We start from the raw sequence: 144,179 nt of genomic DNA, 5'->3' as shown, positions 1-144,179 counted from the left end.
TCATAAAAGTGCAGGAAGCAGAGTGTTCAATAGTGTGCAGTTTTTGCAATGATGCATACATACAATCAGGAGGCCTTTTCAAAATTGTAAATTTACCAACAGTCTGTTATCTGGTTACAGTTTCTTGTCTACAATTTAAAAGTGTAGTAGGCAATTCCATCTAAAATTGTTGATATTTTGACCCTGTAACCAATATGAAAGGGTCTCTTCAGGATAAGAAATGTTGTCTGGCACTTCACCTATCAGGGCATTTATACAAAGAGAGGCCCATTTACTGTAAACAGCAGACTTAACTGTTCCAGTGAAGGAATAATAAATAAACCAGAATTCTACCTCCAAGCAGTAAACATTGTTCACATGCTAGGGTATCTAGCTCCACACTAGAATAAATCAATGAAACAATTTCAGAAAGTATGTTTACGTAAGTTCCAGGTACTATAGTTTACAATTAGCCATGAATTGTCCATGACCTACCTATTAAGTCACCATACTGAAGGTGGATATAATGTTGTGGTACAGGCTAATATGTAGTGACGGTGATCACCAATCTAAAGTGGCCCATAACTGACATTGTGAAGCCCATATGTCTACAAAAATCATGTATGGTGTGTTTCCAGAGATCCACCCCTTTATTGGAGTATTGCATAATTTGTGAATCTACCATATTGCCTGTATCATACTGTTCATGCTGTGCATGTTGAAAAAATAGCTCAAATAAAGAGCCCCCCCCCCTGAGGTGGGTTGGGTACTGACAAATTATTAAGTTAACTCATTTTCGTGACACATACCACTCGCATGCATCTAATTAATGGCGTGACTTAGTGGGCTTAGTAAGAATATTCAAACATAACAAGCCCACGCAAGGGTCATTCACTCTTTCACCTATATATTTCCTCTGGAGAGTACTCTGTGTCTCTCCCCAAACGTGTGCCAGAATAAATCAGGATACCCTAACCTGCGGTGCTCTGCCTTTACTTTACACCACGTTTTCTGATAAAAAAATGCTGTTCGACAGTAATGCTGCTGCAGCGCGTGGGAGTTAGTGTGTCAGCCTACGCTCCTCTAAAGAGATGAACCCGACATATTGGGAGAGATATACTTTTATCTCCATGGGCCATCTCTGCGTGCTAGACCGCTAACCTAGATGGCCGTCTGAAATGCGTTTCAACCAGTCCGAAGTCCTGGTTCTGTGGTAAAGTGCTAAAAATACCAGGTGTAGATATATTTATAAATCCCAATGCCTCTACATAGGGGAATTATGGTGATCAACAAAATCCGAAGCATACTCCTCATGTGTATTTGTGTATAAATCCCATTAGTTCTATAGAGAAGAAGATTGTTGACAAGCAATCTATCTAAGTGCATGTTTGCAAGAGAAATGTGAGTGTTCTTATCTCCCATCCTGTCTCTAAAGACACTCGTGTGGCGCTCATAAAGGAAGTGTTAGATCATAATCTCAGTGTCTAGTACCAGTGTGTTCACTGACAGGAAAGGCGGATTCACATGGTTTATTATGATGCAATACAAATCTGTACATAGAAATGTAAAGGCCTCCCCATCCAACCAATTGTTCTTCAAGGTCGCTGTCATACCCCTTAGTTTGTCATTCCGTCATATAAATGAGAATGTTGTTCATAATCTTGTTGTATAATACCAGTGTATTTACTGGTCAGGCTGGCAGATTCCCATGGTTTCATGAAATGCAATATCAGTCTATTTATATAAAATTAAAGATGTCCACATTCTAGCAATTACTGTGGCAAGGTTGCTGCCATTCTCCATAATACACATATGTCATTTAGTCCTTTTTCAGCACTTTTCAAAAGTTCCATCCCCCTGCATTCACAGGTCAAAGAAAGCTTTTATAGGTTTCCACCTCTCCTATCCAGTCTTAGGGGGTCATTACGATGGCGGGCGGACTTTGTCTGCCCGCCATCCTTTCGTAATTTGGGACCGCGTGCCATAAGGGCGGGGGTCCCGTGGGGGGTATTAGAATGTGGCCACCACAGTGGCGGGCACATCCTGCATTTTTAGCATTGTGGCAGGCGGTGCTCTCTGCACCACCCGCCACAATGCTAAAAATGCATTTCAGCATTTGCATTAACAAAGTGGCAGGCACCGCGCGGTGCCTGCCTCTTTGTTAATGCAAATGAAGGGGGTACCACTGGTACCCCCCGTGTGCACCCCCCTCCTATACTTCACTCTGGGGCCTAGAGTGAAGACCGCATGCCTTTCTGTGGCGGAATCGCCGCCGCAGAAAGGCACCTAAAGACAACCATCATAATATGGCTGGCAGTGTCTGATAGACACCGCCACCATATTATTCCTTTTCCGCCCCGGCCGCAAGGCGACCGGGCGGAAAAGCGGCGGGCGGTCTTTCCGTCCGCCGAGGTCCCCCCCGCCATACTAATATGGCGGGGGGAAAACGAGCGTGGATTTTGGGCGGATTGCCCCCGCCAGGCTGGCGGTGGCTACCGCCAGCCTGCGTGGGCAATCACCCAACATCATAATGGGCCCCTTAGTGTCTTCAGTACATACCACTGCATCATACCCTCTAGGTTTTGTGCATCGCTGTAGTGTTTCACCAAAGGTAGTCCTTCCATTTGCTCCTAATGCGGTTTCGATACTGACAAATTATTTGCTTGACCATGTGCATTGTTTGTCATGCCTACATCAAATTTGCATGGGCACACAATCAAGTATATCACATTTTTACTGTTACAGTTCGAGTGACCCCTCAACTGTACTCTTGATCCTACTACTTCTATCACAGGCTGTTATTGAATTTAAAAACCGAAAAAAAAATCCCGCTTGTATATATGCTCCTTGCACTCTATCACACTTTTGAGCATTGTGCCATCTGCACTTTTTGGATCTAGTGTATATGTCAAACTATACCTATTATGGGAGAATGAGGGCCTAATTTAAATCTTGGTGAACAAGTTACTCCGTCATATCGGTGACGGATATCTTGTCCACCTAAATATAAATCCCATAGGATATAATGGATTTATATTAGGGCGGAAGGGATATTTGTCACCGTTGTGACAGAATAACCGGACCGCCGCGATTTAAATCAGGCCCTAAATGTTGATCAATGAGAAAGAGTTAGAGCCCTATTAACCACAATAACAAAAAAGTCCCTTGGAGCTATTGTGTTTCTGCTCCCTACTATTTAAAGCACCACTGACATGTCAGTCATCCACACCCTGCAGTGGATGCATGCGTACTGTATTGGCTTGCACAGCATCTCACTGATCAGTAAGCACTTTACCATATTTATAACAGAAACTAAATTGGCACAATTAATAATTTAAAAAACAATACCACCATGCTATCAATTGCAACTTTGCTTCCTCTCTTTCCACTCCAGTCTTCAGCCCCTTGTTTATGGTAAACTGTGTTTTCAGGCATGCTATAGAATTTGCAAGGCCAAATCTAACTTTATGTGTCTTTTATACCTGGTTCAAATCTTAACTAATTATAAAAAAAAAAAATATTTCCAATCTTTCAAACGGGCGAGATTTGAGCTTGTGCACAAAGTTTTGCTCTGAATTACGAGAAAGAGCATAAATAAAATGCTGCTTGGAATGCTTGAAAAAAATCTACAACGGGCTATATCTAGTAGGTAGCCTCTGTCACAGGGAGCGCTGGGACTTTGGGAAATTGCCCCTCTTCCACAACCCGATGCAGTTCTAATAAGATCCGCCATGCCAAGCCACACAGGCTCCCTTAAAAGACAACAAAAACAGAACTCTCAAAAGGCACAATTATTGAGGCCTACTAAGGCTAAAGATGAATAGGATCACAAATTACAAAAGGGAATAGAACAGAATATAAAATGATCTAGGCCTGAAAGAAGTGGATGAATCGAAATAAAATGTCTTATACCACTTACAGTGGTGAAATGGAATCAAATACAAATATTTCAGTGCCTGTAGCTGCATTGTTGTTGTTCCTTAGCAATGCAGTCAATAGAGTACGCCTACTAGACTCAAAACAAATAAATGACGATGGGCTATTATTATTACTATTTATTAATATTTAGATTACTGGATGCATGTTTTGAAAAAGAAAACCAACAGGTGTACTTGTTATCTTTTCTTCAAGACTAGCAGCTCCATGCATACCCAATCATTCATGGGACCATAGAGTCATCTCACTGTGCTCAAGCAATAGGCCTGCATGCTGTTTAAAATGGCTTCATTGACTCTCATTGACTCTCAAGCCTGAACATGCAGCTGTGGTCTTGTACAGAAATTGATCAGAGCTTTAACAAGTGGACTAGTAATGTACCTGGGCCTACCAATCAGTGTTTAAGTGTATAATCGTGGAACTAACTGATCGAATGTACTGGGCCGATTTTGGCATGAGGCTAAGACGTGCATCCAAAACAACATAAGTGCAATACCTCACAATTCATGCAAAACAACGCATCCATTACCATGGAACAGATTTAGCTTCTTGTTGCTGTGGCTATAGGCCTTTGTAGAGCACAGACACCAGAATGTGTTCATCTCTTCAAGTATGTCACTGGCCATGTCATGATTTGAGACCTTTAGATGGGACTTAGAGAAGAACTGAGTAGACTCTATCTGCAGGCCTGTCTGTGAAGCAAATCAAAGCACAGTCACATAACACACAAATACAGATCCATGGTGCTGATGACCATTGTCTTACCTCAGGGTATACAAAATAAAGAAACAGCCACCGCCACTGTGATTCTACAGAGATGTGCAGGGAGCTTCACCAGCTGTTACAGAAAGCAGTGACACTGTGAGCTCCTGGTGGTGAGCTTCATATGAAAAGGAAGAATAGGAGGTTTCAGGACAAACCCATCAAAATTCAGAGCTAATCGAGATAGCTGAATGACCTCTTACAAATCATGCGGATCCCCGTGAGATTTCACTGTCTCAGTCAAGTGCTGGTTTAAGCTCCTCAAGTGGCACCTCAGTATGCAACCTATCCTTGGAAATGTATCACTAATAACAATGTTAGCTAGGACATGGTTCAGGGGTGAACTGTATGCCAGAGCCAGCTGTCTGAGGAGGAGCAGACCCATCCTATCAGGACCTAAGCTTAGAAGCAAGGGAGAACATTATGTTGCCTAGAACCCACCTTGTACTGGCTGAAGCATGGCCCCCTGGTCTGTGATCTACTTCTACCCATGGCCCAGCTTTTGCATTCAAGTCCAGGATCCATTGGAACACAAAAGACAGATTAGCATACCATCTACTACCTGACCCTCATATTTAGTGGCTGAGTGCACACATATTGTGAAGGGAAGAGAAAAATTGATTTAGAGCTAGAGACGGGCTCGTTGGCTGGAGGAGTGTAAACATTTCTTTGGTGTAAGGATCTATTCACAGAACGTTTTTTTCAAGGCAATATGACTCGTAGAGGTTTGGACTGGCATATGTCTGCAAGTTCAGTTCTCACTCCATTTAGCATGGACTTTGATGAAGAAGAGACTCCAGTTATAGGTTAGTGTTAACCTCATAAGTGCTGCGCACGACCAACGGCCGACGGCACCACTACCTCCGTAGTGCTGCCGTCGGCCGTTGAACGTTCCAACTGCACCTGCGCAATGGAACGTCCAGCACTGGAGCTGGACGTTCCATCGCAGCTAAGGTGTTAATGAGCCTCACTAAAAATGCTCCATAAATACCAGTGGGGCAGGTATCAGGAGATATGAACACAATGGAACATTTTTAAATCAGTGGGATCACTGTGGGTCCAGTGTAGGCCTGGCAAAATTGAAACTACACAGGCGTAATTTGCGTAATTCTGTAAATTTCGCATTATGCTTGTTACATGACTTTACGTCAATACTCCACTGTGTGTAACTCTGAGCAATTCGTGATAAAAATGTACTGCAAATGGCACAATTCAGGGTAATGCACTACCACAGTTTACCCACCTGGGGTCCAAATTGGTGATATCCAAACTTTATATGGCTGTGCAAGCCTATTGAAAACGAATATTATTTCTTTTTTTTAAATATCCCTTGTTGTGCTTCAGCACCTCAGAAAATATTAAAATGAATAAAAATACTACAACAGGGCAACAGACTCAGTTTTTTATGGCACGAAACGGCTCTGTGATTGCTTCGAATGCTACTTTGGGTTTGACATAGTTATTGCAGAACATCAATCTTATATGTTTAATTCAATTTGGAGCTAGAACTTTAATTCTCCTAATACGCTACAGTACATTGGGCTTTTTACAGATTTTTTTTCCTATCAAATTGCAGTCCACTTTCTACACAGAATACTGATGCCTTAAAGTAATTGTTTTATATCTCTGTGTGGCACATACAAATCTGAACATGAATCAATGTGTGTGTGTTTGGTATGTCTTGTTATAGTAGCGGTAATATCGTTTTACCTTTGTGTAACAAACTTATAACCTAGGCATTTTTTTATTCCCAAGAAAGTAGTACAATTTTTAGAGTAACTGAATGACTCACTCACTTACTCAATTATTACTTTTTTAGATTTTGATCCATAATTGCAAACGCAGCAAAACTCACATATTGGAACCCTTTGATTGAGTGGAAAGTATATGGATACTTTACTGCGACAGAACATGATGAATGTTTGTAGCATTTATAAAAAAAAATGACCTTTAACAAATAACTCGGTGTGATTAATGCTGCAGAACCACAACAGTGAGCAAGATCACCCTTAATAAAGATCAATGCAATGCAATCATTATTCATTACATCCTAAAGGGCGTGTCCAGTGCACACCCAGCTGCAACACAATGCTTAGTATTTCCTTTATAGATATTTAAGTGTTTCACATTTGCATACACTGTAAGAATGTAATGTCTCCAAAACGCTACAGAATGTCATCATCAAACTATAAATATGTGCCAGGTAGTGGTTATGAACTCACGGTGGACTCATGGAATTGATAGGTAACCGTTTTGCCAATTTGTGCTGCAGACTATACCTAAGTAAAGCACTACTTTGAGTCAAAAGAGCATCTCTTGGTTGTTCCCAAGAAACCAATCAAGGATTTTGACACAAAGCCCTAGCTAATGGAAAAGTTAGACAGGGCTTTATGCCAAAACTGTATGCCTTCTCCATTCAGGAGTAACGTTTGATAAAGTGTTGTTCCTAAAACATTTGAAACTTTGCATGTGTGTTGTAATGTTGTGCACACATACAACTTAGAGAAGTGTGAAACTACGTTCATAGTTCAGATTTATTGTGTGATTACTTAAAATCATTATAAATTACAAAAACAGATGACATGAAGAAAAGGCAAGTACACAACAATAAAAGATAAAAGTGAACCTCAAGAAAGGTATTTCCTGTCTGGAGGCGTGTATTACAAACGCAGTATGATGTAATCTTAAAAGACTCAAGATATCTTAATATAAAATATGATTGATTTTTTAAATTTTTTTAAAAGCCATAAAACAGTAAAGTATGTATCAATGTATATAAGTGTTATGCTCATATGATACTAAGTAGTTTCTAAAATGCCACTACTACTTGGCAATAAAAATGTAAGACCTGGCCAGAACTGTGCAATTTCTATAATAAAAAAATGAAGTGTTAAAAAAGTAGGCACAGACAGTGCCGGGGCAGCAAAGGGTCATGTTAAGTTAGGCACTGTCTATAGGTCAAGATGCAGAATGCAGTGCCCTCAGAGATTGTACTAGTAAAATTGCTGGGAGCATGATGTCAAATTTGTGGACGCAGAGGACTTGAAAACGAAGAGGGCTGTCAGGGTAGCAGAATTAGGTCTCAGGCAATATGTAGGTCTTAAAGTGCGAATAAAGCAGGCCATGATTTAAAGCGAGTAGTTGAGCCACAGACGTTGTGTACGTTTTGCAGTGCAGCAACACAAGCCAGGGATTTAAAGTGCGAGTGGAGCAGACCACAATTTTAAAGTGCATAATTGGGTTGCAGACTTTATTTACATTTTACAGTGCAGCAGAGCAAGCCAGGATGTAAAGTGCGTTATTGAATCTCAGACCGTGTTTTGTTGTAAAGTGCAGACAGGTTCACAAACAAGTTAGAATGCAGGCCGTGGTTAGGAGTTCTGTAAAAAACAGTATGTTACATTAAAAAGGTGAAAGCTTGCGTTATGAATTTCCCAGTCTTTGCTATTTCAGATACTATTTTCCATACAATATAGAAGGGGAATGGCTTCTTAAGCCATACGAGTCCAATGACGCAAAATTTGGGCATCGCCAGGCATGTAATAATGCCAGGCAACAGAGTGATATGTGTGCTAAGGATTCCTTTCTATAATTACAAAGTCTGCGAGCAATGATCTTTTAGGGATTTCCACCATGGTGCTGTAGCGTTTAATGGGTCCTTTCTTACTTTCCAAACATGTGGTCCTGCGATGGACCTTGCTCTGTGCTGGAAGGGGTTGGATATAGGGGGAATTGCCACTTGCCCAATGAGGCCCAGGGGAAACTCGAAATTAAACTTGTATAGCTAAATCTCAGGAAAATACTGTAGATAGAATATATGAACCAAGAGTTCCTTTATTGCAATAAAGAATAATAGCATGAGGATTTGATGATCAGAAACTTCATTCTTGTATTTCTGTTTAGTTATTGGGCAACCCTGTATAAATGCACATTCACAAAGGACAATGGGTCAGAATAGCAGAGTCAGAGCCAGGTAGTTAATTTGGTCTGTCAGTTTAAAATGGAAATGATTTACATTTAATACATTTAGCATTCAGATTAGAACTCAAATTAAATTGATTTCATGAAATACCAAATTTCAGGATTCAGGAAAGGTAAAGAGATCAGATAGGGGCAGTCTCTTTCAGCCGAGGTACACCCCCAGGCAGGTACGTCGGTATAGATGGTTAGCCATGTAAGCCTTTCACAAAGGCTTGTTCAGGAAAGGGCTGAAAAGTTCCAAGTCGCCAATCCAGTCCGATTAAACAGAGATCTGTCTATTGTCTGCCTCTATAACAGCAAGGGTCACAGCAGCAGGAATGGAATGCTCTGCTCTTGACAAAGACGTGGATGACGAAAGAAAGAGAGAGACCCCCGGCATTCCCTTGGGATAGGCATTTATACTCAGTCTGTTCCGGGGTGACACCTCCTTGCATCACTTCAATTTGTCAGACCACTAAGTCAATTGGTTAGTTCGCATAGGGTGAGTGTGATGCGACAGTAAAAGAGGAAACAAAATCTGAAAAAATACGTGAATCGATTACGCTGTTCCTTAACTTATTTAATCATGCAACACATTGAACAATGGCACGTTGAGGAAAAACATGGCAACTTCAAAAGGGCACTTTACCAAGAGCTGTTCTAAATTGTAGCATTGATTGTAAAAAGTGCTCCGCACAGTACAGGAGAAGTCAAAGGAAATAATTATTAATTCAGTACTGCCGGCAATAATGTGGAATGTTCCCACACGCTTTGATTATACCTGTCCAGTGAAAGAAAGATACCTACATGAATTTAAGCTAATATACAGCACATTTATATTAATTGTGAATCACACATTAAAAGAAAACGAAAGCATAAAAGTTCAAATATCATTGATGCATTAATAATCATTTCAACATGGTTGAAATAAATACATGTAAGTATAGGGTACTCTTAAATTTTTGAAAACACCAATATGTACATATAACTGATATTTTATCTAAGAAATGTCTTTTATAATCTAAATCATTAATATATATGTGAAATACAATTCAGAGATGTTTCATGAAATGCACGGTTAATTATGATTTTGCAACACCTACATTTTTCATAATTTACGGTGTAGACATTATTACATGAAATGTCAATCTCGTTAATTTTTTACGTAAAAAACAAGTTAATTCATATTGTTGCAATTTAATCTTATTAATGGTCCCACTCATATATGAATATCAAGATGATTAGCGATAACTCCCATTAACATGAGCATCTACCATTCTACATATTTCCAGCACATGTTCTTACAATGATATTTTTTTATTCATAGAATCACAACTATGGGCCTGATTACGATGGTGGACGAACTTCAGTCCGTCCGCCATCGTTTCCTATTTGGGACCGCCCGCCTACAAGGTGACAGTCCCACAGTAGGAATTACAATGCGACCGCCACCGAGACAGTCGTATTGCCTATTTTTGTATTGCAGTGTGTGCTGCTGCAAGACAAAAAGGGATCACCACATGTATGCCTGCACTACGTTGCAGGCACCATGCAGTTGAACAAGTGTGGAAGGTGCACTCCTTTAAATTAACTGAATCTCCGCCTATTTAGAAACTTTTTTTAGCTATATTGCGTGCCCTGTGTGACTCATGTTAGCCTAACATGTAACATCAAATGAAAGTGGCCAAACCCCGTAAGGCGGTTTGAACTCACACAGGCACTGCTTTAGTGGTTAATACTAACAGTATTACAAAGTTCCCTGTTTAAATGTGACCTGAAACCAATTTGTTTTATTCATTGAATTTTTTATTTTTTTATTTTTTCACCCAAATTTCAATGCAATATATGCAATTGTTTCAAAGTGTTGCTTATATAACACAAAGATTAATTGTACAAACAATATGATAAGCAGTCGTAATAATCATAGTATTTGACTTAAAACATCAAACAAGAATTGAAAACAAAATACAAGAAACCAAAATCATAATACAGCCCGCCCAATGCATTTCGGGACTCCCGTCCCTTCGTCAGGGGCCACAATCTGAAAGAAATCATTCAATAAAGTTTTGATCAGTCTCTCTTATTAAATTAGTGATTTTTTTGTGACTATTGCTGCTCGGCTGAGCTACACAATAGTTCATGATTTTAATTGTATGTTTTTATATGTTTTTTCTATGCAAATACAGCCCTGAAGAAGTCCCATCCAGGACGAAACGCGTCGGCTGTTCGTTTCTTTCTATTGAAAAATAAAGGAATTAATCAAACAAGACTTCTGGACATCACTATTTATGCCTGTGCAATAAGTTTGTGATCTTTCTACATTTGTGATATATGGTGCACCTGTGCTTATTACAATATATGTCATGCTCTGCTTAGGGCTAACACTGTGATGGTGGGTGTTTTTTCAGTGTGCACATAATCCCCAGTGAACCATTTATAAAGGGGAAAATACGATTGAGGTTACTTTGGATCAGGTGCATTTCTATGAAGGTTCCGCCATCCGCCATGTTTCAGTATTGTTTTTATTAGGGCCTTCATGGAATCAGGGGGAGTGGCTATTGCCTGAGAGTAGTATTTGGCAAGAACTGACAGATTTTCCTGATTCTAATCTGATCTAAGTTTTCCTTGTATGAGAGGGAGATAAAATTGCTTCTTGTAAGTTGTACACTGAAGCTTTTCTAGAGCTATTCTCAACAATCCTGGGAATGCCTGCAGAGTGTACTTAAGCACAGGGAGATGTTTAGCATGAACCAACCTTCAAATGACAGTGGACATTGGACTGTAGTGTGAGGTATTTAACTTATATGAGGCATATGTGACCATATTTGCTTTGCTTTTCATTGTATGTAGTTGCAGAGTTGGTCTTCGAGCATCAAATATCCATACGTCCAGATACTTGTAATCTTGTACGCAGTCCAACTTCTGTGAGCCCAGTCTCCATCTGGTCGACCTTTTCTTTGGGTGACTCCCAAAGATCACAACTTTTGTTTTATTTGTGTTGGCCAAGAGTTCATTCCTGAGGTTATATGTGTTTAGAGCTTTTTGCAGACCAATTTGTGTGTAATCTACTAACACTAAGGCATCTGTTTACGTGAGTTTGATTCTCTTGTTGCCAATTCTTGTAGTGACTAGGGCTGCACCAGTTAATGTCGAACCCAAATCCACAGTGTAGACATTGAAGAGCATGGAGGCCAGCACACATCCTGTTTTAGTCCTCGGCCCGTGTTGATACTTGCAGTTGCTGTTTCCCCTGTGAGTTTTACAGGTATCCAAGTATTGGTGTATAAGGACATTCCTCATAGAAATTTGGGGCAGATGTCCCACCGCTCAGGCTTCTGGCATAAGATGTTTCAGGTAACCCCATCAAAGGCATCTAAGTAGGAATGAAAAATGAGAACAACAGGGGTGAGCGATTATTTACTGCTTGCTGGGCAAGATATGAGAGCACAACGATGTTGACCACTGTTGATGCTCTTACGTGGAACCCTGTTTCATAGAAAGGTAAGAGGCCTTCCTCACAAACCCATTGTGCTAGCTCCTGTAGTAGTATCCTGGCATATGCTTTGCGCTCGATGTCCAGTACTGGTATTAGCTGACATTTATTTGTGTCTGTGGTGGATCCCTTCTTGAAGATAGATTGAAGGATAGATCCTCTCCATGACTCCGGAACCACTTTATGAATCCATCATTCGGCAAACAGTGGTGCAAGTGCCGAGGCCCAAAAGTTTTGGGTCTTCCCTGAATAATAATCCTGGAAGCCTGTTGGGTCTGGGGGTACCGTCTTTTCTGGTCTGCTTTAGGGCTTTACAGATGGCTAGCTCTCGTGGGTGAGATGAAGGTTTCGTCATTATGACTCTTGCATCTGCTGCCTTTTTATCAGTTACATTGATCACAGAGAGGTTGCCATGAGGTTCTCAGTAAAGCATTGTAATGTGAGTGATCCAATCCCCTGCTTGTATGGAATTCTCCCTGATCTTGTCCCCATGGCATATTGCAGTAAAGTACTGCCAAAATTGTGGATGTTTGTTAGCAGCTATCAGGTCAAAAATTCTGATCAATTTTGCCTTCTGCACCTTCCTCCAATGTTCCCTCTATGTGTTTGTGTTCCCGGGAGGCAAAATGTAACTGCTCCTTTGAGCAGATAGTATTCAGTGTCTTGTTTGTCCTTTCTATGGCCTTTAAATGCTGCACACTTTTCTAAATTTCCATTGCTGGGCCTAATGTGTAAAGTTGTGGCATTTCGTGGCGGGCGAAGGTTTCCTTTGTACATACTCTCTGTTCACTTGTACTATCTATGCAAAGTACTGTTCGTCCCCTCCTCCAACTCACCAAAGTCTCACAGCCAGCTGCAATAATTAGTATTCTGTAATTAATTTCTAATCAAGAGATCAGAGATAGCTTCTGCCCAATTTCCGAGGGTTAATGTCAGCAAACAATACTTCCCCAAAAGGTGCACAGCCTTAGAATGCTGCCCAACACCTAAACAAAAAAGTCACTAGAAAAAGGGTTTTCGTCTTCCCTTTCAACAAGGCGTTGTTGCAGTCACAACACTGGTTCCATGGATCATTTAAAGTGGTACTACTGTGACCAAAAAACACGAAGGAATTCCTCAGCAATAATCCCTCCACTAATACTGAAAGCAAATACACCGGACGCGTCTTGCTCTCAGACGCTGTACTCAGTAAAATGCTTTCTTTTACTCACGTGCCATTGAAACGCATCTCCGCACGTTTAAATGCATCGCGGCTTCTCTTTCCGCAGGAATTTACAAATCTCCAGGAAAAGGATTGATGTGAAGGAGGCGAGCCCGCTCTCCTCCCACAGTAATACGTGACGATTGTCGTGAACACACTCCGATTTACCGGAGGTCAGGGTTTCACCAGGTCTAGAACAAGAAAGCTGGAATTCTTTAACGACGCTTGAATCTTCACGCTGGAATCCGGCGGGGATGCCCATCCGCCATTCCTCTCTGGAAGCAGGTTAATTGACAAGCACCTGCCATTGAAACGCGTCTCCGCACGTTTAAATGCATCGCGGCTTCTCTTTCCGCAGGAATTTACAAATCTGCAGGAAAAGGATTGATGTGAAGGAGGCGAGCCCGCTCTCCTCCCACAGTAATAAGTGACGATTGTCGTGAACACACTCCGATTTACCGGAGGTCAGGGTTTCACCAGGTCCAGAACAAGAAAGCTGGAATTCTTTAACGAGGCTTGAATCTTCACGCTGGAATCCGGCGGGGATGCCCATCCGCCATTCCTCTCTGGAAGCAGGTTAATTGACAAGCACCTTTCCCCTGTAAAGGAGGGGCTTATGTCTGTTGAAAAGGCCCCAAGGCATTCTGGTAGCTGTAGTCTTAGGGACGCTTCCCATTTTTCCAGGCTGAAATGTCTTACAGCGCATTTTTCGTGCATGATAGGGCATCAGCCCCATTGACCACGTAATCGCTACAGAAAGGAAGAGAAGAGTCATGTAAACACAGTGCTCAAGAACTGGGTTAAAGTAGGCAGGGGCATCTCTGCCTTCAGAGAACAAAGGATTTTTTGGTATAAATATTGGGACCCAGTCCCACAGACTTTAGATCACTTCTGGAACAAGAAACCTTTCTGCCAAGCTGGAGTTTGTACTGCCCCTCTGCCAGTGTGCTGTTTGCTGAGTTGGCCTGCAGTGGTTGCTTCATTGCCAAGGGAAAGGAGAAGGAACTTTGTAAGGACTTTCATCTACAGAATATTCTCCAAGGGCTTGAACTGTGCTTGCCTCCTGCTGAAGTCTCAGGGCCAAAAGACTTCATCTTCAGCTCCCTCCTGAATTTCCTTGCTGGGAATTCTGACTCCAGTCACTTGCGTGCCGCTGGGAGCTGGAAGTGCAACGCATCGAAAAGAAGCGTGTCGCCGCCGCAGCTGAAATCATCGCAACGCCGGAGAAGCGAGAGTTTGTCGCATCTCCCTGGAAGCGTGTGTTCATCGAAGCTGTCTGCTTTCGCATCGTCGAAGCGTGACGCATTGAGAGATCTGTCATCGCATCGCCGGAGAAGCGCATCGCAGGGCCTGTCGTGGCTCCAAAGTACAGAGTCGCCGCAAGGCTGCCAGGGCGTCATCGCATCGTCATCGCATCGCCGCATCAAGGGCGCCATCTTCTCGCATCGCAACTGGATCATCGCATCGGCATCTCATCGCATCAAGGCGCCATCTTGCACACCGCAACAGGTCGAGAATCTACGCATCACCTCCGCACCGTTAAGGCTCACGACGAGTCCCCTACTCTGCGCAAGCATTGAGGAAAGACGCAACCATTCCCACGGGTCACGGAACCGACGCATCTCCCCTTTTGCGAGCCTTTTGTTCACTTTGCGTGCCGCATCCAAGAACTTTGTTGAGAACTTTGTTGCATTTACCATCAACTTGAATTAAGAGACTTTTATCATCTTTTAAGTAACCTTTAGTATAGTATTGTGGATTTTTGTCGTTTGTGGTCTTATGTTTAAGTCTATTTAAAAAATACTTATTTTTATAAAACCTGTGTTGTGTCCATCTGTAGTGTTATCACTGTATTACTGTGTATATTCACAAATGCTTAACACACTGCCTCTGAGATAAGCCTGTCTGCTCGTGCCAAGCTACCAAGGGGGTGAGCAGGGGTTATGAAAGAGAGTAATCCCCTTATCCTGACTTAGAAGTAAGGGTCCCTATTTGGACAAAGGTGATAACCATTGTCAACTAGAGACGCCCAGACCTAACAAGATGTATTTTGTATTCTCCAGAAAATGCGTAATTGAGCACTTTCTCCTGGGAGATTGGACCTACTTCAAAAACTATCCTTCCGCATCTGAACCACTTTTCAAGTTGAGTCGGATGACCGTTATGTATGCCTACCCTTCAGTTGTATTTATCTAAGTTTCCCGTTAAGCCCAATCTCATTGTATTTGATTTTGGGATTGGTCTATCTATCTGTTGGACTTGGCCCTTTTTGCAGGGTCATCCCTGAACTTGTTTTGCCTTCCTCCTGTATTTTTGTTGACCTGTTGTTGGCTGTTTTATGTCTCCGGGCACTTTACCACTGCTGATCTGTGCTAAAGTGTCTATGCTCTCCCTGTTGGAAAGTATTGTATTGGATTAGTAATTCCATGATTTGTTGGTTTGGTTTACTTGTCAGACCCTAGTACAGTCCACTGAGTCTGCCTAGGGCTTGTAAATTCAATGTTCTTGGTGGGCTTGCAGCACTGGTTGTGTCACTCACAGAAGCAGCCTGTAAAAGTGTGTCTCAGGTCTGCCATTGCAGAACCTGTGTGCAGTCTGGTACTTCCATGCTGACTGGGCAAGTGTACCTACTTGCCAGTCCCTGAACCTTCCCTTTTTTGCATATTAGTCACCCCTATGGTAGGCCCAAGGATAGGGTGAATTGTAGGTAAAAGGAAGGGCATGCCCTGGTGTGTGGCATGTCCTAATAGTGAATTACAGCCATTTTCGTTTTTCACTATTGCAAGGCTATCTGTTCCCCATAGGCCAGAATGGGCAGTTTGACTATTACATCATATAATCCTTACTGACTCAGGGAACTAGGTAGAAATTTAAGTTTAGTATGCCTAAACTCAGAATGATAAAATGCATCTTTTAGTGAAGTTGGTTTTAACATTCTGTGTTTGAAAATACCACTTTTAGAAAGTAGGTATTTTCTTGCCTAACTATCCAAGCCTTCCTCTGCTAGGTTGTGTATTCCTTGTCTGGAGTTTGAGTGACAGGGGCTGGGTGATTCAAGGAGCACAGGGCTGAATAGAGAGATCTGCATGTAGATGAGTGGGAGGAGTTGCACCTGGGACCTGAATAGGGCTGTGCCTTCCCTCCACAATGCTGGCTCTACCTCCTGTGGTGCATCTGATGTCCCTGGCCTAAACTGTGAAAGGAAAGAAGGAGTCTTGTCAACAACGTGCTCCAGGACTGACCAGAACTAGTTTGGACTAGGCAAAGGTCTCTCTGCCTTCAGAGAACAAAGAGAACATTAGTATAACAGAGGAGACCCAAACCCCAGAAGTTTAGATCACTTTTCGGAAACAAGAAGAAACCTTTGCTGAGGAGAGAAACCAGAGAGACTGAGGAGAGACTATACCTAAGCGTGAGGGATTGGCCTGCTGTGGTTGCCTGACTGCCAAAGAGAGGAGAAAGGACGTTGTGCTACTTTCATTCAACTTGTGAAGTATCTACAAGGGCTTGAGATAGAGCTTGCCTCCTGCTGAAGTCTAAGGGACAACAGACTTCACCCACCAGCTCCCCATGAGTTCTTTGGAAGTGCCTGCAGTTGTGTTGGAATTTCAGAGGGACTGTGTGTCGCAAAGAGCTGGAAGCGCGACTCACGGAGAAGAAGCGTGTCATCGCCGCTGTCGCTTCACAACGCGAATGCGCCTTGCATCCCCTACGCATCAGTAGGGACCCGACGCATCACCTTTCCTGCAACACTTTTGTTGTATACCGTTACGCATCTAAAGGTACATTGAACTTAAAGTGTCGTATTTTACTTCTAAAGAGAACTAAGCTATTTCTTAAAGTATAGTATTGTGGATTTTTGTCGTTTGTGGTCTTGTGTTAAGCCTATATAAAAATACTTATTTTTATACTACAACTTGTGTGGTGTCCATCTATAGTGTTGTCACTGGGTTACTGTATGTTTTAACAAATGCTTCACACACTGCCTCTGAGATAAGCATGTCTGCTTGTGCCAAGCTACCAAGGGGCTGAGCAGGGGTTATTTTAGAAGTGTACCCCCTTACCCTGACTAGACGCAAGGGTCCCTATTTGGTCAAAGGTACCTACCTCTGCCTACCGGAGACCCCCAAATCTAACACTATCCCTGAGACTTCTGTCTTTGTACATTCTCATTGCATATCCCTTATTCCTTTAGATCTTGTATGTTGAGCCTTTTGTCAACCTACCCTTTTACGGCTACTGATCTACTTAGATGCCCCTAATTTAGGTATATCATGTATTTGTATTATGTAATTCTCTTACTCTACTATCATCACCATACTCAGTTCTTTTTCGCACTATGGGAATACTTGGTTAATTCTTATCAACCTTGAAGTCCTTCATCTGTGGGATCTTCCCTGCATGCTTTGCTTACCTTGCTTATGTTTCCCGTGCACACTCCTCCCTTCGACTTTAACGGGTCTATTCTATGTTAATGATCTTTATCATCACGCTACAAACGTCTTATTCCCCCTCTCACATGAATTATGTCCTCTAAGTTATGTTGATACTATTTTGGCTATATAATATGTATTGATTATTTCATTACATTATCCTTCCAGACACATCTATTTTTGGGTCCCACATTTGATTTGACCGCCCTTATGAAGGTGGGACCCATATTGGGTTAGACACTGAAACGATAGTTGGCGCCAGAGAACCTTGTGCCTCTGTTTGTTTCCACCTTATATAACAAAAAAGACACATTAATGACTACTGACTATTTGATGCCTGTTCTTTATTTTGTATCAGGAATGTGAAAAAACTTGAATTTTTATTATATCACAAATTGTGAATCTTCCTTGAGTGTGGAGAGTGTATGAGTGTGTATGAGTATGTATGTATTTGTGGTGCTAGTTTATATTTAGTGTGTATTTGTGGGACCTCATATATATCTATGTATGCTGATATGATATCACGTCATATGTCTCTTTCATGAATTTTGATCAAACACTATAAATAATAAAGAAATATATATTTTCTTTATCCTTTTTGCTTATTCGTTTGGAGTAATTTGTCTGTTTGTATAGTGATGTTTTATCAGTGACTTTGTTAGCACTTCTGTATTAGTTTTGAGGCAGATCGGGTCTTTCTAGACTGTTGTTTTGGCTCACTCCCCTGTGCGACCTGCCTGCCATCCGCCTTTAGGGCCCCCCTTGTGTTGTAGCGGTTAATCGCCCACTGTTTGCCAGCCTTATCACCAGCAATACTGAAGACCAAGACACATTATCACTCGATCTGGTAAAGTGAAACATTTATCACATGTGAAATAATACCTTCCTCCTTAACATATGAGATCCATGGCATGCAAACAGAAAGTTACACTATCTTGTTTGTCTTAATAAGGATTGGGCTAGAGTTGCCATACTCACATCGCAGGAGGCTATTTGTCATTTCTATCCTGGGACATTCATCTCTGGTCCATCAACACCTTCTTCACAAAAGCCAGCTTTAGCAGTGGTGCAAAGCTGACCATAATGTAACTGGGTGTCAATGCAGAGGGATAGTATGAGTCAACAAGATGAGAAAATACGAACTCTGACAATTTTAAGTTCCCTGCCCTGAATGGTAAGGGTGAACATCCTTTAACCCACAGTTTCAACAACTACCAGCCTTTTACAATGCAGTCACATCCCCGACTGCAACATTACCATGTGTAACTTTAACTCGCAAGCTGATACAACGACTTACTGTAGGTGCGTGTTGTTGGACTGGTGTTGGATTTTTAAGTCCAACATCTTGCCTACTGTTGCATAGACTGGAGCAATAGTAATTTATACTATTTCAAAGCCCAGTGCCCCTTAAAGCAAGTCAGACTAGTGATTGCAATGTAAAGTCATGCAGGGTAAATGCATGTGGGGTTCCATCATACAACCAAATAAACTGCACTTGAATGTCTAATATTCCTGCATCCTCTATAAAAGTGTGATCACTGAATGTAGGGTGTCACTGCACTCCCTGTGACCTTTGGTAATTAAATATATGATGCACCAGCTTCCTCTTTAAATTGTTACCGTTGATTATCATCGGCATCCCCTGTTAATTGCATCCATTGAATGTCTGTGTCCATGACACTCCTGAAAACCCCATGCATTGCTTAGTAGCCATGTACCATAAAAGTAGGTATCAATGGAGTTTATGGGTGATGATCCTTAATGTCTACACAAGAATATTGTTGAACTATATAATATCAAGTTTAAAGTATGGTGAATACTAAAATACAAAGGATGGAATATCGAAAGTAAATCAATTGTTTTTTATCAACAATATTTGAAGTTTAAAATGGCAAGTAATATGTTTGTATTTAACATTGTTTTTGTATCTTATTTGGTTAATGCTTTAATAAGTTAATTTGTGAGTAGTAATAGTTTTTTTCAAACATGTCTTTATTGAGATTGTGTACAGTATAATAGACAGCAGTATGGCTCTACCAAATTGTACACACAATGTTACCAGACAAGGACACCCCTTACAGGAGAGTGTACTGCACCTCAGCACCCCAGGGGGGCAGACATCTTCTCTTCTCCTGTTGCTGCTGTCATGGGTCAAATTACCGGCCACTTCGCATTCAGCTCAGAATTGACCAAGCCATCACTACCATCTCCTTGACACAAAAGTTTGTAGAATGTCTCCCAAAACTAACCATATAAATTCTATAAATCTAAGCAGAAATAGTGGACAATCTGCAGTAGCACTTTATCCTTAGGCTTGCGGGCAGTGCTGGGGGGAAAGGTGGGAAATGGGAAGAAAGGCAGGCGGTCCGTCCACAACATCAAACACATTCACCTACACACACACACACACACCTTGCGGTCATCCTCCATGCCTGGAGCAGGGGCAGCCATGCACCGGCACCACCACACCTGCATGTCCATGTCCCCCTGTAGGCCCTTCAACTACAGTACCATCCCATCCTTGGCTAGGAGCCCTGACAACTATGTCACCATATTGGGGACCCCCTGCTCCAGATCTGGGGTGACAATGGACGGGTCATCCCTTAACATCTCTACAGCTGCTAGACTTCACTGCATTGCTCCCCATAGCTCTAGGTTTTTGTGTGAGCTCATCAGTGTGCATTAACCACAACTGTCACTCCTCTGCCACCCCCCATTTACGTGTATCATTAGGCCATTTTTGTATGCTTGGCCTGCGTTGCATCAACTGCAAGGTCAAACTTTGCTTAGCCAATGCAAATCCAAGAAGGCAAACCTATGTTAGCCCCTCTTTTAGGGGTTGTGAGGACTCCCAGCAGGCTATGCTTGACCAAGAGTTCTACTGTATGTGTGCAACCCCACAGACCATCCACAGCACCTACCAGAACCTCCGCAGCCTATTGCACTCCTGCGTCATGTATAAATGACAAGGGATCTGACCCCAATCTGGGACGTGCATTAAACTGCGATGCCCTAATTCTGTGCAGCTCCTACAGTGTCAAGTTGGCTCGAAGTAAGTAATAAAACTGAGTATGTTTGAACTGTGCATTACTATCTACTTCCCTGACCTGGGCAAAGCCCAAGTCCATTCAGCCTCCATAAGCAGTGCCGGTAAGTCACCTGTCCACCTGTTCCGGCCACCACCATGTCCATTTTTTGGTCCCCCTTCAGGTATTTACAGATGCCAGGATATCAGGCCTCTGCTGGGTACAGGATCCAGCACCAGCATCAGTGTCTGTAATTCCACCAGCTCTCCAGGAAATTCCTTCCAGATCGACTGAGCTATACGGGACAGGTTAGTATATTGCAGAAACTGACCTGGCTGTAGCTGAAACAAAGCCAACCCTTCCCCTATCAGGAGAAAAGTGACATTCAGGTACAGGTCTCCAGCCATGGTGCAGCCCCCTCAGTCCACTGTGACATATCCATCACAGTTTGTATACATCACTGTAGCCACCACAGTGGGAGTGAAATAGCATAAGGCACCCTACGTAATACACAGGCTGCTCCCACACCTCTGCCACCTGCCGGACAATAAATGGACAGTACGTCTGGGCTCTCACACTCTTCATTAGATACTTGGGAGGTCCACACTGTCCACCTTGCCAGCAAGTTCTTCTCCCGATCCAGGCCGATCATGCACCACTGTGCCGTGTATTGAAGCAATCCCACTAGATAATACATTGCAGGTTTGGTAGTCCCAGTCCCCTGAGCTCTGCCTTCAACTTCAGTATCTCTAATTTCACCCTACTCCTCTTGTCAGCCCACACGTGTGATACTATGAAACTATTCAATTTGGCAAACATGGATCTCAGAATGCTAAAAAGGGAGTTCTGCAGGAGGAGGTGGCATCGAGGATGCAACACCATTTTGCTTAAGGCTACCCTGCCCATCACAGTCAGTGGCAATCGATTTCAGTAGCAGATAGATACCTCCAGGCTTTTAAGCACCCTACCCATATTAAGACGATCACAGGTCTCCCAGGAATGTGCCACCTGCATCCCCAGATATTTGAAATGATCCTGCTCCAACTTGAGCTCTGTCACAGGGAGATCAACAGGGCCCTACTCATCACCCCGCAAACGGAAAAATCACTGTTTTCTGCTTGTTGACATTTAGGCCCGACACCCCATCAAATTCAGACAACACTCTCACCTACCTCTCCAGGTGAGTGACATAGACCAGTGCATCATCTGCATACAACGATCAATATGTGTGCTCCCACCCATGCCGAAACTTCACTCCGCCATATCCTGGGGCAACCTTATCGATAAGGGCTCCATTGCCATGGCAAAGAGGAGTGCCAACAGAGGTTATCCCTGTCTCATACCTCTCTCTATGGGCAGGAAATTAGAGGAAATTAGAGACCACATGCCACCAGATTTGGTAAAGAGTAGCTGCACCCAGGACAGAAATGCTGGCCCCAGTCCCATCCTTTTCAGCATCTCCCAGAGATATTCCCAGTTGAGCATTTCGAAAGCTTTTTCAATATCCAGTGCTGGCAGTGCAGCCTCCACTTCCATATCTGTCATAGAATGTAGTACGTGGGACAGTCTCCTCAAGTTAATCTGCATCCTCCTGCCAGACCTTAAACCACACTGATTCGCATGGACCAGGACCACTTCCTGTTATATAGTCAGAAGAACTTTCGCCAGTACCTTCGTGTCAGCCCGTAACATAGGCAGAGGCCTGTAGAAACCAGGGACTGTTGGTTTCCTAACTGGCTTAGGGGGCATGACAATATGGGATTCCCTCATGGACTGTGATAGCACCCCTCGCCATCTCCACTCCAGGAGAGTCTTAAAAAGGTGGGGAACCAATAGTTCAGAAAATGCTTGGCAATATTCCACCGGGAACCAGTTGTTCCAAATCCCAAACTGCCACCTCCTGTTTCTTCACCCAGAGCTCGTCCTCCAGCTCCTTCCTCTGCACCGCTATAAGACAGAAAAGCACCAGACCATCCTTGAAACCTCCGAAATCCGCCAGCCGCTAATGCGCCCCCTCACTGTACACAGCCACCAGATGTTACCACAAGAGAGAGTTAGATCATGTCTATGCCCTGGCTATGATTCTGTCCCTGCCTCTCATTGATAGAATTTATTGGTGTGGCCTTCCTTCTTAAGCAGCCATGTAAGTAGTCTCCCTGACGTATCCCCCTTCCTGTGCAGCCATTGGCAAAATTCACACTGGACCAAGCAATCCACCCTGTCCCATGTCTCCCCACCTACCTTTGGGCCATTAACATCTCTGGCTCCCCCTCAAACAGAACATGTGTCTCTCACTGAAGGTCAGCTAACAACTGCTCCTCCCTAGCCAATTCCGTCTTCTTGATGTGATGCTGCATACTGCTGATCCTAGAAATGCACCCATCACTTTCAGGGCATCCCATTCTACACTTGTCTGTGCCGTCAAGAACCGATTAGTCTCAAAGGAACTAACTAACAATTCCAAGAGCTCCTCAAGAAAACCGAACATCTCCCAGCATTCCGGGCACAGGTGGCGAATGGGGACCCTCGAGCTACCTCCACCCACTCCCCATTCCAGAAGCAGCAGTGCATGATCTGAGAGGAATATACTGGAAAAATGCAAATCTGACACGTTGGTAGCCAACTCCCCCAACACCAGAAACCTATCAAGGTGTCTATACAGTTCATGTGTCAATGCACAACAGGTGAACTCCCTAACCCCTGAATGCGTCTTGCGCCAGATATCTGTACATTGCACTGGCTCCATTTTGGCCCTCAGTGGGCTCGACATATTTGGCTTCATGTGGGGCCTAGTAAGGTGTCTATCCAGTTGCCCATCTAGGACACAATTAAAGTCACCAGCCCTTAGGGTGGAGATCCCAACCTAGGGGAAATCTCTCTAGCTTGAAATAGTACCCCCCATGTAACAGACCATACAGTAAGAGGTACCTCCCCTTGATGTCTGCCTGAAAGCTATGGACCTGGAAGGGGACCTATGGGGCAAACCAGATCAGAATTCCCTGGGCATAATTAGAATATGGGGCAGAGTACAGCTGCCCTCTCCACTTCCTTTGCACTTTCTGTAACCCACCTCCACCAAATGAGTGTCTTGCAATATAGTGATATATATGCCCTGCCTATGAAGATATGTCTGCATTCTGTATCATTTAACATATGAGTAGAACCCATGGACGTTCCACATCACCAGTCAAATATGTGCAACCAGTGCCTCAGTCCACCCACAACCATCCCCTCACCCACCCACACCCTCCCACCCCAGCCAACAACTGCCACCCCTGACCACCACATTAACAACAACCACATTGCTGCTGCTGTATACCAAATGTTAACATTACAACCCACTTCTCCCTCTGGGTATATTCACCAAGAAACAAATGTTGCCTCCCCAAACATCTCAGCCCTACTATCCCCACCCCTTTAACAAATCCTCACTCTGTGCCTTAAATGAGGCCTGGCAGGGTTCTAAGCTTGCTACCAGCTCACAATCTTGGCACTTATCTGGTGGAGCTTTGCCAAATTCAAGGCACAGAAGAAGCCATCTCAGGGCACCCCAAGACTATGCCTGCCAGCACACTCAACACACACCTGCAGGACCCAAACACTAACCCATGCACACACAGTGCCAAAATGAGCATCCATCCCACAGCACACACCCAACACCAGTCACTCAAGATTACGGAGGGAAGGCCCCCTCCTGTCTACTCAGTGCATGCTGCTTAGCCCCAGATCAACTGTCGTACTTTTTGCATAACACACTAGCCCATCCACCAACCCATGCAAAAGGACACCCAGAGGACCTCCAGGCTCTACATCCCACAGGGACAGTTCAGGAGACCGATCACTCAGGAAATGTCAACACAGTGTTCAGCATGTGCAGCAGGAAACCATTGTCACCACGAGTTATCTCTACGTTTGGACTCCTCCAGTACCGTGGTCTCCTCTGCCACATCAGCTCAACTCTCAGCAGAGTTGGTGGCGGTCACTGCTCCCACCAGCACCCTCACCTCCTTCCTCTCCCGCATGTGTCGCTCCATATCCAACATGCCATACTGATGGACCACCACCCAGATGGAGGACGGAAAAGCCCCCCACCCACTGCCTGCATTTCCCTGCCAGTCCTGAGTGGTGTGCGCTCTGTGTCCAGTCTCTTGAGCCATGGGGGACCGATGCTGGGATACAGCCATCACTTTCTATCTCCAGCCAATCCCATACTGCCTCTGTGTAGTGGAGAAATGAGTGCAGTCATCATGGATTACTTTCAATTTCACCGGGTAGAATAGCATGTAACACAGTGTCATTGCTTTCAGCTTTTGATTCACCCCATCAAATGTCACAGTTGCTGCACCTGTTGTGTGTAATTTGGGAATATGAAATTCACATGATTCTCGAGGCAGGATCCCCAGTCTGTCAGTCTGTAGGCTGGCATCTCTGTCCTGTGGTTGAGGATATTTGCAATAATTGTGCATGGAGGTGCCCCCTCAGGTATCCCCGGTGCCAGGATGCAATGTGCCCTCTCTTTCACAAAAAGGGATGGCAGCTTAGCAAACCACCGTTGTAACCCAGTGCTCAAGGAAAGGTTCCGGAGTCTGTCCCTCTGCATGCTCCAGAAAGCCAAATACCCCGTCATTACAGAACCTTGATCATGCCTCTGCTTCCTCAGCCCTGTTATGCAGTGTGGCTTTCCTGTCCAAAAGATAAGCCATTTAGCCTGCAAGGCAGCAACTTCCTCCTGAAGTGTAGTCACATCTTGCTTAGTAGGTAGCAACTTATCCGCAACTTTATGGAGGTTCACCTGTAGCAAGTTGACATCCTATGATACAGCCTCAATCTTGGCTTGAACAGTCATTCAATGCCTCAGTAGCAGCCAATATATGAGCACCAGTGTGGCCTTTTGGCTCATGCAAGCCCTCCAATCCTTTGGGAGTCTCCAATGCGCCCGTCTCTGGGGCCATGAACTGATCCATCTTGGTTTGCTGGGCATGGCACTGGAGTCTATCTTTTCCCATCATCTCCTCTTCACCCAGGGGGATAGCCAGGACCCAACAATGAGATCCCCAATTGGCCAGTCTAAAATCTGCCCGCTAGCCTCTAAAGGATGCCCCCAAGGCTTCACAGCATGGCCCCACCTGTCAGTATTCTCTTACTGGTCTCTTTCCACATGCAAGGTGCAGGCAGGTCACACCCTCAACCAAACTACTGGCTTCCAGCAAGGGGGGAAACTTGGCCAACTCACATCATCCACCGGACAGCACCAGGGCAAAAAGCACCATGGACCACCAGTCTCCGGGCAAACTCTTGCCATTGCCAGGTCACCACTGCATAGGGGCCCCTATAGGCAGGATTTCAGAATGTCTTGTCACCCAGCAGGACTCATCAGTGTCCACCATAGCCAATGTCCGGGAGTGGAGGGAGGGGCAGCCCTCCTGGCCGTACAACCACTGCCAAGTCGCTTCAAGGCGCTACATCTCATAGTATGCACCCAGTGAATTACTTGCAGGGTAGGAGACACAGGACACTCGTCCTGCCCATCGTCAGCAGACTGCTGCCAGAGCTCGACAGGTCAAGGGATGCAGATTTCAGACCACCCCACCTCACAGCAGGACAGTCGTTAGGGCCCACATCAGCACCGACTGCACCCTTAAGGCCCTGCAGTCTCTGTCGCTGGAACCAACAAACTGTAGCTCTCAGCTCACTGAGGTCTCCCACCTCCCCCAGGGCTTAGGCCACACCCACAACTCTGACTCCGGTTCCGAACAGCGCCTGGCATCACCGCCATGCCACAGCTTCTCCTCACCTCCAGGAGCATCTGCCTTTCCTCTACGCAGTACTCCAGGTAGCTAGCATTGCCTTCACTGTGAGGAGCCACGTCCCCAGAGCACTCTGGCACATCTCGGGTGGATCAGGCGAAGTCTCCTCGCCAGGCCCACATTGGCCCAATGTGAGGCTGCTGATGTCCATCATAGGCAAGGGGAAATCATGCCTCCCCACCCCCAGGTAGGTCATCTGCCAGTGGCCCCAGCATTAGCATTGACCAATTTTGCAGCCCCAGGATCTGCTGAATCGAAGGATGCTACTGGATTTAGACTCACAGGAATGTCAACACTGAAAACTGATGGCCATCTTGCCAGGCCACACCTATGTGATTAGTAATAGTTACGTTTTCTAATAAAAATTATTTTTGAGGGTTCTAAGGCTGGGTACTTTATCCTGCTCAAATATAATAGGGGTCTCAGCTGGACCTTGTGGGTCATTGGCATGATGCCTATATCCCAGCTTAGTGGAAGTAAAGGCACACTTTTGTAGAGGCTAACCAAAGCTCTTAGAAAGTTATTTCCAGCTACAGCCAACTGGGACTTGTGAAGCCACACAATTCCGCCCCATACGGCACAGTACCCTCTGCCTTCACCCGGTATACTTTGAGGGCTAGGGAAATACACCTAAATTTTGAGGTCTTAAAAATTCTTAGGAATGCCGAGGCTTGATGGGTTAGATTCAGGCTACTTTTTTTTGTCTTGGGTAGACCATGCAATGTTCCTAGTTAATTTGATTTTCAGGTAGTCAGACTCAGTTACCTTACCTATAGGCTTTCCTTTGAACATAATCATACCTTTATATTATATTTGGGAGCTAATGGACATAAATGTTGTTTTAGGATGGTTTATCACCAACCCTTAGTCTACACAGAATGCCACAAATCTATCTGCCAGATTTGTGTAATCCAACCTGGGTTTTGGATACCAAAAGGGTGTCATCTGCAAAAAGTAGCAGGAGGATCTCTGTCCCGCTACAATTTGGACATCACACTTGCAGTCCTCCAAATAGGCAATCACGCGATTGAGGTACAAAGAAAATAGTGTGGGGGCAGGTATGCACCTCTGAGGTACACCTTTGTGTATTCCTATCATTCTGTTATTTTGACTTGTTACCCCGTCATCTGGTCAGGGGATGTCATTTTCCTTCAGATCCCTCCATAATTTACAGTTTGGGACCAGGTCAAAAGCAGACTTGATGTCCACAACCATTACGTATAGATGTACTTTCTGGAGAACAGCTGTCTCATGATAGATGGTCGGAAACCTTAAGACCTTGTCAATTGTGCTTATCTGCCTCCTGAACCCCAATTGCAAATATGACAAGGAGTGATGTTCTTCTATACAAATGCCCAGTTTTTTCAAAATCCTTCTGCTGAAGACCTTTTGAACTACATCAATAAGACGTATTTGTCTGTAACTCAGAGGGGGATACCTTGGGCCCTTTTTGTAAGCTGGAACAATTTTAGCTGTTTTCCAACTACAAGGAATATCAGCACCCCCAATATAGTATGAGATAACGTCTTTATGTATAGCGCCCAATTCTTAATATCCGAGAGTGTATTTTGTCAAAATATCAAACAATAAATATCCACCTGCACAAATATCATTTTTTTAATATTGTGACACATATATATCGTGATTCAGAAATATTGTTGACAAGAATATTGATTTTTTTTAGGTAAGTGACATTGTTTTCAAGAATATCTGTGTTTTTAATATTGTTTTGAATAATAGTTGTTAGAAATGTAGTGTTTATTATCTCTATGTGTTTAGTTCATATATTAATTGTATATGTTAAATATTGTTTGTATAGTTGTTACCAATAATTTTAAATATAGTTTGTAATTTTCAGTTATTTATAATTTTTAATTAATTGTTAATGGTAATTTATTGTGTTGTAGCAGGTTGTGAGGTTTGTAGAGGTAAAGGGAGGGAAGTTAATTACTTTTAAATAATTATTAATATATTTTTGAATGTAGTGTTACTTATTTAATTGATAATTAATTATGCAAATTGTGCAATTATCATATTTTGCAAACCATATTTTAGGTGTGGGGTGTTGGGGTTTTAGGGGTATAGGGTGGAAAGTCAATTAACTAGTAATTGATTATTAAATAATTATTATTTATTATTAATTAATTGATTGTTAATTATTTAAAATGTGTAATTATTATGCTTTTAAAGTTATATTTTAGGTGCTGGTGATTGGGTTTGTGTAGATATAGGGTGGGAAGTATATTAAGTAATTAATCATTAACAATTAAGTTATTATGAATTCTTCAATGTATTATTAATTAAGTAAATTGTTTAATAATTATATATTTCGTACGTTATATATTAGGTGTAGGCTGTTGTGTTTGTAGGCACATAGCTTGGAAAGGTATTTAGGCTATAATGAATTAATAATTCATTATTCATTGATTAATAAATATTTAATTGATAATTAAATATGTTGTGTTATATGTCTATTATTTCGTTATATTTTAAGTGTGGGCTGCTAGATTAATGGGAGTATAGTCTAGGAACTTAATTGAATAATAAATAATAGCATTTTTTATCATTCAAAAAATTATTGTTAACATGTTTAATAATCATGTATATTATTTCTGTTTTTAATTATATATAAATATAAATATATATATATATATACATATATATGTATATATATTTCTTTATATTAAGAGTTGTATATTTCTGTTCTGTATTTCTAGTCACCTAATAGGGTTGTTAAAATATGTTATGAGTTTGTAGTGAAGTACTTTCCTGACTGTTGCAGAGACTAGAGTGGGAATAGTAAATTTAACTCTACTGATGTCCAACTCTTTCCCTACTGATGCACAGACTGGAGTTGGAATAGCAAATGTTAACCCTCCAAAGTCCAACACTTTCCCTACTGTTGCACAGACTTGAAAGGGAATAGTAAATATCCTTGAAGCACTTTTTAGCACCTCACTGGCTCGGGCCCTGCCTTTCCCTGAAAATGGCTGGAGAGGTAGAGCCCCCCTCCGACCACCCGCGTCAGCGGAGCAAAGGAAAGTTCACTGAAGGACAATTGCGGGCCAGGAAATCTCCAGTAACACACCTGTGCAGCAGGATCCTTGAAGCGCTTTTGAGCGTGTCGCTGCTTCAGGCCCGAATTGCCTCAAAGATGGCTGGGGAACTTGCTCCCACCTCAACCATATCGGTGCAAAGGAAAGTTCACCAAAGGGCAATTACGGACTGGGAAACCATTGGTAACAAACCCCTTACCTTATATCTTGTCTGTTCTTTTAAGCCTGTAATCCTGTTAAGACTACAAAGGCGCGGAGGGGGGATACCACCTCAGGGCAGTAAAGTCTAAGAGGTTTTCTCCTCAGCTGCTGCACTAGTGTCCCCCCCTTCACTTTAACTGTGGCAGACTTGGTATGGCTCACTCAAGCTGTTTTTCTCAGCCGGTATGGAATGGACCATGCACAGCATGGTATGTATGGCATTGGAGATCTTTGTAGAGCCCAGCCTCTGCCCGTGTAGTGATGTCCCACCTCCACCCTCGATTCTCCTTTTCTCTGCCGACCCGTGCTCTGGTCTTTTTTTGGAAGCATCTGTCTGGGCCACCTCAGGCACTCTGGATGGTGGTACACGTGGGTTTTGTGGGAATCTGATGATCCGATCCGATGCAGTACTGTGGCAATGGCTGTAACCAGGGCTTTAAGTGGGCCGGGTCTCCAGGGGTCTGAGCACCGGCAGTTTTTTAAAAGGGGCCTCGAAACGGGTCTCTATCGGGCTCTGTTTTGTGCGCTGGCACAGACGGTCCTTTTTTTCCAGACTGCAGTGACAGCAGTTTGCTGTCACTCCAGTCCGGAAAAAAGAGCCAGGGCGCAAAACTGCCCGATAGAGACCCGTTAGGAGAGAGCAAGCACATCGATGTGCATGTGCTCACACTGCTCACTTCTCACTAGCAGAGAAGTTACGGCATGACGTCATGCCAGGTGAGGGTTGTGGAGGAAGGGAAATCCTTTTAAAGAGTCATTTTGTGTCTGGATTTTCCTTCTCTTTCTGAAACGCAAGAGCAGCAAAATTGTGGTAGGTTCACCAGGGCTTTAATTGGAAGCGTTTTCAATAATATATGTAACAAGCCATAGTCGCAGCTTATTTATCTTATGCAACTAATAACAATTGACAAAGCCAATAGTCCTTACTTGTTGTAGGTACGATGTTACTTGTTGTATCACATACCTGGATGCAATGGCAGAAACAGCAAAATACAAGTCGGGCGGCACACTATGCTAAACACAGATTTTTAGCATAAGTGTTTTAAAGCCAAGCCCTAATTACACTGCCACGCCCTTTTGAGAGACCCCCGCAGTTTTTTAATCCCACTTAAAGCCCTGGCTGTAACCCCCCCCCCCATACACTGGTCCTTAATCGTGTACTGAACGTATGCAATAGCTATGGGTCTGTGTTTCTATTATGTCACTGAAGCATTTCTCTTATCTGCACCCTTCATGCCATGCTCCTGCCTCCAAGTTCAGACCTTTGACACTTCCAAGGTGCGCCCCACAGGCATTGCCTATGCAGTCTTAACCGAGCTGCCGTTAAGGTTGCAGAGACTTTTTTCGGTGTGCATTTGCAGCACAGGACCATGCATCGTTCAACTGTGGCACTGTAATGAAGAAGGAAACACAACTCACTGCCAAACAAACAAGACATTCATGTATTTATTCAGACTTGATAATGGATTGATTTTCAGGTATGTCGATATTTTTTAGGGAATTTGGTTCAGGAACGCTAATGCATGAGCTAGAATGTTGATTGTGAGTAAGTCATGGTCCTGTAATCATAGATTTCCCGGTGCGTAGGGCTGAACATGCCTTGGGGTACCTGCCCCCTTCTCTATTTACCCTGCTACACACTAAAAACCGTTGAATAAATACATGAATTATTTTTTTCATAAACCCTAATATTATACAAACCAGCAACCTATTTGTTTATTTGTTTATTTGTGCTTGAAGGCTTGGTCAAAATGACCATTAGCACTTTTCATTACTCAGGTGTTCTATGCATTCCCTAATTATCCGCATTTGAATGTCATGGGGAATCATTGGGCATGTGGGATCCAATTTTTGTGCAAGTAAAAAAAAAAGGCCCGGCCAAGCCTTTTATTCTTCCGGGCATTTCCCTGGAGGGCAGGGGCCCTTGGAGGCCGGTTTTAGTGCCAGGAACGCCCTTGGTGTTTGTCACTCCCTCAGCTCCCCGATTTTACTTACAGATGTCACGGGGAGGCTTTAAGAGAAAGAGAAGGGGGCGGATAAGATACAGGAAGCCATCAGAGAGTAGAGGACATTTTGTATGGAGAGAACGGAAGATGGGCGTGTTTGAGCATTTTTCCCAGGCTGCATTTGGTTATTTGCATATTAAATGTGTGTGTCCCCTACATACTGCTCTGCAATTTGCTTCGAATGGAAGAGTTTATAACCCCAAGCCCTGCTTGAAAATCAGTTGGTGTTCTGTCTCCGTTGATCTTGTCCTAAACAGTCCATTTCGCTAACTATGATTTAAACTCTGCATTGCTGATGACACGAGGTTCTGTTAACTCGGGATGTATTATGTATTCCTACTGTCAGCTTTTATTGGAGAATGTTTTCAGATGCTTCACCATCCAAAAGCACACCAGGGACTCATTAAGCCTATGCAGCTCTATGTTAATGCAATCATTTTACACAATGCGTTCATGAATGTAATGTGCAGTATTATGCGAGCCTGATAACACACCTGGTGCCTGCGGGTCTCTCCTCGTGCCACCAGTATTTAAGGGTGTCCGTTTATATACTGACATGCACTCAAAGAGGCAGATTTACGTTGCCTGACGCATCTCTGCAAATCGGCAGAGATGCGCCAGGAAAGATACGGCACGCAAGTTCATCCTTGCGCCACCCATGATGCGCCGCATTTACAATGCGGCGCACCATGGCGCAGGAATGAACAGATGCGTGTCGCATCTTGTGCGTAAAGTTGGCGCAGTGCTGAAGTTGTGTTGCGTGTGGCACGCAACTCCAGCACTTTTCCAACTTGCCCTATCTTTAACGTGGTGCTTCAAGCAGGCGCAGGATTTTGACGCATCAGCGTTGGGAAAGCGACTCAGTGAAATCTTGTACATTTCACTGAGTCACTTTTCAGGGGAGTTCCTGCAACGGAACGCCCCCCCCTGCACCGGAACGCCTGCATGAAACCTGACGCAGGTTTCATGTGGCGCAGGGACTTACACCGTGACCATCTCTATAGATGCGTCACATTGTAAATGCCTCGTAAGGGATGCGCCACGTTTACGCCGCCTTGCGTGACGCAACAGCGGCGTAAACGTGGCGCGAGGGGCCTGTAAATCTGCCTCTTCGAGTAAAGCGTCACACCAATGCCCACACAGTGGTAAAGAATAAGGGGCAGATTTATGATGACTGGCGCATCCCCAGGGATGCGCCAGTTATATTATGCCGCTGCTCCCCCACCCATGGTGCGCCGCATTTACAATGCGGCGCACCATGGGGCAAAAACGGCACAGATGCGTGACGCATCTGTGCCGTAAAGGTGACGCATTGCTGGAGTTGCGTCGCAAGCGCGACGCAGCTCCAGCAAGGCTCGGGGGTGCCCTATCAGACCAATGCTGCGTCAAGACCTACGCCTGCTTCAAGCAGGTGCAGGGTTTTGATGCAGCATTGGCCTGAAAGTGACTTATAGATTTCACTCAGCCACTTTTGCGAGGCGCACATGCCCCGGAACGCCCACCCTGCGCCGGAACGCCCACAAGTGGCGCAGGGCTTTACAACGTGACGCATCTGCCTAGATGCGTCACGTTGTAAATGGGTCGTAGGGATGCGCCACGTTTACGCTGCAGTTGCGTGACGCAAACGTGGCGCATTACCAGCATAAATCTGCCCCTAAGGTCCTTCTACATGATGTATATTATTGAGCTCAGAGGCTGGGCATGCGAATATCACTGCATTCATTTACGTATTCTAAACAAACGTGTAATGGCAATTGTAATGAATATGGAATGTCACAGTGACGTAATAGAGAGTCTGACCAGGTTTTTTTGAGCTCTGTACTTTATGCATAAGAAGGAGCTGTGGTCAACGTCTAAATTATTCTTGAAACATAGACAGATGAGTTGTAAAACTGGATTTAGCACTTCACCAAAAGATCATATGATACTCGGCAAAGGGTTCATCTACATGTGCCTGAAATTAGGGATAAGTCTGATTGAGAGATGAAATACTAACACACCTGTTCTCACTTCAATCCGCATCACAGTGTTTGCTGTCGGGCCTTGACCCGACAGCAAAAATCGTATGGTTGTAGGTTCAGGAAAGTTAGGTAATCTTGAAAAAGTGGTCACTAGACTCTCTGATGCTTCCTACTTTTGGGTATTAAAAGGCTATTTGCAGGCATATGATCTTATGTTTGAAATGTGGATGGTGAGTGCTAACTTAGGCTGTGTGTCCTCATATGTGCAGATGAATGCACGTATGTTCTTCCTCTCTAAAAGAGTTTGAGGGTGTGATGGTAAAGGCCTGGGGAAATGGGGACAACAGACATAGGCCCAGATGTAGGTCGCCCAATACCGGTCGGTAACGGCCAAAATTACCGAATTTCGGCCGTTACCGACCGGTATTAGGCTACTGAGATGTAGGTGGCCTAAATTGCAAATTCGGTAATTTACCGATTTGGTTTTTTAAGGAATCGGTATTTTACCGATTCCTTAAAATACAGAATCGGTAAATTACCGAATTTGCAATGTAGGGAACACTCAAATGAGTGCTTTTCCCATTTTAGGATTTGTTATTTACCAGTAAATAATGAATACCTTTGAAAATGCAAATCTGTGCATTTTCAACTGTGCCAATGTGGCAGACATACATGCCCTTAGGGCATGTATGTGTGCCACATCTGCACACAAGCACGATTCAGGGGTGCAACAGGGCACCCTTGAATGTGTCCCCCATTTTACCGAATCGGTATTTACCGATTCCGTAATTGCAGGCCCATAGGAATGAATGGCAATTACCGAATCGGTAAATACCGATTCGGTAAATACCGAATCCTACCGATTCAGTAATGTTTACCGATTTTTTTGCTACATAGCATTTACCGATTCTAAAATACAGAATCGGTAAAGTTCGGTATTTTAGAATCAGTAAATGTACTTTACCTACATCTGGCCCATTGTGTTTCTAGATCCTGAAATCCAAACGACCTGCGTGGGCAGCAATGGGTGATGCGAAAGGCATAAACCTTGATTGAGCCCATTGGACCAAAGGTTTCTTTAAAGTCTTTTTTCCAATTCAGCACAATTTAATTATTCAAAATGTATTTTTACCCCGAAGTTGACTTATTCTGATAGATAACATCCATATAAGTTTAATTTTTCAGTGCAATTAGCAGAACAAAGGACAAATCATAACTTTACATGTCATGGCCCTCTAATCAAACCCCATCATGAAAGTACTAGAATATTTCATGAATGCTCTTTTAGAGTGCCATTGCTTTTTGGCAAATTTAAATGAAAAGTAGGCTTTAAAATTCACTATTTGACCACATTTGTTTTTGTATTTTTTTTTCTCAGGGAAGAATACCCCGAATCTCTCTTGAGGAAAGCAGGCTCGCTGGATTAGCCCACTTGCTGATATCCAGCTTAGGGTCCACAATGGGAAGAGCATGGCGTCAGCGGAAGGAGCAGGCTGAAATTTCCTAAGAAAAATGTTGGCACCCTGCAGTTATATTTTGTATTTGCAACGTAAGCACTGGTTTTCATAAGTAAATAAACGATAATGCAACATTGGCATGGACCGTAAATCAGTCCAGATTTTGCTAAAAAGCCAAGTCCGATCAAAATTTTAGAATTAAACTAAATTCTCCGAGGGAGAATGTTGCATGAAATAAAAAGCGAAAAGCTGCAAAGCATTCATCAGCCTGGCACTGACGTCGAAAATGAAGTCATTATTGTCCATATTTGGTGCAGTTTTATAGCACGTGCTCAGCTACAAAGGCAAAGCGTTTATGGTAAACAGTGTTCCAGAAACAGACGGTCGCGGCAAGGGGCATGAGTCAGCAGGGAATTGTGGGTGATACACACCGGCTATGAATTGTGACACATTGCACGCGCTGAAGTCTAGTAGAATGCAGCATGTATGATTAAGTTTCTATATTTGCAGATGGAAATTGTGCAGTCGGGGAGCAATAGAGATGCTGCCAGATGGAAGGAAAGCCGAAGAAACGTCCTCTGAGTGTTGTGCTGGCCTCCAGCCATGCCATGAACGATACTGGACAATAACATTACTGGGTTTATTACTGTCGCAGTTTGGAAATAAAAAATACTTTTCATCGTTCAATACATATTTTCATATTTTTCATTATAACAGGTTCTTTCTGAAAAAAGACAATTATTGCCTACTAAGGGGTAGAAAAAAAAATATATATATATAGTGACGCATAAATTATGCAAAAAAGAAGAAGAGAACTCTGGTTAGTTCTCAGTTTAGGTGGAAAGCAGCTCCTGTTAGAGCACTCTCAACACCAGCGACACTCTAGATCTGCTCACCTCAAATGTCTGTTTTTCTATCAAAGTCTTTAAGCATAGGATTAGCACAGTGCCATCCAAGCCGAGATAGAAAAGGACAAACAGCCTGATTCATCAAAGACCCGTTTTGCGAGTCTATAATAGCGATTCATAAGGAATCGCTATTACAGACTCGCAAAATGGGATTCATGTAGGAATCGCAAAAAGAATTGCGATTCCTACACACTCCTTATTTGCGATTAGCAAATTGCTAATCGCAAATAAGGAATAACTCCCCATACATTCCTATGGGCCGGCCCATTGGAATGAATGGGGAGTATTCCTTATTTGCGATTAGCAATTAGCTAATCGCAAATAAGATAGCGATTTAAAGGGTGCCAGGGGTGTCCAAAGGACACCCTGTAGCACCCCTTAAATGCAAATTGAAACAGGTATTGCGCACACACGTCCAAAGGACATGTGTGTGTGCAACATGCAACTTAGAAAAATGCTTTTAAAAGCATTTTTCTAAGTTTTCGCTATTTACCACGAGGTTTGACCTCGCGGTAAATAGTGGGCCGAAATTGCGAATTCGCAATTTTTAAATGGATGATGAATTGCATTTAAGGAATCTCAAATAGAGATTCCTTAAATGTGAATCCTCGCAAAATAGCGAAATCGCTATTACCGATTTTTGCATTTGGGATGATGAATCCCAAATGCAAAAATAGCGCTCGGAAAGGGCCAGATTCTCAGAATCTGGCCCTTTGCGAGCCGATTTCGGCTTGATGAATGAGGCTGTAAGTCTTTTGCCATTTCTACAGCAAAGTCTTTAAGCATAGGACTAACACAGTTATAGTTAGGAATTAGCATTTAAAAAACCTTAGAAATTCACTGAAAAAAACCATAGGTTTCACACATGTTATAGTTAGCTGGATATTTCACTCATACAAAACCATTGAAATTCCCCTGTTATAGTTAGTTCAGCTAACTATAACTTGGGCGCCCGCAATGCACTGCTGATGACGTCACATATTACATCACTCATGACATGGTCAGTGACATCACTCGTGACATCACTGATGACATCTCAAATGACATCACTGATGACATCACTGATGGCACAATGAATAAATAAAACCTGCTGAAATGATTCTCTGGAGGAGTGCTAGTATAATTTGTTGGTGGTGAATATATATATATATATATATATATATATATATATATATATATATATATATATATATATATATATTACCTACTGGCGGTCGCCAGTAGGTAGTTATAGTTAGGACCTAGTTTCCATAGGAAATCCGCAACATTCTATTGAGAATAACTCTGGCGCCGGTGGACGAATTTGCGTGTAATTTTCAAAAATGTTGGCCAGCTCTGCTCCGCTCCTTCCCTGAAAGTTTCTGGGGGATTCGTGAAGCGGGGGCCGAGAAAAAAGGGGGGTCCCAAAACGTGTTTTCCCCATGTTATTTTCCATAGGACCTTTAGACACGGCTACAGCCCGAACGGTTGAACGGAATTACACCAAACTTGGCAAAATGGTTGAGTCTGGTACGCAGATCACGCTTTTGGTTAAATAGTGTAAATCCCTCCAGTAGTGCTTGAGAAAATTTAAGTTGAAATCAATTATATATCTATAAGCGCGCACGGGTGCGCACACCCGTGCGCGCACCTGCCCGTGCGCGAGCGGAATTCTGATTTGTTGTTTGACGTTTGTCAACATTAGTTTTGGAGGACATCAGGAAGTATTGACCGCCATTTTGTCAGTGCGAGTCCACATATTGTAGATTACAAAGGGGCACAACATGGAAAAGGGGCAGGGTGGAGACTCCCTGACCCCCTAGGTATTTTCAGGGGGTCCATTAAGGACTCCCAAGACCCCAAAAAATCTTTTTTTTTTTTAAAGTTTCAAAACGTGAGAAGGAGGCTTGGTAGACAGTCCCTGACCCCCTAGGTATTCTCAGGGGGTCCATTAAGGACCCCCAAGGCCCCAAAAAACCTTTTTTTCCCCAAAAAGTTACGAGGTGCGCGCCCCGGTCGCGCACCTTGATTTACAAGACTGTTAAAAACTATAGTGGAGACCGTGGAAAGGGGGCAGGGTGGAGACTCCCTGACCCCCTAGGTTTTCTCAGGGGGTCCATTAAGGACCCCCAAGACACAAAAAAATCTTTTTTTTCCCCAAAAAGTTACGAGGTGCGCGCACCCGGTCGCGCACCTCGATTTACAAGACTGTTAAAAACTATAGCGGATATCGTGGAAAGGGGGCAGGGTGGAGACTCCCTGACCCCCTAGGTTTTCTCTGGGGGTCCATTAAGGACCCCCAAAGCCAAAAAGAAACATTTTTTTTGTTTTCTTGTCGCCAAAAAGTTACGGTTGCGTGCACGGTGCGCGCACCGCGACAAAAAAAATTAAAAAAATTGAGTTAAATTACAAGTTTGAGTGTTTAGATGTTAGATGGCTCTATAAAGAGCTGTTGTGTTTATTGGGTGTTTTTGGTTCTTACAAGTAAGTACCGATGCAGAGTCTTATGTTACAGAGGAAGACTCTATTCCCCTGATCGGTGAAATGTACACCATCTCTCCTAGAGATGCCTTGCATGTTGTAACGCAAGTTATTGTGGTTTATACTACCCATTTCATAGTCTCTCATGTACGCAGAAACAGATTTATTTACATGTTTCCTTGCTTTCTCAATCTGTGGACAAAATTGGTTGGACCAGTTCCATTTTTGCCTTTGGCATATATTAGAAAATACCAAGGCAGTTTTTAGAAAAAGTGTCATCAATTGCCCAAAGATGTCCTTTAAAAGCATTTCCAGACCTACCCCAGTCAAAGTGCCCAATCCTTGCCACCACAGTGCAGAATTATAAGGTCAGGGTGTGGAAGATGCATAAAGGATTTTACCAATGGTATCAATTGGTGACAACTCAATCCTCTCTGTCCAATCCATACAATATTCACATTTGGTAAATCAAGGTTGTAATTACCTCTGTTAGCTGTGTATTTTTGAGCCCAGTGGACATAGCTATGACTCACAAACCAGACTTTTTGCATCTTCAAGGTAGATGTGCTTGTATTCAGATGAGTTGTGGAAATGAAATGCCAGTTTGAAAGTGGGAGTTATTAAAAAAATGGTTAACATTCAGTGCACTTGAAAAACAAGAAATGATTGGTGCTTTCTTAAAATTCAGCACTGAAAATTAGAGTGCATGCTTTTTTTGTTGTCGAAAGAAGTCATTTCAATGGTTGAGAAAAAGTCATTTAAATAAACATGGCACATGATTAGGTAGTACAGTGAGAGGTCAAATACCCTTGATGGAATATTTTGCAACATTGTATGATGAACTTCTGCACTGTGAGCTGGGTTAGGAGGGAGTTACCATGGTTACAGGCGAATGAGCACTGGGGGGATGGGTGAATGTTATGTGACTTTCAAAGTGTTCAAATGTACAACCATTTAAAATGTGCAGTTTGGTTTTGAATTTGTGTGGGAAGAATTTTTATTGGCTATGTACACGAATATGGGTCTGAAATGAAAAAGAATCTGTGCCATTATTATCAGGCTCTAGTGTCAGAAGCATAATTCAGAGATTCTGCTGCAGAACATCTGTTGACTGTGATTGACACTGTCTACATCTTCCAAAGCATTTTTAAAGGTGAGTAATTATTATTTTAATGAAGATAGAGTGCTGTATGCACTATGGGGAAGATTAGAAGCTTATTGTGCTTCTTTATTCTTGTATTTTGTGTCATATTATTTTGTAATGCTGTTTAAAAATAGAATGGTGCATATTGGAAATGTATTTTCAAAATGAGTTAGGTTTCTGTTTTGTTTCTGTAGTGGTAATTTAAATGAGCTGTGCTCTGTGTCAAAAACGATTTACTGTGGAAAAAGTTTTCTGGTAAAAAGTGTGATGTTTAAATGTTTGTCAAGGATTACTCTGAGTGTCTGTTTAAAGTCAGAAATTATATTTATATAATTTTCAATAATGTCACATTTGCTTTGTAACAATTTGCCTCTTTTAGCTTAAAGGGTTTTCTATGCCTGTGTCTCATCTTACTCTGTGCCTGTGTGGTATCTGAAATATGATTTATTTAATGAAGATACACTGCTGTATGTAGTATGGGGAAGATTAAGAAGCATATTGTGTTTTTGTATGGTGTATATTGGAAAAGAATTTTTGAAATGAGTTAGGTTTCTGCTTTAGTTTGTAGTGGTCATTTAAATGGATTGTGCTCTATGTTTTCTGGTAAAAAGTCTGTTATACAGAGATGGTAAATTACACTCAGTGCTTGCAGACACAGAGATGGTAAATTACATGCAACACGCTGCTCATGTGTTTAGATGACTTAAAAAGGATTTATGAGCAGAGACACACATACTGCTTGCAGAGACAGAGATGGTAAATTACACATACTGCTTGCAGAGACAGAGATAGTAAATTACATGCAACATGTTGTTTATGTGTTTAAGATGAATTAAAAACGATTTAGTATAGAAAATGTTTTCTGCTAAAAAGTCTGGTATATATATATGCTTATATATAGGTGGCCTGTTTTTGGCCAGTAGAGATTGTTAAATATTAGGAGCAGACACACATACTGCTTGCAGATACAGAGATGGTAAATTACACACACTGCTTGCAGAGACAAAGATGGTAAATTACATGCAACATGGTGCTTATGTGTTTAGATGACTTAAAAAGGATTTATGAGCAGAGACACACATACTGCTTGCAGAGACAGAGATGGTAAATTACATGCAACATGGTGCTTATGTGTTTAAGATGACTTAAAAACGATTTAGTATAGAAAATGTTTTCTGCTAAAAAGTCTGGTATTTATATATGCTTATATATAGGTGGTCTGTTTTTGGCCAGTAGAGACGGTTAAATATTAGGAGCTGACACACATACTGCTTGCAGATACAGAGATGGTAAATTACATACACTGCTTGCAGAGACAGAGATGGTAAATTACATGCAACATGCTGCTCATGTGTTTAGAAGACTTAAAAAGGATTTATGAGCTGAGACACACATACTGCTTGCAGAGACAGAGATGGTAAATTACACACACTGCTTGCAGAGACAGAGATAGTAAATTACATGCAAATGCTGCTCCTGTGTTTAGATGACTTAAAAAGGATTTCTGAGCAGAGCCACACATACTGCTTGCAGAGACAGAGATGGCAAATTACACATACTGCTTGCAGAGACAGAGATAGTAAATTACATGCAACATGGTGCTTATGTGTTTAAGATGACTTAAAAACGATTTAGTATAGAAAAAGTTTTCTGCTAAAAAGTCGTGTATATATATATCCTTATATATAAGTGGCCTGTTTTTGGCCAGTAGAGACCGTTGAATATTAGGAGCAGACACACATACTGCTTGCAGAGACAGAGATGGTAAATTACACATACTGCTTGCAGAGACAGAGATAGTAAATTACATGCAACATGGTGCTTATGTGTTTAGATGACTTAAAAAGGATTTATGAGCAGAGACACACATACTGCTTGCAGAGACAGAGATAGTAAATTACATGCAACATAGTGCTTATGTGTTTAAGATGACTTAAAAACGATTTAGTATAGAAAATGTTTTCTGTTAAAAAGTCTGGTATATATATATGCTTATATAAAGGTGGCCTGTTTTTGGCCTGTAGAGACGGTTAAATATTATGAGCAGACACACATACTACTTGCAGAGACAGAGATGGTAAATTACACACACTGCTTGCCGAGACAGAGATGGTAAATTACATGCAACATGCTGCTCATGTGTTTAGATGACGTAAAAAGGATTTATGAGCAGAGACACACATACTGCTTGCAGAGACAGAGATGGTAAATTACACATACTGCTTGCAGAGACAGAGATAGTAAATTACATGCAACATGGTGCTTATGTATTTAAGATGACTTAAAAACGATTTAGTATAGAAAATGTTTTCTGTTAAAAAGTCTGCTATATATATATGCTTATATATTGGTGTCCTATTTTTGGCCAGTAGAGACGGTTAAATATTAGGAGCAGACACACATACTGCTTGCAGAGACAGAGATGGTAAATTACACACACTGCTTGCCGAGACAGAGATGGTAAATTACATGCAACATGCTGCTCATGTGTTTAGATGACTTAAAAAGGATTTCTGAGCAGAGACACACATACTGCTTGCAGAGACAGAGATGGTAAATTACACATACTGCTTGCAGAGACAGAGATAGTAAATTACATGCAACATGCTGCTCATGTGTTTAGATGACTTAAAAAGGATTTATGAGCAGAGACACACATACTGCTTGCAGAGACAGAGATGGTAAATTACACATACTGCTTGCAGAGGCAGAGATAGTAAATTACATTCAACATGGTGCTTATATGTTAAAGATGACTTAAAAATGATTTAGTATAGAAAATGTTTTCTGCTAAAAAGTCTGGTATATATATATGCTTATATATAGGTGGCCTGTTTTTGGCCAGTAGAGACCGTTAAATATTAGGAGCAGACACACATACTGCTTGCAGATACAGAGATGGTAAATTACACACACTGCTTGCAGAGACAGAGATGGTAAATTACATGCAACATGCTGCTCATGTGTTTAGATGACTTAAAAAGGGTTTATGAGCAGAGACACACATACTGCTTGCAGAGACAGAGATGGTAAATTACACACACTGCTTGCAGAGACAGATATGGTAAATTACATGCAACATGCTGCTCATGTGCTTAGATGACTTAAAAAAGGATTTCTGAGCAGAGACACACATACTGCTTGCAGAGACAGAGATGGTAAATTACACATACTGCTTGCAGAGACAGAGATAGTAAATTACATGTAACATGGTGCTTATGTGTTTAAGATGACTTAAAAACGATTTTGTATAGAAAATGTTTTCTGTTAAAAAGTCTGGTATATATATATGCTTATATAAAGGTGGCCTGTTTTTGGCCAGTAGAGACGGTTAAATATTAGGAGCAGACACACATACTACTTGCAGAGACAGAGATGGTAAATTACACACACTGCTTGCCGAGACAGAGATGGTAAATTACACGCAACATGCTGCTCATGTGTTTAGATGACGTAAAAAGGATTTATGAGCAGCGACACACATACTGCTTGCAGAGACAGAGATGGTAAATTACACACACTGCTTGCAGAGACAGAGATAGTAAATTACATGCAACATGCTGCTCATGTGTTTAGATGACTTAAAAAGGATTTATGAGCACCGACACACATACTGCTTGCAGAGACAGAGATGGTAAATTACACATACTGCTTGCAGAGACAGAGATAGTAAATTACATGTAACATGCTGCTCATGTGTTTAAATGACTTAAAAAGGATTTATGAGCAGAGACACACATACTGCTTGCAGAGACAGAGATGGTAAATTACACATACTGCTTGCAGAGGCAGAGATAGTAAATTACATGCAACATGGTGCTCATATGTTAAAGATGACTTAAAAATGATTTAGTATAGAAAATGTTTTCTGCTAAAAAGTCTGGTATATATATATGCTTAGGTGGCCTGTTTTTGGCCAGTAGAGACGGTTAAATATTAGGAGCAGACACACATACTGCTTGCAGATACAGAGATGGTAAATTACACACACTGCTTGCAGAGACAGAGATGGTAAATTACATGCAACATGCTGCTCATGTGTTTAGATGACTTAAAATGGATTTATGAGCAGAGACACACATACTGCTTGCAGAGACAGAGATGGTAAATTACACACAAATCCTTGCAGAGACAGATATGGTAAATTACATGCAACATGCTGCTCATGTGTTTAGATGACTTAAAAAGGATTTTGAGCAGAGACACACATACTGCTTGCAGAGACAGAGATGGTAAATTACACATACTGCTTGCAGAGACAGAGATAGTAAATTACATGCAACATGGTGCTTATGTGTTTAAGATGACAAAAACGATTTAGTATAGAAAATGTTTTCTGCTAAAAAGTCTGGTATATATATATATGCTTATATATAGGTGGCCTGTTTTTGGCCAGTAGAGACCGTTAAATATTAGGAGCAGACACACATACTGCTTGCAGATACAGAGATGGTAAATTACACACACTGCTTGCAGAGACAGAGATGGTAAATTACATGCAACATGCTGCTCATGTGTTTAGATGACTTAAAAAGGATTTATGAGCAGAGACACACATACTGCTTGCAGAGACAGAGATGGTAAATTACACATACTGCTTGCAGAGACAGAGATGGTAAATTACATGCAACATGCTGCTCATGTGTTTAAGATGACTTAAAAACAATTTAGTATGGAAAATGCTTTCTGCTAAAAAGTTTGGTATGCACTGCTGGAGAATCTTAGGTAGCATGTCTGTTAGGCCTCTGACTTACCAAAAAGGGACTATGCTGTGTAACAAAGATGTGTGTAACATGGTAATAAAATGTGTGTTTTTTTTTTAGTGTTTGCTGCTCAAATCCAAGAATCTATGGTGTAATTGAGAGTGTTCTGAATCTTTAAAACCATTTTTAAAGGTGATTTTCTAATTTGTAAAGGGGATCTATTTTTCTGTAGTTTGAAATAATAAGAACAAATTCTCTCAATGTTTCCACCATTTGTTTTGTGTTGTATCATTTTATCTTTTATGTGTACGTTGTCTGTATCTGCTTGCATTATTTATGTATGTTCTCATACTATTTTACTGTCTCTCGGCACTATCTTTTTATGGCAGTGCTCCATGTGTTGTTTTGTTTGCAGTACTACTTTATCTATCCTCTGCTTGTGACAGTTTACTATCTGCATGCATTATTTCTTCTAAATTTGCATTATCTCTAACTCTGGCTGTACTATCTCTCTGCATCCGTTCTTGTGTAATTTCAGAGGCCTATTATGATTTGGCTGTTGGTGTGTGTTATGCAGTCCTACCATGATAAATATTTTCCCTCTCTAACTGTAGTTTCGCACTCTCTGATTGTACTGTTTTCTGTCTGTGTTCTCTATCTGCGCCTCTGTGTGCTTCTTGTAGCCTCTGGATGTAACATTTCAGTGTCTGTTTCAAGTAATCTTTCTGTATTATACTATTTTATTATCTGTATCTGTTTTCATACCATTTCACCGTCTCTACTGGCAAAAAACAGACCATATACATGCACAACATAGAGCCTTTTTAACAAATAAGAGGCCTAACAGATGTGTTGCTTAAGATTCTCTAATAGTACATATCCTGAAGCATAATTGTCAAATAAACATGATTTTAAAACACATCAACTAAGCAAATTATTCACCCAGATTAATTTAAAATCAAATTTGACTCACAGTGTGATTTTAGACACATGGCCAGCATGTTACATGCAATCTATTATGTCTGTCTCTGCCTGTACTATGTATCTCTCTGCTCATACCATCTCACTGTGTCTCTACACCTTCTTTTTTGTAACTGCTGCATCTGTTCTTTTACTTAGAGCACTGTACCATCTATTCTCTGACTGTAACAGTTTACTGTCTGCCTGCGTTATTTTATTTTTTGGCAGCACCATCTCTCTATATGTGTGCCTATACCATCTCTCTAGACCCTTTTATATGCATTTGTAGAGGTCTATTATGATATGATTGCTCATGTTTAGCATGACATTTTGTACATGCTGTGCAATTTAGATTCTGAGTGTGCTGTTCAAAGGCAAAAGCAACTGTCTCTGTGGCAAATAGTAATCTTTTTAGTGAATTTACATTTCTGCACTGTGAGTTCCACCTTCAGTCTGTACACAGTTTAAACACCAGTTTATTGTGCTAAACTTAGAAAATCCATTCCTAGAAATAAATTATAAAGTCTTTCATCAGTTCTATAGTCCAGAAAAACCTTAAACAAAACTCACAGTAAGACCTCATTTGACTGCAGTAATTGCAAAGGATAGTGGGCCAGATGTAGGTAATTCCTATTTACCGATTCATAAATACCGAATTTTACCGAATCGGTATTTATGAATCAGTAAATAGGAAGGTAGGAGATGTAGGTAATTCTTACATTTGAATTACCGAATCAGTAACATTCGGTATTTACCGATTTGGTAAATACCGAATCGGTATTGCCCATTGATTCCTATAGGCCTTGAAGCCCATAGGAATCAATGGGCAATACCGATTCGGTATTTACCGAATCGGTAAATACCGAATCCTGCAAGGGTGCAGGGTGTGTCACTTTGACAGCCTCTAGCATCCCAAATACAGGTATGTGTGCCATGTGGCACACATACATGCCCTAAGGGCATGTCTGTGTGTCACATGGCAGAGGTGTGCATGCACAGATGTGCATGCACAATTGAATTCGGTATTTTACCACGCAATAGGATTGGGTGGTAAAATACCGACTTTTAAGGGCCTGTGGCACTCTCAGGAGTGTCACTTACATGTGGAATTACCGAATCGGTAAAATTATCGATTCAGTATTTTACAGAATCGGAAAATTTACCGAATCAGTAAATTTACCGATTCTGTAAAATGCTGGTCCCTACATGCCGAATCCTAAATACCAGTCGGTAACGGTTGAAATCAACCGTTACCGACCGGTATTTCCTTTCCTACATCTGGCCCAGTGTTATGTGACTAGGATCACAGTGTCAGTCTGTTTTCAAAAAAGAGGAAGGTGGCAGATTAATTTGTGTAGTTAATGTATTTAAAAGTATGGTAATATATGTACTTATAAAATTGGTTAAGGTAGTTTTTAATTATCTATTTGTGAAAAAGATATAATTAAGTCTTTATATTGTTTTGGAAGGACCAGCAACATAATATTGCAATATACAATGGAAGAGAATCAAGAAAATGTTTCTTTGAATTTTGAAATCTCAACTGATGTATTAGAGGACCTGAAAGATGAAATTTTTCCGGAGGAAAATGAGACTGTAAATGAATATTTTATGGATGAGAGTTTGAACAGTTCCTTTGTTGAAGTGCTAGAAGCATTTGAATTGGAAAATCAACATTTTTTTATGATCAAAATGAAGTTCCAGATGATGTCATGTTGCAAGTTTTATTGGACTATGACATGTTTGACGAATACATTTTTAATTTATAATAAAACATTTTTTGAGTCAGTCTTCTTGTAGTATTGATCATTCATGTTTTTAATTAATATGAAAATAAATGTTGTAATGAAGTGTGTAAGAGATTAGGGTCACAAACATTAATTCCACTATGACCCCCTACACCGCCTGAAAACTACTGTACTATTTTTAACCCTGAAATATTATTCTCAGCAAATACGTCTATAATTTTGACATATCTATGCTCTGCTATCAAGTCAGAAACAGCACTCACTACATGATTTCCCACTTTGTTCAGAAACTGTTACTATGCCTTATTTTTACTTATAAACTGAACCAGTGTTTACATTATTTAGTGGTTATAATTTCTATGTTATATGTTAGTAGAGGTCTATATTATTTTTTTTCTTTATTCATAACAGATTCTAATTTTGAACAGAAAGAAAAATCAACATGCCGAACAAAAAGGAAAAAAGGAAAAAACCAAAACAAACATACTATTCTAAGAGAAAACAATTAGAAGAATTGCGTAATCAACAAAAGACGGACAAAAAGAAGAGTGCTCCCAAGGATTTTCTACAACCAAGGATTTTCTAAAAAATGTATGTCAAAGTAGAAAAAAAAGATAATGTGGGAAAGGAAAAACATTTAGCAGTATCTACAAGGACAAATCAGAGAAAAAAGAAAAATGTTTCCCAACTCAGCGGTGAACAAATTAATAGACGTACTAATCAGTTTGCAGAAATCAGGAAACGTATATTTTATAATAGAGTAGTTTCGAATTTGTTAAAAAATGAAAAAATTCCTAAAAGGAAATCTACTTTTTATAACAAAAAAAAGTATATGGAGAATGTTGTTGAATGCGCATTTCAGACAAAAAAAGTTATTTGTTTTTAGTAATTAATAGAATAAATACACTGAATAAGGGAATCAAAGTTTTAAAAGGTAAGTGTAAATGGAAAAGAGTAATTAATCGGACTAATTTCTGTGATGTTTTTTCTGGAAAATGGATGCATAGTTCAAGTTGTGAGCCATTTTTTAATGAAGAGAGTTACTTTCAAACTAATGATTTGTTGCATGCAGTTGACACTAGTGGTCGAGCATATGAGATAAAGGACGGTTGTCCTATTGAAAAAGAGAAAATTGTGCCTAGAAATACAGAAGAGGTGATAGCTGATGAAGTTTTAGGGAGACATCCTAAGGCTCCTGTGTACAGTTGGAATTGTAGTAGTATTTGCAGTGTACGACAGGATTCAATTGATTTATTTCGCAATTTCTTATGTAAGTATGTTAAGAAAAGTCTTAAACAAAAATTTAAAATGTTGCAAGAATTAGACCCTTGCAGAGTGAGAGAAAAAACAGGTCTGCAAGGGCATTCTCTGGCTTGTCTTTCTAAAAAAGTATGCCAGAGTGTTTTTCACCATTTCAGGATGTTAGCAGTGCATCATACCGAAGTAAGGAAATTAGTGAGAAGGTTGTATTATGCAAAAAGTCCAGCACTTAAGCTCAAACAGTTAAATAGTGCTCTTTTGCATGGATCTGAATTAGATGTAAAGAAGATATGTGAAGAAATTGAGGTTAGTTACTTTGGTCCAGAAGAAGACAGTGCAGAAACTGATACAGTAATAAATGGAAATGTGGTAGAAAATGTCCGGAATTTTAATACTGAAAATTTTGAACAGGAAGTAACAAAATTTAAGGTTATTGCAGGTGAAAAACCAAATTTTCCTTGTGTGTGTTGTCGACGCACTCATTACAAAAATCAAACCAGGTTAGTTGATTTATATTTAAAAAGTGAAGAGGAAAATAATACTGAGTGGAAACATTTTGCAACCTATTTGTTGGTAGAAAATTGTTTTGATTTGGGTTCTGATCAACGTATTTGTAAATATTGTTATAATAAATTAAGTGATAATAGAATGCCTGCTAGAGCTGTACATAATAATCTTGAGTTGGTGAGTATTCCATCTGAACTGAAGGATTTAAATACCTATGAGACTTTTCTGATTCAGTGTGTGCATCCATTTCAGTCTATTGTTCGTATGGAGCCTAAGACAGGGAAATTGCCTCCTTCAGATTTACAGAGAGGATTAAAGGGAAGAGTTGTATATTTGCCTCTTGATTTAAAGAAAAACATTGAGACAATTGGTGTTGAAAATGTTCAAGAGGAACCTTTAGTTATTCTAGTTAATGGTGTGCCTACAAAGAGTAAGAAAATCTGGCAAGATTTAGTGGATGTTAGAAAAGTCAAAAAGGCAACGTTGTATTTGGTCAAAAACAATAAATACTATAAAAATGTATACGTAGGAGAAGAAGAAATAAATGAAGAAGAGGAAAATGATTTGGCTGCTGGACAAATTGAAAAAGTAGATGTGTCCAGAAGTGAAGAAATTTATGAACATTACAGTGTTCATCCACTGCATTCCAAAGAAGCAATGGGGAATGCTATTGAATTATTTCAGATGAAAAAAGCAGAAGGAACTCCCATTAGTGTATGGGAAGAGAGCTTGGAAGCTCGTTGTTTTCCTCAGTTATTTCCAACAGGTCAAGGTGCATGATATGATGACCGACCTATGCAAATTCCTGCATCTGAATACCGGACAACAAGATTATATGCAGAAGATGCGAGATTTCGTCAATGTATTCCATATTTGTTTCATCTTCTGTTTGAAAGTGACTTATCTGGACTTTCTTATGCAGTAAACCATATACTTAAAAGTGGAGTACATCTGCAAAATGTTTCAGCAAGGGAGTTTATGGATAAAGTCCATCAGAAAGACACTGTTTTGGATTCTCACCTAATTAATCTAATGGCATGTCAACGTGATACTAATGAGTATTGGTACCGTTGTCATGGAGATTTGAAATGTATGCTAAGAAACTTAGGAGCACCTACATGGTTTCTAACTCTAAGCTGTGCTGAGTATGTTTGGGAAGATTTACTTGAATGTCTTCGAGAGGCAAATGGAAACATCGAAAATATAGAGTACAAGACACCTGGAGAACTGTGCTCTTTGGATCCAGTTAATGTTTGCAGATATTTTAATCATAGATTTGAAGCTATGATGTCTTTTATTACAAATAAAAAAAATCCTCCTCTTGGCGAAGTTCTGGATTTCTTTTGGAGAAAAGAGTATCAAGCGAGAGGTGCTCCTCATATTCATATGCTATTGTGGATCAAAGATGCTCCCAAATTTGGAAAAGACTCAGATGACACTGTACTGTCTTTCATTGAAGAATATGCAACATGTGATATACCCAAAAGTACAATTGATAAGGACTTAGGAGGGAAAGTGTTACGATTTCAAAGCCATCGTTGTGGCAAATATTGTCGACGAAAATTCAAATCAAAGGATAAATTCTATACCAAATGTCCTTTTGGATTTCCACGACCAGTAATAACAAAAGGAAGAGTGAACAATTTTATGTCGTCTTTGCGACATACTGTTACAAGAAAATCACCAAAAAATACGTACAATTTAAGAAGAAACGAAGAGTCAAAATACATAAATGACTATAACCCAGTCATTTTGTCCATGTGGAATGCTAACATGGATATTCAATATGTTTCAGACAACTCTATTGCTGTGGCTCGATATGTAACGTCTTACATCACCAAATCTGAAAAGACGGAACTAAAGCATATGTGGGAAGACATTTCTCATGAAAAAGAGCCTAAGTAAGAAATTGTATACCTACAGTTTGAAGATGTTATCTCATCGAGAAATTGGAGCATATGAATGTTGTGATCGATTATCATCAGCAAGTCTTTACGCAAAATCTCGAACAATCATTTGGTTGAGTTTAGGACTGGCAAGATCACGAAATCGAGTTTTGAAAACTGTTCAAGAAATTGAATATTTAGCAGAGAAAGAACCAAACAGTACAGACATTCTGAAGACAAACATGTTGGATACATACTATCCAAATAGAAGTAATCTGCTTGAAAAAGAAATCTGTATGAAATACTACAAAACTACACTTTTAAAAGGAATATTACAGAGGATATTGATAAAGGTGTATATGCTGTGATTGGATGTGAAGGATGTCTGGTGAAACAAAGAAAAGGATATCTGATTAATCACCGAAAGCTGAGTGCTGAAACTCCTGACAAAAGAGAATTTTACTATTTAGCTCTTTTGCAACTCTTTAAACCATGGCGTAAAGAAGAGGAACTACTTGGTGACTTTGACAGTTATGAAGATTCATTCAACGCATCTCAAAATAGTATAGAATGTCCTGTTATTAGTAATTATCTGCAAATGTTGAAGGAAGAAATAGAACAAGAAGCAACAATAGCAGCAGAGATTGCTAGAGACAGTTCTCAAGATAGTCAAAGTTCAGCATCGTTGAGTCAAGATCCCCTTGGACAACCAATTATCCAAAATGAAGCAGCCACTGCCATGAATGAGGTGGAAAGAGCAATGGAACAAGTTCAAGAGGATGTAATAAACTTGGAAGATTTGGAAAAGCAACTTAATCTTGAGCAAAAACAGATATATGATGAAGTGACAGAGCAGATTGAGCATGGTTTTCTTCATGAGAAAAAAGAATGCTCATGTATGTCATTTCAACCTGTCCGACTATATGTGAGTGGAGAAGCTGGAACTGGAAAAAGTTTTCTAATTAAAGGATTTGCTACATATCTACAGCAAAGAAAGGACTCATCTCTCTCTTGTGTTGTTACTGCTCCTACTGGGTTGGCAGCACACAATATTAAAGGGATTACTTTACATCGTTTATTGATGCTGCCAGTTGAACATGAAAATAAATTACAATACCACAAGCTATCTGGAGAAGCTTGTTGTGAAGTTTCTAGAGTCCTTAAAAAAATGAAACTTCTCATTATTGATGAGGTAAGCATGGTATCAAATCTAATGCTTGCCTTTGTGCATTTAAGAATGCAACAGATTCTTAAAAAAAAGAGTATGATGTGTTATTTGGAGGCAAACAATTCATAGTTTTTGGAGATCTACTGCAGCTAACTCCTGTAAAAGGACAACCTGTATTTAAAACTGTGACACATGAAGACACCAGAAAGTGCCTGGGAAGTATTGGAAATGTTAATATATGGTCACATTTCTAATATACTGAACTTATTCAAAATATGCGACAGGCAAAGGATGCTAAATATGGAAATATTATCCAAGATATAAGAATTGGAAAACTAAGTGAACATGCCAAAGAAACTTTACAAACATGATTACTTTCCAATTTGTTTCCAAATGAAAATAATGTGGCAGAGAAAATATATAGTAAAGAGGCAGAAGATAAATCAGTTATAGGCCTGATGCCAACTCTACACGAATGTTCTATGTTCAATGAAAAAATGTTGAAGTTAGAAAATGAAGAAATTAAGAAACTGGAAGCTAAAGATAGAATAGAGCATGAAGGAAGTACTATTATTTTGTCAGAAAGGTTGAAGTTAAAATTGGATTCTTTAGAGAAATTAATATCTAAAACTGCTGGTTTAGAAAAGAATCTGTATGTATGTTTAAAATGTCGTATTATTTTACGAAGAAATTTACATGTGGAAAGAGGTTTGGTGAATGGAGCAATGGGTAATGTTGTTGGTTTTGTAAATTACCCAAATAGAGATGAGATTGAATTTTTAAAAATCAAATTTGATGGAATTGAAGAGGTACAACAAGTCAGTCATTGTTCAAATCGATTTTTGCTTGTAAAAGATTTATATGTCCGACGAAAACAGTTTCCTGTTTGTTTGGCATATGCGGTGACTATTCATAAATCTCAAGGTTTAAGTGTAGATAGTGCTTTGATAAATATTGGAAGTACTGTGTTCAAAGAGGGTATGGCCTATGTTGCTTTATTTCATGTTCGAACTTTATGTGGATTGTATCTGATTGATTTTGATGAGACAAAGATTAGTGCAGATCTACATTGTGTGAAAGAGTATAACAGGTTAAGAAGAGAATATGCTCCTAGTTTACCTCAATATCCTTTAATTGAAAAGTGTGTGGTAGGTCGAAAAAGGAGATATGAGGAAAAATGTACTGAAGTAGTTGAGAAACGAAGAAAAATAAATTTATTTATTTATTTTTGAAGCTTATAAAGCGCACGGCTACCTCCGGCGGAGGTGTCCCGGCGCTAAGATTACCTGAATGTCCCCCAAGGAAGGTACCAGGAGTAAATCCCACAGAGAATGCAATGAGAGGTGCAGACACTACTATGACCGATTAGTAAACAACCAGGTTTTGAGTTTACGTCGAAAGGCCACCTCGGATTCAATGAACCTAAGATCCAAAGGAAGGCTATTCCAAAGTTTGGCAGCAATGACGGTGAAAGTTCTGCCGCCGCACCGGGAAAGCCTGAATCTTGGGACGATCAGTAGACGAAGGCTGTTAGATCTAAGGTGTCTAACTGAGGATGAAATTTTAAGGCGTTTACTCAGGTAAGACGGGCCTGTTCCATGAATTGCACGAAATGCCAAGGTCAGGATCTTAAAATCGATACGCCGAGCTATGGGGAGCCAATGAAGCTCGTCTCTGTACGCTCTAACTGAGGTGCGAGCAGGGATATTGCCAATAAGCCGAGCCGCGGCTTTTTGGACAATTTGCAGGCGGTCAATCAAATACTGAGGGGCACCCGCATACAGACTGTTGGCATAGTCCAAATGTGTAGTAATAAGTGCCTGGACCACCGTTTTACGGGAAGATTGAGGAAGATAAGGGAATATCTTCCTGATCATGCGCAGTTTCGCAAAACAAGCCCCCGCAACCTTGTTGACTTGGGACTTACCAGACAAGGTGTTATCAAATGTAAAGCCTAGGTTGCGGGCAGCCTGAACTGGCTTAGGGAGGGGGATCCAGAACTGTGGGCCACCAAAGGTTGGCAAGGGGAGGAGATTTCTGACCGAAAAAAAGAACCTCAGTTTTTTCGGTATTGAGCGCCAGGTGATTAGCAGACATCCACGTGCAAATATTAGCCAGGCAGTTTCTAAAGTTGGAAAAATGGGAGTCAGAGTGGTCTCTGAATGAAAAAATAAGCTGAGTATCATCAGCATAGGAGACCACCCTGACACCCCAAGATTCTACTACCCTGGCAAGAGGAGCCACGAATGAACCTGTGATTGGTAGCAAAAGCAAAAAGTTACTACTGAAGAGATTGTTGGATTTAAATTTGAAAACAGTTCTGGTGTCAACTGCTATGCAAATGTAGTGGTTAATGTTGTTTTTTTTCTTAAAAGTTTACAGCAACAGATTGTTGAAAATCGGGACCAAACATTTTGTTGTTCACTAAATTCTGTGTTTCAGAAATGTAACAGTGATAATAGTCAAATAGGAAATATTTCTGAACTTCGAAATGTTTTAGACAAATGTACTGGACTAAATCAATTTTCTCAGAATATTCAGCAAGAATGTCAAGAATTTATTATGTATATGCTTACAGTTTTACAAGATGAAGGTGTAGATATTGATAGTCTTTTTGGCCTCTCTTATAAATGGCAACATAATTGCGACAATTGTTCATTTTCAAGTTTTACTGATATAGACACTGAAAGATTTATATATTTAACATTACCAGACTGTAAAGCAGTGTCTTTCAATAATCTAGTTAGAGATGTGCATCAAAACATGGTCTGTTCTCAATGTAACTCAGAAATGTTATCAACATTATTTATCAGAAGATATGGACAGTATGTCATTTTAATGTTCCAACGGTGCAGACCTGATGGAACAAAATTGACAACTTCAATTAAAAAGGTTGTGGCTTCTCAACTATCAATTTCTGGAAGAACTTTTGTAACTGTAGCAATTATCTTCCATGATGCTTCTTCAACAACATCAGGACATTACACAGCTTATTTGAAATCTCCAACAGGCTGGACTCACTGTAATGATAGTCAATTGACTTTTAAAAAACGTTTGCCTTTTGACTTACCTAATTCTTATCTGGTGTTTTTGCAACCCAAATTTCAGTAAAATTACTTGGCATAGGAAGATTACTACTGTTAAGAAAAGATACACTGTTGGTCAGAAATATCATGCGAGCGAGGGTGATGGAATTTAAAAACTGAAACTTGTATTTGGCATAGTGAGAGTATCAGGTACAGGTTTAAGTAATGTTTAATGGAACAGAACACGTTGGAACGTTTTATTCTAAAGGTCGGGAAAAGAATGGTTAAGAGTACAATTAAGTAATTTGCAAAATAAGGACTTTACTCATACTATTTGGCCGTGAGGAATAGTATCTGAGAACAAAATGACTACTTCAGATAAATGTTGGTAAAACATGCTTATACGGAAGTTTATTGAGAGGTATTTAAAAATAAGTCATATTATTTTATTACTTTGTGATTGTTGAAGATGTAGCAAACTTCCACAAGAAATTGCGATTTAGAGAAAAACATTTAAGACATGTTTTTTTCTCATATTTACACTATGTAATCAAATGTTGTCTGGGTTTTTTAAACACAATCATTTTGATTGTGGTTTTTTTCCCCGCTGTTATATGATGAGTAGTATTGAGCTCACTGTTTATAGTGAAAATCAATATATTCTGAGAACAGCAAAAATAAATCATATAACATATTGTACAAGTTATTTTGTATTTTGTATTCACAAATATTTATTATAACTGTTTTGTTTATTCTCTCCCACAGATATTACATTTATAAGGCAAGTACGACTAATAAAAAATACTTTTTCATTAGTTTTTTATTTCTGTTTCTTCCTATACTTCCCTCACTCCCTCTCTGTTACCCTAACTCCCTTCATCTCCTCACTTTGTCAGTTCCCTTCTCTCACGGTCACTCCCTTTAACTCATCTACATTTCGTCATTTATCTTTCTTTGCTCCTTCCCTGATTCCCCTTCTGTCACTGTTTCATTCACTCCCTCTGTCTCTTTCCTTTCTCACTCCCCTTGTCTCATGCTCACTCGCCTTTATCCACCCTCTATCACCCCTGTTTCCTCAATCTGAATCCCCTTCTCTTATCCAACCTCACCCCTGTTCCCTTACTTTGCTTCCTTCACTTCTCCTCATTCTCTATACTTCAATCCATACTTCAGTTCCCTTAGGCTACTCTATTTCCGTTTGTCCATCCCTTACATCCCTTCCCTATCTGTACCCCATTCACCTTCTCTTACTCACTTTTCTTAACTCTATTTCTCTTAGTGCCTTAACACTCTTCTTAACTCATTCCTCTACCCTTAGTCTTTTGTTTTACACATTGTTTCTCTCATCTTCCATTTTCCCATCACACTCTCCTTTCCTCCCTCACCATACTTTCCTTTCCACAGTCATTGCCTCAGTCCCTTCCTCTCTTTCACTCAGTCATCTTAGTCATTGATTTATACACTACACATTCTGTCCCTTTCTCTGTCTCCCTTTCTCTTCCTTTGTTTTACTTTCTGTTTCCTGCAGTCCTACTTTTTTTGTTTTATGAAATGTATATTATAACTCTATTTTTTCTTTTCTTTCACAGATAGTATATTTTTAAAAGAAATGTACTATTAGTTTGTTACTATTTCTAAGGTAAGTATGAAAAACAGAAATACTTTTTAATCACTTTCTTACTTCTCTTTGTGTCTTGGTCATTGTTAAATCTATCTCTTATTCGGTTTCCTTAACTCTTTTTACTTTCCTTTAGTTTCCTTTACTTATTCCCATTATTTCCCTTCTGTCTTCTTTGCAGTCTTTCTTTCATTATCAATACTGTTTTTTCAGCCTCACTCACCTTGTCTAACTACCTTTTTCTCTCTCTGTCCTTTACTTGTCTTTCCTATCTTCTACTATCACTACGTTTGTCTTGCTTTTTTTCCATTACTCTTTTCCCCTCACTCTTATATCCTTTCCCTCAATATCACTGCCCTTTACTGAATCTCACGTGTCTAATCCCACTACATGTTCTCTTCTCTGTGCATCACTCCCATTCCTTTTCTTCTTCTCCAATTTTTCAGTACCCCTCATTTTCTTTTCCTCACTTCATCTGTCAATCTTGCTCCCTAATATCCTTTTCTCATTCCCTTGTGCTACCTCCTTTTCATTTACTCTCTCACTCATAATTTGAATATTTTTTTCTCCTTATTTTATTGTGTGTAACTCATTCTAACTTCTCTTCCTGTCTGTATCTCACCCCTTTTCTCTTTTCCTATCTCTTTCCATTACTCTCCCTCACACTCTTTCACTCATTTAATTCCTCAGGGGCAAATTTAAAAAACCCATTGTGCCTCTTTTATACCGCCTGTGCATCACTTTTCTTACGCAGTGGCAGTGCAAAAGAAGTGCTATAGTGCAGAGAGATGCATCACGTTGTAAAACCCTACGCCACATGAAACCAGTCTCAGGTTTCATGTGGGCATTTCCACGCAGGGGTAGGTGTTCCGTCACAAGAACTCCCTTGAAAAGTGATTCAGTGAAATCTACAAGATTTCACTGAGTCACTTCACCAACACTAATGTGTCAAAACATTGCATCTGTTGAAGCAGGTGTAAAGGTTGACATAGCACGTTACAGATAGGGGAAATTGGAAAAGTGCTGACATTGCGTCCTGCATGCAACAGAATTTCAATACTGTGCAAACTTTCAGCCCTAGATGTGATGTACATCATGAGTGGTGCAAGGATTAATTTGTGTATCGCATCTTTCCTGGTGCATCTTTACTATTTTGCAGAGATGTATTGGGTAACATAAATCTGTCCCTCTGTTCCATTCCCTTTCTATGCTTTCCTAAGTCCCTTCATTCTCTCATTCAATTTTTTAATCACTAATTTACCAATTCTCACTTTAACTTACCTCCCTTTTATCATCCTAAAATCCCCTTCCTTCATCATCTTTCCATTTCCTTTACCTTCACTCCCCTAACCCTACTCTATGTATCTCTCTTTGTCCCTTACTGTCTGTCCATATAGTCATCCTCACTTCCCTTCTGTGAGTCCTGCACCTTTATTTTCTTTTCCATACTGTTCTTCCCATAATTTTTAATTTCCTTTAACTCACTAACCTACCTTTAAACATCTTGGGGCACATTTACAAGCCCTTTACGCATCTTTTGCGCCGCTGTTGCGTCACTTTTGTGACACAGCGGCGGTGCAAAAGAAGCACCATGGTGCATGTTATTTACAACGTGACGCATCTGGGAGATGCGTCACGTTGTAAAGCCCTGTGCCTTAAGGAGGCATTATGGTGCAGGGGGGGGCGTTCATGCGCAGGAATGCCTGCTAAAAGTGGCTAAGTGAAATCTAAAAGATTTTACTCAATCACTTTTAGGCCAATGCTATGTCAAAACCCTGCGTCTGATTGAAGCAGGCGTAAGGCTTGACGCAGCATTAGTTGAATGGGCCCCCCAGGAGCATTGCTGGAGCTGCATCGCGCTTGCGACGCAACTCTAACAATGCGACATCGGAACGGTACAGATGCGTCACGCATCTGTGCCATTTTTGTCCCATGGTGTGCCACATTATAAATGTGGAACATCAGTGGTGGCGCTTGGGTGGTTTTGCTTGTCGTAGGTTACTTGGCGCATCGCTGCTGATTTGCAGAGATGCACCATGTAACGTACATCTGCCTCATTGTTTCAGTCACTCTTTTACTTCACTTTCTTCAGTCACTATACTTCCTTTACCTCACTCATTTGCTCAGTCCCTTACTCCATTTTTGTCATTCATTTCAGCTAGCCATTCATACACTACAAATTCATTCAAAAGAAAGATGACACAGTGCATAAGAAATAGAGCTCTTTTTTGAAAAATGAGTTAGTTCTGAAAAGAACTTTATTTTGGGGAGTTTTGTTTTTTTGTATTTTTTTTTAACAAAGTTTTATACTTTTTTTGGAACGCAAACTGAAATCCTGAACTTCAAAAGTTTTCAACAGGAACAACAAAAAACTGAAAGTTAAAAAAATTATCGCCTTCTTGTGCACACATGCTCCGTGATGCGCTTTTCAACAAGCACAAGGCTTTGTTCAGAGTATACAAGAATTTCGTTGCACTTGTTACACCTCATGTGCACCTTCTTTAAATATGGCCTCAGGTCCAGTTCAGCAGTTGAAGGAGATGGAGGTGTTGCCGATGAAGTGCTGGCCACAGCTGGTGGCATTTGTGTGGCCAGGGCTCTAGTGGATGCCTTCGCAAACTGCGCAGGGTGCACTTGCCTCACATGTCTCATCATTGTGTGAATTGAAAATTAATATTTTTTTGAAGGGTTTCCCCTAGAAAGGACAGTGTCACAAATAGTGCACGTGACTTTAGGTGCATTCACCTTCTTTAGTCCTACAGGATATTTAATAAATTGCCAAATAAGAGATTCTTTCACTCGCCGTTGAGGAGGTCGATACTGTCCATCAGAATCAGATGACGATGATTCCTGTCTGGCTGCCATTTCAATAATTCCTCAGAGAAGCTGGAGAGGGTCCTTCTTCCACGAGAATGAAACAGATAAAGAGGGAAATGGGTGGGGTTTTTGAAGATTCTAGAACTGAAACTACTACGAACCAATGAAAAGTGTTGTTTTTGAGTCACATGACTCGACGTGCGCGACCGGGTGCGCGCACGTGGTGCGCGCATCCGGTTGCGCACGTCGCTTTAAAATGGCGTTTTGCCCAATTTTCATAAAAGTTTCAAAACGTAAAAAGGAGGCAAGGTAGAGACACCCTGACCTCCTAGACCTTCTGAAGGGGTCCCAGAAGAATCTCAACGGGTCAAAAAAACGTTTTTTTTTTGTTCAAAAACAGCGGGGTGCGCACACCCGGTCGCGCACCCAGTCTCAAAATGGCGTTCAACTCGATTTACATAAAAGTTTCATAATGTGAGAAGGAGGCTTGGGAAACACTCCCTGACCCTCTAGGTATTCTCAGGGGGTCCTTTAAGGACCCCCAAGGCCCAAAAAATCCTTTATTTTTTTTCTAAAAAGTTGCGAGGTGCGCGCACCCGGTCGCGCACGTCTGGTTAAAATGGCGTTTTACCCAATTTACATAAAAGTTTCAAAACATGAAAAGGAGGAAACATAGACAGTCCCTGACCCCCTAGAGTTTCTCAGGGAGTCCCTAAACAACTCCGACGGACAAAAAAACCTTTTATTTTTCTTAAAAGAATTTGCGGGGTGTGCGCACCCGGTCGCGCACCTCACAATTGAAAAAAAAAAAAGTCAAGTCATGTGACTCAAAAACAACATTTTTCATTGGTTAATATTAGTTACAGATCTAGAATCTTCAAAACCCCACCCATTTCCTTCACTATTTGCTTTATTCTCCTGAAAGAAGGACCCTTTTTGGAGCTGGAGACAGAAAAAAGAACAGGATGGAGGATGGCAGAAATCCAAGAAACATCATCTTCTTCTTCTGACTCCCACCTGAAATATCGTCAGCCAGCTAAGAAAGGGAAATCTTCTTTTATTTGGAAGTTTTTTACTTTTCCTGAGCATCAAAAAAAGGTAAATGCTCCTAAAGTAACGTGTACCCTTTGTGGTACTGTTCTTTCAAGGGGAAACCCTCTTAAAAATACTCTTTTTCTATACATACGATGTTAAGACATGTGAAAAATGTGTACCCTGTGCAATATGCCCAAGCAACCACAAGAGCTGTGGCCCAGCAGATTCCACCAGCTGTGGCAAGCACATCTACAGCTCCACCTCCATCACCAGCAACAGCAGAAATGGACGTTAGGCCATATTTGGGACATGTGCAAATGCGGTGCATCAAATGTTTTGATATTATTGTGCATGGAGAACAGAGCTTGAATATAATTGAACGCATGATTCAGAGTCATAAATGCTCTGAAAGGATATAATTTGTTTCCTATTTTTCATTTATTTTGTTCCGGTTGAACAGTTTCCTTGTTGCAGTTCTCGAATTTTCTTTAAAAAAAAAATCTCAATATAAAAAAAATAAAAAAATATATAAAACAACAAAAGAAAAAAAAAACAGTTCTTTTCAGGACTCATTCAATTTTCTAAAAAGAGTTATATTCTTAAACACTGTGTCGTTCATTTTTTTGAATGAAAGTGTAGTGCATAAATGAGTGATTAAAATGACTGAGAAAAGGAAGGGACTGAGTGAAAGAGTGAGAAAAGGGGAGTATGGTGAGTGACAAAAGAGGAGTTGAAGAGTAACTGAAAGAAGGGGACTAAGGGTAGGGGAGTGAGTTAAAGGTACTGAAAAACTAAGGGAAGGGCAATAAAGAAAGGAGAAAAAAAACTACTTTCAGTGTTTTGATGTTGTATTTAAATTCATAATAAAAAACAAAGAATTTTACACATATTTTATTTAGGGGTTAGCATTTAAAAAACCTTGCAAATTCACAAAAAAAACATAGGTTTTACACACGTTATAGTTAGGAATTAGCATTTAAAAAACCTTGCAAATTCACTGAAAAAACCATAGGTTTTACACACGTTATAGTTAGGAATTAGCATTTAAAAAACCTAGCAAATTCATTGAAAAAACCATAGGTTTCATATCAGTTATAGTTAGCTGGACAATTTACTCATACAAAACCATTGAAATTCCCACATTATAGTTAGTTGTACTCACTATAACTGGCGTGCCCGCAAAGCACTGCTAATGACGTCACATATTACATCACTCATGACATAGTCAGTGACATCACTCATGACATCACTGATGACATCTCAAATGACATCACGGATGACATCATCCTTGTGAAAAAATGGCAGACTCTCTCTCATTGTAATATAAGTTTTGATACACACATTGAAAAATAGAATCAAATAATTACAAAACAATGGAGAAACTAATTCCACTTACAACAATCTATTCAGAAATTGAAAAATCTACATACACATACGCTCATTCACCAACATATCTATATACATACTCACACAAGCAAATAAATTATAAAACAACCATACACTTGCTTATACAGCTATACATACACCACTACTCTTACTTCTACAGAAACGTACACATATTTTTTTACTAAAACTATCTCTTATAAGAACAAAAAAGTATTTATACAGAAACTCTTTCAATTTCTAACTCTCACACATACTTACCTATATGCATCAATTCTTATAGTAATTTAAAACATATGTAGTTACTCATAAAAAATGATTCTGACAGTCATTCACTCACTAACACACCCATACACACACTCATCCATACATACAGTCATGCACACATGCTGTCTTCAAAACATATGCAAACAGTAAGGCACTCATTCATTCATATATGCACAAAGTAATACCTCCCACCAAACTTAACAGACACTCATACTAATACTCAAAAAACTAACTAATAACCCATATAGACAATCATGTAGCTACTCACCAACCTAAGCATCCGTCTATAGATAAAAGGAGACAGTGATACAGATATTTACAACTTTAAACAATAATTGGTAATACATATATTTAGTAACATACACATAATAAGTTAGTTTTACAATCAATTAAAAAACCCCATCCATTTAAACTCTAATTTAATCGTTTGTTCTTCCATCGATATTTAGGTACACATATATAAAATATATTTTTTTTATCAGAAAGATACACATTCACTGGATGATGTCATCCGTGATGTCATTTGAGATGTCATCAGTGATGTCATGAGTGATGTCACTGACTATGTCATGAGTGATGTAATATGTGACGTCATTAGCAGTGCTTTGCGGGCGCGCCAGTTATAGTGAGTACAACTAACTATAACGTGGGAATTTCAATGGTTTTGTATGAGTAAATTGTCCAGCTAACTATAACTGATATAAAACCTATGGTTTTTTCAATGAATTTGCTAGGTTTTTTAAATGCTAATTCCTAACTATAACGTGTGTAAAACCTATGGTTTTTTCAGTGAATATATATATATATATATCCAAACAGTGCAGCAAAAGTCAGTGCGCTCTCAGAAATTTGAGTGATGTCAGTGAGGTTTAATTCACAACGCGTTTCGCCATCCAAAATGCATTTATTACTGTGAATGTGTAAGACTTGTACAATTCACATTCTCCTTCAGTTTGACATGATATGTTCACATGTATACTATTTAGGATATGCGGTGCAGATATCCATTACAAATTATGTAAATATGAAATAATATAAACATGTATTGTATGTTTTCTTGCTGGTGAGCATACTTAATATTTTGGCATTTGATATGTTAGTAAAATTATGAAAAGCATTGTATGCATGGCTATTACGAATTACGAATACGTATGTGGAGTCCTATTTTCATGTTTATTCACTGCTACAATACAAATATGGTGATTGGTTGGAGTAATATTCACAAGATTAAGCCATTTTGGATGGCGAAACGCGTTGTGAATTAAACAACACTGACATCACTCGAATTGCTGGTTTCTACACTTTCCTGAGAGCGCGCTGACTTTTGGTACACTGTTTGGATTAGTGTTGCTGGTTTACTCCGGCGGCGTGCGCACCACTCTTCAAGGGTCCAAGTGGTCCAGAAGGAGTGTCGAATTGTGGTTATATATATATATGTGATCAAGGCACTTTAGTGCTGAAACGCTTAATGGCCGACGGATTTCAACCCAAATAAAGGAGATTCTATGCACTGAAACGTGGTCTGTGCTATTACTTTGTTTGTATGCAAGAGCCGGCTGGCAGTGGAGTTTAAAAAAAAAAAATATATATATATATATATGGAAAAAGTTCTGTCCACCCCCTTCTTTTGTTCTTTCGGCAGAACCCCAGGAACGGACCTCCAGACTCCAGAAACAAATCACGGACTCCCACAATACGTAAGTGGGTGAAGCAGTGTCAGTTTATTCAGAAGATTCAAACCATAAAATTCCCAGGAGCAGTGCCTGATGGTGCAGCGGTAATTTCTTCTGGTAATTTCTCAATGCAAAACCCTCATGCTACCTCTAATTTACTGCTGAAAAGATGTTGGGCCCTCGACACCATGTATTACCTTCAGGAGACTTTAAATAAACATGAACAGTCAAAAATGCAATTAATATTTAAGCCAATGAAGAGAGTTGTTTAGTATTTTTAAGGGTTTTATTTTCTAGTCAAAAGTAAATTTCCTCTGACCCTTTATTCATTAGTAAATTATCAATCAGGTTACAGATTTTGGAAAACAGGAAAAATAGCATTAATACCGAACATATTACAGTCTGCATATAAGCATCACATGTAGAAAAGAAAATGTGTCAATCAATCAATCATCATATTTATAGAGCGCACTACTTACCCGTGAGGATCTCAAGGAGCTGAGGGGCGGGGGTGCTGCTACTGCTCGAAGAGCCAGGTCTTCTGAAGGTGAGCAGGTATTGGGTCTGCCGTAGGTGGGTGGGGAGGATGTTCCAGGTCTTGGCAGTGAGGAAGAAGGGTCTGCCACCAGCGGTCGCTTGTTGGATGCGGGGGTCAGCGGTGAGGGTGAGGCTGGCTTAGTGGAGCTGGCGGGTGGGGGTGTAGAAGTTGAGGTAGGCTGGACCTGTGTTTTGGAGGGTTTTGTGTTCATGGGTGAGTAGCTTGAAGGTGATCCTCTTTTCGACGGGAGCCATTGTAGGTCTCTCAGGTGCGAGGTGATGTGGTTTCGGTGAGTGACGTTGAGGATCAGTCGGGCGGAGGCATTTTGAATGCTTTGCAGTCATCGCAGGTGTTTGGCCGGGATACCTGCGTAGAGTGCGTTGCCGTAGTCCAGCTTGCTGCTGACGAGGGCCTGGGTCACTGTTCTTGTTTCGGTGGGGATCCACCTGTAGATCCTGTGGAGCATGCGGAGGGTGTTGTAGCAGGAGGAGGAGACGGCGTTGACCTGTTTCGACATGGAGAGGGAGGAGTTGAGGATGATTCCCAGGTTGTGTGCGTGGTCAGTGGGTGTCGGTGCTGTTCCTAGCATTGTCGGCCACCAGGAGTCGTCCAAGGCTGAGGGGGCGAATCCGAGGATGAGAACCTCTGTCTTGTCTGAGTTCAGCTTCAGTCTGCTGTTCCTCATCCATTCGGCGACGGCCTTCAATCCCTCGTGGAGGTTAGTTTTGGCGGTGTGCGGGTCCTTGGTAAGGGAAAGGATCAGCTGGTTGTGGTCGGCGTAGGAGATGATGTTGAGATCATGCTGGCGAGTGACATGAGCGAGGGGGGCCATGTAGAAGTTGAACAGCGTCAGGCTGAGGGAAGAGCCCTGGGGTGTGCCGCAGATGATGTCGGTGGCTTCGGAGCAAAAGGCGGGAGGTGGACGCTTTTGGTTCTGCGGGAGAGGAAGGATATGGTCCAGTCCAGGACCTTCTCTCGGATTCCGGCATCTTGGAGGCATGTCTTTAGTGTGCAGTGGCAGACCGTGTCGGAGGCAGCAGACAGGTCCATGAGGTGGGTCCTGATGTTGTCTGTGGCGGAGAGGAGGGCTGTTTCGGTGCTGTGGTTTCAATGGAAACCGGACTGGGATGGATCTAGGATGTTTTTGTCCTCGAGGCAGCGGGTCAGTTGCATGTTGATGACTTTTTCGATGACCTTTGCTGGGAACGGGAGCAGAGAGATGGGCCGGAAGTTCTTGAGGTCCTTGGGGCCCACCGTGGGCTTCTTGAGGAGGGCGTTGATCTCGGCGTGCTTCCAGCTATCCGGAAATGTGGCTGTCTCGAGGGAGAGGTTTATTACTTTTCGAAGTTGGGGTGCGATGGCTTCTCCCGCTTTGTTGAATATGTGGTGTGGGCAGGGGTCTGACGGTGATCCTGAGTGGATGGAGTCCATGATCTTGCGTCGTTGACGTTGGTCTAGGAGGTAAGGTGGTTGATGTGGGTGGTGTTCGCTGGTGGGGTGGGGTCTGGCATTGTCGGGGTGGTCGAGGCGTTGAAGCTGTCATGGATGTCAGCGATCTTGCGGTGGAAGTAGGTGGCCAGAAAGTTGCACAGTTCTTGTGAGGGCGGGATGTTGTTGGCGTTGGCACTGGGGTTGTAGAGTTCCTTCACGATGCGGAAGAGTTCTTTGCTGTTGTGTGTGTTGTTGACCAGGCGAGCTTTGAAGGACGATCTCTTGGCTAAATTGATGAGGTGGTGGTGTTTGCAGGTGGTGTCCTTGTGGGCTGTGTGGCTGTCTGGTGTTTGTTCGTGGAGCCATTTCTTCTCCAGCTTCCGGCATGTTTATTTGGAGGTTTGGTTTGGATTTCCTCGGATAACCAGGTTGCGTTCTTGTAGGTGCGGCTGTTGGAGGGTTTTTTGAGTTAGGCGAGGGTGTTGGCGCACTCGTCGATCCATTGTCTGAAGTTGCGGACGGAGGTGTCTGGGTGGTGGTCTCGGTGGGTGTGTTCTGGGCGAGGGTAGTGGCCAGCAGGTCTTCGGTGACTTTGCTCCGGCAGCGGCAAGGTAGCTGTTTGGTGCGGTGGTGTGTGATGGATTTCTTGTAGGTGAAGTGGATGCAGTGGTGGTCGGTCCAGTAGAGTTCGGTGGGCTGGCAGTGTTTGTGGGTGACGAGTTGTCTGAGCCCAAAGGTGGGTGAGGTTGTCGATCAGGGTGGTGGAGTTGGCGTCATTGTTGTTCTCGAGGTGGAAGTTCAGGTCCCCAATGAGGATGTAGTCCGTAGAATTGAGTGCATGGGTGCTGAAGAGGTCAGCGATGGAGTCGCTGAACTGTGGCCGGGGTCCGGGGGGTCTGTAGAGGAGTGTTCCTCTGAGGGTGGTGTTGGGGGTCGGTGTGGATCCGGAAGTGCAGGAGTTCGGTGGCGCTGATGGTGTCGTCAGAGTGGGTGGTGACCTTGAGGCAGGACTTGTGTATGATGGCTATCCCTCCTCCCATACCGTTGGTGCAGTTGCTGCGGGAGATCTTGCATTTCGTCTGGGATGGCTATGGCGATGTCGGGTGCTGAGGAGTCATTTCACTAGGTCTCTGTCAGGAAGGCAATGTCAGGGGTAGAGGTGTCGAGCAGGTCCCATAGCTCGATGGCGTGTTTGCGTGAGGAGTGGGTGTTCAGAAGTATGCAGCGGAGGTGGTTGGGTCGGTCTTGGGTGCTTTAGCGGATCTGTTGCAGGTGAAGCTGCAGGTGCTGCAGTAAAAAGGTCCATGGGTGCGTTTGGGTGCTGCCTGGACGCAGGTGTGGTCTCGACTGGTGTTGAGTGCGTGGAGGGTGCTGGTGTTGTAGCGGAGTCTGGCGGTGTGGCGTACGTGGGGTCAAGGGGTTCTTGCACGGTCCATGCATGGACGGGCACAGACGGGCCTGCCTCTGGCGCGCCTCTGGTGTGCCAGCGGCGTGCCCGCTGTTCACAGCCACCTTTTATGGCGGTGAGGGAGGGAGGAGCATCTGGGAGGCGGGAGCAGGGCGGCGAATGGGAGGCGAGGGGGTAGGCTCACAGGATCGGGCAGAGATACAGAAGAGAAAGGGGGGCGAGCAAGGACGCGAGGGCAACAACGGCAAAAAACGGGGTACACAGAAAGGAAAGTGCAACAAATCACAATACAATGGCAATAGCAATGGAACACAAAACAATTAACTCACACCAGGGGCACAGCAGACAGTTAACGGCGGTCAGGGGGCACAGCAGGAGCAAACTCACACGGCAGCGAGGGGGAAAGGCAGAGGCACACAGGTGGACCTGTGTGGCAAGTCAAAACTCTTAAAGTGTTTCTAAGAAAAAATAGTCTTGCAAGGCTAATTAATAATTAAATAGTTTGCAAAAATCTCCCATTAAGAGAAATAAATGCATAAGACAAATCAATCTTTTCAGACCTGATTAATAAGTCAAAGCATAAACTTAAAGTTTAGCATCTAAATCTAAAAAGCCTTTCTATCTGTTGCTGCTCTCTGCATCTCTGCCACTCTGATGGGAGCTGCTCCTTGAAAGTGCCCCCTCCTTCACCAGACCTTAAAGGAATGTGGCCTGCCGTTCCAAATATGACGTGCCAGGACTGTCTGAAAAAACACTATGAGCAAGGGAACCCCTCCCCTCTCCTTGGATACAATCTCACCCAGGCTGCAGCAATTTCCTCCTGCGACATTTCTCGTACCTAACCCATAGAATGTCTCGTCTAATCTGTTCCTTCTCTCAAGAGCTCACATGCCCTCCTAAAGCCATATTGACCGTAGAAGCCAACCACGCCTCCAAAGAGGTCATTATTTATACTCTAATTCTTGGCATACTACACAAAAATGTTGCATCTTCAGGAAAACTTGTGCATGATTGGTCACCCACGATGGCATGAGGTCTCACTATCCTGACTCATTGGAAATTCTAAATTATATCGGTTTTAACAAAAGAAGCATAAATGAGTAAATACATTTTATATGTTTGCAACATTTGCTAGGAAAAATGTTTCTATCTTTTCCTCTTCCTTCCTGACACAGCACAGGCTAGAAGGATACTTTAGCTAACTGGTACATTGGCACAATCACAAGAGTGTACAGTTCACAGTGGCCTTGACTTATTCGTGGTTTGAGACGAGGTGGGCTAATCTGCGCATGCTTTCTTCTCTTTAATGCAAGTCAAAGCCTTGATGGATTCACAGGCATCCATGTTAATTTAGGCCCAAAAACAAAACAAACAAAAGAGAGTATTAATTTCATGTAAATCTGCCCATTATGTTTCCGTCCCTCATACTAATACCCCTTATAAATGTTTACCTAGCCAAGCTATTAGTTTAAAGCAGCTTTTATGATTGGTTATGTACAACATGCAAAATGTGCAATGTATAACATAGCATTATTATGCATTAGGGTACATTTTAAAAGTGCACAAAGTTAATACATACATTCTTTAATGTTTTAGATAGCTTTTCAACCAAAAAAACATGTAGCTCCATGTGTAGTGTTTGGTGCATTTGTAAATTCACATACATTATAAAAAGAGGTGTTTTAAACTATACATGTTTATTCAAATATGCAACAAGCCAAAGTCCTTTAATACAGGGACTGGGGTGTACATTAAAAGCAAAAAGGTTGTGAAAAGAGAACACATTCTATGGTTATTCTTCACAACTAAAAAGGCCACTTTTCTCTACACTTGCAAAAACACATGTTAATTCAGCACAAGCACTTCAGACTGACTAGGCCTCACTTTCATATTTTTCATGTACCATGTTTTTAACTTGCACCAAAATGTGCGTGTCAATTTAAATGCAGTCTATCTGAAGCACAAAAATAAATGCCTGACTCCAGATAAAATCTGCTCCATCACTGCCATGACGCGTTTCTCTTCTTCCTGGGGGCTTGATCACATGATGCGTCTCCACACTATGACGTATTTAATAGTGAAAATGAGCATTAACAACTTTAAAAACAAACTCTCCTGGCTCAAAGATGCAGAAAACACACTACGGCATTCTACTAGTCAGTAGCATATATCCAAAAAATACCATCTTATAGGCAATACATGTGCAAATACGCAAAGTAACCCAAAGAAGAGTACACAGGTTCATGAGAGAGGTTTACAAGAATACAGATAATCCATAATAATTACACAGTGCAATACATAGACTAAATCCACTCTTCCAGCAACCTATATAGCGGTTGATAATGTATTCCATGGGAGTATGGGCAAGTGCCCAAATTGAATGATACACATAGTGACAATTCTCTGAAAATATAGCGTAATGGATGCAGCACTACTAGGGGATGTATAGTGCCTTAACCCCTTCCACGCTCATGACGAGCTGGGCTCGTCATGGTGTAGCCTCCTCGCACGCTCATGACGAGCCCAGCTCGTCATGAATAATGGAAAATGGGCAATCCCAGCACCGGGGGGGAAAACGCATAGCAGCCAAGTGGTTAAATAAGGAAAAGAAATCCTGTAAACACATAACTATGATGCAAATAATGGTTGATGATCTAAGATACATTGAGATATATGTAATCTAACATATCATTCAGTTTAGCAGCAAATTGTTCAACAATAAAGTGCAAGTGCAATATTGTCAAAAACGGTCACATACAAAAAAAACGGATGCATAAAAGGACCAGAATGGATAAAATCTAATAGTATCAAAATTGCATGATAAAAAATGTATATGTACAGTCAAAATGCCATGCGATAATACATAGTCTGTATAAAAATAAAATGCATTGGTGAAAAAAAGTGCAATATAGTGCTGGGCAAAAATATTGAATCACTAGCAGCAAGGGAAAGACCCTGAATCGTTTAAGCCTAAACGATCCGAAAGTGCAAGTGCAATATTTGATAAAAAAATCACAGAACAAGCCACATCTATAAAGAGCATAAATACAGAATACTGATACAATGCAAAGAATGACCAACATCACTTGAGGGTTCGGAGGGAAACATGGTGGCAGCTAGTTGAGCTGCTGCAGCGCTCCGGTTCTGGGCTCTCGCAATGCTCCATTTCTAACTCATGCCAGAGGTTCTGAGAATGATTTTTGGATGATTTTCGGCTGATTTTCGGCTGATAATGCGGCGCTGACTGCTTTTGCAGTTCCAAAAGTTTAAATCTTTGAAAAGAGCAGTGAATTCTTACTTTGGCGTTTTCGGCATCCGAAAGTCGGCGTCCTTCTTACCGGCGTGTCCAGGTTTTCCACTTCTCCCTGTGGTTCCTCGTCGTGCATGTGTCTCGCTGTAGCGGCGCTTCACTCCCCTGGGTTGCTGCGCTGGGGGTCAGCCGACCTGGAGCTCGGCAGAGGACGTAAGCTCCGGAGCCTCCTCCGAGTTACGTGGGGCAGCAGCAGCAGCAGCAGCAGCAGCAGGAATAGCGGTGTTGGCGCTTCTGGGTGGTGCAGAGACTTTCTGGTTGAAACGAAGGCCGGAGCTGATGACGCCTGATCGTCGGAGGAGCAGAATCTGTATTGCGGAGAGACTCTGAAGGGCACGATAGACGCCGCAACAGGTTTCCCATCAGGGGAGGAGGTAGTAGTCACTCCAGATCATAGTGTGGTGCGGAAAAGGGGAAGGCGGGGGGTCAAGGCGCAGCTTAATTCGGGAAATCTGAGAGGAGAAAAGGGCCTCTCACTAAATGCATCAAGAAATACGAAGTCTCAGACTCAAGGTCTGAGTCATAGCACTAGTAAGAAACCTAATGCCTCTACATTCTTGTATGGAGAAGTAAAAGCTAAACGTGCTAAGGGGTCCAAGGTAGACAAAGTAGTTAAACCAGCTGGCGCTTTTGACTCAAAACTGACTCCCTCTTTAAGATCCTACTTTAAAGTTGTGCCACAAGTTTTGGAATTAGCAAAAGAGAGCGCAGTACGTAAAGCATCTTTTGGGCAAATTCCCCACCTTTCTTTACCTCCTTCCCCTGTTATTGTCACTGTGGATTTGGAGGGTGCCTTATCAGGGGAGGATTCCAATTGTGGGGTCCAGAGGTGTGTTGGAGCAGAAGGCTTAGAGGCTGCGGCGAAAGACATGGTAGACAGAGGGGTATCTGAGGAGCCCTCTTTTGATGTACATCAGATAACAGAGGTATTGGATCAGGGAGTGATACAGCAGGAACACACGGCTGGGAGCTTGAGTACCTATTCTATTCTGAATTTATACAGCGCCTGGTTACTCTAGCCAGTGTGTCCCCGCGCTATTCAGTGGCCTAGGCAACCCCCCAGTACAGCTCACAAAGCTAATGCAGCTAACATTTTGGGAACAAGTATGTTTTAAGTTCCCTGCGGAAGACTTTTTCCGAAGACTTCGTCCGAAGTCTAAGAGGGAGAGCGTTCCAACTCCGGGCGGCCAGAAGGCGGAAAGATCTGCCGCCCATTATAGCCCTACTAGTCTTCGGGATACACATTAATCCAGTACCCTCAGACCGCAGAAGCCGTGTGGGTTTATACAGTGTGAGCAGGTTCCGCAGGAAGCTGGGGCCTTTCCCATGAGCGATCCGATGGCCAAAACAAAGGACTTTGAACTGGATACGCTCCTTGATCGGCAGCCACTAACGTCTGCAAGGCCTTTTTGGAGGGAGATCATTTAGGCAGCGTCAATACTAGGCGTGCGGCAGCATTTATTATATGCTGCAGTCGCTGGAGACACCTCGCATTGGCTCCCAAATATAAGGCATTCCCGTAGTCCAGCCTGGAAGTAACCAGGGCATGGACCAGGGCCCTTCTAGCTGACACCGGGAGCAAGTCAAGCGTCTTCCTCAGACAGCGGAGGATGCCAAAACATGTTCCAGCTACACGTCTAGTATGATACTCGAAAGATAATTTAGAGTCCATCCAGATACCTAGGTTCCTGACCTGATCTTTAGGTTGGGGTAGACGACCCAAGGTCTGGGGCCACCATGCGGATGTCCAAACAGACGGAGACTTACCTACAATTAGCACCTCCGTCTTGTCCCCGTTTAACCTAAGACAGTTATTCGACATCCAATTGGCCAGGTCCTGGAGGCAAGACGCAAATCGACTGGCTGCCTGCTCAGCTGGCTGTGAGAGAGCCACAACCAGCTGAGTGTCGTCAGCGTAAGTCACCACATCAACCCCATGTTTCTCCGTGATCAATGCCACCGGAGCAACATAAAGGTTGAATAAGGTGGGGCTCAGACTGGAGCCCTGCGGGACTCCCTGGGTCAGGGCAATAGCCCTAGACCTATGGGGCCCCTGCTCCACGCAAAAACTGCGTCAGTGGAGAAAGGATTCCAGCCATTGCCACGCTTTACCAACGACTCCACCCTCCCTCAGGCGCTGAAGCAGAGTGTGATGTGCCACCGTGTCAAACGCGGCACTGAGATCAAGAAGAATCAGTGCCGCTGTTTGACCTTCATCCACATGTTTCCGCAGCATCTCCATGGAGTAGAGTAACGCCGACTCCGTAGAATGGAGAGCGCGGAAGCCTGCCTCAGTGGGATGTAACAGTTGGTTGGTTTCGATATGAGCCGAGAGTCGTTGATTAACCAATTTTTCCCGCTATTTTAGAAATATAGGGAAGGAGAGAGATAGGCCGTAAGTTACTCATTTGAGTTATACTAATCAGTGGTTTCTTCTTATATGGGAGTACCACCGCCTGTTTCCAAAATGTCGGTACCCTGCCAGAGTCAAAAGACAGTGTAAGAAGATGCCTGACATACGGCGCTAACATCTCCATGTTGCCTCTTAAGATTTTGGCTGGGGCCGGATCTCTAGGAGAACCAGATTTTATGCCTCCGGCCACTTAAATCAGTTGGTCTATGTCCGGGGCCGTAAAAGCACACAGACTGTCTGTGACCAAAGGTCCCTCCTCCAGCGGTATTTTGCCACCGGAACGAGCTCTGGCCGTACTGGGGAAAGTAGAGTAAATATCCTGCACCTTATTGTGGAAAAAGTCGGCTGATTGCAAGATTGCACAGAAGTCACCACTCGTTCTTCAAGAGAGGCCAATGAGGATAACTCCTTATGTACTACAAAAAGTTCTTTAGCGGAGCAATCAGCCTTGACAATCCGCTCAGTGTAGTGAGCTGCACGAGTTTTCCTTATCAAGGCGTGATACCCTCTAAGACTCAATTTGTATGCCCTCTCATGGTCTGGCAGGTACCCCTGTCTCCAAGTTCCTTCATGACACTTGCAGGCTGTCTTAGCCCTTTTTAAGTCATCGTTAAACCACGCAGCGGATTTAGTTCGCCGCGTGGGTCCCCTATTAGACCAAGGGGCAGTTTCATCCAGGGCAGCCTGGATACGAAGGTCAAGTGTTTCGCAGGCCCCGTCAATTGTTGAGCCGAGGCCTTCCGGTGGTCCCCCCTGCACCAAACTGGCCCTAAAATCTGCAGGGGAAAACCTAGCCCATCTCCTGTGTTTCTTAGAAGTGCCACCCCCTTTCCCTGAGTTAATTCCCATGGAGCAGTTGATCCGAAATGGCACCAAAAAGTGGTCAGTCCAGACCATTGGTTCTGGGGAATCAACTTTAAGAGTGTCCCATTTACAAAAAATGGGGTCTAACATATGTCCGAGTCGATGTGTGGGTAAATCAGATTTCAGAACCAATTGCAGGGTTAACAATTCGTTGCGAACCTTTTGGGCCAGAGTGCTCGAGGCATTATCGAAATGTAAATTAAAATGGCCCAGCAACAGGAATTTCTCATAGCGCAAGGCTGGGGATAGTATATTTTGTATAAGACTGGCAGCAAACTGGCTACAACTTCCAGTGGGTCTGTACACAAGGAGGCCTTTAATTATGTAGTTATTAGAAACAGTTATGTAAAAAGTGCCCGCCTCGCTATCAGATACCGAGGTAGTCTCCATGGTGCACTCAATCTCGTCCTTATGAATAACCGCAATCCCTCCCCCCCTTCCGCAAGGTCTATCTGACCTACGTATACCGTAGTCCGGAGGGAGAGCATCCAGCACTTCAGGGGACGAGTCCTTGTCTAACCAAGTTTCGGTGACGAAAAGGATATATAACTTGCTATCCTCAAGTAAATCCCACACTTCCATACTGTGCTTCCTAAGGGACCTACAGTTGATTAACGCGCAACTGAGCTTTCTATTGAATCCTCTAAGAGTCTTCCAGTGGCTAAGTGAGTAACCACAGAAACTGCATGTGTTCCCTGGGCCATCTACATCAAGATCCCCAACATGCATGCAGTTGGACTCAGTACCCACGCGCATATCAAGTAGCTCCTGACGAGTGTAACAAAGGTCTACCTGAGGTCAGGCAGGGGTCCTGGCCCCAGGCCCCAGCCGGCCACGGACGGGCGCAGATGGGCTTGCCTTTGGCGTGCCGCCGGCGCGCCCGCTGCGCGGTCGCTGAGGCATGTGAAATTTATGGCCGAGTCTCCCCCTGCAGCTAGAACGCTGACCCACCAAACGGGAAGTGCCTGACTCTACCCACCACGCCCTCCATGCAACGGTACTAGTTACCGCGTCGGACCAGGGCGGGTGGGACAGGTCACTGAGTGCAGGCAAGCCCCTTCAGGTAAGGCGAGCGCTAAGGAGCGCAAGTACAGTTGTAATCACCGCAAATGCACACGTTTAAAATGTCACAATAAAATGCGTTCCAAATTCAGATTTTTAAAATAGCATTTAGTCAGTGAGCAAGTGTAAGAATCACCTCAACCACCAAGCGAACGCGGGAGGAAGCTGCCACCGACCCCCTTTGCTCACAGCGCCGCCGCAGGACCAAGCGATATTTATGGCCGAGTCTCCCCCTGCAGCTAGAACGCTGACCCACCAAACCGGAAGTGCCTGACTCTACCCACCATGCCCTCCGTGCAACGGTACTAGTTACCGCATCGGACCAGGGCGGGTGGGACAGGTCACTGAGTGCAGGCAAGCCCCTTCAGGTAAGGCGAGCACTAAGGAGCGCAAGTACAGTTGTAATCACTTCAAATGCATACGTTTAAAATGTCACAATAAAATGCGTGCCAAATTCAGAATTTTAAAATAGGATTAAGTCAGTAAGCGAGTGTAAGAATCACCTCAGCCACCAAGCGAGCGCGGGAGGAAGCTGCCACCGACCCCCTTTGCTCACAGCGCCGCCGCAGGACCAAGCGATATTTATGGCCGAGTCTCTCCATGCAGATAGAACGCTGACCCACCAAACCGGAAGTGCCTAAATCTACCCACCACGCCCTCCGCGCAACGGTACTAGTTACCGCGTTGGACCAGTGCGGGTGGGACAGGTCACTGAGTGTAGGCAAGCCCCTTCAGGTAAGGCGAGCGCTAAGGAGCGCAAGTACAGTTGTAATCACCGCAAATGCATACGTTTAAAATGTCACAATAAAATGCGTTCCAAATTCAGATTTTTAAAATAGCATTAAGTCAGTGAGCGAGTGTTAGAATCACCTCAGCCACCAAGTGAGCGCGGGAGGAAGCTGTCACCGACCCCCTTTGCTCACAGTGCTGCCGCAGGACCAAGCAATATTTATGGCCGAGACTCCCCCTGCAGCTAGAACGCTGACTCAACAAACCGGAAGTGCCTGACTTTATCCACCACGCCCCCCGCGCAACGGTACTAGTTACCGCGTCGGACCAGGACGGGTGGGACAGGTCACTGAGTGCAGGCAAGCCCCTTCAGGTAAGGAGAGCGCTAAGGAGCGCAAGTACAGTTGTAATCACCGCAAATGCACACGTTTAAAAGGTCACAATAAAATGCGTTCCAAATTCAGATTTTTAAAATAGCATTAAGTCAGTGAGCGAGTGTAAGAATCACCTCAGCCACCAAGCGAGCGCGGGAGAAAGCTGCCACCGACCCCCTTTGCTCACAGCGCCGCCGCAGGACCAAGCGATATTTATGGCCGAGTCTCCCCCTGCAGCTAGAATGCTGACCCACCAAACCGAAAGTGCCTGACTCTACCCACCACGCCCCCACGCAATGGTACTAGTTATCGCGTCGGACCAGGGCAGGTGGGAGAGGTCACTGAGTGCAGGCAAGCCCCTTCAGGTAAGGCGAGCGCTAAGGAGCGCAAGTACAGTTGTAATCACTTCAAATGCACACGTTTAAAATGTCACAATAAAATGCGTTCCAAATTCAGATTTTTAAAAAAGCATTAAGTCAGTGAGCGAGTGTAAGAATCACCTCAACCACCAAGCGAGCGCGGGAGAAAGCTGCCACCGACCCCCTTTGCTCACAGCGCCGCCGCAGGACCAAGCGATATTTATGGCCGAGTCTCCCCCTGCAGCTAGAACGCTGACCCACCAAACCAGAAGTGCCTGACTCTACCCACCACGCCCCCACGCAACGGTACTAGTTATCGCGTCGGACCAGGGCGGGTGGGAGAGGTCACTGAGTGCAGGCAAGCCCCTTCAGGTAAGGCGAGCGCTAAGGAGCGCAAGTACAGTTGTAATCACCGCAAATGCACACGTTTAAAATGTCACAATAAAATGCGTTCCAAATTCAGATTTTTAAAATAGCATTAAGTCAGTGAGCGAGTGTAAGAATCACCTCAGCCACCAAGCGAGCGCGGGAGAAAGCTGCCACCGACCCCCTTTGCTCACAGCCCCGCCGCAGGACCAAGCGATATTTATGGCCGAGTCTCCCCCTGCAACTAGAACGCTGACCCACCAAACCAGAAGTGCCTGACTCTACCCACCACGCCCTCCGTGCAACGGTACTAGTTACCGCGTCGGACCAGGGCGGGTGGGACAGGTCACTGAGTGCAGGCAAGCCCCTTCAGGTAAGGCGAGCACTAAGGAGCGCAAGTACAGGTGTAATCACTTCAAATGCACACGTTTAAAATGTCACAATAAAATGCTTTCCAAATTCAGAATTTTAAAATAGGATTAAGTCAGTAAGCGAGTGTAAGAATCACCTCAGCCACCAAGCGAGCGCGGGAGGAAGCTGCCACCGACCCCCTTTGCTCACAGCGCCGCCGCAGGACCAAGCGATATTTATGGCAGAGTCTCTCCCTGCAGATAGAACGCTGACCCACCAAACCGGAAGTGCCTAACTCTACCCACCACGCCCTCCGCGCAATGGTACTAGTTACCGCGTCGGACCAGTGCGGGTGGAACAGGTCACTGAGTGCAGGCAAGCCCCTTCAGGTAAGGCGAGCGCTAAGGAGCGCAAGTACAGTTGTAATCACCGCAAATACACACGTTTAAAATGTCACAATAAAATGCGTTCCAAATTCAGATTTTTAAAATAGCATTAAGTTAGTGAGCGAGTGTAAGAATCACCTCAGCCACCAAGCGAGCGCGGGAGGAAGCTGCCAACGACCCCCTTTGCTCACCTCCCAGGTTGAGCAGGTTGGGCGGAAACTGCTTCCTCCCTGGAAACAATGTTCACATCACTCTCAATGGATATAAAAAGAGGGTTCGAAACTTCTACTGCCAATCAGACAGAAATTAGAAATGTTTGTGAGTCTTTAGAGAATAAACTGGATGGACTCACTGCAAGGACGGCGGCGCTTGAAGAAACTGTGGAGTGTCTCTCTCTTCATCTTGACAAGTCCAAGGCTGATGTTATTAATTTTAAAAAAGAGGGGATTTGGCTATGTCTGAGAGAATGGAAGTTTTGGAAAATAATGCGTGCCATAATAACCTCAGAATTCTGAATATTCCGGAAGGGAGTGAGGGTACTGATATCAAGCAGTTAGTTGTCACGCTCTTAAAGGATTCTTTGGGGCTCGAACAGTCAGCAGATGATCTAGCCACCGATATTCAAAGAATTCATAGGGACCCCTTCAGGAAGAATCCTCAAAGAACAAAACCCAGGAAAATTCTAGTCAACTTCCTCACCTATTCCATTAAAGAGTTCATTCTTAATCAAGCTCTAAAACAAAAATCTTTGAGCGGTAAGGGGTTCACTTTTCAGATAAGGTCAGACCTATCTAGGGCGACCCTGGATAAACAATGGGAGTTGGGGAGGAGATTAGATGCCTTCAGAAGCTAGGGGTGGTTCTACATCTTAAGTTTCCTGCTGCACTGCAAATAATGTACAATAATAAGATGTACAATGTTAGATCTGTAGTAGCGTCAGACGAACTCTTGTTAGATTGGGGTAATTAGGGAGGTCCTTCCAGTTAGCCCGTGTCTACTTCTGGCCCTTTGGCAGGGTTCCCTTCCTCTTCCCCTCTTTGCTTATTGAGTATTATATAGTCAGTTCTTGGCTGGGTAGTTCTGCTAAACCTAAGCTTATATTTCTACTTCTGCTTCAATTGTGTACTAAGAGGATATTCAAGGGAGAAAAATGGACTAGTCTAAAAAATAAAAAAATAAAAAATATATATACAGAAACCACATATTTTGAGTTCAACATACAATGCCAAAGTTTGGATGCTGTTGGCACCCTTGGCATCCCAGTTGAATCTGTTGGAACAGCATTTAAGTGTTGCGGGAGTCCGGTGGGGCGCTATCTCTGGACTTGGTACGGATAGATAGGGCAAGGGGTGGTGGGTTAGAGTAGGGCACGGGGTAGGTGGGTGGGTGTTGTTAGGTAAAAAATGTTTACATTTCCTCATTTTCTGGCCTGCAATGATTGTTGTTTTTGACAAGGTGACTTTTTTAAATATGGCATTTGTGTATGAGTTAAAGAGTGCTTATGTGCTTACGTCAGGTACTGGGAGCACGATGGGAGGAAGCAACTCTCTCCATGAATAGTCTGGAGGTCCTCTCCTGGAATATCAATGACCTTCGCACCAGACCCAGGAGGGATAAGATCTTGCAGTCTCTTCGAGATTCAGGTGCGCAGGTCATTGTTCTCCAAGAGACTCATATGACAGAACCAGAGATGTTTTCCCTGGTTAAAGATAACAGATGGATAGACCTATGTATTGCTACAACCCAGACTACGAATATTAGGGGAGTCACAATTCTTTTTAAGAAATCAATAAAAGCTTGTTTGGTAACTAAGTTAGTAGACCCTGGAGGTAGATGGGTAATCGTAACAGTGATCATTGCGAGTACATCAGTAACAATTGTGGGATATTATGGTCCGAATCAGGATGATCCCTCTGCCCTTAAATCTATCTGTTCTCATCTATTACTTTATTCAGGACCTATTATCCTGGCAGGAGATTTTACTATAATTTTGGATCCTCTCCTGGATAAATCACTGAATATTCGGGCCTCAAACCCTTCTAAAACCAGAGCCTTTCTACGGGAAAATATGAGACAGTATGGATTCTTAGATATATGGAGATATAAGGTCTGGTCAACAACTAGGTGTTTCATTCCATAATCATAAATACCGTCATCAATCGAGGATCGATTTTATCCTGATTAGCCAGGCCCTGAAGAGTGCGGTAAAAAGCGTTACCTATCTCCCTTCACACTTATCTGACCATTTTGCGGTGCATTTAAGGATGGACGACTTTTTCAAACTTTTCCCTAGAATTTGGTCGTTTGACCATTCCCTTCTTTTAGAACACAAGGAAATTTGGTTTTTGGTTAAAGAATCTGAATGTTTTATGAAGGTGAACCTTGGCTCAGCCTCATTAGGTTGTGTCTGGGATTCCTATAAAGCCTTCTTAAGGGGACAAATAACCAGTAGGGTTACGTACAAGAGAAAACTGTATAGAGAAGAGAGTGAAATTAGCAATAACTCATGGCAGACACAGAGCTAGCTTCTAAAGAGGCGGAAATTGTAAAGATACAAGGGGAAATAGATCTACACTCAGACGCCTCAGTTAGCATTTTACAGGATTTACAACATAAGCTTTTGCGAGCAAAAGGGCATTTGGACTCAGTGTTGAACATACGTATCATGCAAAGGTGGGAAGCCAGTAAAATTGCCCACTTTCAATATGGAGAAGGAGCAGGCAAACTTTTCTCCTGGAAATCAAAGACTGACCAAGTACGTAACAACATTAGTTCGATTACCCAGGATAACTTGGTCTATACATCGGATGAAGATTTTCGGAGGCTTTTTAGGGAGTTTTTCCAAGACATCTATAGTGAGAACAAAGTTATCGAGGCGGGTAGTATCGTAGGCTGGTTGAGGGAGATACAACTTCCTTCTCTGACCTTGGATCAACGTGACTCCTGAGACCGAGTTATTAAGCAGGATGAGGTTAAAGCGGCTATTATGGGCTGTAAAAAGGGAAAAGCGGCAGGTCCAGATGGCCTCCCTGCTGACATTTATAGGTCTTTGGAACCGATACTTGTTCCTTGTCTAACTACTTTATTCAATCAGATTCTCCAGGATGGGATATCACCTCCAGTTTCATGGGATAAGGCATCTATAACTCTGATATTAAAGCCGGGTAAACCGGCATCAAACTGTGGGTCTTATAGGCCAATTTCTATACTCAATGTCGACTATAAAATCTTTGCCTCCATCTTGGCTAATAGACTGGGGTCACTTGCAGGTGACATCTTGCACCAAGACCAAAGGTGTTTTGTTAAGGGTCGACAATTGTTTGAATTAACATACGACCTGATAGGGGCTATAGATGTGGCGTCCACCTGCTCCATACTATTGGCTGTTCTCACGCTACTAAGGCTTTTGACAGGGTGAATTGGTCCTACCTGTCAGGGGTCTTAGGTAAATTTAACATCGGAGATGGATTTCGTCATGCTGTGATATTGCTCTATCGAAGTCCCTCAGCCTGCCTCTTGGTGAATGGAGTACTCTACGACCTGTTTAACATCACAAGGGGAACACGTCAGGGCTGCTCACTCCCCCCTCTCCTATTTGATATATATATTGAACCTTTCGGCCAAAAACTGAGGGATGATGTTAACATCAAGTCCTTCAAGTATGGGAAATGGGAGAAGAGGGTAGCCCTATACGCGGATGACATTCTGATCTTCTCCTCGGAATTGTCTACAGCCCTTCCATCGGTGATTAAACTTGCTCAGGATTTTGGAGAGATCTCTGGATATGAGATTAGTGCCCCCAAAACAGAGATTATGGGCTGGAATAATGAGGAGTTAGTGGAGGGAGTACAGCCTAGCTCAAAAATTAGGTTCCTAGGTATCACTATTGTTCAGAATATTAACAAAATCGCCGAAACAAATGTTTTGGCAGTAGCAAAAGACTGTAGGAAACTTATGAGAACATGGTCTACATTACCTTTGTCAATTCTGGGTAGAGTTAATCTCATAAAAATGTCCATTTTGCCTAAAGTCACTTTTTTGTTTAATACTATTCCCTTATATTTTGAACCCTCACTTTTATCAAAGTTGCAGAGCGACATCAACTCATTTATTTGGGCACAACACATACCTAGGAATGCCTGGAAAAAACAAAGGCGTCGTAGGGAAAAGGGAAGTTTAGCAGCCCCTGATCTTCAATTGTATGCATGGGCATTTCAATTTACCCATTCTCGCATACTATTGAAGATGCCCACTAACATCGGGATAGGCTGCATGTTTAGAGCTATGCTTAGTGGGGCAAGCCTTTCACAGGAGGGATTCCTGATTAAATTCAGGGACCACAAATTCTTTAAGAAAATAAAACTAAAAGTTTTACAAGATATGGCTAAAACATGGTTTAAATTGCGTAGTTCCGTCCTGTTGGATTATTTCTCCAGTGAAGCCCATCTTTGGGATTCACCGGGGGGCCCGAGTTGGCTTAAGGATAGTCTTGCTTTACCCTTGAGGGAGGCAGGGGTGAAAGAATGGGGTGACATGTTTGTAGAAGGGGTTATTTTACCATGGGAATCCCTCAGAGATAGGACTGGCTCAGATCTTTCAAGGTTTAAATACCTGCAGATAACTAGCTGGGCTCAGTCACAGTCCATAACCAAGAGTAGATTCCCAGTAGATGGAGGTAACCATCTTGAGCTCCAACTGCTAAATAAAATCCCTGCTAAGAAGGAGATCTCCTTCTGGTACCATACAATTCTAGAGGAGATTGATGGCGAATTTCAACTTGCCGACAAACCCTGGGGGAGTTCCCTGTTAGCCCAGGACGTGACTAGCCTTGGGCTTGATTCTTTCAAGACACTGTGGGATATTGTCAAACCAGCATGGCTTCAACGGAATCATCTCTTTACATTGCATAGGGCTTATTATTCACCACATAGGCTCTCAAAATTTTCACAAGGAACGTCTGTATCTTGTATGAGGTGTGGAGAAATTGCTGCCTCGGACTTACATATGTTTTTTGATTCCCCAATCTTATCACCTTTTTGGGATTCTATAAGTAGCTTATTGTCAACTGCTCTTGATCGGCAAATCGTCATAAATCCGGCACATGTAATTTTCGGTCTGATAGATGGAGTCACGGGTCCAGCCAAATATCTTCTGTTCTATTCCATTCTTTTGGCCAGAAGAGAAATTTGCAAAAAGTGAAAAGACTCTTCACCACCTTCCTTACAGGACTGGCAGACATCAATATTGCAAGTTTCTAGGCTAGACCTAATGAGATCGGGCAATCGTAATAAGAGAGCCTTTTGGCATCTTCTGATTTGGGGTCAACAGTGAGACTTCGGACGGGTTTTTTTTTCTTTTAGTTTTTTTCCTTTCTTTTTTCCCCCGGTCCAATGATTAAGCTGCCCTCGCCTTCACCCATGGTTTATCTTGATACATCAGGTTGTGTCCTGAATGTGGGCTAGATGTTTTGTAATGCAGCTTACCTTTGGTCTCTGTACAAATGTCTTGGTGGGTATGACATTACTATTGGTGCAGCCTATCTTGGTCTAAGGCTTTGTCACCCAGATCTCGGAGTTAGTATGTCACTCCCTTTTAGACTTTAATGGTATGACCGGGGTAGTAAATGAGGACAAAAAAAAAAAAGAATAACCATCATAAAAAATTGTGCAAATCTTCATTCATGTTAAGGCCATTAGGGACTCTTTGACGAGAGCTAAAATGAAATGAGATTCACAGTTTTCTAAGTAGCTTATCTTGATTTCCTCCCCGTCCGGGGTTGGGAACTGACCCTATGACTGTGTACTCCAGATCCTTCAGTTTGTTGTCATGAACAGATTTGAGGTGTCTGGCAACCGGATAATTATGGTCAGAATTCACTATGGCCCTGACATGTTGGAGGATGCATTTATGCACTGGGAGTTTGGTTCTGCCAATGTATTCCAGGTTGCAGGTGCATTTCAGTTTGTAAATGGCATATTCGGTATGACAAGTAAGATGTTCTTGGATTGCTATCCCCTTCTCACTAAATGCTATTTTGTAGTGAGTACTGTTCTTAGCAAACGTGCACGCACGGCAAGAATTCTATTTGAAGAAACCAGTCTTAGTGATCCAGGTGCTTTTAGCTCTCACCTCTGGCATTGGTTTCACAAGGGCATCGCTTATGGAGGGAGCTCTTCTGAAGGTGAAAGCTGGTAAGCTGGGTAGAATGGGACCAAGAATATTATCAGTCAAAACAATGGGCCATTCTGAATAAATATTCTTACGAATAACATTCTCTTGTGCACTAAATGTAGTTATCAACCGAATAGAAAATACATCTTTCTCCAAACTCTCCTTCTCAGAGTTAATACTAGATTGGGGCTGAAGCAGGGTATCTCTTTGCAGATTATTAGCTTTGTTCAAGGCAAGGGTCAATTGGTGTTTCTTATAACCCTTGTCAAGAAATCTGCGAAATGCTGCCATCTGACATTCAATGGAGACTGTTTCAGAACTGAAAATTCTCCAGATACGGATGAACTCACCATATGGTATGCTGTTGATGAGGTGACGGGGATGTTCACTATCTGCATGTAGAATTGAGTTACCAGGAGTGGTCTTTCCATGTAACTTAGTGTGGAGAATACCTTCATCTACATACAAAAGAACATCAAGACATTCGACACTGGAGCTATCAATAGAGGCAGTGAACCTTAAATTTAAATCATTAGAATTTGTATCTCCTACAAACTTCATAACATCCTCCCTAGAACCACTCCAGACTAAACAGATGTCATCGATATAGCGCCAATAGTGAACTATATGACTCCACCAGTGACGGTGCGTGGTTCTGAGTACATGCTTCTCCCACCAACCCACATGCAAACATGAGTAGCTGGGGGAGAAGCATGCCCCCATCGCCACACCACACACTTGTTAGTAAATGTCATTCTGGAATAGAAAAAAGTTGGTTGTTAAGCACAATTCAATTATTTCCAACAGCATGTTGTTATGTTCTTTCATGTCTAAATCCCTGTTCTCCAGAATATGTTTAGTAGCATTAATACCATTGCAATGATTGATGCTAGTATAAAGAGATACAATGTCCATCACCACCAACAAGGAATCGGAACACCAAATTACAATGGTCTTATTTAAAAAGTAAGTGGTGTCTCTTATGTAAGACGATAGAGTGGTCACATGTGGCTGCAGAAAAACATTGACATACTTGGATAAATTCTCATTCATACTTCCTTGAGCTGAAATATTTGGACGGTCTGGCACAGGAGTGACCTTTTTATTTCCTTTCGGCAAAAAAAACCAACATGGGAGTGACTGGATATTCAATGTTAAGGAAATTCATTTCTTCTTTAGTCAACAACCCATTTCTGTTCCATTGATGGATTTTCTTACGTGTTTTTTCTTCTGCAGCTCTCATTTCAAATTTAGTTGAATGTCTATAACATGAAGTGTCGGAGAGATGACGTTCAGCTCCTGCTAGATAATCAATGCGGGACCAAAAAACTGTATTACAACCTTTAACGGATTTATTAATAATGAGGTCTTGATTCCTTTGAAGTTTGGTAATCAGCGTGTGGTATTGATTGTTTCTGTAGTCCCTCTGTCATGATTGAGAAGATATAGTTCTATTTAGGGACTTAAGCTCAGTAATAACTCTGTCACTAAATACATCCACTGCATCTTTTGGCATGAGGGGAAGGAACGTGGAGGCTGGACAGAAAGGACTAGGAGCTGTCCTTTTGTGGCAAATGTCTTGACTGGCAACAGATGTATTAACATTGCTGGTTTCTTGCGCCAAATCATAAAGTATCTGTAAGTTAGGGATGTCTTTGACCTGTAGTGTCCCATCCCTGTTGATAGTATTGGATGCACTAACAGATGATCTGCCAGTGAATGTGTTTAACTGAAAATGTTTAATCAATGTTATTTTCTTTATGAATTTAAACACATCAATCGTTACCTGATTATAAGAAAAGCGGTGTTTAGGACAATATGAAAGGCCCAATGATAGAAGTTGCATTTCTGATTTGGATAACACAGTGTCCGTTAAGTTGTGGTAAATAAATAAATAATACCCTATTTTTGACTAGACATATATCATAACAGATAGCTCAATAAATAAGAGTCAAGATTCGAGGTAGTAGGAGTTTTGCAGGTTTAATACAGCATAAGGACAGGAACAGGACAACCTGCATAGGAATAGGATGACAGGGCCCAGCAGCTGCTGGGGCTGGGTCTGGGATGAGCGCGCTAACTTTTAATAACAATACACGAGCATATATACATAGCGCGAACACATAGCATTACATTGCAGTAGGCGTAGCAGTGGGTGGAGCAATAGCGGTGATGCGTAGCAGTCGCGAAAGATAAGAGTAAAAAGAAGGTGTAACTCAGACATGTGATGCAAACGTAACAGAATATGTCATGAATGGGCGGAAACATAGGAGGGGGCTACCTAAGGAGCCGGGACCTCTAACCTGATGGTGCGCGCAAACTGGCAATGACGTATTACTAGGAGAAGCTGGGGGCTATGAACTCTGTGCTAGGAGCAGAGACTAAAGTCTGGAGGGTCGGAGCGACATGTACCTAAACCCTATCTAGTATCTGATGTTTAGGGAACATGTTGATATAAACTAGAAGTCATGAGGGGAAAAGCTAATTGACTCTAAGACTAGAGCATGCATTTATTCTACATGTAGTGCGTGATGAAGAATATTAAATGACCATTAAATACAGTATTTCTCTTAACATGGAGCCGCATAGGCTAGACAATGACGGAAACTATTGATGCAGTTCAGTAGCTTAGGAATGCAGAGAAGGAGGACTAAACTGATAGCTGGAATCATAACATAGTCTTGGCAGACTCAGAGGCAGAGCCAAGCTGCACCGGGCACTGCGAGGCAGGAAGTAAGTGAAAGGTCGAGGATACAGGTGGGGGCTGGATCGCTCCTCAGCGAGGCTCAGGAGACAGGGGCTGAATCTGATGTCCGGGCCCTGTTGAGGCCTAGAAACGGGGACTTTATAATGAAATAACGTGCACACTGAGAAGCGTGGCAACATTACTTTACATAGGCCTGATATTCGTAGTATTCACGGGGACTGGAAAATGACATACCAGAGGTGGACACAACTATAATTGCGTCATTAATCGGACATGGGGAATACATATGCATATTGGTCATGCACACATAACATATGATGGATGACACGTAGGGACACAGAACATGACAAAATTTACTTTTCCACATTCCCTCCTTGTCACTACGTTTCCATCAGGAAACATCAATATTCATGATACCGTCTATCATTTCATATAGTACCATTTGTTCATCTCGAATTGTCTTGGAACGAGATTTAGAACGGGGCTTGGGACTAGGAATACAAGAGGTAGCACACATGCCGCAAATCGCAGGGCCACATTGTATACAGAGGCAGCAGCTGAATATGATCGCTACTGCGATACCTAGAAAGGACAGGACTTTCCATCCCCAGGCGGAAATTATACTCCAGAACCAACCGGACCATGTCCAGGTGCCTGGATCTTGGTGTAATAGATGGGCAATTTTATGAAGTCTGGTTATAGCTGAATAAACAGACGGCGCGTTATTTGGAATGAAAATGCAGCAACTAGATCCGAGGACTCTACAGGCCCCGCCCCTATCGGCCAGTATGACGTCAAGGACGAGACGATTCTGGAGCACAACAATTCTCATAAAGGATTGCTCTTCGGTTAAGTTACCTAGAGCGGAGGCAGTCTCATCTACTACTGCTTCAAGGGTTCTTGTTAACCTACGGATTAGCTTACTGTTTACAACTGTACCTAAATAAGGGAAAACACCTTTATCAATATCAATGAATTGCTCTGCAGCAGTTTCAGTATAATCGACAATCGGGAGGTTTCTCTTGTGTCTGGTATGTACTAGGTAGGAATTCCTATGGTAGTCAGGTGGGGCTAGAAAAACAGGTGGCAGTAGGAAGGCAATGTAACAGGTTCCCTCCCAATCGAGGGGCAGACGAACATATGCAGTTTGACCACAAACAAAATAAGAATGACGTGAAGCTTTGAAAATAGATTTCCCACTGTCACTATACTTGATAATAGTAGTACAATCACTATGTCCTACGTGTACAGAACCATAATTACGGACACATAATTCGCCTTTGACTGGTAATACTGAAATAGCAGGTGAGTCTGGAGTAGTATCAGACTGAACATTCAGAACCATGAAATTCGACGAATAGTTACCTAAATTATACACTTCATTTTCTAGATCTAAACCTGTTCTGTGGGGGAAACCTTGCTTGTCTGGGAAACATGTGCTGTTAAGAAAAGACATATCTGTTAAGGATGACGTTAACGTGGACCATGCTCCACACGAACCATTATGTGAAAAAGGATAAGGAAAGAGTGGCAGAACTCCCTTCGACGTCTGGAAAGGGGGGAGTCGACCACACACCCAACAATTAGTGGCATTGCTGGTCTGGTGTGAATAATGTAACATGCGGATAAATGTATTGTTACGCATAGCGAGGCGGTATGAATATTCGTGAGGAGGCAGATCACTAAACGTGTGTTCTACTGTAACATTAGAATGCTTATTTACATGAGGAACTGGAAAACACAGGAAAAATGCGTAACTAGTGCAGGAAATCATTATGCTGATGAATAATATGAAACTTAGAAAAACGATACATCGGTTTGAGTTTTGACTAACTCTCTCACTATGGGGGTCTATTTTATACATGTCAGAAACAGTCTAACCGTTTCACCTAGGGGAGGACTTAGACAATCAAACTGACTGACTTATTTTACTAGACCGGAGTTTTTGCTTATACTCCTGCTGCGGAGTTTTCTCTACCAAGGGAGGGGTTGTATCAATGTCATTTGCGGGACAGTCCTTAGGAACAATGTTTTGACAAGTCTTGATATCCTGGGAAATGTTCTTGGAGACCGGTTTCAATCCGTAGAATTTCTTGACGTGCGAAAGGTGCACCCAGCCCTTGCGTCCTTCCAACTTCACGGCTGTACGGGTGGTGAGGAGGACCTGTCGGGGCTCTTTCCAACGAGGCTCCAGCGGACTTGATCTGTCAAAGTTCCGGACGAGCACCATCGAACCTGGAACGATTTCATGCGGTGCCACCTCGGTATTGTCTGGAAATGTGGCGGCAACCTGTGAACGACATGAGTTGAGGGCAGACATCAAGGAAGCTAGGTAATCTGTCAGCATATTACATGAAACATCAGTAATACTTCGGGGTCTAGGAGTACCCCACATGTTAGGGGGGCAGCCGAAAACGACCTCATACGGGGACAGACCTGATCTGGAATGTGCGACCATGCGCATATAAAACAAAGCAACTGGCAGAGCTACTAGCCAGTCCACACCCTTATCTTTACATATTTTAGCAATTCGGATTTTCAGAGTCTGATTGTGTCTCTCGACTAGACCGGCTGCTTCAGGATGGCGTACACAATGGAACTTCCACTGGTACCCTAACAACAGGGAAACGTGCTTCATCAGTTCAGATGAGAATGGCTGACCGTTATCAGAATATACGACTCTAGGGAGTCCATATCGAGGGAAGAATTCACGAACCAACTGCTTGGCAGTGGTCGCGGCTGTGTAATCTGGAACTGGATATGCTTCTGTCCATCTGGTCAAAGCGCATACAACTACAAGGACATACTTGAAACCTCGACATCGCTCCATCTGAATATAATCCATCTGGAGGACTTCAAAAGGGTGGTCAGGGGGCTGGAAACCACCTTGTTCCACCGGGACACTTTTACCTGGATTAAACTGACAACATATCATACAGGTACGGACTTTCTGCTTGGCTGCAGCTCGTAAATGCTTGTTGAACCAAATGTTCTGGATACTGTCTAACATTGCTTTTTCTCCTAAATGTGCTGGACTATGTGCGGTATTAATAATGACTTGAACCATAGAGTCGGGGAGAAACCATGCGGCTCTACCCTTTGTTAACCATCCTTGATCTGTCTGGACCCCTCCTTGTTCAGACCATTTCTTGATTTCTTCAGGAGTAGCATGTAACTGGATATCTATGACATCTTGTGTAGGGTCCTTAACGGTCATACATGTAGTCGGATCTGGAGTGTGTGTCATGTTAACTGGACTGTCTAGAGCCTGGGCTGTAAGCTTGGCTGTGCGATCTGCTAGATCATTACCTTGAGAAATAATGTCAGTAACTTTCGTATGTGCTTTGCATTTCATGATAGCGATAGATGTCGGTAAATGTATGGCATCTAACAGAGCTTGGATAAGGAAACCATGCTGAATCTTGGTTCCATGAGAAGTCATGAAACCTCTCTCTTGCCAGAGCACTCCAAAGTCGTGTACAACTCCAAATGCGTAACGTGAATCTGTGTAAACATTAACTTTCAAGTTTTTGGCGTGTATACAGGCTTGTGTCAGAGCAACTAGCTCTGCTGCTTGAGCGGACAGAGTGTCAATGCGGTGTGTCTCAATAACTTCAGTGTCAGTAGTCACTGCATACGCGGCGACTAGTTCTCCTGTACTAGTTCTCATACATGAACCATCCACATAAAGTGTCAGGTCAGGATCTGGTAACGGAATGTCTGTCAGATCTTGTCTTGGCTTTGTCGTAATGTTAACTACTTCCACGCAATCATGTGTGGCTGGATTTGAATTAACTGATGGTAACAGTGTAGCAGGATTCAGGATGTTGCAGCGTCTAATATCTATGTGTGGCTGAAACAGTGTCAATTCATAACCTGTTAAACGTGCAATTGTCAAGTGCTGTGTTTGTGTTCGATTTAAAAGAACTTCCACGGAGTGTGGAACTTGTACTGTCAAGGTATGTCCTAAAACTATGGAATCACTTTGTCTGATAGCTAGTGCTGTGGCTGCAACTGACTTGAGGCACACAGGCAACGCCTGGGCGACTGGATCTAGTGTGCTAGAAAAATAAGCACAAGGCTTGTATTGTCCTGCTTGGTCTTGTGTGAGAACAGATAATGCTGTACCTTCACGTTCTGTGACGAAAAGTGTAAAAGGCTTACTGTAGTTCGGCGTAGCTAGAACTGGAGCTTGACATAAAGCTTTCTTTAACTCGTTGAAACTAAGTGTATGTTCAGATGTCCAAGGGAGGACAGTCGATACGGCTGCCTCCTGTGTCGTTAACTGTATCAGTGGCTTGGCTAGAAATGCATACTGGGGAATCCATTGTCTGCAATAAGAAGTAAGGCCGATAAAGGCACGTACCTCCTTCTGGGTTCTGGGCTGGGGAAGACTCGCTATCAACTGGATACGGTCTGGTGTCAACTGCCTACCCCACTTGGACAGTAAGTGTCCTAAGTAGACCACTTGCTGGACACAGAATTGAAGCTTCGAAGGTGACACCTTGTGCCCCATCTCGGCTAGGAAATACAGAACCGTCAGTGACGCTCGCTCGCAGTCACATTCAGAACGGGCTGTGATCAGTAGATCATCGACATACTGGAGCAGGGCAGTGTCAGTTGGCATGTGAATATTATCTAGTTGTCTCTTAAGTGCTTGACTGTAAATACTAGGGCTTTCTGTGAAACCTTGAGGAGCTCGTGTAAACATATAGCTCCTTCCATTTAAACAAAATCCGAAAAGAAACTGGCTGTCTGGATGGATGGGAACACTAAAAAATGCGTTCTTGAGGTCTATGACAGTGAAGAACGTGGCTTCGGAATCAATGGCTGTTAATAGGGAAGAGATATCTGGGACAACTGGGTACTGAGGAATAATACATTTGTTAAGTTCTCGTAAATCAATCACTAATCGATATACTGGGGGTGCATTTGGATCAGTACGTTTCATGACTGGAATGATCGGAGAGTTACATACGTTGGAGTCAGTTTCTACAACTACTCCTTGAGCCATGAGCTCGTCAATAATTTTGGATAAGGCTGCTACAGCCTCAGGTGGCAATCTATACTGCCTGATTCGTGGTAACACTACACCTGGTTTCAGGGTCACACGATGGGGTGTGATTTGCATGTAACCTACATCAGTTGGACCTTGCGCCCATAAATGCTGCGGAACTTTAGACAGTCTGGAATCAAAATCTCGTAATACATAGTGACCCTTAAAGTCACGTAGGAACAATCGTATTCCCTCTGGGGAACAACATATAACGGCACCTAACTCTTTCAGTGTCTTAATGCCTAATAGGTTTTCTGGACATGACTTAGTAAGTAACAGATCAGTAGTGCGGGACAATGGACCTACTTCTAAAGTAACTGGCTTTGAGATCTCATTCACGATAGGCTTTCCTGAAAATCCAAGGGAAACATTTCTTGAGCCTGAGAGCGGAGCCCCTGGAACTTCGGCATGACTAATTGTGGTCCTACTTGCCCCTGTATCAATCAAAAACTTTCTGTCTTTCCCTAATACTTGACTGTGAACATAGGGACCTTCTTGATCTACAGGTATCTCGATGAGAGGCAAGCCTACCTCCCTCTCTAGGCTGTTTCATGAATATGGCTGGTACTCTGGATACTCAGACTGTGCATACTGGTACATCTGCGATGTAACATGCTGGGTTGCAGCAATAGGCTGCGGTGCTGTAACTGTCTGTGGTGCATTCTGTGACTGAAGAGTCTGTGAAACTTGCTCTTGTCTAGGCGGACGTGGTCTTTCTTAAGTCTTACCAGTAGCTATGTTATGTTTCAGAACTGCACACTCATTTATAAAATGACCTGGCTGTTTACAATAATTGCAGTTCCCTTTAACGGGAGCTGCAGGATGACTGGCTTGATTCGGACCCCTCTTCTGACTGTCTTGAGGAACAGATTGTGCAACTAGCACTTTCATTTTCGTGTCTTTCATACGTTTTCTCTCGTGTTCTTGCTCTTCCCTGATTCTATTCTGGTGGTACTGAAGCATCTGGAGCATCTGGGACGGAGTATTTGCTTGCCAGGTGCTTTCGACTTTCAGAACTCGGTTTTTAATTGGTGGACTTGAATTCTCGACTAATTTGGTAACGAAAAGGTGAGGGTATGACTCACTACTTGTCTTGAGGCCACTGTTGATACTAAAGCACTTTTCAAACCTAGAATAAAAATCACTAATATCTTCATCTTGTTTCTGTTTACAGGCTGAGATTGCATCCCAGTCTTCTTTTCTCGTTGTTAATAATCTGGGTAAAACTTGAATCAATAATTCTGGTAATTCTTTACATTTCTCTCCTAGACCAGTACCTGGTACACGTATCTTATCTTCTGTTTCTAGGACTGCCCAATCTATCTTTTTCTCTCCCACCTCCCATTCTTTTTCCTTTAGCTTTTCATACACCCCTGCGGGTAGCAGAACCTTTAACATTTTAATGATATCTGGGTAAGTGTATTCTCCCATACGGAGCATGTCTTTTAATTCTCTATGGAACCCTGCTGGATCTTTGTCATGACAGGGAATTAATTTCTTCATTTCGAGAAGTTCCATCTTTGTGATCGGAGTGTATACAAACACTCGTTGCATTTCGCCACCCGTTCCTCTGACTGGGTGGACTTCTCGTAACGGATTCTGTCTGTCTATGTAGAATGATTTACTTTCTGGGGGTGAGACATGGACAAAATGCGGGTTCAAGAATGTTCTATATTTATGACGTTGTTCTAAAATGACACTAATTAAATCGGTACCTAGACCTCTCCATTTGTACTGGAGTAACTCGTTCAGGATATCATGTAACGGGCCTGGATCAGAATGTTGACCCTCATACAGAGTAATGAGGTGCTGAATCATATACATACCCACCAGTCGCTGCTCGGCTGGGGGCATTTTCAGGAACATTTGTGCCACTATTTCGTCTGGAAAAGTGGTAGAATCAGTAATCCATCTGACTGCTGACCGAACTATTTCTTGTTCATGCATGGTACTTAACTCACTATAACCGATTCGTGATTTCAGAATGTGATCGGTAGCTTGAAATACTTGTTCTAGGGAACCTTGTTCTGGTGCTGAATGATGGAAAATTGACTTGTGTTCTAGACGTAAATGGCGATCTGGAAATCTAGGTTTTCCTACATACGCTATTCTGGCAGTATTCTCGTCGTCTTCCTCTTCAGGATCAGAGGTACTTTCTTTCTCGCTTACTTGTGCTGCTTTACGCTGTTCGTGTATCTTTATTATTTCTCTACGGATTTTCTTGTACATACTTTCCATGGCACCAATGGTATTGTGCTTTCCTTCGGCTATATTATCACTCCACTTTGTCAGAGTTTTCATTTCTGCCGGGTCTTTAGACGGGTAATCTTGTTCTCTTATTAGACAGTTAATTAAGAACTTTAATATCATGCGCTGAATCTCGGCTTTCCTTTGAGACATGGCATCACTAATACTTTGTGGGTCATCCCCTGTACGGATGAAACGATATATCCTGTCTAGATCTTCTTTCATATTCGGCAGGGTGACTAGATACTCGGTCACTCTCCTTACGCGTACGGAATATAAAACCATATTAAACTCGCCTGGAACTGGGTCATAGACACATTCGCCAAGGGTTTGCCTGATTTCTGCAACAGACTTATTACTCTTGGGAGTACGCTGTGATGCTTGAGCATGTAATTCGAGTGCTGATAAACGCTTGTATGGCGGCGGAGTTTGAGGAAGACCTCCTCCTGCGGCCCCTAAACTAGAATCATCAACTGATGCTTTTCGTCCTGGCAGGGTCGGTAATTGTAACGTGGGCTGGACTTGTATGGCGGGCTGACCCGGGGGGGCTGTTAAGGGCACCCCGGTATCTGGGGGAGCAGGAATTACCTGATTTACAGGGACTGGCGGAGTGCGAACAGGATTTGCGTATTCGGGGACTGTATCGTCCAGATAGGACGAAATAAAAATATCAGCTGCGGTCGGTTTGTGACGTAGCTTGGTCGGAACTAATGGTGGCGGGAAATTACTGGATGCCTCCGGGGTCGCTTTTGGCAAGCCCTCAGCAAGAAGAGGATACATACCCTTAATGAGGGCATTCCTCCGTCTGTCTGATTGCTCAGTTCTAACTCGTTCACCTATCTCGATTAATTCTCTTTCTTGGGCTCGTTCTTGGGATTCTCTACTTAGTTCTGACTTTCTGATTTCTCTTTCGGTCCTTTTATGAGCTTCTTTGCGCCATAACTCGATGGCATCTTTCTGCGACTGTCTGGCTTTCTTTTTCCATAATGCCTCCTCTACTCGCATGATGCATTCGGCATCCCATGTACCCGATACGGGCCATCTATACTTTTCTTCTAACTGTTTGGTATACTCTACCCATAAATCTAGATACAATATGGCGCTTATGCCATGCTTCTGATACATAAAGTGACCTGGACTGTCCCTGGGCGGGACGGGAACTGCTGCTTCCAGCAGACCCTTTCTAGTTTTTAACTGACGTAACTTGGAAAATATGGGCATGACTGAACTGTAATCTAGACACAATACAATACACAATAAACACGATACTTATTTCCCATTCTTACAACGACATTGAAATACATGAAAAACATTTGAAATAACAGTTCGAACAGAATACTACCTGGAAATACTGAGAACAGAACACATGAATTTTCTCGAGAACAGAAACTGACTAGAACAGAAACTAGATGCACTGCTGAAACAGTACGAAACTTACCGGTCTCTTTAAAGAGACACGTCAGGACCCGTATCCACCGAAGTGGACACTTCGTTTGTGGGACTGTGTACCACCAACCCACAGACCAGAGTCAATTAAATTGACCCTGTCTAGATACCACCCCAGTAACGGTACTCACCGGGCAGCAAGAACGGAAGGCCTCGGACTGGACTGCACTGCTACGACGATGACGACGAACTTCGGACTTCAATTACGGGTGGACCTCCGGATACCTCGGACCTTGGACTCTTGGCTTGGGCTCTGGTCGGGACTCGCCGCGTTCCTCCACCGTCTCGTCTGGATGCTGGACCGCCTCCTCCGTCTCCTCCGTGGGCCTGAGGGATACTTGAGCAGAAATATCTGCCACTGCGCAGAAGAGTTCCGTCACGACTGCAGAGGGTCAGGGGGTCGGCGTGGCTTCACCGACGCGTGGGGAAAGGGCAAGTCCCTATTCGGGCGCCATTATGTGGTAAATAAATAAATAATACCCTATTTTTGACTAGACATATATCATAACAGATAGCTCAATAAATAAGAGTCAAGATTCGAGGTAGTAGGAGTTTTGCAGGTTTAATACAGCATAAGGACAGGAACAGGACAACCTGCATAGGAATAGGATGACAGGGCCCAGCAGCTGCTGGGGCTGGGTCTGGGATGAGCGTGCTAACTTTTAATAACAATACACGAGCATATATACATAGCGCGAACACATAGCATTACATTGCAGTAGGCGTAGCAGTGGGTGGAGCAATAGCGGTGATGCGTAGCAGTCGCGAAAGATAAGAGTAAAAAGAAGGTGTAACTCAGACATGTGATGCAAACGTAACAGAATATGTCATGAATGGGCGGAAACATAGGAGGGGGCTACCTAAGGAGCCGGGACCTCTAACCTGATGGTGCGCGCAAACTGGCAATGACGTATTACTAGGAGAAGCTGGGGGCTATGAACTCTGTGCTAGGAGCAGAGACTAAAGTCTGGAGGGTCGGAGCGACATGTACCTAAACCCTATCTAGTATCTGATGTTTAGGGAACATGTTGATATAAACTAGAAGTCATGAGGGGAAAAGCTAATTGACTCTAAGACTAGAGCATGCATTTATTCTACATGTAGTGCGTGATGAAGAATATTAAATGACCATTAAATACAGTATTTCTCTTAACATGGAGCCGCATAGGCTAGACAATGACGGAAACTATTGATGCAGTTCAGTAGCTTAGGAATGCAGAGAAGGAGGACTAAACTGATAGCTGGAATCATAACATAGTCTTGGCAGACTCAGAGGCAGAGCCAAGCTGCACCGGGCACTGCGAGGCAGGAAGTAAGTGAAAGGTCGAGGATACAGGTGGGGGCTGGATCGCTCCTCAGCGAGGCTCAGGAGACAGGGGCTGAATCTGATGTCCGGGCCCTGTTGAGGCCTAGAAACGGGGACTTTATAATGAAATAACGTGCACACTGAGAAGCGTGGCAACATTACTTTACATAGGCCTGATATTCGTAGTATTCACGGGGACTGGAAAATGACATACCAGAGGTGGACACAACTATAATTGCGTCATTAATCGGACATGGGGAATACATATGCATATTGGTCATGCACACATAACATATGATGGATGACACGTAGGGACACAGAACATGACAAAATTTACTTTTCCACAAAGTTGATGACAGTGTTTTGTGTCTCACTTTTCATTTCTTCAAAGTCTTTCTCGCATTTCCTCTTGAGGTAGTTTTGATGGTGTTTGATCCATCTCTCCCTCCTACGTTTGTTTGTTGATCCCCTTGCACATACTGAGGTTTGCGGGGGCGCAAGGTGTACCGCCGGTCCTCGCTAACAGAATTCAGTTCCTCAGCTAGAGAAAAGCTAGTTATGCCAGATGATACTATAGCCGAGGTACTAGGTTGACCATCCATAGAATCACTATTAGATGTAAGAGAGACGGTATCAGAATCACCTTAATTCCTACAGGCCTCACCACCAATAGTTCCTTGTTTGCATTGTTAGTTGCCCCCGGGTAATGCTTGTCTCTTGTAATTATCATATTTGCGAGCAAATGTGAAAATTCTTCCAGTGGCATAATCATTTTGGTCACGTGCAAACTTGAAAATCATCCTTTCCTTAATGATGTCTTCATGTTTTCTAATGCGTAATTCAATTTCATGTTTACCTTTATTGATCAGGTCACTTTGTCCAGTTGCATCAAGTAAACCATTGATACGATCAATTTCTGTCAACAAGACATTGCGGTCGATTTCTGCATATTTTATTAAAATATGAATAATGTTCATTGATGCCCGCAAGTTATTCTCCGCCCATTCTTGTAGCATAAGAGGGTTTGGATTTTCAAATGTAGGAGCAATTAGTACACGCAGCCCTCTTGGGACACGATTGGCATCTCTGTATTTTTCTAATGATTTTTTCTCCCACCATTTGGATAGTTCATTTTTTAATAGTTTTTCTAACTTTTTTAGTAATGTTTTAACATCATTGCTTCTTGTATCAGTATTAGAGCTCTGTGCTCGTCTGTCACTGTTGGCAGGTTCTGGAATAGGCCCTCCGCCGCTGATTCCCTGTCAATGATAGAATCACTGGAAAATATATTTATTTGGTTTACTGGTAATTTTAAACCGTGGTCACTGCTTAATCAGTAACGTTCAATCAAATATTGAAGACCAATCCTGTAATTTGCTATATCCCTACACAGACAGACTAACACCGAAAATGGAGGTCTCCTTACCGATGGTAGATTTGCAGCTCTGTCAGTCCTCCGACCAAACAGACTCCACAACCTCACGCTGTCGGGAGAACACTTCAAATACTGTTGATGTCTACGCGGGTGAATCGGGGGGGCACAGCAGTAGCAAATCTCTTCCGAGAAAAGAAATCCATGCGCTGAATCGCAGATGGCTGTAAAATAGCTGTGCCTCGAAGAAACAGACGGGTTCATGAATCCGGAAACAGCCTGCTCCCGTGATAATGAAGATGGAAAAAGTCCTGTCCACCCCTTTCTTTCAGCGGAACCCCAGGCACAGACCTCCAGACTCCAGAAGCAAATCACGGACTCCCACAATACGTAGGTGGGTGAAGCAGTGTCAGTTTGTTCAGAAGATTCAAACCATTAAATTCACTAGAGTAGTGCCTGCCATGACGCGTTTCGCTCCTCGCTGGGAGCTTGATAACATGATGCGTCTCAACACTATGACGTATTTAATAGTGAAAATAAGCACAACCAACTTTAAAAACAAACTCTCCTGGCTCAAAGATACAGAAAACAGACTACGGTATTCTACTAGTCAGTAGCATATATCTGAAAAATACCATCTTATAGCCAATACATGTGCAAATAAGCAAAATAACACAGAGTAGAGTATACTGGTTCATGAGAGTGGTTTACAAGAATACAGATAAACAATAATTATCACACAGTGCAATAAATAGACTAAAGCCACTCTTCCAGCAACCAACATAGCGGTTGATGATATATTCCAAGTGATTATATATCTTTTTTTCCCACTGAAAATAAACACAGGTTTCAACACAGCAAGGGACCTGACCTCCCCATTAGTTTTGAAAATGTTGCGAAGATTCGTCAAACGGTGACCGCCAGTTGGATATATATATGGAATCAAATGCCACCCTTGTGATTAAATTGATGCTTCCTCTGAGTATCAATTGGCCCTATTGGGTCACTCTTAGTAGCTTATTTAATCAGTATAAAGTAGTTTATATCAGTGTGGGTGGAACGTAAACAATGACAAGTGACCAGGTCCTACTCTCCAGGGAACGACAAATCATTGCCCAATTCCTCATGGGATCATGACAAACCTCTTCTTTTTACAGAGGGGATGGACTTGTGAAGAAGAATAACTATCCCCTGGAGCCCTTCGTAAACCCTGAGCGGACCACCCTTGACCATCCATGCCTTCCTAGCAACTGAAAGTTTGCACCCATGAGGTGTGTTTTGTGTTAGAGCAGGGTCACAGGGGTACATTCTCAAAACCACAGAAACATTGCTCATCTTCTGACTGTATTATTAAGCCTGCCAGGATAATATTTTATATGCTAGTTTAACATATGTAGAGTCTGGTGTATCTATGTAATGAGTAGAGTCATTATACACATAAATAGAATGAGCTGTAGAGTAATATTAAAAGTGATTACCTCAACATTCATGACTATCCCCCACCTTTTGGTTAGGAAAGCATCTGTCTCCCATAAACCAAACAATTTCCCTAGCTTAGAATTAGCATTCATTAAGTCTGCGCCATTTATACAAAATTATGAAGTGATGGATATTCATATATAAGACGTTAAATGCTTAGAATTCTGTTTTTAAGATAGATAGTAGCTGACAGACCATTTCCCCTACATTAGCCTCCCACCACAGTTGTCTTCAGGATACAGGTTCAAAGTATATTCATAAGTTCTGTACTGCTGTTAAATCTTTGGCTTGGACTGCAATCATCATTTCTGCCTAAAGAGGTGCTCCTCTCCAAGTTATCTGTTGATTTGTTTTTCACTCTTGTGTGACATAGCCACCTACATCTCCAGTTGGAAGCCAGCAATAGTAATTGAACTCCCACAACTTTCTTGCCAGGTAGTCCCTTTTTAGCTCACGGTGAACAGGAAAGTGCTTCATCTCCTCCAAGCAATCCCAGATAGCTTTATGCATTTTGAGGTTAAGTGCTTCCCCCCAAAGAGCACCTTTAGAAGGCATAGGCTGTGAATTCTGCTTTGTTCGCGGAAATTGTGGAGTTTTCCATGCTCAGCGGAGCACACGGAGGTTCCATAAACTCCCCTCTGTGTAGCAGAGTTTTTTCCTCATTTGCGCTCGCTGTGAAGTTGGTGAGCGCGAACGAGGAAAGTCCACCTCCCGGCAAGATTTCGCAAAATGGGAAGTCAGATTTCTTAACACTGGCAGTTGCGGATGGTCAAAACCGTTCTTGTTGAAAAATCTTTTGTTCACATTGAGAAAGATGCTGCTCAAGTAGAAAATCAACCGGAGCAGCAGAAAAGACACAGCACTCGCTTGCGCTGCGCATGGTGCCATTTGCGCTGATTTTACAGATGCCCAGTGCTGCTAATCAATGCCAACGGTGTGACCAAATGCACTCTGACTCTTGTGGAACTTCTTTTAGTGTGGAGAGGTGTGGTGCAGCAGCCAGGGCAGCTGACTTTGGAGCACAGGGTTCATGGTTCGATCTCCAGCTCCATTGGCAGCTCAGCTCAGCACCATGTGACTCTGGGCAATAGCTCACTTAATTCCCATAACGGCCCCTAGCACCTTGAAACCTGTAAGGGTGAGTAGTTTGCGCTTTACAAATACGGATTTACATGCTTTTTTGTCTCTTTGCAGAGTTCAGTGTAGAGGACGGGCAGTATCTCGCCTCGCGGCAGACAACCACCCCAATCCCAAGATCCAGATTCAAGCCTTTTACCTGCAGCAACGTTAATATATGCTATTGGAGCTGGAATTTCTGCGGCGGCTAGAACAAGACTTACCCTCCAATGGATTCACGTTAAAGGATTTAAAGTGTACTCATTCAAATTATAGGGCCTCAAAAGAGTCCTGTATTATTATTTTTGTCTCTACATCCCAGAGTCAGAGTGGGAAATTTGCATTCCTGCTGCCTTCCTTGGATGTGGTAGCCATTTCTCAGGCTCCCTCTCCAGAATCGAGTCTAATTCCCCATTACCCATAGTCGGCATGGTAGGGACAGAAAGTACCATTGAAAGTTGATAGGGCAGACATCGAAATGTACCATCACATGGGTTGTGCAATCGGCACAAGTTATCTATAGTCACCAAAGCGGCAGGGCAAGCCAAAATTAGTCTGCTTTTAATAAATGCACATATCCCATTAGATTAGTTCCCATTGGCATTCATTAGCTCTAGAATTGCCACTGTTATCCAAGTAACAGATAGAGTGATCAAAGGAACCATAACGTATTTAATGAGCCATTTTCAGTTTTACTGTACCGGCTATGTGTACTTACATGTGCATGGCATACATTTTGAGAGAAGCATAGGTTACTGGCAGGAACTACCAGGTAGTCGCACCTGCTGGATGAGTTGTTGGTAGCCGCGTGCTTATCCCAGACCGACCTTCACACCCCTCAGGAGCATGCTCGGTTAGCCCGCCCACCTGGTGGGCGTGCTGGGTGGACATGTGTGGTCATACAGGCACCGGTGGACCAAGCCGTCTCCACAGAAGGGAGAGGAGGGCCGAGGCGCATCCTGAGTTAGACACAGGTATGCCGGACTGGGCAGGGGGAGCACCCAATGGAATGTTTGTTCCGAGCTGCTGCGTAAATGTCATAGGTGGAGGAGGGTGACAATGTAGTGCACAGGAATAATGGACTGCCAGACAACATCCAGGACCTGGCACCACCTGACCCCTTTCCTCAGACCACTGGGGGAGTGCAAGTTGCCAAGGCTGCTTGACCTTAGCTTTGCTGGATTGGGTAAGGGCCTCAGCAAATGGCAGGCCCACAAGTCAGATGGTCCCTGGCAGGGAGGAAGCTCTTTGCTTGAAACAACAGCTGAGGCTAGTCAAGCAGGGCATTCCTGAATAGACCAACTGTGCCCAATCCATCGAGTATACAATGCTGATTGGACCCTCCCCAGGCAGGCAGCCCTGCACTGGGATGTAGGCTTTGCATACCTGCCTGCTCTCGGCAAAGGCAGGCTCAGAGGAAAGGGTCATTGGGGAGGGCTGGAAGGCAGGCGTGGACCCGGGCCCTGTGTGTACTATCAAGCCAGCCAGGGCTCTGGTGGCATCCGGTTGGGAACTGCTGGACCACAACGGGGTCCTGAGTATATTGTCCCTAATAATCTGGTAAAAGGCTAACACTCTTTCTTGCAAGCCGTGTGCACTGAGTGACAGAGGGGACTGCCGGCTGGAATAGACCACAACTCCTGAAACCTTTCCTGGGCTCAACAAAGCAAATAAGCCCTCATCGGGACTTCCAGGATAGCCCACCCATCTGGTTGTCCCATTGGAAATCATGGCATTTGACCAGATGGTCAGACTCGGGGGACCCTGTGGCCTGGGTGCTTAGAGCCACAGCTGGGCTTCAGACACTTGGCTCCAAGGGGTCCTGATACAGCTCTGACCGAGGGCCCACAGACATCTTAACATGCAGGCAAAGTGGGAGACTAGAAGGTCAAGGACCCAAGACCCTTGAACCAGGCACCAGGGCCAATGACCAGGCAACTGGACACTGACCCTAGGACCTATAAACCAGGACCCATGACCCAGGCCCCATGACTAAGGATGCAGGTCCCAGGACCCAGAATCCATGAACCAGGCAACAGGACTCAGGAAATGACATAGGCTCAAGGTCCCAGGACTCAGGACCTAGGCTTCAGGTCCTGAGTCCTGGGACCGCTCGCGATGAGAAACTACCAGTCTGCGTTGAGAAAGCTGCCGCTCGAGTAAAAGTCTACTCGAGCGGCAGAAAACTACAGCTTGCACTGTACAAGAGGCCGTTTTCAATGATTGGACAATCTATGGAGGGCTGGGTAACCACAGCCTGAGTGGAGCACAGCTATAGGACAACCGACTGTTGTCTCGGTAAGTTAATCAAAGTAATCAAAACATACTCAATAGCTCAAAGCATTCCAAATTTATCAAATTTTAGTCTGCATTATTTATCACAATTGTACATAAATCCAAATGAGAATCAATTGTTTGCAATATTTCTTACAAATCAATAACAAATCATTAGTTGAGTATAAGCATGAAAAACATATAATCCATTCAGTGCATTATTCCAAAAAGAGTACTCAAGTGCATACAAAGATCCAAATGCATTTCGGGTTCCTAGACTGAACCCTTCATCAGGGGATGACGTTCAAGAAGTATCCAAATGTTTCAGAATGTAATTAAACACCACAGGAAAACCTACAACACAATACATAACATGTATCATTTCATATGTCACTCTTCGGGATTACTCAAATTCCAAAAACATGAATAAGTTAAGAATTAGCACTCTGAAAAGTTTACAAGGAAAAGTGCGAGGAAACAGTGTGAAATAAAGTACAGGGAAACTACATATGTGACTGGTAAATGCCAAAGAGTGAGTTCTGATGTGCTGAGATCGATTTGTGACCCTATGGGTCTGTGCTCCGGTTACCACCCCATGAGTTGATGGATAAGCCACGGTGCCATGCTCAAAAACGTCAGGTCAAAATTGCTGCCAAACAAATGCTCGTGGATGTTCCTTCACCTCGTGCAATGTTTTACACAATGTAAAAAAACAGGTTCTTACCCCTACTGGTGCGTAATGCACCCCATAGTTCAGAGCAACGGCAATGGTAGAGATTATATCTGCCTTTGGATCTTACTCGGTATGCAATGGAAAGGTACACCGAGTGCGGGAACACGCCCAAAAGTGTTCAGCCTTCTGTGGAAATAATCATGAAACCACGTTTTAATACTGTCTCTACCAGTAATGGCTGCTGCATGCATCAAACTTACAAGTGCTTACCCAAGGAATCAGGTGCTATAGACCACCAACTTGAAATGCTTTGCGTTGCCGAGATATCCAAAAAAAAAGGAGATGCCGGTCCCTAGGGTGAAATGTAAATATAAGTATACTGGCCTCAAGGATCGGGCGTGGGAAAATCACAGGAAAAAGCGGCCAACTGTCGCTCACCAGTTTAAATCCGATGTAAAAACCGCCAGTCGGTGAATGCTCCTTCACTCTCTGGTCTCGGGGTGGGATAGAAGAGAATACCCAGCGTGCTCCGCGAATTTAAGGGAGCCGCTCACATTTTCAAAGGTTAAGATATTATGTTACCCGATCTATAACCAAGCGTGTGCCGTTCATAGATTCAGGGTGAATGAGTGTCCCATTTATGTAGTGCGTAATATGAAAGTGAACACTATCCATTAGTGAACACATCAAAGGAAAAAACCCCGAACTGAAAACAATGCAAAAAACTTTATTGATAGTCTCTGCCCGTGCACAGAGTGGTGTGAAGAGGCTATGCCTATGGCTCTGAGTCAAAGGAACGATTTAAGTGAAGGTAAAATGACGAAGGGTTAACAGGTGAAGTTGAATTAGCCGTGCATACTAAGTTCAATCAACTGTACCATTCCTCGGATGCACCGAGGTATCTGACTTGCTCATGAAGGAATAGATACTCAAATTGCCATGTATGTTGCAAGGTATGCCCTAATTACTGTACGGTGATTCAACAATGAGAATCGAGTCGTGTACAATAGTATAGTTATCAGTTCCTCAGTTACTCCCAAAGTAAGGGTGACTATATTCATGGTCTGAGGGTATTCATGATCTGATGACATGATTATACATATCGCAAAAGCCCTAGTTAAAAAGATGGTATGAGAGCAACAACTGCCCATTATGATCAAAAGGAGGCGTTTGAAATGTGATTTCAAGTTATGCGAAAAAAAGTTAAAAAAGGATATGATGGGAATAGAATGAAAATATAAGGTGTGAGTGCAAATTCTTTTACAAGGTCACAACCCATGAGAAACATTATTTTACATGATTTTACAGAAAACATAGCATTTCGTAATGATCGTTAAGCCCACCTGGGGTCACTGTTCCTAGAGTTTTAATGCAATGTGTCTCTCTGCGGGCTAGTGCAGTGTTGATATCTGTCCCTAAGCGTGTGGTAATCTGTTCTAAAATGGTAAAGCACAATTGAGGAATTGTATGCGAAGCCTGTACCCAATGTAATGCAAGAGGAGATGTCGTGTGTTGGTTGCGGATTCTAGTTTTATGCTCTACTAACCGAGTTTTAATGTTTCGACTAGTTCTCCCCACATACACCAATCCGCAATGGCATTTGATTGCATAGATGACTTGTTGTGTGTTACAATCTGATGTATGCTGCAATTTGAGCTGCTTGCCTGTGTGCGGATTTGTAAACATGTTCCCTAGAATTACATTACTGCACTGGCCACAATTGTGGCATTTTCTCCTCCCTTTATGGGTAACTGTAGGAACCGTGTCTTTTGATTTTAAGAGCTCTCTCAAGTTCCTCGACCGGTTGTGCGCAAATAACGGTGGGTACTGAAAGAGATTTACAAAGTCAGGTTCGTGAGTGATTATCTCCCATCTTTTTCTTATGATCGTCTTGATCTGAGAGGCTTGGGTAGAGTACTTGAGTACAAAGACTTCTCTTTTTTGTTCTGATTTGATGGTCGGTTGTAACAGTTCCTCTCTAGATCTTAGGGCAATCTGTTGTTCAGCTTTAATCAGTGTCTGAGTGGAATATCTCTGGCTTTGTATCTCTTTGCTTGATCTTGAATTTGAGTCATGCAGATATTGGTATCCAATGTGATGCGCTTAATTCTTGTAAATTGTGAAACCGGTAGGTGTTGTTTCAGTGCTAAGGGATGCGCACTTGTGAAATGTAAAGCATTGTTCACATCTGTAGGTTTTTTGTAAACAGAAGTCATCAGACCTTTTGAAGTTTTGGTAATTTCTATATCTAGAAAGTGAATTCTCTCTCTCAAAATGACATCCTGGCAAGACTTTTTCCTCGTTCGCGATCAGCAACATCAAGTTGCTGATCTCGAGCGTGGAAAATAAACCTCCCGGTGAGATTCTCAGCACGGGGAGGTCAGGTTTCTCATTGCGAGTGGTCGCGTATGCTCGGGACCGCTCGCGATGAAAAACTACCGGTCTGCGTTGAGAAAGCTGTCGCTCGAGTAAAAGTCTACTCAAGCGGCAGAAAACTACAGCTTGCACTGTGCAAGATGCCGTTTTCAATGATTGCACAGTGCCGGATGCTTGTCCACATTGTGCAATCATTGAAAACGGCATCTTGCACAGTGCGAACAGGGTACTACGCAGTTCGCTTAGTGCTACACGTCGCTCACTTATTACGAAGGGCACTTTGCCTAGCTTCGCATAGTGCTACTTCGCAAACTACGCCCAGCCCTACCCAGGACCTAGAACCCAGACCCCATTCCCCATGACTCAGTCCCTAGGACGCAGGTCCCAGGACCGAGGCACAAGGCCCCAGGCCCCGCAACCCACGCCTCAGGTTCCAGGACCCCGGCCCCAAGACTCAGGACCAAGGACCCAGGCCCCAGGACTCAAGCCCTAGGACACAGGACCCAGGTCCCAGGACCCTGGCTCCAGGCCCTAGGCCCCAAGATTCTAAACCCAGGACCCAGGACCCAGGCCCCAGGACCAAGGACAGAGGACCCAGGACCCAGATCTCATGACCCAGGCCCCATGAATAGCTGTTCACTTTGAGCCCGGCACTCAGAAGGCTTCTTCCCAGGGCTACCTGCCTACCAGCGGCTCTTGCAAAGTAAGAATCCGACTCCGGACATATGGTCACCCTGCTGGATTGCTCTTGGTCTGATAATTGCATACATCCTTGGTGGTCAGCATTCTCCAGCAAATATTAGCTCCAGAATTACCACAGTGATTAGAGTAACTGATGGAGCAATCAATGGAACCATAACTAATTTAATGAGCCATTTGCTGTTTCACTTTACCAGTCACGTGTAATTACACATGCATGGCTTAATCCTTGAGACAAGCATATGCCACAGGCAGGATCAACCAGGTGGCAGCACCTGCAGGATGGGGTTAGGATCCATGAGCACCTCCTGGTTCAACCTTCGTACCCTTCAGAAGCCTGCTGGGGAAGCCCACTTACTTGGGACACTTGCTGGAGGGAGAGGTGGGTTGCAGGGCACAGGAGGGCTCAGCCGTCTCCAGGGAAGGGAGAGAAAGGTGGAGGCCAGCCTGAACAAGAGGCAGGTATGCTGGCCTGGGTAGCAGGGACACCCCAAGGAATCGTTGTTCTGAGCTGCTGCAGAAATGTGCTGGGTGAAGAGAAACTGTTTGGTGCATGTGGGCCCATCCCTTCAGGCAGCATCCAGGACCTGGCACCAGCCAACTCCTTTCACTCTAGTCAGACCACCGGGTGGGTCACATGGTGCCATGACTGCTCAGCTTTCACTCTGCTGGGTAGGAGAAAGGCTCTGCGAACAACAGGTTCTTGAGTTGGAAGGTCCCTGGCGGGGTGGAAGCTCTGTGCTTGAAACATCAGCCAAGGTTTGTCAAGCAGTCTATCCCTAATCTGACCAAGCATGCTGAATCAATTGGATGATATGATGCTAGCCAGACCCTCCCCGGACAGGCCTCTTTGTTTGAGATGTTGACTTCATGTCCTTTCCTTCACTTTGGCTAGGCAGGTACGAAGGAAATACCCATCAGCCGAGTTGGGAGGTAGATGTGGACCAGGCCGCTGGGGACCCTATGGGGCTGGCCCGTGCCCTGGCAGTACCAGCTGAAAACTGCTGGACTGCAAGGAGGTCTGGAGTACTCTGTCCCTAATAATCTGGAGGAAGGCTAGCCACCTTCCTTAAAATCCGTGCCCACAAAGCGACAGTTGGGACATCCTGGAGTCCTGCCTGATCTCGAGAAAGCAAATGAGCCCTCATCCGGGCTTCTAGAGCAGCCTAGCCATCTGTTTGCCCCATTGGAAAGCATGGAGTGCGACCAGATGTCTGAGCTCAGAGGACAGACACCTGGACACTCTGTGCCTTAATGAAAGGGCCTTGGAGGGGACGGGCACCCGTGGCCCAGGTGCTCAGTGCCCCAAGCAAGGTAGGCCAGATGGAGCTCTGACTCATTGCCCTCAGGCACCTTAACACTCAGGCGAAGCAGGGGAGGCCTACCCGGGCCCTATGGACACCCGTCCTGGGCCTTTGGTGGTGTAGCAGACCAGAGCACAGAGCCCTGGCCGGGAGCACCCACGCAAGGGCTCAGTGGGGCTCCAGGTCCAGGTCAGAACTCCTGGACCCGGCCATGCAGGGAGGCCACTCTGTTTAGCCACATGGCGGGCATGAGGACAGAACCCAGGATTGGGGGCCCTCACCCCAGGGTCTGCTAGGGCCCCGGTCAGAGCTTCTGAACCTGGCCAAGCAGTGAAAGCCATCCTAGGCCCAATGAACCCCTATCACAGGCCTTTTGCAGTGTGACAGACCGGAGGACAGAGCCCAGGGTGGAAGTGCCAGCCCAAGGGCCCGTTGGATGGAGGACGGAACCGATCCGTCCTCTTCAAGGACGGGTCTAGTTCCCATCCTTTGAGATATGTGTATTTTGGTAATTTATCAGCCTGGGCGGTTATGCTTTTCTGTTGAATTTTTATGTTTAGGAGACAGATTAGTAAACAAAATGTCTCGATAGAACAGTGGAACTAATTTGTGCCACACAGAAGAGGCATTTTCTGCTCAAGCCAGTATCCTAAAGATATCTTGCATCTTTTGTGTGTGAGGCACATCCTTGCATGCAATGTTCACACAGACGACCCGCAGCATGCATTTTTCGTTATGTTTGTATTTGTTGAATAGCTTCAACCCTATATGCGCTCAAAAGAGAATGACTCCCCAAACAGAGAAATAGTCATTCTAATGCCGCACAAGTTTTTTTTATCTTGGAACATCACAGGGGCAAAGAGTGAAATATAGGATGTATGTATGTATGTATGTATACTTGTAAAGCGCACTATCACCTTTCAGGCATCCTGGCGCTGTATACCGCTGTGGAACCCTTCGTGGCTTTCCCTGTGAGATGCCCCTACTGGGCACCCCCAAGGTGAAGCCAGGCATCCTTGCGCTTTCGGGGCCGTTGTGGAGATTAAGCAAGCTATTGCCCAGAGTTGCAGAGTGGGACCCATGATTAGAGTAGACACCGAGGAGAGAATTATCGAGTCCTTGGAAATTGAGCCCAAGACCCTGCCGCGTCGGGAATTGAACCCTGGTCCCGGGCTAGTCCTCTGCCTCAGGGTCTGCCGCTCTAATCGGTGAGCCACACTTCACACAGGATGATGCCCCCACCACAAACTGGAACACGTTTGAGATCATCGTGCTACAAGAGACATGGCTAATTGGTCCAAAGAAAGTAGCTGACAACACTCTCTATCACATAAAAGCTGTAAGAACGCATTGTTACTGGGAGACCAAAAGGTGGCCTCGTTTCTAAGACATTGAACATCAGGTCAGAACAGCTCTTCAGTAACACATTAAAACTATAAGAAAACCATCTAGATCAGTGGTACAACACCCAACAGCATCAATAATACTGATAAATGTTTACATGCACCCGAATGTGCGAAAAAAAGCAGAACAATGTAACACGTTACTCTCCATAATAATGGATATAAAATGTGAGAACTCAGAATGGGAAATAATTGTAAAAGGTGATTTTTATTCCAATTTAATTTACACCCCAGTAGAAGATGAGCCTTTAGCAGCACAAAATGGGATCTGGGCACTACCTCCACAATTACACTCAGCAGCAATGCAACAGGATTCAAATGGGCAAAATATACTTCTGGTCCTCGAACATTTAGGCCTGAGAGTTATAAATGGCAGAACCAAAGATGACAGGCCACCAAGATGGCCTTATCATGGTGCAAATTTACAATAGATTACACAATTCTTGTGTTACCATTATTGGAGCAAGTGGGGAAATACATTATCAAGTATACCACCCGAAGTGATCACTCATACCAACAGTTGGAATTAAATATAAGCCCTCCAAAACACCTGCCCACCCCTGCAGAATTGGGACTGCTAACAACAACCAATTTGAAACTTATATGATGGTCGGCATATACCTTAACAGAACTATCAATGTTAGCCAAATAGACAATTGAATTGTTCATAACTTCAAATAATAGCCACGTTGAGAACTGGATAACATTTACAACAAACTTGTTAAAACTAGCACCCAAAATTATTTACGCAAGGAGGCCAAAAAAATTGCAAATCACAGCTCTCACAAACACAGTCCAAACCTTAAGAATAGAAGTATAAAAGGGGGTCAGAAATAACAGGACCCTCAATGCTTCAAAACATACATGGGATGAAATAAAAGTTCCCAGGAACCAATACAAAAAGCTAATTTGGGAGGATCAGAAAGTGCAACTGGATACTTTCTGGACAAAGCTCCTCTTCTGCACAGAATCAATCAATCAATCAATTAATCATAGCATTTGTAAAGCGCACTACATACCCGTGAGGGTCTCAAGGCACAAGGGGGGGAAGCTGCTACTGTTCAAAGAGCCAGGTCTTGAGGGGTCTCCTGAAGGTTAGAAGGTCTTTGGTTTGTCATAGGCGAATGGGGAGGGTATTCCATGTCTTGGCGGCGAGGTGGGAGAATGATCTTCCACCAGTGGTCACTCTTCGGATGCATAGGACGATGGTGAGGGCGTGCTCTGTGGAGCAGAGCTGGCGGGCAGGGATGAAGAGGCCGAGTCATCTGTTGAGGTACGCTGGTCCGGTGTTGTGGCATGCCTTGTGTGCGTGGGTGAGGGGCTTAAACGTTATCCTCTTGTTGATGGGGACCCAGTGCAGGTCTTTCAGGTGGGGTGCGATGTGGCTGCGGCGGGGGATGTCGAGGCTCATGCATGAGGAGGCGTTCTGGATGCGTTGGAGTCATGTCAGTAGTTTGGCTGGGGCTCCTGCATAGAGTGCGTTGCCGTAGTCCAGTCTACTGCTGACGAGGGCCTGGGTAACCGTCCTTCTAGTTTCAGTGGGGATCCACTTAAAGATCCTGCGAAGCATGTGGAGGGTGTTGAAGCAGGAGGAGGAGAGGGAGTTGACCTGCTTTGTCATGGAGAGTGTGGGGTCGAGGATGACCCCTAGGTTTCGTGCGTGGTTGGTGGGTGTAGAGGGTGCCGTTGGCCACCAGGAGTCGTCCCAGGACGAGAGGTTGGAGCCGAAGATGAGGACCTCTGTCTTGCCCGAGTTCAGCTTCAGTCGGCTGTCCCTCAGCCAGTCGGCGACAGCCTTCATTCCTTTGTGGAGGTTGGTTTTGGTGGTGTGGGGGTCCTTATTGAGCGAGAGGATCAGCTGGGCGTCGTCGGCGTAGGAGATGATGTTTAGGTTGTGCTGTCGGGCGACGTGGGCGAGTGGTGCCATGTAGACGTTGAACAGCGTTGGGCTGAGAGATGAGCCTTGGGGTATGCCGCAGATGATCTCTGTGGTTTTTGAGCGGAAGAGGGGGAGGCGGAAGCTCTGGATTCTCCCAGAGAGGAAGGAGGTGGTCCAGTCCAGGGCCTTCTCTTGGATTCCGGCGTCGTGGAGGCGTTTTCTTAGTGTGCGGTGGCAGACTATGTCGAAAGCAGCTGACAGGTCTAGGAGGTGGAGGGCCGCGGTTTCTCCATTGTTGAGCATGATCCTGATGTCGTCGGTGGCGGCGATGAGGGCAGTTTTGGTGCTGTGGTTGCTGTGGAACCCAGACTGGGATGGGTCCAGGATGTTGTTCTCTTCGAGGAAGCTGGTTAGTTGTTTATTTACGGCCTTTTCGATGACCTTGGCCGGGAACGGGAGCTGGGAGATGGGTTGGAAGTTCCTGAGGACCTTGGGGTCCGCCTTGGGTTTCTTTAGTAGGGCGTTGATCTCTGCGTGCTTCCAGCTTCCCGGGAAAGTCGCTGTCTCAAAGGAGATGTTGATAGTTTTCCAGAGTGGGGTACGATGGTGCCGCTGGCTTTGTTGAAGATGTGGTGTGGGCAGGGGTCTTCCGGGGGTCCGGAGTGGATGGTGTTCATGATCTTGATGATGTCGTCATCGTTGATGTTGGTCCAGGCGAGCAGGCGGATGGTGCGGGTGGTGGTCATGGAAGCGCGGGGGTGTCGGATGTTGCCGAGGTGGTGACAGTGTCGAAGCTGTTGTGGATGTCTACGATCTTGTGATGGGTGGCCAGCGAGTCGCATAGGTCTTGTGATGGCGGGATGTCGTTGTTGTTGGAGCTGGGGTTGGAGAGTTCCTTCACGATGCTGAAGAGCTCTTTGCTGTTGTGTGCGTTGTTGTCTAGGCGGTCTCTGAAGGCGGTCCTTTTGGTAGATCTGATGAGTTGGTGGTGTTGGCGGGTGGCGTTCCTGTGAGCTGTGTAGCTTTCCAGTGTTTTTTCGCTGGTCCAGTTTTTCTCTAGTTTACGGCAGGCTCGCTTGGAGGCCTGGAGGTCTTTGGTGAACCAGCTGGCTCTCTTGCTGGTGTGGGCGGGCTTCTTGAGCGGGCGAGGGTGTTGGCACTGTCATTGATCCATTGTCTGAGGATGCGGGCTGCGGCCTCGGGGTTGGCCGGGTCCGCGGGTGGGCTCTGGGCGAGGGCGGCGGTTAGCTGGTCCTCGGTGATCTTGCCCCAGCTGCGGTGAGGCATCTTCTGGGTGCGGTGGTGTATGGTGGGTTTCCGGAAGGTGAAGTGGATGCAGCGTAGGTCGGTCCAGTGGAGTTCGGTGGTGCGGTCGAAGAAGACATGGATGCTACCAGAGAAGATGGGGTCAAGTGTGTGGCCGGCGGAGTGTGTTGGTGCTTTGACGAGTTGTCTGAGTCTGAGGTTGCCGAGGTTGTCGATCAGGGTGGAGGAGTTGGTGTCGTTGTTGTTCTCGAGGTGGAAGTTCAGGTCCTCGAGGAGGATGTAGTCCAAAGGCGCGGGCATGTGTGCTGACGAGGTCGGTGATGGAGTCGCTGCACTATGGTCGGGGTCCGGGGGGTCTGTAGATGAGGGTGCCTCTGAGGGTGGTGTTGGGGTCAGTGTGGATCTGGAAGTGCAGGTGTTCAGCAGAGCTGAGGGTGTCGTCGGTGTTTGTCGAGACTTTGAGAGTGTTCCTGTGGACGATGGCCATTCCTCCTCCTGTCCCGTTGGTGCGGTCCTTGTGGGTGATCTTGTAGCCTTCCGGGATGGCTATGGCGATGTCAGGTGCCGAGGAGGGGGTCAGCCAGGTCTCCGTCAGGATGGCGACATCTGGGGCGTTGGTGTCGAGTAGGTCCCAGAGTTCGACGGCATGTTTGCGGGTGGAGCGGGTGTTGAGCAGGATGCATTTGAGGATGTTGGGTTCTTCTGTGGGTGGGTTGGCGGGCCAGATGCTGCTGAAGTTGCAGTTCCGGCAGGAGAAGGGTCCTTGGGTGCGTTTTGGGATGGCCAGGCAGCAGGCGCGTGATCATCCGGTGTTGACTGCGTGGAGGGTGCTGGAGCCGTAGCGGAGGTGGGCATCGTGGCCTTTGTGGGGGCCAGGGGTCCTGGCGCTGGGTGCGGTCCAGGTGTGGACGGGCGCAGACGGGCTTGCCTTTGACGCGCCAGCGGCGCGCCTGCTGCGCAGCATCCATATAAGGGGTTAAGGGAGGGAGGAGCAGCTGGGAGCTGGGAGCGGGGCATCGAATGGGTGCTAAGGGGGCGGGCCACAGGGGAAGGCAGCGGCGGGAAAAGAAACGGCGGGAGCGGGCACAGCGGATCACAGGACAAAGGGGGAGAAAAAAAACGCAGAATGAATGAAGTTACAACAATGGCACAGGGGGGGAGGCAATAACAGCGGTGGAAAAACAGCAGCGGTGGCACAGAGGAGCATCAGTGAGCGAAGTGGGGAGCGGCCTACCCTGAAGAAATGAATACCAGAGTCTTTTGAGAAATAATAAATAGGATAACAAGAGCACTGGTAACAATAAACAGCTCAAGTGTAACAGAGTCAGGTTGGGTAAACTATTTAAGTAAAACATTCACTAGAGGGTTACTAATTGCTAACACAGAGCGTGATAATAGTTATAAAGCTTTGGAGCCTAAGACATAAGTAGATACAGCTTCCAGACCCCAATACACAAGCAATTGGCACACAGCTCTGTACAGCCCATTAGACCAGGATTGCCAATACTCTACAGTGGAGAAGGAATCGAAAGTAATAATCTCAGGACGAATGGACGGGCCCCTGGGCCAAATCGCATCCCACAGGACGTCTTCAAGAGTGACCCAGATTACTGTGCAATCCTGCTGTTGAAGCTACATAAAGAGGTGGGAATATCAGACACACTTCCCAGAATTTGGAAAGGATCAATAATAAACCTGTTATACAAGGGTGGTTATGGGTCAGATCTGGCAAACTACAGTTTAATTGCACTCATTGACTCCAATGCCAAATACTATGCAACATTAATCCTGGTAAATTGGTGGAATTGACAAATAACAACAAGTAAATTCCACTCAAACAGATAGGGTTTCGCAAAAGGCTTGGCAAAAACATAAACATCTTAGCCCCTGCTCTGATAGCTAATTAGTGCAAGCACTTGCGGAGGAAATTACAACTATGCTTAAAGATTTCAAATCAGCTTTTAACTTTGTAGACCGGGGATTGTGGTGGAGTAATCTAAAGGCACGGGGACTTCCTGACAGAATACTACGTGCTATAATACAGTTGTATACAGGCCTATGGATTCAAGTTAACATAGCTGATGGCACCAGACTCTCAAAGGAAATTCAGACAGATGTAGGTCTAAAGCAAGTTTGAGTCTAAGCTCCTCAGCTATTAAACCAACTTGTGGCTGATCTCTCCCCAAGATTAGGTCAGGTTAACTTCCATCCTCCATGTTTGGGTCCTCTATGCTTAGCACATTTTTCTTATGCAGATGACATAGTCTTACTTAGATTAACAAGAGTTGGCCTCCAAGAGCACTGAACAAACTAGTAACCTTTGTCAAGGCTAACACTCTTGAAATTAACACAACAAACACTAAAATAATAACCATCGGGAACCGACTCGGCCACTGTGATGACGTGATGATCTGTGATGTCATGTGGAAGTTAGGGAGTGGGGTTCTGTATTAGAAGGGCGAAGGTTCTTGAAGAAATAACTAGTCAGGTAAAGATGAGGGTACATGCTAATTGTAACGCAGTGAAGGAGCTCTAATAATTACAATATAATCAGTTATCAACACAAGTCTGCTTCGTACAGTGGCGATGAGCAGGAGAAAGGCATAGAGAAACTCACGAGCTGGTGGAAAAATGAAAAAAAACTGATGGACTGGTGAAGTCAGAATTGAAGGTACCTGTTGCTGAATGCGTTGGGGTCATCTGATGTTGTCCGCTACCCGCAGATTAACTGAGAGTAAGGATCGACTGGCGATATAAGGATTGCGGTGTAGGATTAAGAAGAAGCAAGTGGTGAGTGTCTGACCCAGTGTCAGACAGAAAACAAGTGTATGACGCGCGCGTTCACACAAGAGTAAGCGCAAGTGCCATTTTGAAGTCAGGCGGCGAATAAGCAGCGTGCGTAGCGTGAAAAAGAAATATATTAAAAAATCAAAGGAAAACAAAAAAATATGTATTAAAGGTGGTAACTTGCATTGGAAAGAGTGCTAGAGGCAAGGACATAAAGACAACAATTTAAATAATGAATTCTAGAAAAAGTATGCAGCCATTTTGAAGTCAGGCACAACTAAGGTTCTATTGAAATAATGGAAGGGAAAGAAGAAGATTCATAGCAAAGTGAAGAAACACAGTAATAACATTTAAAAAAAGAAAGTAAAAGGAGGATAGTATAAAAGGGATTACAACAGTTATACAAAGAAGACATATATGTCTGAAAGGGTGAAGTTCCAGGACCTTGTCTGTTGAGCAATCTTACTGGTCAGCTCATGGGTTTGTTGGCAATGAACTGTAACATGTCAATGGATCATTCAGTTTTAGGAAATTATCCTGGATTATTTGAGGGATTAGGAAAGCTAAAGTATAAAGTGATTACTTTACACATTAATGAAACAATAAGAACAGTTGTGCAAACACTTTGTGGGTACCAGTTCACATGCAGACAAAGTTAGAAAAATAGATAAAACTATTGCTTGATCAGGATAAAATTGAAGAGGTGACAAGACAACACATTGGGTGTCACTCATCGTAATTGTTCCTAAAAAGGATACTGAAGATATCAGAATATGTGTTGATATGAGAATTCAGAACACAGCTATTGAGAGAGAACAATATCCAAGTCCCCATTTGAATGATATGATCAGCAGTGTCAATGGGGCTGCATTCTTTTCAAAACTTGAGTTATCCAAAGGATATCATCAGCTAGAAATTGACAACCTGTCAAGAAATATCACGTTTTCTACACATTTTTGTCTAAACTTTGAAATATGTTTAGCTGCAGACATTGTTTATGAAATTATAAAGAATAACAAAAGGCCGGTGCAGAATAGTATGAACTACAGTGATAATATCCCAATTTTTGGCAAAACTCAGGAGTAACATGACCAGGGACTTGATGGTGTATGTCAACAGCTTGAAAGAGCAGGGTTGACACTCAACCTTAAAAAATGGGAAATAAATACGGATAAATTGACATTCTGTGGGCATACATTTTCTGCTGAAGGAATGATGCCAGAACCTGTCAATATATAAGCTCTAAATGCAGTACAAATACCTAAGGATGTAATGGAAGATGGTCATTTCTAGGAATTGCTATCTATAGTGCAAGGCATAGCAAACATTTTGCAACAGTGAGCTCACCACTCAGAGAACTAACAAGGAAAGGACAAAGATTTTGCTGAAGTAATGAATGTGAACTGGCGTTTAAAGAACTAAAGTCAGAAATATCAAATGCAGCAAATTTTAAATATTTTGATCCACAGCTATGCAGAGTTAGTAGTAGATGCCAGTCCAGGAGGGCAGGGTGCAATCTTGGTACAGCATAAACCTGGGAGAGAAACTCCTCGATCAGTTATCTGAAGTAGAACAAAGATAGTCTAGGCTTGAAAAAAAGAGTCTGGCTGTTGTCTGGGCATGTGAACATTACACTGACTTTTTATATGGTAAGCCTTTTGTAATCATTATTGATCATCAAGCTCTCATAATGCTACTGAGAATTGAACGATGTGGAATGAGCCTGATGGACTTTGATTTTAGAATCATTCATAAACCAGGAAAAGATTACAACCCACCAGATTATGTATCTAGACATCCATGTAAAACAGAAGCAGAGCAACGGTCAGAAGCAGAAGAATATATATGTTTCATAGTAAAATCAGCAGTGCCAGGTATTGTTAAAGGGAAAGAACTAATTAAAGCAACACAAACAGATGACACTATCCAAGAAGTGAAAAGAATTATGCATGAAAATAATTGAAAATTGTCAAATGCTGCCAGCCGATTTAGTTCAAAAGTAAAAAAAGCATGATATATTTGCATTTTAAAATATACTGTTTGAGTTTTCCGTGGCTTCGTCTGGAGCATTACTAAAGGGCAACAAAATAATTATTCCAGCAATATTGCAATGACGAGTCATTGATCTGGCCATCCTCCGAAAAGACAGGCAGGACAAAATTGGGGGAGGCCTTGCCAATATTTTTAAAGATGAACTCCAACTCTCCCTTGTTAAGAATTCTGATCAAGTCTCTTTTGAATACATGGGAGCTGAACGTAAAGTGCAAGGGGCCCCCTCTATTTGGCTACATAATATTTTCCACCCCCCTGGTGACCCTTTTCCTTTTGTTGAGGAATTATCTGACCTACTCTCACATGCCTCGATTTACAATTCCAAAAACATTTTCCGCGGAGACTTCAATATTCACTGGAACAACAAGACTTATCCCTCGGTTAACACCCTCAATGACCTCCTCGAGGTCACAGACTTGATTTAACTTTGCCATTCACCAACACATTCTAAAGGGGCTACCCTTGACGCTATCATTACTATTAAAGATCTGGATTTCCTTTCGCACAATGTCCCTATTGACTGGTCGGACCATCATCTTATCCTCTTCACGATTAACAGTGCTGCTCCTTCCCCTTCCCCCCAAAAAAGAAAACATAAGAAATTAACCAGAAATCTTCACCTAATTCTTCCTGGCGAATTGGAGTACAAGATAAAAGCTAAACTTCAACTCCCACCTCCCTCACAAAATGCTAATGATGTAACTGAACACTACAACAAATCCATCATTGAGGTTATTGACCTAATTGCTCCAGCCAAATTAAAATCACTAAAAACATATCCCCGCCAAATCTTGGTTTAATGCTGATTTCAATATCGAGAGACGCGCCCTCGGGATGGCCGAATGCACGTGGAGACAACATCCATCCCCCCAAACCTTGCCCTCTTCAGAGCTGCTAGGGTTCATTATAAAAAGTACATCCTCAATGAAAATGCCTCCTTCTTCCGAACACAACTCAACCGAGCTAAGTATAGACCTAGAGAACTATTTAGCATAATCAAAAATCAAACAGCCTCTGCCCGTCCAAATTGACAGCCTCAACTGAAAGTTGTGAAGAAATTGCGAACGTCTTCTCTCATAAAATCGCTAAGTTTGATCTTTCCTTTGCCGCCACAACCTCCCCACCGAGCTCATCAACCCTTGCTGTCCTTCCTTCCAAGTCTCCCGTTACATCGTCCCCCCCTCCTAACTCTGTCCATCTCCCACACATTCCCTCTACAGTCAACAGTTAAAAAATAATGCATCTTGGCGTTCTTTTAACCCAGTTTCTGAGCGTGATGTTCTGAACATCATCTCTAAACTTAAGCCCTCCTCTTGTACCTTTGACCCTCTCCCCATCAACCTCGTCCAAGATTTAAAACATATAATTGCCCCTTATTGAACTATAATCATCACCTCCTCCTTGACCTCAGGGTGTGTTCCTGGTTCCCTCCAACTTGGCCAAATCTCTCCCATCCTCAAAAATCCCACTGCTGATCCCAACGACCTTAACAATTTGTGTCCTATCTCTAATCTGCATCTTCTTTCCAAGACCCTTGAAAAATGTGCCTTTCTACAACTGGATAAACACATTGACTTATTTAGCCTTCTGGACACTTTTCAGTCAGGCGACTGAAAAGGCTGCAGTACTAAAACTGCGATGCTCAACATTGTTGATGATATCCACCTCTCCCTCTACAAGGGGGAGGCCTCCCTTTGCATTCTTCTTGACCTCTCGGCTGCTTTCGATACTGTAAACCACTCTGTTTTACTCAACACCCTCAAGGATCGGTTTGGCTTCAATGGCCCTGTTCTTAACTGGGTCAACTCCTTCTTCCCGTTCAGAACCCAGCAGATTAAAATCAATAATTGTCTTTCAAAACCTAAACCAGTCTCCTTGGGTGTTCCCCAGGGCTCTATCCTCTTTCCTTCTTTATTTAACCTCTTTATGGAACCCCTCACTCTCTTTCTCAAGCAAGCTGGAATCAACTATCACATCTATGCCGATGATACCCAGCTCTACTATAAAAATCAATTCACATTCAGACATTCTTCACCTCAATGATGCCCTGACTAAGATCCAAAAATGGTTAGATCACAATCACCTGAAACTCAACCCTAAAAAAACAGAAGTCATCCTCTTTGCTCCTAAAAATAATCGACTTCCAATACATCATTGGATCTCTGATCTTAAAGCCCTTAACTGCTCCTTGTCCACCTCCAGCTCAGTTAAATCACTCGGAATAAGTATTGATCAAAACATCAGCCTCTCGCCCCACATAAAAAACACAGCTAAAGGCGCTCTCTTTTCTCTTCAACACCTCAAGAAAGTCAAACCCTTCATTCCTGTTCACGACTTCAAATCTGTTGTCCAATCATTAGTACTCTCCAGACTGGACTAGGGAAATGCCATTCTCGCCGGAACACCTAAAGTCCACCTAACCCCAATCAAGTCAGTCCTTAATCTCGCGGCTAGGCTTAGCTCTGATTGTAAGAGGTTTGATCACATCTCTCCTGTCCTCAAAGATCTCAAATGGCTCCCTGTTGAGGGCAGTTCCCTTTACAAGAATGCGTGCATTACACATAAAGCCTTGCATCTTCAAACCCCACTGTATCTATCACAAAAACTCCACAAAGCGGGCTGTGCCAGAGAATTGAGGAGCACTAATTCTCTCATGCTGGTACCTCCCTTGGTTAACAATTCAATTAAATTCAATAAAGTCTTTATTTCGATTATTCATCATAAAAGACAAGAACATCCAATATTAAAACAGGGACTCCTTCACTTAGAATACATCATATAATTTAGAAAATATTACTCAAAAATTACTGCTCCAGATCATCATAGATTAATAAATAAATATAGATACAAGTTAAAACGGGATCTTAAAAGTAAATTTGATTAATAAAAACAACATGCAGTCTTGATTTCAACAACGAGTACTTAACAAGAATACAGATTGTCCACCTTACGGTCACAGGGCAATACAGATCATAACTCATACTTCTACAAAGTGGGGCCCATCTTTACTCTATGTACTACTTTTACCCCCCCCCCCTTTTGTTACCAATGGCCCATGCTCAACTCAAAAACTTTGTCACACCAATCACAGTGAGGGCAGGGCGGTGGTGTGTGATTTTAGGATTCTTCTCGCAGCCATCGCCGACCTTGTATTCATGGACTTGCATACTGGTTTAACACCTTCAATGCTATGGAGATTTTTCTCCTACGCTGAAGATCCTAATTTCCCATTATTCATGACAAGGTCAGCTCGTCATAAGCACACATTCAGTGTACTGCATGACGAGCTGACCTTGTCATTAGCATCCAAGAGGTTAAGCCATTTAATTGCCCAGACTTGTTTTTATTCCCCTGTGCCTAACTTGCTTTCTTGCCCAGACTTGTTTTTATTCCTCTGTGCCTGTACTTGTTTTCTTGCCTAAACTTGTTTTTCCTTCCTGTGCCCAGTTCTCCCGCGGCCCCGCCCATTTTTCCCGCTGCTGCTGTCAGGCGCTGACTGGGAGCCAGCAGTGTTCAGAGCGCCTACAATACACTGTCACATATGCACTGGACTACATCTCCCAGAATGCTTGCAGGGGAGGAGCATCATCTATATCACCCAGCAAGGCCTGGGCTGAGGTGCGCGTAATCTGCCGTTGTACCTGGTTCTCCAGTATCGAGTCTCACGCTGGTTGCGTGGAGGCTCTCTCTCATCTAGGATCTAGCTGTGCTGCGTGTTCCTCGCCGGACCTTTCTTGTGCGCTGTGGTAAGCGCTGTTTCTCTGCCTCTGGATGTGTTCCTTCGGGTGCTGCTGGGAGCGCCGTGCTAAAGACACACACACACACGGAAAGGAAGGGGTGCTCGTTTTCCTTTCCCACCGTGTTTGAAAACAATCCTTGTTGGTGTTGATTTCTTCGCGCTGAGGGAAACGCTTATCAACACATCCGTGTAGCCTTGCAGTCTGGAATCACGCTGGGGGAAGTACTGATCAGTTTCTCATTTGAAAGACATTTGATACCAAGTCCATGCGCTGAAGGAAGCGCTTCGTTTTCTGGAGTTTCCTTTTTTCTTTAATAAGACAATTCTTCTACTGTTGGGGAGAGACTGCTTGACTAATTGCACAATAGGAGCTGGGAGCTTCTACGTCCCGCACTACAGGAAGCGCCTGTTGGTTTTGTTGTTTTCTGCACTCGAGGAGTAACTCCACTCCTTCATATGGACCCTGAGTTTATTGTTTTTTTTGCCTCATTCAAACTCGTACTCTGGAGCAGTAGAGTACATATCCTTGGGCTCATTTATATCTCATTCATGGATGGGAAGGAAGCCCTATTCTGGGAGCTGTTTTTCAGTTGTAATCTGGATGAGTGTTTTAAGGGGTATGTATGATATCAATCCGTTTCTTTATTTGGTAGGAGTGTGCTAGTGGAGTGGAATATTAAACATTGTGGTTTATCGTTGTAGGAAGGCTCGAAGTCAGAAGCTGATGTCCCACAATAGTAGAAGTAAAGCTACTGAATTCTGCGGCCAGTGGAAAGGTACTAGTGAGCTTTAGTGAGATCATATGAGAGTAGTAAGCTATGACAGGATATGTATTAAAACTGTATTCTTTTGTTACAGGGCTCCCACTTCCCACTGGTCCTTCACTCATCCATTTTTTCCCTCGCCTGACTACCTTACTACTCTGAGTTGGTTATATCCAGAGTTGGGGAAGTCTGGAGGTGGACCCCTTTTGGCATCACACGAAAACAGAGGAGTGGCCTTGACGCTGACAGCTGCCTCCCTGCGGCCCGCCCACCTGCAATCCCATTCGCCGCCCCGCTCCCGCCACCCAGCTGCTCCTCCCTCCCACATCCCCTCATATGGAAGCCGCGCAGCGGTGAAAGGAGCGACCTATGGCCCTGCTCGCAGGCAGGTCGCTCCCCACGCTGCTGCACGGCTCTGCCTGCATTGTTTGACAGCCACGCCACCCACAAGAATGCCACCCGCAGACACCATCACCTCATCAGATCTGCCAAAAGGGCCTCCTTCAAAGACTGCCTAGACAACAACGCGCACAACAGCAAAGAGCTCTTCAACATCGTGAAGGAACTCTCCAACACCAACGATGTCTCACCCTCGCAAGACCTGTGCGACTCGCTCGCCACCTTCTTCCACCACAAGATCACAGACATCCACGACAGTTTCAACGCCACAACATCCCCAAAAAACAACTGAGACCTCCGCCCCCACGACCACCATCCGCACCAACTGCCTGCTCTACTGGACCAACATCAACGACGATGACACCATCAAGATCATGAACACCATCCACTCCGGATCTCCGACAGATCCATGCCCACACCACATCGTCAACAAAGCCAGCACATCCATCGCACCCCATCTCCGGAAAGTCATCAACACCTCCTTCGAGACAGCAACCTTCCCGGAGAGCTGGAAGCTCGCTGAGATCAACGCCTTACTCAAGAAACCCAAGGCGGACCCCAAGGACCTCAAGAACTTCCGGCCCATCTCCCTGCTCCCGTTCCCAGCAAAGGTCATCGAGAAGACCGTCAACGAACATTTGACCCGCTACCTCGAGCCTCGAGGAGAACAACATTCTGGACCCTTCCCAGTCCGCGTTCCGCAGCAACCACAGCACCAAGACTGCCCTCATCGAAGCCACCGCTGACATCAATTCCCTGCTGGACAACGGAGAAACGGCGGCCCTCATCCTCCTGGACCTGTCAGCCGCCTTCGACACGGTCTGTCACCACACACTACGAACACGCCTCCACAATGCTGGGATCCAAGAGAAGGCCATGAACTGGACCACCTCCTTCCTCTCCGGCAGAACACAGAGCGTCCGCCTTCCCACCTTCCGCTCTGAAGCCACACAGATCAAAAGCGGCTTACCCCAGGTCTCATCCCTCAGTCCAAATCTGTTTAACATCTACATGGCACCGCTCGCCCACGTCGCCCATCGGCACGACCTCAACATCCTCTCCTATGCCGATGACACCCAGCTGATACTCTCCCTCACCAAGGACCCCCACACCACCAAAACCAACCTTCATGAAGGAATAAAGGCCGTTGCTGAATGGATGAGGAACAGCCGACTGAAGCTGAACTCGGACAAGACGGAGGTCCTCATCCTCGGATCCAACCCTTCGGCCTTGGATGACTCCTGGTGGCCGACCGCACTGGGAACCGCTCCAACACCCACCGACTACGCACGCAACCTAGGGGTCATCCTCGACTTCACCCTCTCCATGACTAAACAGGTCAATGCTGTCTCCTCCTCCTGCTTCAACAACCTCCGCATGCTCCGTAGGATCTACAAGTGGATCCCCACTGAAACGAGAAGAACAGTCACCCAGACCCTTGTCAGCAGCAGGTTGGTCTCTGCGCAGGAGCCTCCGCCAAACTCCTGAGACGGCTCCAACGCATCCAGAACGCCTCTGCACGCCTGATCCTCGACATCCCTCGCCGCAGCCACATCACACCCCACCTGAGAGACCTGCACTGGCTCCCAGTCAACAAGTGGATAACCTTCAAGCTCCTCACCCACGCACACAAGGCACTCCACAACACCGGCACCAACATACCTCAACATACGAATCAGCTTCTACACCCCCACCCGCCAGCTCCGCTCCGCCGACCTCGCCCTCGCTACAGTCCCCCGCTTCTGAAGAGCAACCTCAGGCGGCAGATCGTTCTGCCACCTCGCCGCCAAGACCTGGAACACCCTCCCCATCCACCTATGGCAGACCCAAGACCTGCTGACCTTCAGAAAACTCCTCAAGACCTGGCTTTTCGAGCAGTAGCAGCATTCCCCACCCCAACGCCTTGAGACCCTCAGGGGTGAGTAGTGCGCTTTACAAATGACACGATTGATTGATTTAATCCTAGGAAAATGATAAGCAGGACAAGCAAATAGAAAGTGATCTATGTTCTCGTTGTGTTCCTGACAATCTATGCACTTGTCACATCTAGCAGGATACCATTTACTTGTAAAGCATCTTAGCGGCAGAGTCCCTATTCTGAACTGGTGGTAGAGCTTCCGATCATGAGGCTTAGTGATAAAATCCCAATCGGCTTCCAATACGGCCTTGTCCTTAATATCAAGGAAATCCCTCGACAGTGACTGCCTTATGTGGGAATAGTACCTCTTGATTTTGACCAGTTTCCAGTATATTGCTCTAAAGGTCTTTTTAGATGGAAATTCCATGACCTCAGGATGGTCCCATAGGTTACTCATCCCCATTTCAGACAGTAAGGGTCTGATGTTTTTCAGCCATGGGATCTTATATTATCGGCTCAAACTCCTCACTTCCAGTAAGGCCTTGGCATACAGGGAGAGTTCCGGTATGATCCAGAGACGCCTCCAGAATGCCAAAGGTCTATAGCGTGCTACATCTTCAATGGTGTGACAACCCAAGTCAAGGAAAAGGGGTAAAAGGGGAGAAGATTGCGGGAGGCACACATTTTTAATATCAGGGGTGTAGGCTTGGTTTGGGAATGCCTGTGTTCCTTGATCAGGGCACTGGCTAGCTGCGCATGTTTTAATGCCATCATCTCGACTTGGGGCTTCCAGCTTAATGTACTACTAAATATAACACCCAAGTAGGTAACCACGTCAGTCTGCTCCAATAAAGCGCCATCCATATATACACTGGCATTAATGGTCTTGGATTTATGGAACACCATAAAGTTTGTCTTCCCTACATTAACCACTAGCTCATGTTCACGGCAAAACATCTCAAAACGAGACAGTGCCGCCTGCAGCCCCTTATTTGTCTTAGATATAATCAAGGTGTCATCTGCGAACAGAAGCAATGGTACTTTCATACCAGCTAACATTGGTGTGTCGGTTGGGTGCTTTAAAAAGTACTGGACTATCCCATTTATAAATAGGGAAAAGAGGGTAGGTGCCAGCACACATCCTTGTCGAACCCCTTTGGACACCATAAACCACCTCTCTGTGGTCTCCCCCGGTTTGCCCCTACGAACCTGCCCATAGGTCGATTCGTGGAGTTTAACCAAAATAGCCACCAATCCTGGGGGCATCCCCATTTTCAGTAATGCCTTCCACAGTTTCACACGAGGAACAAGATCAAATGCAGATTTTAAGTCCACAAAAGCCGCATAGAGCGTACCCCCACCTATGACCACCTCCTTCCAATAGATTAGTACAAAACTAAAGGCCTGATCGAGGGTGCTTGTGTGCGACCGAAACCCTGCCTGAAGTGGTGTTAAAATGTCGGTTTTGGTCATCCAACCCTGTATTCTCCCAAGCACTAGTCTGGCTACCATCTTCTGAACTGCATCTATAAGACTAATGGGTCTATAATTTGCTGGTTCAGAACGGTCCCCCTTCTTGTAGATCGGTAATATTTCGGCACCAGACCAGGTTTCTGGAAGCGGGGCGCCATTTGCTATGGCATTTGCTAGAACTTTAATTATGGAACCCATAGGTCTTTATCTTGTATGAATAAGTCTGCGGGAATACAGTCAGGCCCTGGGGCCCTATCACTCAAGGCTATTTTTAACACAGACTCAACCTCAATGTTAGTGAAATTCAGTGGTTCATTAGTTAAAGTGAGCAGGGGGGCTCCTCGCTGCTATGTGAAGACTTGAACTGTGCCTCAAAATACGTAGCCACTTTTCTGGGACAACGTGGTTACTCGGTGCCTGCGACTGCATACTATTGCCCCATTTAACTAAGTGCCAGAATTGGGTCATATTCCTCCCGTTACATGCCAATAACAGGTTCTGCCATCTTTCTTCGTCCCTCTCTCTCTTTGCCTGTTTCTGTACCGCTTTATAATTTACTCTAGTCTGTTTAATGTTACCCTGTACCCTGGATCTAATAGCCTTCACAAGGACTTTGTAGGCCTTCCTACATGCATTGTTATACCAAGTGCTTGGCTTCAAGGGTCTAGCCTATTTACAAGTGCTTTTTTTAATGAAGAACTCTTTCAGGTTCTTAAAAAGTTCTTCATGAACACCCGGTAGTGTGACATTTAACACCTCCTGAGACTTACAGTCGGAGAGTTTGGCCAATGACCCCGAGATCATGTCTCTCATCTGCGCGAGATCACTATCGTTATTGGCAATCCTTGCCCACCAGACTCTTCTCAAATCATTTGTTAAAAGTGACCGCTTCAGTAACAAAATCACCTTCCCTCAGTTTTGCACAGCGAAAACTTCTATCATTGATTTGTAAAACCAGTGGATTGTGGTCAGTTTCCGGCCACCTCCGGACCTCCATGTCTAGTACAGAAGGCCAAAATTCAACATTGATAAGCATGTAGTCTATACAGCTACTAGTTCTACCATTATCCAAGGTGTTTGCACCCAACCTGTTGGACTGCATCCTCCCATTAACTGCCCTCAATCCCTTTTCCAGGCAGAGGCCCTTCATTTGTAAGGCGGCCTCGGTCCATTTTCCTATGGGTTGTAAATCTAATTGGGGATGCCCCATTGCACATCCTCATCTTCGCTGAGCCTACCGTCTTCTGAGTCCAGTGGTTCAAAACAACAGTTGAAGTCACCCACAATAATCAAGTTACTATTGACTACAACATTTTCCAGATGACTTTCAAGAACTGTATGAACACTTGAACCCCTGCCACCTGGCTGTCCCAGAGAATAGACATTATATATTGTTATGTCAAGGCCTTTTGGTGATCTAACCCGTATAGCCATGATGTCGGGGCTGTCTATGGATAACTCGTCTACCCTTATCCCCTCAAATTGTCTCACCCAGCAGGTCAGCCCACCAACTGGTCTACCCCTTGGACCTCTTACTGCAGCTTTTGAACAATTTAGATATCCTGGATAGTAGACTCTATCTATAGACCACGTCTCTTGTAATAACCAAACATCGGTTTCCTCAATAAATGATGACCATTCTGTGGACTTAATTTTTGATGAAATTCCTGCAATATTCCAGGAGGATATGATCATGCATAGTATTGGGGGGCTAATACCAGCTAGATCTATACTAATAGGTTCCTCCGCTTCATTGGTTTTGTCTATTATTGGCAGGCCTTCACTCTGTGTGCTAGAAGAGGAGTGGGCACATACTCCTAACCTTGCGGGGGTTTGAGACACTACACCAAGCTCAAAGTTACTAATTTTTAATGGTGATTCACATCCTATGCCTATATGCCTTATGCCATCAACCTGTGTATAGCATAGGGGTGCAGCCTGACTAGCCAACGAGGCTCTGGGGAGCCGGGGGAGACTCCCAGGATCCCGCCCACCTCGCTATAACACTAAAACCTTCAAGCTCAGTGCATGGTGGGTTGTCACTCCCTCCCAGTCAGTCAATATCTTCGAGGGATGAAAGTAGGTTGAAGCGATTACTGATTTGGACTGGGTTGTCAAACAGATTGTGTGCCCTTTTTGGATCCCACCGTTCCGTGTACCTAGGCATCTTCCATGGATTGTAATAATCACCCAAAGGGATAATTTTAATGTCATCTGCTGCAGGGGAATGATAACCACCTATTTCTAAAATGTGGTGTACCAGAACTGGTGATCTGAAACTAAGTACCACACAATCACCTACCATGGACTTACTTGAATGACCTATCCAGTTAATTCTTTGCACAATTTTAAACTCCTTAAACAACTGATCTCTGATGCCTGTCCTTCTGCCCAGGAAATGTAGAGCCTTGTTTTTAAGCGTCGACCAGTGCTCCCGAGTGCCTAAGGGGAGCGTGGGCACATTTGCTAGGACCACTGTGTATGGCGTGGCCTCGGGCGGAAGATGAAGACTGAAATGCGGATTTATGTCGCCATCAATACCCTGCTCAACCTGCCACCTTCTACTATCTTCTACCCCTCACTGCTGCATCGACATAGTAGAAAGACCATTACTTAAACTTAGGGTCGGATTGCAGTCTGTACTTGTCACGGATAATGCGGGCATTGGCCGGATTAACCTGATGCACATCGTTTTCTACCCTTGATAAATTACTTGACACCCCCCGTTCCCCTGTACAGTAGGTTGAACCCGGTTCCCTTTGATTACTGCAGCTAAGACAGTGTTCAATCTTTTTCAGCCTTTCATCAACAGAGTCCAATCTTTTGAATATGGGGTCTATTATAGCTGCTATTTGCTCTCTTAATAGGGAACACAATTCCTCCTGGTTAAGCTGGATACCAGGGTGAACATTACTGATGTTTTCAGCGACCTGCTCTAAAGGTGCCCCTGTATAATTCGGTGTTAAGTTAGCAGCAGATTTAACAACCGTTGTAGTACATCCTGTCTTCCCAAAGATAGCTGCTCTGCTAGATTCTTTACTGGGGGGCACTGAATTATGCTTTACTGTGCCTCGCCCCTTTCTTTTTTTTGAAGGTGGTTCCACCCCTGAACTCCTGTAACTTTCTTACCCCTAGTTTTTACCATTACAGGACTAAGTGGACTACCCTGATCTTGGGAAGTTCCTGGAGTTGCAGGCACTATCTCATTGCATACCATGTGGGGTGATATTCTATGACTATCAGTATCAGGTTCATTTCCTAACAATGTTTGCGATAACTGAGCTATGCACACACAACTGCCCCGAGAAGACATTGGTCCAGTAAGAGCCTAGGCTCTGTTATCTGGATTTCGTGCATCAGCACGGATTCTGCTCTACTTAGGAAAGTATCGAGTGTACCCACGACCCCTTCCCCCATCTTCCTTTTGCTCATGATCAGATGACCACAAGGCTATACAAATAACAGATAACACACTGTTTATTTAAAACTACGTAAATGAGTGCTTACAGTACAATGTGGCAAGTGTCAATGATGTGGCCCGGCCCGGCCTCCTCAGGGCTCTGACGGGCACAGACGGACCCGCCCTAGGCCCGCACTTAGCCCAGACAGCGCCTGGGCACGCCTGCGTGTGTCCTGCGTGTGTCCTGCGCTGTGGTAGCCCTCAAGAGTTTATAAAGCGCCTCCTGGCGTTTGGCTCTGATGCGGTGTTCGGCGCCACAGGAGGATGATGGGGGATGTAGTCTCCATCCTCGGGCAGCGCGTGAGTGGCAGCAAAAAGGATCATTGCAGTCCCCCTTTGACAGATAGGCGACAGACAAGCAGGCAGGCAATAATGAAATAGACCTCACTGGAAGGCACAAGAGTTATGCGAGGGACCGCGCTGCGGTGGCCCTCGAGAGTTTATAAAGCGCCTCCCGGTGCTTGGCTCTGATGCGGTGTTCTGCGCCACAGGAGGATGCTGGGAGATGTAGTCCCCGTCCTCGGGCGGCGCGTGAGTGGCAGCAAAAAGGATCATTGGAGTCCCCCTTGGACTGATAGGCGACAGACCAGCAGGGCAGGCAGAAATGAAATAGACACCACTGGAAGGCACAATAGTTATGCGAGGGACCCGCACTGCGGGAGCCCTCGAGAGTTTATAAAGCGCCTCCTGGCGCTTGGCTCTGATGTGGTGTTCGGAGCCACAGGAGGATGCTGGGGGATGTAGTCCCCGTCTACGGGCGGCACGTGAGTGGCAGCAAAAAGGATCGTTGCAGTCCCCTTTGGACTGATAGGTGACAGACCAGCAGGGCAGGCAGAAATGAAATAGACACCACTGGAAGGCACAAGAGTTATGCGAGGGACCCCATGACAAGACAAGAAGTCAACCCAATCTCGCGCTTTCTCCGGAATCACACCTACTATTTGGGACACACTCCCCAAAGATCTTCAATGCAACCCCACCTACTTCAGCTTAAAAAAAGGCCCCAAACAACATCTTCTCCAGAAATTCTGGGGTCCTTAATCCCACCACTTTACATGGTCTCTCAACCTGCCCATTAGAGCACTACACTCCTCTCCATATTATACTTGACTTACTTCCTTCCGCCTCTCTTCCTTACATATACTCCCACCCTCCTGCTACTAATCCCCATACTACCTCCACCTACTCCTTCATGCTATGTACCACCTAGGTTCTGCCCTACCCCCATACTTTTCCCCCATCATCCCTTGCTACCTAAGCTTGCACAATTATCCAAATCATTTTGATGGACTTCCTAAAGTTCTGATCTTCCTGTCAATGTATTTACTGTTCTTCGAATTCTTATTATATTGTCTTTTACACCCTTTTCCTTTTGTATGAATATAATACTGTAATCTGTTTCACTTCAAGCCCATGTAGAGCGCTCTGATACCTCTGGGTCCAGCCAGCGCCATATAAAACTGTTTAAATCAAATAAAAAGAAGAGGTATTTCTGCCACACGAAATTTCTTGAGAGAGAAACCGTGGTTTCCTAGATTAGATAAACAAGTTGCAGAGGTTGTCCAAACCTGTTACATATGTCAATGTTACACTAAGGAAAGAGAAAAAGTAGAATGAAATATGTCTGAATTGCCGACTGCTGTATGTATCAATATATCTACAGACATTTCTAGAACATTGAACTCGGGACAATATCTGCTAGCGATAATAGATGAATATTCCAGTTTCCCCATTGTGAAAGTGGTTTCAACAACATCTGCATCAGCAATACTGCCAGCACTGGATGGAATATTCTCTACTTGTGGAATACCTAACACCTTGAAAACTGATAATGGGCCACATTCATTGAGAATGATTTTCAAAAATTCATGGACTATCTAGGTATAGTGCATGGAAAGTTAACTCCAATGTGGCCTCAAGCTAACAGAATGGTAGAAAGGTTGATGGCTACCCATTAAAAAGGCTGTGCAGAGAGCAAAACTGTCTCAAATATCGATTAATCAAGCATTATGTCAAGTTTTGCAAGAGTATCGAAATACTCCACACACGTCACTGGAAAATGCTCTTCTGATTTTATGTTTGGTCAGTCTAGACAAACTCGCCTACCACATCTACCAGCAAAACCATCAAAAGATCACTAAGACGTGATGAAAAGGGATAGAGGGGCAAAGGACAAAATGAAATACTATGCAGAGAATAGAAGGAGATGTCAAGATAAAGAGTACCAAGAGGTGATTTAGTGCTGGTTCGCCAACAGCAAGCGAAAAAGTCAATAAGTAGGTTTCATCCTATACCCTTAGAGGTAAGAAAAGTTAGAGGGGCTGCAGTAACAGCAGGAAATGATGACAGATTGATAACCAGGAATAAAGCGTTCTTTAGGAAAATCAAACCAAGACATGAACAAGAAATTACACAAGTGAATGGACAAGGAAATGAGCTTATGCTCAGGAAATCTAAAAGGATCCTGAAAAGACCTGAACAACTAATTGAACATTGTTAATTTGTTTTTCTTTTTTCTTCTATTTTTTTTCTCTTCAAACTGGGGGAGGGGATAGATGTGATGATGTGATGATCTATGATGTCATGTGGAATAGTTAGAGAGCGGGTTTCTGTATTGGAAGAGTGAAGGTTTTTGAAGGATTAACAAGTCAGTTATAAATGAGGGTGAATGATAATTGTAACGCAGTGAAGGAGCTCCAATAAATACAATATAATCAGTTATCTACGCAAGTCTGCTTCTTACAGCCACAACACCCAATTAAGGTTGTTGAAATAAGATATGGGGTAGTCAATAGCTACAAGTATTAAAGGGCTGTATATAGACAGTCGACTTAACTTTCAAATTCACAAACAATACCTTGACAAGAAAGGAAACAACCTAATTTATGTATTCTGCACTCTTGCAAAAAAAATAAAGGGTTCATCTTTTAAACCAATAATGGAAGTTATTACAGCTAGTCTCCTGCCAACAGTGGTTCTTCCAAGTGTTGTTTTAAACTGTAAAGATGCAAAATGTCTAGATAAAATTCAAACAAAATCATACAAAAAGGTATTCAGCCTACCACAGATTGTCTCCCCGCCATAAGTCGAACTGGAATCCAGTATTATGCAACAAGACATAGGGAGAAGATATGCTACAATTAAATCGTGGAACACAATTTGGTTAAATTGATGTTATTTATTACACAATGCCTTGTGGTGGGCCCAGGAATAAGATCTACATTCTATCTATGGGAAATATTAGAAAAAAACTGAAGGCAGCAAACATTAGTTGGGCAGGGCTCAGAACTTTTCTTTCCCAGTTTGTTGCCAGTTGGGAAACAAAACGACCAACATGCACTCACTACACAAAGAAAACTCATACTAGCCAATCAGTCGCAAGCCTGGATGGTTCTTTAATCCTATACTACAGCGAGCATACCTTAATGCAACATTTTCTTTACATCCAAAACAAAAGCTAACGACCACTGGTTTGGGTTGCTGCCATCCTTAGCCGAACAGCCAATCTGGAAATATAGTGGTCCCAGGACATGCAACTTATGTGATGCAGAAGTGAGAGGCTTTATTCATTTGATCTGTTTATGTCCCTTTCTAAAATCTATTTAGGTTTAAATATTGAAAAAAGCTTTTAATGATAGGTGCATTCACTCTTGCAGATCTCAATTAATCAAGGGTCTTGCCCAACAGACCCTCAACTCACACTGCAAAATGATGACATTTTTGCTGTTTTATAAAAAAAAGGCAATAAGGTCTGAGGAAAAACATAACTCCCTGTAATGATATGATCATTGTCTATATAATTTAACCATATGGTCACACAGCTACAATGTACTTGAGTACCATGAATCATTGTCTGGTATTTTTAAATTGGTTTTACATTGGTACCTTGCTTTTGAGGTTTCTATCACAAATGCAATCTTATCATTTGGATTTTGATAACACTGTAGCACTTTAGAACGAGGGAGAACTTCTGTGACCACGGCAACTGACACAGTAAAACACTACTGAGCATGGTGTTTATATGTATTTGTAATGGTCTTACTGAAATATTGTTATGGTTTTTAATAATTTAAGCAGTAAAGTATTGATTGTTGTAAAAATTATGCGTATTTTGTGTAAAAAAATAATAATTCTACGTCCCTGTAGAATGTTGAGTTGACATTTTTAGCAAATGATCTCTGAGAACTGAATTTTTAAAAGATGTTTAAAATGCGCTTTTTGTTAGCGGAGATGAACATTCATTAAATTCGCATCTGCCTATATCAAGTGCATGGCCCAGAACAATTGTATCCGTGCCCAAAATTGCATACTGGTCAAAATGATTTGCATATTCCTCACCAGCTAAAGAACCAAATGCAATCCAAAAAGCTGTATTCTGAAGGTATAGTTGTGTCATTTTATTCTTAGCACTAATAACTTCGATTTGATTTTTTTTTAAGTTGATTATGACATTAATTTTCTCTGGCCCCAAAAAACACAAACACAGGAGCGATGGCCCACATAATAGTGATGCCTGAAATTGCAGTCTTATGAAAGCGTATGATGTCAGCTCTTCAGTTTGGTGTCTGTTAAATTATGCAGCGTTGAAAGTCTGAGAAATATTTCCAGCGCCACCTGTACATAACTGTATAAAGCCTGTTTAAATGTAAGGGCCTCACAGCTGCTTGCAAGCACATAATACAGAATGTGGCTCTGAATGGAAATTAGATTTGAAAATGGGTAACAGCTGTGACTTTTACACAGAGAAATCATTTTCTATCCAAGGCCAACGTTTCTTTTAATTCTCCTGAATACTGCGCAGTTAGAGTGATGTTATAAAACGCGCACATTCACACTTTAAAATGCTGCTGCGGTTTTATTCAAATTCTATAATCCTGTTCACAAATTCACATTTAATTAAGTTCAACGAAAGGGAAAATCTGAAGGAGACAGGAGTTTCGTATGGCCTTGACGTTCATGCGGACGGAGCTCTTGAACATCGCATCCTATTGAAGGCAGATTATATTTTTTAATGTTTAGTGTGCCTTTAGTTATTTGGTCAATGGAAAACCACACATCAAACTGTAGGAGCGACCCATGTGTATGTTAACAGGATATTGAAAGAACTGAGAAGAAACAATATTCTATGGAGAATAGATAAAGTACACGGTAGACTGTTAAATCGTCTGAAACTCAGCGCCCAGTAGGGCCTACTGCCTCCCAAGCGCCTTGAGACCCTCGCAGGTGAGTAGCCGCATTTAACAAATACGGATTGATTGGGCTGATATGAAAATCCATTTTGTGATCGCAAACCACAAGACTCGCAAATTCACAGTGTATGCAGCTGAAAATGCCTTTTTGGTATGTGTGAACCACTTTTTTCGCCTCACAAAAATGGTTTACCAGCCCATACTGAACCACAATAACAAAGGGGCATGAAAGGTCCTTACCGAAGTTGAATACTACATTTAGTCCTTAACCTGTCTTTTTATAGCATTCAAAAATTACTTTATGTCAATTTAAGTGTTCAGTAGTATTCTTTTTGTGAAGGCTAGTGTATTAGGACTACATAAATGTGAGTAAAACTTCGTTAACGCTAACAGAATACTAAGCAAACACTTTTTTTTCTAATCTTATAGTCTTCATTTACAATGCAGAATGAATACAAACAATTTGCATGCTACTGGTCTTTGATGAATTTTACCAGAGTACTAATCACATTCACAAGTGTTACATGCTGAATTGATAATGCTGAAAGTCTTAAAATTAGGATTTTTCTCAGTTTAGTAGTAGTAAAGTTAGGACTCCTAACTTTAGGACTCCTAAATGCCTTCTGTGAGTACCGAAAGTCTTAAAATTAGGATTTTTCTCAGTTTAGTAGTAGTAAAGTTAGGACTCCTAACTTTAGATCTCCTAAATGCCTTCTGTGAATACTGAAAGTCTTAAAATGACATTTTTTCACAGTTTAGGAGTCCTAAAGTTAGGAGCCCTAACTTTACTACTACTAAACTGAGAAGAATCCTACTTTTAAGACGTTTGGCATTCACAGAAGGTATGTAGGAGTCCTAAAGTTAGGACTCCTAACTTTACTACTACTAAAGTTAAAAAAAATCCTAATTTTAAGACTTTCGGTATTCACAGAAGGCATTTAGGAGTCCTAAAGTTAGGACTCGTAACTTCTGTGAATACCGAAATGATTAAGTGTCTTCTGTGAATACCAAAATGAGTAAGTGCCTTCTGTGAATACCAAAATGGTAGTAAGTTTAGGATTTTGTTCTGTGAATCGGGCCCTTCTTATCCTTTAGCATGTGGAGATTAGTGTGAATATGAAACATATTTTTCATTATTTCTTTACTATTGAAATAATAAAAAGATGTATGTGCAAAGCATTTCTGTAAGATTCTGAGTAACATAGTCTGCAGACAGTAATACGATGCTATAACATTCCACTGTTGAAGAACTTTTAGCTTTAACAAGTGCTTATCACAATAAATATGACAAGGGGACTGCATTTGTTATAACTTTTCATAATAAACAGATCAGAACTTTGGCATCTGAAATAGCTTTCCAATTAGTCAATTAGGCCTACATCCTTTATATTTGGCTTGTACAATGCATAAATATTCCCACAATCTCAGCATCAGATATGCTGTTGTAAAATTGCAAATATTGACATAATAACAATATGACATCCCTACTAAATGTAAATGTCGGAATTTGTAAAGCGCACAGCTACCTCCACCGGAGGTGTCCCGGCGCTGTCCGTATACCACTTAGGAACCCTTCCTGGCTTTCCTGGGAAATGTCCACTCCTGGGCACCCCCCAGGTGCAGCCAGGCATCCCAGCGCTTTTGGGGCCGTTGTGGAGACTAAGCAAGCTATTGCCCAGAGTTGCAGCGTGGGACCCATGATCAGAACAGGTACTGAGGCGAGAATATCCAGTCAGGGGAATTAATGAGCCGGAGACCCGCCGAGGCGGGAATCGAACCCTGGTCCCTGGCCAGAGCTCTGCATCGAGGTCTGGCTGCTGTAACCATTGAGCCACACTTCTCCACTGGCCTTGTTATAAACTCTCAAATATGGAACCTGAGGTAACTATCACAAATTAACCATTAATGCCTATGATATTTAACATTGGATTGCCACTTTAACCAACTTGGGCATTCTGAAACATGCACAAGCTTGAAATCATCAGGCATCCGTTTCTAAAATTACAGAAATGTGCCAAAAAGGAGCACTTTACAATATTCTATTCACCTTTAACTTGCAGCAGATCCATAGTCAAAAAGCTGGTGCCTTAACCTATCTAGCTACATTAAAGGAATGTTTTTAGGTAGAGCCTAGGCAGTGCTTGCGCAGTCTCTTCACGACATGTTGTATTCAAGTTTGTGCGCTTTAACTCTGCCTTTACTTTTTATGTGCTACTTTGATTGCTCTTTAAAATATATTGGTTTCCACTGGTTTGTTGCACCTCCTTGTCCCTCCTTTCTCTATTTAGTTACTGCTCACAGAGCAGTGCCTAACTACTCAGTAGCCTTCTACTGGACTGGAGAGGTTTTCTGCTAGTTCAGGTGCATTCTTTTATGTTAGTTTCCTTCTCTTGAAGCAGAGCAGTGTGTGTGTGTGTGCACATTTTTGCAACAGGGCAACAAGGTCAAGCACAAAATGAGTTGGAACATGATGTGGGGCACTCAATTGCCGCCAACCTCTTTTGGCATGCTGCTGGTCCACCGAGTACCCGCCTGCACTTCCTTAAGAAACATCTACACCCATGGTTGTGTGAGTGCCTGAGGAGCAGCACCCACTACCAGACGGCACCATGACCAAGCTGTTGGACCCGACCTCGGATGACATCGGCCCTCCACAGAGCCCGGGCGGCCTCGTCCGCCCGATCCTGCACGCCCCAACACTACCGATCCGGTTACCACCACGGGCCCCCACACCGGCCTGACTCCATCCTGGGCCCATCACGTCCTGAGCACGAGGCCTCGCCTGACTCCATCTTGGGACCACCACGTCACGAACACGTGGCTTCGGCCCCGGCCCAGGCCCCAGCGAAGCCCCGACATCGAGGCGCCCAGATCTACCCAGGTGGTCGAGTGGCCACTCGACAGATCCCGGAGGAAGGGGAGTTTCGATGGGCCTCCAACCGTCCCCGGACGCCTGGTATCGATCGCCCCCGGCATCCCTGGGTGCTGGCTCCACCCCCCTGCTGGGTGTCTGGACATCATCTTCCCGGCCCCTCTGACCCCCAGGCGCGAGGGTCCGGACATCAAAGGACGCCAGTCCTATATCTGGGCCAGCCCCGGAGTAGGACGGCAATTGTATCCTGGACTGGAAGCCCTGCTGACGCTGTCACGGCCGACACCAGAAGAACTCCTTGCCTGTAACCTGAAGAGACCCTGAGAGCCTGCTGGCGCTGCCGCGGCCCACCTTTGCTGAACCATCTGGAGAGCCTGCTGGCGCTGCTGCGGCCCACCTTTGCTGAACCATCTTGAGAGCCTGCTGGCGCTACCGCGGCCCACCTTTGCGGAACCATCTTGAGAGCCTGCTGGCGCTGCCGCGGCTCACCTTTGCTGAACCATCTGGAGAGCTTGCTGGCGCTGCCGCGGCCCACCTTTGCTGAACCATCTTGAGAGCCTGCTGGCGCTGCCGCGGCCCACCTTTGCGGAACCATCTTGAGAGCCTGCTGGCGCTGCCGCGGCCCACCTTTGCGGAACCATCTTGAGAGCCTGCTGGCGCTGCCGCGGCCCACCTTTGCGGAACCATCTTGAGAGCCTGCTGGCGCTGCCGCGGCCCACCTTTGCTGAACCATCTTGAGAGCCTGCTGGCGCTGCCGCGGCCCACCTTTGCTGAACCATCTTGAGAGCCTGCTGGCGCTGCCGCGGCTTGACCTCTAGGAACCCCCGGCTCGAGGATTGAGAGCTGTGCGCAGGGTATCCCTTCCTGTAACCATACCGAGACTGTCCCGCTACCCTGTCCCTTTTACGAGACACTACAGATCCCTCGATCTGCCTGTACATACCGCTGAGACCCCGCAACCTTTATTCTTGATAAAGCCTAAGAACTTAACCTCTTGTGTGGTGTCCGTTTGTAGTGTTGTGGTTACTCTGCTGTAGGATCCTAGGAGAGGGCCCTCACCCAGGAGGCCTCTCGATAACGCTCGGCTACTTCTTGACGGAGGGGTGGACCTAGGGGTGGTCAGTCAGACATCTTCTGCCTCCCCCGGGGTCGCCTTTCTAACACAGGCAGAAAACTGTGTCATACTATTTTGGCAGGGTTGGGGACTACTTTGGCATTTATTTACAAGAGCTTTTTACAGGTGCCACTGGTTATCATAAGGGTTCTTTTGATGAGCCCTACTGTGTGCCCTGCCCTCCCCTCCCCCCTCTTGTTTTGGTCATGGAGTGTTTACAAACTCTGTGTGTGGTGAGTCATTTGCACAGCAGTCGCTCTCCTCAGACTGGCGTCACAAATTGTCAATCAGCTGAGGCAGTGTATATACTCTGTGGCTGTGCTCACCATAGCTCCGCCTCTCATGTGGTTCACACCTCTGGACACATGGCTGTTTTTCTCAAGTTCTATGTGTCACCCCACCCTCTATTTCCATTGACTGTGCAGCATCTCAGAACATATGCTTGACCCGCATGCTTTTCTCCAACCGTCACATACCCTGTCTTACCTCTATTGCGCCGTAACGTCCGCAATGCATCAGACGCTGGTGTTTGAATCTTCAGCGCTGCAGTAACTTCAATAGTGGCTTAGCTCCTGGAGTGCCTGGTTACTGGCTGCTTAGGACCAAAAAGCAGTACAAAAGGGGGTGGTGATGGATGGAGCATCTGAATCAATCAAACACTCACACCCAGTCAAAAGATCTGGGTTTAATCCATCACCGTTCTTTAGCCCACTCTGCCACCCCAGTTCTGACATGGCTATATGCAAATCAGTCTGACCCTGTGCCTCATGGGAACAGTCCAGCCCGAACTGCCAAGCCATGTCTTCCCTGGACCGGAAACAAGCTTCCGAGGGCCGGTTTCTGGCATTCCAGCCGTCTTCAGCCCGGCTTGCTTGAATCCAGTGGAAAAGTGAGCAAGGGACTCACGTCTGAGCATACCCTGCCACACTTATGGCAGCCAAAAGCGGTACAAAAGGGGGTGGTGATGGATGGAGCATCTGAATCAATCAAACACTCACACCCAGTCAAAACATCTGGGTTTAATCCATCACCTGTTCTTTAGCCCACTCTGCCACCCCAGTTCTGACATGGCTATATGCAAATCAGTCTGACCCTGTGCCTCATGGGAACAGTCCAGCCCGAACTGCCAAGCCATGTCTTCCCTGGACCGGAAACAAGCTTTCGAGGACCGGTTTCTGGCATTCCAGCCATCTTCAGCCCGGCTTGCTTGAATCCAGTGGCAAAGTGAGCAAGGGACTCACGTCTGAGCATACCCTGCCACACTTATGGCAGCCAAAAGCGGTACAAAAGGGGGTGGTGATGGATGGAGCATCTGAATCAATCAAACACTCACACCCAGTCAAAAGATCTGGGTTTAATCCATCACCGTTCTTTAGCCCACTCTGCCACCCCAGTTATGACATGGCTATATGCAAATCAGTCTGACCCTGTGCCTCATGGGAACAGTCCAGCCCGAATTTCCAAGCATGTCTTCCCTGGACCGGAAACAAGCTTCCGAGGACCGGTTTCTGGCATTCCAGCCGTCTTCAGTCCGGCTTGCTTGAATCCAGTGGCAAAGAGAGCAAGGGACTCACGTCTGAGCATACCCTGCCACACTTATGGTGGCCAAAAGGTACAAAAGGGGGTGGTGATGGATGGAGCATCTGAATCAATCAAACACTCACACCCAGTCAAAAGATCTGGGTTTAATCCATCACCGTTCTTTAGCCCACTCTGCCACCCCAGTTCTGACATGGCTATATGCAAATCAGGACCAAGGCAGGGACAGGAATGAGAGCCATAACACCCGCACAGGGCCCAGTCCAGGATGGCCAGCCAACTTCCCTACAGACTTTTTACCAAAACACAGGCAACACGAGTTGTAGTTTGTTGTGGTCGTTGTTGGCAGGAGTTTTATTACCATTATCATTATACGCTTACTCATTTTTCAATCCCCTGGGCATAATTTTTGTGGCCCGGGTCATAAATCATTATCATGGCTTATCATAAATCATGTGTCATTGTCATTTGTGTATCATAAATCATTTGTGTCCTCACAGCCCTAAAATGGGTGTCATAAATATTTCCCGTCACTTGTCATAAGTCATTTGTCTGAATCATTTGTCGGTCATAAATCATTTATTTGTCACAACTCATTTGCATATCATAGGATTGTACATCATGTGTCATAAATCATACCCACAGCCATAACTTGGGTGTCATAAATCATTTGCGTTACTTTGTCGTAAATCATTTGTCATCCACCATTCCTTGGTCATAAATCATTTGCTCGTCATACCTCCTTTGCATATCATAGAATCGTAAATCGCCATGACAGTTTGATAATCTGCTCTCTTATAGGCGTATCTCCTTTCTTGCCACTTTTGGGGTACAACTTGTTCTGTTGGTTTCCACGTCCCTTTGCGTGTGGGGGTAGCCTCTCCCCAGAGTTAGGCCCCAACTCGCTACCTTGCTAGTCTCTTTTTGTGCCCTGCTGTCTGGCTGGGTCTAGGCTGCGAGCGTCATCTCCATTTGCTACCCCTTTTGTCAGGCCTACTCACCCTGCCGTAAGGCATCCCAGAGTGAGTGGCCCTCCTTCTACACACCATCCTGTTGGTGTGCCTTCATAACCCTCCCTTGTACCTCTCTTATCCACCACGCCGCCGAGGTGGCATCCGTTTTCCTGCGGCTCCTCCCTTCCTGGGTCGTCCGTAATTCAACTCCCACTTCTATTTGTAAGCAGCCTGCTGGTGCCCCCCCCCCAACTCGAGTGCTAGATTACCAATCTTAGCTGTGGCTCCAGGTGGCAGATGTCTAGTAGGCCCCAGAGGCAAACTTCCCCCAAACTCATTGGCGTGCTCTGCTCCATCCTTGCTGTCATATAGTGGTACGCTTGTTTAACATTCAGCTCCTTTCAGCACCATCTCAGATCACCATGGGTCATACATGAAATTAAAATTGGGAGACAATCAGATACTGATTATGGAGGCCTGATACATTCTTTTGGAGCCTGTGCGCGTGCCTGTAACATGTGCCTGACCTGGTGCATGCACAGTAGGAGTTTTTTTTTTTTTAGAGTGTTATGTAGCACCGCTTCTTTATTTAGCTGAACAGGGCACCCCTTCAACACACCTTCTTTATTTAGTCACGCATGGCACCACTTCAACACCTTACTTAAAATTATGCACCAGCTTTCGTAATTTGAGAAATCATGTGCCATCTCCTTACATTTTGATAGAAGGCCATGCACAACTTTGGCAAGGTAAATTTACTAAATTTTTCTTTTTTTAACCTTTATTGCAATAACAGGGGACAGTGCCTGAATTTATGATAGCGCTGTGCACCTGCAGCCCATCTCGTCTCTACGGAAACCCCCACCTCGAACTGCAAGCATAATGTTCGGCGCCACTCCCCAGCTCAATGATTTAGTGATGAGCTGTAGGATGGGGAGCGGTGCCTTATAATCCCCTCACAATTTTCCCACCACGAATGGGCAGTTGATGCTATTGGGGGATGGTCCAACATCACCTGGCCCCCCCATTGGCGAGGTGACTAGGTGCCAAGCTGGCGCCAGTTTTGCCACGACGGAAGCACCCCTTCTGCTTCGGGGCATCTACTGGCGGCTAGAACTGGATCCTTCCAGAGCTCTGGCATCCGTTATGGCACTGGCCCTCGAGCCTCTGCAAGAGTAAGCCATTAGGAAAGGAACGCATCCTGACCATGGCTGAAGCAACAATCTATGAGTGATGGAAAGAAGACATGTGTGTAAATCGGGGCACGAGTTGGGGGTACACACTAGTACATGGCTTCCACCCTGCTAAGAAGTGGAGCCCCACAGAAATATTTTGAACGTGTCCCAGTGTAATTTTGAGACCCCGGGACATGTTTAGCAGTGCCAGTACGACGTCTGCTTTCAAATCCAGCAGTAACATGCAGGCAGCAAGGGGGCTTCATTTTCACCTCCAGATGGGCAAAGATAAAGACAGAAGTTAAGGGGCCATCAGGCCTCCTTTTGATCGAGTATGAGACTGGAGGCATCCTGGAACCTTGCAAATGCAAATGCACTGGCGAGGAAACACAAGTACACAGCTTGTTATCTCTTCAGAGGCACTTTAGAGATGCATGGTTTTTACTTTGTTGTATATACGTGCTTGCACCATAAGAATGTCAGATGGGTTGGTCTATCCCAGTATTTAAACAAATAACAATTGAAATACATTTTTTTTATTTAATAGTGCTACTCATCCAATGCAGAGTGTTAGAGCCTTTTACATAACATACACATTATCCATTTCAAATAACTTATGTAAGTGTGTAAATCAATGTACAAGATGTGTTACAAGAGACGGTCAGGGTTACAAGGTGCGGGAGTCAAATGCCCTCATAGCTCACTGTGGTCTAATAGAAGGATCACAATGTATTTACTGCAAATAACAAAGAGATCTCTGTGTTCAAAGCAGTAATCCACTTACTTATCTACATAAAATATGAATCTGTGATCTGCATGTTACATGATCTGCTTTGCAGGAGAAAGCTTTTTTTTAAAAACATAATTTATTGCATTTTCAGTTGGAGGTTCAACAATCCCCAAACACCCCTCCACTCCAAAGAATAGTGGGTGATTATGTTTTGCCGGAGACAACTTAATCTTCTATACTACTTTGATTCAAATTCGGGACTACACAAAACACAGATTTCTCCCGCAAATGCATTAAGCTCCAAAGATATCTCACCATTATTATTATTCCCTGAAATGTACTGCAACAGATGCCCTAACCCCATAAAATATTTTTAAATGCAGAGTTTGCAACCAGTTAAGTAGAACAGATCTACTGTCATGCTTTTTCTTGTTGCCAATTTCTTAGATTTTGTGTCAGTATTGCGCCACTTTTTGGCACACCCTGTCTCCAAATCTCATTTGTTAAATATTATAATGCACTTAAATGTAGTGTGGTATATAAATAAATAATACCGGATCTAGGTTTGACTAGGCATAGCAATAACAGATAGCTCAATAAATAAGAGTCAAGATTCGAGGTAGTAGGAGTTTGCAGGTTTATTACAGCATAAAGGACAGGAACAGGACAACCTGCATAGGAATAGGATGGCAGAGCCCGGCAGCTGCTGGGGCTGGATCTGGGATGAGCGCGCTCACATTTAATAACAATACATGATCATATATACTAAAACAGTTGCATTACAATACATACGATAGGCGGAGCAGTGGGTGTGGTCAATAGCAGTCGCAAAAGATAAGGGTGAAAAGTGGGTGTAACAGAGGCGTATACATAGACATGTGATGCAAACGTAACAGAATATGTCATGAATGGGGCGGAAACCATGGAGGGGGCTACCTGAGGAGCCGGGACCTCTAACCTGATGGTGCGCGCAAACTGGCAATGACGTATTACTAGGAGAAGCTGGGGGCTTCGAACTCTGTGCTAGGAGCAGAGACTGAAGTCTGGAGAGTCAGGGCGACATGTACCTAAACAGTATCTAGTATCTGATGTTTAGAGAACATGTTGATATGAACTAAGAGTCAGGAGGGGAGAGGCTAACGGACTCTAAGACTGGAGCATGCATTATTCTATATGTAGTGCGTGATGAAGAATATTAAATGACCATTAAATGCAGTATTTCTCTTACATGGAGACGTAAAGGCTAGACAATGACGGAAACTATTGATGCAGTTCAGTAGCTTTAGGAATGCAGAGAAGGAGGACTGAACTGATAACTGGAATCATAACATACTCTTGGCAGACTCAGAGGCAGAGCCAGGCTGAGCCGGGCACTGCGAGGCAGGAAGTAAGTGAAGGGTCGAGGATACAGGTGGGGGCTGTATCGCTCCTCAGCGAGGCTTCAGGAGACAGGAGACAGGAGCTGAATCTGGTGTCCAGGCCCTTCTGAGGCCTAGAAACGGGAACTTTACAATGGAATAACGTGCACACTGAGAAACGTGGCAACGTAACTTTACATGGGCCTGATATTCGTAGCATTCACGAGAACTGGAAACTGGCATACTAGAGGTGGACACAACTGTAATTGCGTCTTTAATCGAACATAGGGAATACATATGCATATTAATCATGCACAGATAACATATGATGGATGACACGTAGGGACACAGAACACGGCAAAATTTACTTTTCCACATTCCCTCCTTGTCACTACGTTTCCATCAGGAAACATCAATATTCATGATACCATCTATCATTTCATACAGTATCATTTGCTCGTCTCGAATTTTCTGGGAACGGGATTTAGAACGGGGCATGGGACTAGGAATA

Source organism: Lissotriton helveticus, chromosome 4_1, assembly GCF_964261635.1.
Source record: "Lissotriton helveticus chromosome 4_1, aLisHel1.1, whole genome shotgun sequence".
NCBI classification, from domain to species: Eukaryota; Metazoa; Chordata; class Amphibia; order Caudata; family Salamandridae; genus Lissotriton; species Lissotriton helveticus.
The sequence above is the reverse complement of the archived record's forward strand: the minus strand, read 5'-3'. Positions refer to the sequence as shown.